The sequence below is a fragment of the Diceros bicornis genome, chromosome 2, assembly GCF_020826845.1.
Source record: "Diceros bicornis minor isolate mBicDic1 chromosome 2, mDicBic1.mat.cur, whole genome shotgun sequence".
NCBI classification, from domain to species: Eukaryota; Metazoa; Chordata; class Mammalia; order Perissodactyla; family Rhinocerotidae; genus Diceros; species Diceros bicornis.
Window position 1 is genome coordinate 44,209,226 of NC_080741.1, and position 142,606 is coordinate 44,351,831.

Sequence of the window (142,606 nt, forward strand, 5' to 3'; positions counted from 1 at the left end):
TGTATGTCCTTCTTCCTACTTCTTTTCCTGGCACCTCTTTTGCTAGCAAATTGACCAGGTTGCAGAATTTCTCACTCCTCTGCTAAGAAAAATCTCTCCTCGCAGACCGCCAAGCAGAATTCAGTAAATGAAACAGAGGCGCTTTTATCTCTTAGGGCCATCCACTTTGACTTTGCTTAAGCCTCGTTTGTTTCCTCTGCCTGAAAGAGGCCTTTTGCTTGATGTGCCAGGATTTGCTGGAGCCAGAGAGCATCCTGGGCTGAGGCTGCTTTGTTCCTGAGCCCCCTGTGAAGCCTCAGAAATGCCTGCGTCCATTAGAATGGGCGAGGGGGAGGAGGCGGGAGACACAGCAAGCAACTACCTGCCAGGAATCTTTGTCGCATTGGATTCCCATCACTTGTCTCAATTCAGATCTGGATGCCCCCTTTTGCTGGTTCTGTGACCTTTGGAAAGTTACTGAACCTCTCTGAACGTTCTTTTCCTCCATTGTAAAATAGGACTGGTAACAACACCCAGCTAAGAGGGAGGTGGTGGCAGTGGGTGGTGTAGGTGAGGGCTTCCAAAGTGCTTGACACAGTGTTTGCACACACTGTGAGCTCTCAGTAAGAGTAGGTATTGTTAGGATTTCATAGATGTGCACTGCCGTACAGAATACTAGTGTTCAAAATTGTGCAAATTTAGGAACATTCAAGACTCACTTCTCTTAGACAATAAATGAATAATTTTGAGGGAGGATGACCAATTTGAAAGTTTATAAAATTGGAGGGTTTCCTGTATGCTTAGCACTGTGGTGGGTACTTTTTTGCATCCGTGTCAGTAATGCCTTTTAACAGTTTGAGAGGTGTGGGTATTATTACCCCATAGAGGAGGAAACCAAGGCCCAGAGACCTAGAGGAACTCAGCTCTCTCCTCTTCTCCTCAAATGATGTTGTGGGGTTGTTGGGGCCGTGTGTCGGGCAGCCTCCTCTGCAGTGGCCGCTTGCCCGCTCTGAGCTCTTAGAGATCTTTACTTATCGGCAGAAAATGCGTTGTGAGTAAAAACACTAATAAACAGTTGTTCTGGGAAAATCGATTTTGAATCGTTAGGGTGTCTTGCACAGCACCACTCACCAGGCTGCAGCCTGAGGAAAGGTCATCACCCCTCCCCTGCGAGCCCTGGGTCTCCCCAGAGGGCATGTGCTGTGACTCTTTCTTTAGACACTGGGTGAGGGACTTGCAAACCAGCCTTTGAGTGGCCTGTAAATGAGGCTTCCTGATTCCTGAATTGTTGTATGTGGGTTATCTTACACGTTTAACCAGGAAATCGCATTTGGTGTGTATAGGTCTGTATTGGAAAGGTTGAGGTGAGGTTGAATTGGAGAGCCCATGGGGCATGGTCTGCACCCCTGGAACACCTCAGGAGTGCTTCAGGTTTCCCATTGCTTTCTGTTAGTCCTCAAGGTCAGCAGTGTGAATTTGGGGAGTTTAGACCCTTTGGTTCTATATGGATCATAGAACCACAGCTTCATAGCTTCAGGAGGTCCTCAGAGTCAGTTGGACAAAACCCCTTGTTTCATTCCTTATTGTTTATTCTGCAGATATTTACTTAGTACCTGACAGGTGCCAGGACCAGCCCAGGCTTTCAAGGAGTTCACAGCTTGTGGGAGAGATGGGTCCTGGACAAGTGGTGATGAAGGCATGGAGGCTGTGTCAAATACGGAGAGGCTTTCCCAAGGGCACTCCATGAGATAAATGCCATGTGCCCAGGGGACTTGTGGAGCAAGGGTTCACAGTGAAATAGGTTTGGAAATGCTGACATATGAATATTATGGTAGAACCAAGAAAGGTGCCTGATTCTGAGAATCTAGAAATTATAACGTCAATGATAATGATTATTTTGAGAACTTATTATGTACCTGACACGGAGGTAAGTGCCTTACATGGATTATCACATTTTATAGAATTCAGTGGTTTGGACGTGTTATATTTTATAACTGTTTTTCTACTGATAGAAATTTAGGTTGTTTCCCACTTGATTTTAATGTGCTAAAGATTGGTCTTTTGATTTCCAGAGGGGCCTCTGGGCACAATGGAATATTATTCAGCCTTAAAACCGAATGAAATTCTGACACATGCAACAACGTGGAGGAACCTTGAGGACACTATTCTAAGTGAAATAAGCCAGTCACAAAAAGACAAATAAAGAATGATTCCAGTCATATGAGGTACTTAGAGTAGTGAATTCATAGAGACAGAAGGTAGACTGGTGGTTGCCAGTGGTTGGCAGGAGAGGGGAGTAGGAGTTGTTTAATGGGTACAGAATTTCAGTTCTGCAAGATGAAAAGAATTCTAGAGATTGGTTGCACAGCAATGTGATGTACTTAACACTATTTAAAAATTAAGATGGTAAATTTTATGTTATGTGTTTTTTAACCACAGTGAAAACAAGGAAAAAAAGTACCACTTTGACAAAAAAAGTCATATGGTGAGAAATAAAATTCATAAATCATGGGCTATGATGTACCTCGGGCGTGGTATGCATGTGAATGCACGCACCTATGTACTTAATTATTTTAATTGGGGTTTGAGATGAGAAGATTAGTGGGAATAGTTCTGTTCTACTGAAAAAAACAAAAAGGCCTTTTGAGCCTTTGAAGGCTTTGCCAGTTGCTGCACATAAAGAGTGTACTTTGGACTTCAAAATGGTTGCTTGTGTTCCCTTTTGAGACTTGAGTGGGCATTTGCTGGTGTCTCCAAAATTTGATTTTTAGAAAGTGCTTATACTTACTTGAACTATTCATTTCGTAGCAATACGTATCTGGGTTAAGTGTGTGACAACTGTAAATTGAGGCAAAGGTACTAGAAAGAGGGCCAGTAGCAATTTAGGGCTAGTGATCAGGATCTAGGCCAGCTTCCTCATCTTCATCTCACACGATGAAAGCGAAAGTTGTATCATCCGTGGTTGAAGTCCTCTTTAAGAAATCTTTGTGTTTTAGGCTCTTTGTTTAAAAAAAACACATTGATTTGAACGGAATTTTCTTAGTTTTCAGTAGAACAACAGCATTTTGCAAAGGGAGAAAGCGTTTCAAACTTCTGTGTAAGGATCATATGGAATGCGTCTAAGTACAGATTAAAAAAGGTGATCTTTTTTTTATTAGATCACCTTTTATTAGATCACATTAACGGAACTGTTAATGGGTTAATGGGTTAACCCTGTTAATGGGTTTTAAAACCTTTTGAAGTCCATGTTCATTAAGGTTCTTTAAAATATTTGGTGTATTTGTTATTTCTTTTTTGGGAAGGGTGGGAATGCCCATTTTTCTTTTGGGCTGTTTGTTTCAGGTTTGTGAGTCATGTGCCTTATGTAGACATTATTAATTTCACTGCCATTTTTACTTGAGCACGTCTTTCTCACCTTTGAGTTCTTTATGTCCATCTATTCACTGGTGATCGATCTATTTACCCATGGGGTGTGGTCAGCAGGCCTGACGCTCCTTGGGTGTATTGGGGTCTTTAAGCTTTTAAATATCTGACAGTGTCTTTCTGTTGTTTGTGTACATAACAGTAGCTTCATTGGTTCACTTCTGAAAGTCTGCTAGTTCACCCCTTGGGTCTCTGCTGCCCAGAGTGGTTTGGGGGTTCTGCTGGGAATTCTAGGCTTTTTCTTGCAGACAACTTTTCCATTTGCCTGTATTTGAATTGCTGACTAGATGCTACAATCCAGTTTTGTCTCTGGTTACCTGTCACTTTTCACCAGGAATGTATGGTCTCCTTGACCCCCTCTACATTTTATATTTATTTGTCCATTTTAATGAGGGCAGGAAGTTTATCACCTAGGCTGCGTTCATTTATAATAGGTACTCTTGGTGTATTTTGGTAAATAAACTCTTGTTGAGGGAAAATGTCACAGAGTCAGGGCTGTAGTTTTGTTTCAAAACTGTACCATGTTGGGCCGGCACCGTGGCTTAGCGGTTAAGCACGCACGCTCGCCTGGGGTTGGATCCTGGGCGCGCACCGACGCACTGCTTCTCTGGCCATGCTGAGGCTGCGTCCCACATACAGCAACTAGAAGGATGTGCCTCTATGACATACAACTAGCTACTGGGGCTTTGGGGGAAAAATAAATAAATAAAAATTAAAAAAAAAACAAAAACTGTACCATGTGGGTAAAATGTCTGCTGACTTTCCTTTTTGTTGTTGTTGTTTTCTTTCCTTTTAAATGAACTGTAATGCATCATTTTCTAGAGCAGTAGTTCTCAAACTTTCTTAGTCCCAGGACCCCTTAAAATTATTGAGGACCCTAAAGAGCTTTTGGTTATATGGGTTGTATTGATTCATATATATTTTCTTAGAAATCAAAACAGAAAATTTAAACCACAAAGATGCAGAAGTACAGATTCCATTAATTAGCCTTCAAGCAAGGGCGTCATCACACATCACGTGGTCTCTGGAAGGCTCCTTTGTACATCTATGAGAGTGAAAGTATCTTAGAAAATCATTTGACCTTGTGGACCCTTTAAACTGATCTTGGGGAACCCCAGGGGTTCTCAGGCCACACTTTGAGAACCGTTATGGTAAAGAATGCTTCTCAGTCTTCCTGCCGTGTTCATTAAGCTCGTGTTTGACATTTTTGCTGGGTGTGTGTGTTCGTGTACACACATTTGGTGTGTTTGGGCGTGGGCTGAGGGGAGAGGGGCCATTGCTGAATTAAAAGCTAACTTCTAAGGCAGTAGCCTTCTTCTGAAATGTGTGGAGAAATCCCCTGTCTGTGGGGATTTCTGTTACTGGAGCCGAGTGGAGTCCTCAGTAGCCTCTGTCCTGCAACATCCCTTTTCCAGCAGTTGATTGTCTTTTAGTTGCAGTCAATTTTTAAATGGGGGTGTTTTAGTCGCAATCAGATTTTAAATGGGGGTGTGAATTGCTGGGTTAGGCTGATGTTGCTGGAATGGCTCCTAGAGAGAGCTTGACCTGCCAGGCCCGAGAATCTTAACCTGCTGTCCTTGGTTCCCCCAGTGCCTATAAATGGGCTGATTTTCCTGAAATTGCATGTGTGTTTTTGGAATAAGGTCTGTAGTTTTTCATCATATTCTTAAAGGAATCGCTTATTAGGGGCATGCCTTAAAGTTCCTGGAGAGTTGAGAATGTATCGTGGTTGAAAGGGCTTAAGAGAAACATCACATCTTACCTGATTCAATATATGAACAAAAATGTATAGAAATCCTGTAGAAATAGATCGGTGTGTGTCTTCCCCAGAATGTGCAGCACAGCTCTTCTCCCCCGGTGGGGCTGCCAGGTGTCGTGGATGTGTTTATTTCAGGGTAGGTGTCATCAGTTTAGCTGTGGTCCAGTTTATTTGCTTAGAGCTGCTTCAAGACAGGTTTCAGTTAGTAAACGAAGCCATGCGCTCCGTGTTTTCGTCATATTGATACCTGAAGTTGAATGGAACTTCACTGCAATTCTTTTATTGACATGGGAATTTGATGGGAAATACCTTGGGTTGAAGGAAACACTTTGCAGAATTTGTAATCTGAGCCCACATCATTTTGGAAGTGGCCCATATTTTCTAAAGATTTTGTCCAGTTTATTCAGAGACTCAAAGTAACTGTGCTGCTCTCTCTGCATTGTCCCGTAGGTTCCCTGTAAGGAGCCCCTGCTGGTGTGCCAGACCTACCAGGGGCTGTCCACCTGACTGCCCCAGATTCCAGCAGCAGGACCCCCGATGGCAGTGGGCACCTCCCCTTGAAACCTGCCAAGCTGGACGCCACAGTTCTGCACGACGACACTTTGGCCAACTCCGTGCCCCCTTCGGAGGTGTGCAACCATGCATTCCTAGCCTGCGGCCTGGGCATCCCTGAGGAGCACTATGTAAGCGAGGCTGTGGAAGATGCTCCCAGCTGCAGAGGGTACCGGGATGCCTGCACCATCACCGGTATGGGGCCTTTCCCTGCCAGGAAGGGAGGGAAGGAGGGAAGGTGGAAGCCTCAGTCAGTGAGGACTGGGGAAGGGTGCGGCCACAGGAGTGGGTCTGGGGGTGGTGGGTGGGGGATGGGGAGGGACCACCAAAGTGCAGAGTCTGAGCTTTGGGATTATAAGACCCACTACCCAGGACTGGCTCTGCCAGTGAATAACTCTGTGGCTTGCGTTAGTCACTGACCTGTCAGAGATGAAGACAGCACCTCGTAGAATTGTCGTGAAGGTTAAAGATGGGAATGTTGAACCTCGAGCAGCGTGCATGGCCCATGGCAACGTTCAGTGCGGTTTGGCCCCTTCCCTCTCTCTGAGGCTCAGTTTCTTCAGACATAAGGTGTAATGGAAATAACACACTGCGGCATTGTGGGGTGCAAAAATGGGGAACTATGCTCTTTGTACACTGTCAAGATTTGCAGACATCCGTTCTTAGAGGTGCCTGTGTCAGTCGCACCTTCCCAGGGTAGTCCCCTCCCAGTCCACTGGCAGTGTCTGCTGTTCAGCACGTTGTCCTGAAACTTTTGCTCATTTTTTTTCCCCAAGGGAACGTTGAGACAAGTGCTTGGGGCCAGTGCAGGAGAGGGCTCTGAGTGGAAATGGGGTAGCATGGTGTGCGGAACAGCAGTGAGGAACCTAGTCATTGTTAAATCCAGTTGCATTCCTGTCGAAGTTTGCCCTGTTTCTCAATTTCGTCTGCGTTGTTTGCTTTTCTCCTCCTGTTTAAAATAATGCCCGGTGACAGTTTAATAGATGCAAATTGGCCTCTAGTAGCTGTTCATTGTTCTCTCTCACCAGGTAAGCATTGAGGACTCCATGCGTCTGGAGTTTCCTGAGGACGGCCAGGCACAGAGATGGCCTGGTGTCCCAGCCTGGGTGCCTTGCCCCATGCTGAGCTCCCATCCCCATGAGTGGCCCTCCCTCCGCAGGTGCACTGAATCCCACCCCTGCTTGCCTGCTCCCAGCAGACACGGTTCCAGCATCTCCCCTCTCTCTACCATGTCATCTGTTTCCCTTGCTCATGGATCTTCACTTTTAGCACAGAACATGCTCTGATCTCCCCCTTCTTAAAAGGGGGAGATCTTAAAAAGAATCCTTCTTGGCCCCCCTGTCCCCACAGCCTGTGTCTTTGCTCCACATTTGCTGACTCCAGTTTCTCTTCTCTTGTTCTCTCCTGCGTCCACTGCGAGCAGGCTTGTGACCCTCTGCGTTCCCCCAGCACAGATGGCCTCGTTCACTCCAGGAGTCCATCCTCAGCGCCTGTCTTCTTGCCTTTTTAGCAAGAGTTGACACTGTCGTCCACCCACATCTCCTGGAAATACGGTCCTCCCTTGACTTCAGATCCCGACTCTCCTGGTCCTCCTAGCTTGCTGGCTGCTCCTCCTCTTCTCCCAAGCTTGGGGGTGTTGGAGGGCCTGGGGCTCAGACTTTCCAGCCCCTCACTCTCCCATGTACACCCACGCCCTAAGTGATCTCACCCGGTCTCCAGGATGTAAAATCTCCAGTTCCTAACCTCAGACTGGACTTTTCCCCTAAAGGCCAGGTGTGATGGTCTAACTGCACATAAAACATTTTCACTTGGATGCCTAACAGGCAGCTCAAATGTACGTGGCCAAAAATGAGCTCCTGATTTCCACCTCCTTTCCACGTGAACATCCCTGTCTTTGTAAATGGCACTTCCGTCCTTCCAGGTGCCAAGGCCAAAAACCTGGGAGGCATCCTTTGTATGTCTTTCGCACCTCAGTTTTCTGGGAAGTCTGTTGGCTCTCTCTTCAGAGTGTGCCCAGAATCTGACTGTTTCTCACCGGCTCCACAGCAGCTGCCCGGTCTGGGCCACCTTCATCTCAGCCTGGGTTACTGCAGTGTCCTCCTGTTTGGGCCTCCTGCTCCTCTGCTTGCCTCCCTGCAATCCGTTCTCCACCCAGCTGTGAGAGTGGCTCTCTAAACACAAAGGCAGATGGTTTAACTCTTCTGCTGCAGACCTCCACTTGGCTCCCATCTGACCGTGTCCTATGAGGGTCTAAGTGACGGGGCTCCCCCCACCCCTCTGACCTGTCTCTCTCTGCCTGCTCCACTCCAGGCAGACTGGCCTCCTTGCTAATCCGTGGACACACCAGGAACGTCCTGCCTCAGGGCCCTTGCTCTTGCTGCTGCCTGGCATGGATCTCCTTAACCCCAGATGTCCTCATGATTCCCTCTTCACTTTCTCTCTCAAATGGTATTTCGTTAGAAGCCTTCTGGGACGCCCTAATAAAGAGTGGTCCACCACTACCGCTCCCCATCTCCCTTTCCTGCTTTAGCTTTCTCCCAGACTTAGCCACGAGCTTCAGTGTGCTTTTATTTTGTCTGCCAAACTTGCAGTAGAATATAAGCTCCCCCAGGCAAGGACTTTGTGCAGCCCTGAATCCCAGTGGCTGAAATAGCGCCTGCATGTGGCCAGCGCTCCGTAAATGTTTGCTGGATGAATAAATTGTGTCATTTAATTATTACTGCATCCCCTTGAAGTGGGTACTGTTACCCCTTTATACAGGTAAAGAGACTAAATCACGGAAGGTTCAGCATCCTGCCTACAATCCCTGAGCTCTGAGGGGCAGGACTAGCATCCAGGTCATGACCCTGAGGCACGTGTTCTCTGCCACCCAGGAGTACAGTCTAGTGGGGTAGACAGAGGAGCAAGTGGAAATTGTCTGTGCCCCGTGGTTAGCTCAGTGATAAGCACTAATATACAAGAGAGCACCAAAGAGGGGGCCTGGCCGAGCCTTGGGGGGGAAAGAACAGGGGAGAACCAGGGGGGGCTTCATGGAGGAGGCAGTGTCCCAACTGCGTCTTCACTTGTCCCAACAGGTGAACTAACCCCTGGGATTCTAGTGGCGTCTGTGCCAGTGAAATCCAGGAAATATGCAGCCTGTTAAAGTAGTTTCACTTTCTCTGAATGTGACAACCGAGGGCAAAGAAATGGCAGAATGCAGTGCTGACGCTTTAAATCCCACAGGGCGTGGTGACTGGAGGTTCTTTGCTGGGGCATCTGTAGCAAGCGCCGTAGGACAGCTGAGAAACAGAGCTCAGTGCTGTCGTGTTTGGCGGCGGCTTGGTAAACAGGAGGGTAAACACAGACAGTGTTAAGCGTGTAAGGTGCTGGGCAGCCAGACGATGCAGAACATGCTCAGGTTAAAGTCTCATTAGGGGGTCACTGAGAGGAAGACACAGAAGGAAACACATTCCTGGAGAGACCTGGAGTGTCCCCGAGAATGCATACGTGGACTCCAAGGGCTCTGCCAAGTACAGTCCTGGGAGACCACTTGGCATCAGGCCTCTGATAAATACACTCTGCCCCCGGCTTCCAGTGAGTGCTGAGATGAACAGCAGACTTTTTGTTCCTCTTTAATTTTTAGGCAAAGCCAAATGCCCGTCACAAAGCCTGCTCCGCCACCACCAACCTAGGGATATCACATTTTAGGTGCGTCATTTTATGTTTGGGGCGGTTTAACAAGATGAGCCGATAGGGTGCCCAGGCGGCCTGGCGTTACGTAACCCATTGTGCTTCCAGGGCAGCTCACAATCTTAGGATTTGCCCCAACAAGCAAGCTTAGAAAACTGCTAAGGAAGGCGCAGGAGGGTGGCTGTGCCGACGGACTGCCCGGCCGGGCTCTCATGGAGAATCGCTTCTCTCCCTGAGTCGCCCTTGGAGTTTGTTTCTGCACATGGCAGTGGTATTTCAGTTCGGGCAGCCCGTCAGGGCCCAGCCTCTGCCAGGACTCTGCCAAGCCAGGCTCATTCGGACCAACTCGCATGGTAAGTGTGTCTGCTGGCTGTGCTGGATGTTTGTTCTCTTTGTGGTGTGGCCGGAAAGGAGAAAAGACCACAGGAGAAGTAGTTTCTCTCCTGCTCTGCTCTGTTCCGCAGGTTGTCCTTGGCCATGCGGTAGGGAAACTGCAACACTGAATCATTGGCAGCCAGAGTGGAGGGACCGTAGAGGCTGCTCAGCCCTCGTCCCCTCACCCAGGCTCAGAGGAGGCAAGTGACCTGTGGGGCCATGAGCAGCTGGTCTGAATTGGGACCAGGCCTGCAGAACATCACCACCTTTCCCTTCTCAGTTCTTTGCAATGGCTGACCAGGGCCTCTAAGGTCCCCTCTGGCGTCTCCAACTCTGCGATTTTCCTAGTCTTCTGTCTTTTTCCTGGTTTTGTAGAGCCTCACCTGGTGTCTGGGTCAGCAAGGAATTTTTCAAAAGGTGAAGAGTAGAGTTAGACAATGTCTCCCTCCCTCCTTCGCTCTTTTCCGCCCTCACTTTCTTTTGTTTCCTCTATTAAATGTGCTTGGCCCTGTACCTCTGATCCACACCCCAGTGATGGAGAGCTTGCTAATTACTTCTGCTCTGGCTTGTCTCCCTTGCTATGGGGGTGACGTGTCTCCTCACTTCCTCTAAGCTGATCAGAGTCTGATGGTTGATGACCCATCTGGTTTCTGTCCTGTCTATACGCTGTTACCCAAGGGCTGTCTGGGCCAAAACCCAGTAAACTCCTGAGAGGCGTGAGCTCCTCTTGTCCCCTTCCAGTCAGTTTTAGGTTTCAGGACATATGAGACTTGGGATGAGAGAAGATTATGGAGATGCTGTGAATGTGTGTGTTTGCGTGTGTGGCTTCAGGCTTATTCAATAATAGTGTTCAAGATTGGTGGTTACCAGAGGGGAAAGGGGTGGGGGGAGAGTGAAAGGGGTAAAGGGGTACATGTGTATGGTGATGGATGGAAATTAGAAACAATGCAGTCTAGACAGAAGCTGAAATATAATGATGCACGCCTGAAATTTGTACACTGTTATAAACCAATGCAGCCTCAATAAAATTTAAAAAAATTCTGTTCAACCAGTGTCTATTCAAGGCTAGCTTTTTGCTGGGGTCCATTGATGAGAACTGGTCTCGCCCTCAGAGCCTGGGAGGTGGGCAGAGGTGTAAATGACTGGCTGTGACTCCTGTGAGGTTGTTCCAAGTATGTGTACAGGAACAGTCCTGCCTGAGCATCCTCTTCATCACAGGGCCACCATTTAGGATTTGTTCCTTTTCTATCACTGAGTTAAGCCACCAATCTTGATGATTTTTGCTCTGAAAATATGCTCAAATTATTATGGACTTTTTTTATGAATTAAATTTGGGGTCTTATCAATTCCTGTCTAGTATAAAATTTTTAATGTGTTTTCCATTGAAAATTTATATCTAAATACTACTTACTTGGCTAAACGAAACAGCAAAGAATGTGCAGTGAAATATCCCTGCTTTCACAGAGTGAGAAGATGTGAATTAGAATCTAGGGCATTACAGTTTTTTTCTAAATTCATAACTTAGGAATGTTTTTTGCTTCTTCTCTCACTGGAATCTCTTCTGTTTAATGGTTGATTTGTTTTTGCAGTTGTAATCCAGCTATTATGCTGATTTCTAGAGCTAATATTTAATCTTTAGCAAAAAAACAAACACGTTCACCTCTGTCTCTTAAACATGCTAGAAATGATTTTGGGGGCCACCAGCTGATCTTGCTGCCCCTCAGTTCCTCATCATTAGGTGAGTGGGTAGAGTACTTATCACACAGGGTTTTTGATATAAATTGTAAAATTTAGTTAAAAGGTGTTAGTAAGATTCTTGACATGTGATTGGGGGGCTACAGTGCCAGGTGCCTGATATACTTTTATCCTCTTCCTACTTGGTTTTTGTTCTGAATTTGAGACAAGTTTTTAATGTATCTAACGTATTCGTGTTACTCTTTGCCCACTTCAAACCATTTTAGGAAGCTGGCAAATAATAAATTGTAATAAAAAAATTAAGGAGTAATCTTACTAAAGAATTAATCAGGGGTACCTTGCAAGGGCTTCAGAAATAGCATTCTTAATGGTCCTTTAGATGCCAAGTTTTCCTAATGGATTTACATTAATTTGATGTGCAAGTATTGGAGAGAGCGTCACTTCAGAAGCACCCCCGCTTTGTCAAGGCACTCTCCTTTCAGTGTGGCCAGACCAGGGTTCAGAGGCAGTTGCTGGCTCAGGGGCCGGGCCTGGGTCTCTGCCCTTAGTGCCCTGTTCTTCCCACACAGCCGAGGGCTGCTGTAGGGGCTCTCCAGGGATCCACTGAGAGAGGGTGGGTGCAGGATGCACTGCTGCCAGGGTCAGGCGTCGCCCTGGCCACACGGTTCACTGGTGACTCCAGGACTCGTGGCCCCGTGAGGAACTTTGAGTCAGAAGCTTGTCTGTATTCTCTGACCCCTGCTCTTGTGTGAATACTGACAAACTTGAGCAAATCAAGCTGAAACTATCACGAACTGCAACTTTATAAGTTGCATATTAGACCTGGAATGAGTCAGATTTCATAAATCCTGTATTAGGGCTCTCTAGAGAAACAGAACTAACAACCATGGAGAGAGAGAGAGAGAGAGAGAGAGAGAGAGGTTTATTATGAGGAATTGGCTCACATGATTATGGAGACTGACAAGTCTGAAGATCAGTAGTCAGCAAGCTGGACGCCCAGGGGAGCCAAAGGTGTAGTTCCAGTCCACAGACCAGCAGGCTCGTGACCTAGGAAGAGCCAATGCTTCAGTTCAAGTCTGAAGGCAGGAAAAAGCTGATGTCAGCTTGAAGGCAGTCAGACAGGAGGAACGCTCTCTTACTTGCCAGAAGGCATTCAGACCTTCCACTGATTGGATGAGGCTCACCCACGTTAGGGAGGGCAGTCTGCTTTACTCGGTCTACCGATTTAAATGTTAATCTTATTCAGAAACACCCTCACAGAAACACCCAGCATGGTGTTTGGCAAAATATCTGGGCATCTCATGGCCCAGTCAAGTTAACACATAAATTAGCCATTACGAATCTGAACAAAAACTGACATGTATTGAGTAGTTGCTGTATGTCTGGCAGGCTTCCAAGCACTGTTCTGGGACTCCTTTTGTCCCCAGCAAACCCTGCCAGGTTGGTGCCATGATCACTACACCTTTAAGGAGGGGCAGAGTGAAGCGGCTTGTCCTCTCACGTAAAACGGGTCCTTGGGTTGTAGACTCAGCAGTGTTGTTTTCTGACCCTATTTAAATTAACTTCCTTCATTCTGGATTTTTCTTTGTTAATAATTTTGTTTAGGGTTTTAAATTATAAAAGTAACACATGCAAGTGGTAAAACTTGAAATTGTACCAAAGCGTAGTCAGTGCAGAGTAACGGTTGTTTCATTACAGTACATACAATGTTGCCTTATTCTTTAAAATAGCCACCTAGTCTCCCATTGTGTGGCTGTATCATCATCATCATCACCCTTCATTTATTTAAACCAGCAGTTTTCAATCGTAGAAGACATAATGTTCCTTTTTATAACAAACATTTTGTAATTCCTCTATTAATCTGAAATTAATAGATAACTAGTCCTAGTAAACACATAATTTTTTTTTTCCTGAGAAAGATTTGCCCTTAGCTAACATTTGTTGCAAGTCTTCCTCTTTTGCTGAGGAAGATTAACCCTAAGCTAATGTCTGTGTCAATCTTCCTGCAATGTCTGTGCTATTTTGTGTGTGGGTTGCTGCCACAGCATGGCCTCTGACAAGTGGCCTGGGTCCCCGCCCAGAAACCAAACCTGGGCCACTGAAGCAGAGCGCGCCGAACTTAACCACTACGCCCTGGGGCCGGCCCTGTAAACACATAATTTTAAAAGAATCAGTGTAATGCCTTACTGTGATATAGAGGAGAAACTAACGCAAATGACGTAAACTGGATTTCAGTTGTAGCTGCTTGGACACGGCCTGGTGAGGATGTGTAATGAGCAGTCAGGCCCCGCCCTGTGGGTGGAATTGCTCTGAAGGTGGCAGCCACCGAGGCAGCTAACCGTGCTGACCACTTGAGGGCCAAGAAAGAGCCGCTGCCTTCACAGTCCCCTCCTCCGGGATATTTTAAGTTGTTTCCAGTTTTTGCTTTTTAGGCAGTGCTCCAAGGAACGTTCTTGCACGGATAGCTTTTGGGTCACTGATCCCACCTGTCTCTAGGCTCCCAGGGGCGTCTTGTGCCCTTGGAATTTGGCAGGCATCACAACATTGCCCCCAGACAGCCTGCGCCTATGAAGTGCCCAGCGCCAGCGTGAGAGAGTGGCAGTTTCTGGCAGTTATTTGCCAACTCTGGGCATTGTCAACCTTTTTCATCTTGGTTGATCAAATAGTCATGGAAAATGTTGTTTCATCTTGTTTTGTATCTTTTAAATCATGAATAAGCCTGTGCCTCTTTTCTGTTGTATTTCATTTTCTGCAAACAGCCTGTTTTTTGGTCATTGTTCATTTTTCTAGTGGGTGTTTGGCCTTTAAGAGGTATTATTGAGTTTCTGTTATGTGTACAGAGGATAGGGCAGTGTGCCAGGTTGAGAGTCTTTTATATTTCAGAAGAGGAAAAATGTCTTAAAAATGGTTATACAAGTTACTGTTTAACTATGACTATGTTTGATATTTGTAAGAGAAGTACAGGGTGCTAAGAGATTGTGTAAAGGGGATTTCTGAAGTGTCATTTCCAAGAAGGCTTCTATGGAAAGCAGTATTTAAGCAGAAATCTGAAGGATATGTAGGAGTTAGCAGAGTAGGGAGGGAGGGAAAGAGCATTCCAGGCAGTGAAAACAGCATGAGCAAAGGCCCTGTGGTGGGAAGATATTGATAATAATAGCTAATATTGATAGAGTACTTACTGTGTGCTAGACATTGTACTAAATGCCTTTAATGCCTAATAACTTCATTTAATTCCTGTATATTATTTATCTATTGCTATGTAACAAACTTCCTCAAACCTTGGCAGCTAAAAACAACAAACATTTCTAGTCGGACATATTTCTGTGGCTCAGGAATTTAGGAGTAGCTTAGCTGGGTGGTTCTGGCTTCGAGTGTCTAATGATGCTGCACTCAAGATGAGAGCTTGCCACTGTGGAAAACAGTCTGGAGTTCCTCAAACGGTTAAACGTAGTTACTGTATGACTTACCAGTTCTGCTCCTAGTTATGTACCCAAGAGAAATGAAAACAAGTCCACACAAAACCTTATATGCAAGTCTGGGCAACATTGCTCACAATAGCCAAAAAGTAGAACCAACCCAAGTGTCCATCAGCTGATGAATGGATAAACAAAATGTGGTAGATTCACACCATGAAATATTGTCCAGCAATACGTGCCACGACGTGGATGAACCCTGGAAGCAGTTTGCTAAGTGAGAGAAGCCAGACGCAAAAGACCACATAGGAAATGTCCAGAATAGGCCAAATCTACAGAGACAGGAAGTAGAGTCGTGGTTATGCAGGGCTGGGGACAGGGAGAATGGGGAGTGGCTGCTAATATGTTCAGAGTTTCCTTTTTTGGGATGATGAAACTATTCTAAAATTAGTGAATGTTGATGGTTGCATAACTCTGAACATACTGAACCCTGCTGAATTGTATACTTCAAAAGATGAATTTTCTGATATGTAAGTTATATCGTAATAAAGCTGTTATTTATGAAAAGATGAAAGCTTGCCTGGGGCTGGAGCATCCCCTTCCAAGATGGTTCACTCACATGCCTGGCAATGGTGCTGGCTCTGGGGGGCCCTCAGTTCCTTTCCACAAGGGCCCTCCATAGGGCTACTTGAGAGTTTTGACAGAGATGTGGCAGCTGGCCTTCTGCAGAGTGAGCAATCCAAGAGCAAGACCAGGGTAGACACTTGTGTCTTTTGTGACCTAACCTCAGAAGTCACATAGTCACTTCCTTCATATTTTCTTGGCCTCATGGGCTAGCCATGGTTCAGAGTGGGTGGGTGCCACACAAGGCAAGTGAGGATCATTGGGCGCCATCTTGGAGGCTGGCAGTCACACTGCACAACATCCCTGTGAAGTACATCTTATCTCTATTTTACAGATGAGGAAACTGAGGCACAGACAGCTTAAGTAACCTGAGCAATGTCACACAACCTAGGTTATCTGACGCACATCCTGTGAAATGAAGGGGCTTCATAATGCTCATTCAGGAGGCACTGGGTTTAGCTAGAAGCAGGAAGATTAGTAAAGGTGTTACCCAGATATCAATGGTGAGCTCGCAGGAGTGTGAATGGATGCGAGGAGTGACTGCTCTGTTAGCACTCACTCAGCATGCAGTCAGGTCTTCTGAATTCTTAGGCAGAGTTCAGTGGGAAGGGAAGGTGAGTGTGTGAATGAAGTGAAGTGGGAGGCCTGAAGGCTGTGAGTTCTGCAAGTCTTCAGGAGGGAACCTGACCACTGGGAGAGAGAGCAGAGTGAGGGAGTGAGAACACACAAGGGAACAGCCAGCTCACCCTCTGGACGACTGGAAGCTGTGCGGAAGGCAGTTTTCCCCTAATTGACCGCCCTGCTGAGAGGCTGTTTCCCACGTTATCCAGCCCCCTTCACTTCCTCCCCTGCCCCCCTGTACTGTGTTGGAGTAGGAGACGGAGTGCCGAGCATGGTGGGCCCCGTGAGGTTGGGAGTCCACGGCATCACTGGGCTCTCGGTCAGCACCGTCATTTCTCCTGGTACCTCTGGGAGCCTAGCTGCAGGGCAGAGGAAGGTGGACAGCTGGTTTTGTCCAGAATTGGGTTTTGCCCTGTGGATGCCAGGAAAGTACTGTGGAGTGAGGGAGGGTAGTTGAAGCAAAGGGCTGTGGGATTCAATCTGGATGGGAAGGCAGCGATAGAGGCAAAGTGGAGGGATCAAGGGGTGCCGGTCCTGAGGTGGTATAGTGGGAGTAAATGAGGGAGAAGTATGGGGACTAGGGGTAGTGGTCAGGGAGGGAGGCATCTTGAATTTCAGATTTCAGAGGTGGCCCAGGTGTGGCTGGCAGAGGTGGGGTGCGAGGTCAGGAATTGAGGTTGGAGAGTTGGATGGTGTCCGGCTTGGAGGTGGTGACGACAGCCTGGAGGGCCAGCTGGCCTTGGTGGGGAGGACGACTGTGAGCCTGATGCCACGGGCTGGGGGGGGACTGGGAAGTGGACAAGTGAGCATAAGCAAGGGCGGCGTGAGTCTCAAGTGAGCAAGGGTTTTTGAAGGCAGATAGAGAAATTGAACTGGATGTGGCCGGAGGAGCCAGAGGATGCCGATACTACCTCCGGCCCTCGAGTGAGCCAGCTCAGAGCAAGGCTCGAATCTTCATCTTCCAGGAGGTTTTCAAACCTAGCTGGATTTTGATCAATATGATGTGCGTGGGCCAAACTGAACCTTCTTAGTGGGAGAGAAGGAGGGTCTTGCTTCTTAGTGGTTGGAAAGATGATATGAGTCTAAGCTTGTGGGCATGGGGACCCTGACATTCCTTCTCTTCTCTTGCTATGAGTTCTGTCCTCAGTCCCAACCCAACATGTTAGGTTTCAGCTTATCTGATAAATAGAATTATACCTTTTTTTCAGTATCGAAAAAACCTCACAATAGATAGTTCAGGTTGTCGTAACTGTAGGTTTGAAGTCCATTGTTGAGTGTTATTTCAGCCCTGTTTCTGTTTATGTGGGGGTCTGTGGTGAGTAGAAATGGAAAGGGTCAGATCTGAGTTTGAGAAAGGGCCTTTTGGTGCCCACTCTGCTTCCTTTCCCTGGACCAGGAGGGAGGGCATGGGCCTGCCCAGGTGCGGATGCAGCACCACCTAGTGGGCCACGGGAGCACTAGCAACAGGAGTGGCAGCCGTAACCTTGAGACCAGATGCCTGCAGCGCCCTGGGTTTGCCCCCTTTGAGAGGGATTCAGGGAAAGAGAAGTTAATTGTCCCGAGAGTCTGACAGGTGAGGCAGGCTACTTTCCTTGTGTGGAACAAAAGAAATCCGCCCCTCGGCCCTTCTCTGGCCTCCGTCATCCACCATTATTGTATTCTGTCCCCATCTGCTCTTTGCTGGAGCTAATTCCAGACGTTGTTGTTGTAAGGAGCACATTATGAGAGCTGAGTGTGGCCATGTTTTTCTTGCTTAGACCGCTTGTTAGGATATGCCGATAGTGGTGTAATTTCATTCCCATGTGGTGCACTTTATTCTTCTAGCTATCAGTGGTGGTACTTTACGTGGTTTTCAATTGGGTGTGTATTAGTCAGGTTTTGCTGTGGAAATGCTGGGTAGCAAACAGCTCCCATATCCGTAGTGGCAGCATTTATTCCTGGCTCGTGGCTGTAGGTCACCTGAAGCTTGCCTGTGCTTCAATGCAGGTCTGCTCCACTTGTCTCTCATTTGAGGATTTGGGCTAAAGGGGCAGCGGCTATCTAGGGCCACTCTTCTCCTGGCAGAGGACAGGAGCTCAGAGGGCAAACTCAACCACACAGGCACATGTACAGCCTCTGGTTGGACACACGGTAAGTTATGTCCACTCACATTCCATTGGCCAGAGCAGGTCTGTGGCCCAGCTCAAGGTCACAGAGTTGTGAAATGATATTTTGTTCACAGTGAACCATGGCAAGGGTGGGGAGTGAAGGAAGAATTGTGAACAAAATGAACAGCCTGGATTTTAGAAGATCCTCAGGCGACAAGGAGCGGCCTTGAATGGCCAAGATTCGTGGGTGGTCTTCAAGAAGACCTCATGGTATCCGTGACCTCTAAGCCCTTTGCTTATTCTCTTAGCCCTGCTGGGCTAGAAAGCTGGCGTGGGGGTGGGTGGGGGAAGGACTTGGCTTTTATGGCCTAGAGCAGGGGTTGGCAGACTTTTCCAAAACGGCCGTAGAGTGAATATTTTAGGTTTGCAGGTCCCATGGTCTCTGTCACAACTATTCATCTCCGCTGTTGTAGCTGACAGCAGCCGTAGACAGTACCTAAAGGAATGAGCATAGCTGTTTCCAATAGCATTTTTATTTATAGAAACAAGTGGGAGGCAGGATTTTGCTAGGGCTGTAGTTGGCAGACTCCTGGCCTAGACCTTCAAGGCCTGATCTGTATCAGGATATCAACTTAACAATGAGAGAGAAATACCTCTTTTTCAGTTGGGAAGCCAAAAAAATTTCAAAGGGCTATTGGTGAGCCCAGTAATACCCCACCCACTCAGCAGAGTCAAGCTGTAAACAGTGATTCCGTGTCCTTGAATCCTCTAGGCAACCAAAGCTTATTGTTTCTAAGCATGAACTCTTATTTTGCTTAACCATTTTCAGTGGAAATGTCTCTAAAAGGTATTAGAAGCTCCTTGGGCTTTCCAAACAGTTGATGGGAAGATGATTTAACTTTTCTGGGGGATTCAGGTTTTTTTCCTGACCGGTGTCTATTTTCCAGAGATTTGGCCATGAGCCTAGAGGTAGTAGGTGTGCTCAGCAACACTACTTTCACATTCCTTGTGGTTGTGTTTTGTGTGTGTGTGACCGCTTCATTGAGATGTAATTCACATACCATATAATTCACCTGTATCAAGTGTATAATTTGGTGGTTTTTAGGATGTTCACAGGGTTGTGCAATCATCACCACAGTCAATTTTAGAACGTCTTCATTACCCTGAAAAGAAACTCCATACCCTTTAGCTGTCACCACCCCCCCATCCGCTCTCATCTCCCCCAGCGTGGCTGCATGTTTAATAAGCTTTCCAAAAGTCACTTCTTGGTTTCTGCTGTCCTTGCTCCTCTCGGCTCTCACGGGCTCACCCCTAGCCTTGGAGAGCAGAGGGAGGGATCCTCCCACGCAGCCATCGTGCCTTTCAAGTCTACACCGAATAGACACTTTAATTGCCCCCGACACTTGTGTATTGTAACTACGTCACCTGATGAGATAACTTTAAAATTTTCCCTTTATTATAGCTTTATATTTCTTCATTTATATTCTGCTCTGTAGGAAGTTGTCTTTTGTAACTTTCTATATTTTGAATTTACCTTTGTGTTGGCTTGAAACCTGGTTCAAGTAACATGGAATCATTTCATTCTCAGGTTTTATTATTTTATCTGTTTTGTTTAACTATTTATTGTCAGGCTGCAGTAAAATTTTTTTTGGATGAGTTTGAAGTCTTTTAATATCCAGATGATCTCATTTGATGTTTTGAAACAGTCACCGTTGTTCATTTATGGACAGAATTTCCTGTTCAGGAAATAATTTAGAATAACAATAAAACAGTTGATTGCATTGAGTGGTGGAGGCACAGTAGGTATCATGATCTCACCAAATTTTGTTCTATTAATAAAGTTTCCTGATTCGGCACTTAACTCTCTATCTCAGAGCTTGCCCCTTGATGCTGACTGACTTCCAGAGAGCTAACTTGGGGAGAAGAGGATGGGTGGAAGGATGTGGGCCCTGAAGTCTGACAGCTGCTCAGGCTGCCTTGAAAGCCTTAGAGAGTCTAACTAAATATTGGGTAAATGTTTTTGGAAAACGGAAAGCAAGTGTAAGTGTAAAAAGTTAATAATTTGCAGGAAACTGGATCTGAACCCCTAGATTATAGCAACAACACCCAAGAGGTGGGAGGGAGATTGGTGAGATGAAGTGCAATCAGTTATCCTGTTTTTGCTGTGGATAATTAGAGAAATATAGATTTACCTCCTAGTAATTTAATGGTAAGTACCTGTATCAGTAAGGATTAGATTTGGCTGCATAAAACAGTGGCTTCACTTGATAGGATTTATTTTTCTCTCTTATTAAAGAAGTTCAGAAGGAAACTCTGCAGTGCTGGTGCAGCCTTGCTGTCCTCAGGGGCCCAGGCTCTTCCTGTCCTTCAGTTCTACTATACTAGCTGTGTTTCCGTCCTTAAGCTCATCTCATGGTCTAATAAGGCTGCTGAAGTTCCAGCCATTATGTTCAAGTTCCAGGCAGCCTTTCGGAAAGTTTCATATACCACTGCTGATATCTCATTCCCCAGAACTTAGCCCCATGGTCACACTTGGCTGTAGGGGAGGCTGAGAAATGTAGTCTTCCCACGGGGCTCAGGGCTTTGATACTAAGGAAAGTAGAGGAGTTTGGATAGTGGGAAGCCACTAGCAGTGTCTACCCTCCTTGGCCAGAAGTAATGTTATGACACGAACCTTCAACATGAGTGTTCTCTCATCTTTCTTATCATGACCCACATAAGAAAATGATGGTGTTTGCATAGCACGAGGGGTAAATAGTGATGGTAGCGTGGACACTGCCTGGCATCCTCCACTCCCAGCACTGGTTCAGGAAACTCTGTCCTGAATCACTAGGAGAAAAAAGAATCTGGTGGTACATATTCTACAAAACAAAAGACAACCAAGTAATGAAACCTCAAGAAAGTGGAACCACCAGGAGGCATGACAAAAGTAAGATCAGTCACATCTAATCTGACCGTAATGCTCCTGTTTGAAGACAAGAGTCTCAGAATGGGTCAAAAGGGAAGTGTTAGCTGTGTGCTGTGTTTAAGGAAGTCTCAAAGCAAAGTACTCAAGAGAGTGGAAGTTTGGAAATAGGAGGAGAATTTAGAGAAAAGAGAGTTATGAAGAGAAATTATTTAATCAGTGAGACCATGGTCTTTAGGGCCGGAGGCAGCATGGTGGTGGCTGCTGGATCCGGACTCTGTGTTAGAAAACCAGGTCCACACAGTTACTAGCTGTGTGATGTGTGTCCAGTTATTCAACCTCTCTCTGCCTTAGTTTCTCCTGTAAAACAGGTTGGGAGGATTTCTACTCTTAGGGCTGTTGGGAGGATTGAACGAGATGTAAATGCTTGGTGATGGTAGCACTCCATAAATATTTGCATTATTATTGCATTGTTATTGCTGTTGTTTGTTATCATTATAAAACGTACAGCTAGAACCCTACATAACTCCTTCAAACCCAATAAAATCCAGATGGTTCAAACATAATGTTAAGAATGAAGCCATAAAAGTGCTAGAAGTAAATATTGCTGGATATTTTAATAATCTTGAGGTGGGGAAGGCCATCCTAAGCATGACACAAAGGCTAGAACTATAAAGAAAATGATTGATCAATTTGACGATGCAAAAATTAAACTTTATACAGGCATTCTTGCTGTAACACAATATATTTGTTCTTGAAAAACTTGTGTGTTCTGCAAAATTGAACACTAAAAGTAACAGGAGTTACACCACTTTGTAACCAGAATAATAACAAAAACCATACAATGGGAGATAACGTGAATAGCCCAGGCAGGCAGCTCCACCCCGCTTCCTGTGGCTGGAGCCACACAAACATTGCAGGGGAAAGGCTGTGAGGCATGCAGGGGCTAGAGGGTCTCTGAGCCCCTGTGGCTCCTGGTAAGGTGGGCACAGGAGGAAGTGTGACCCTCTGCAAGCCAAGAGCCATGCAAGGCTGGGGAGCACCTCCCTGGGGATGGAGCCCTGGATGCAGAATTTATCTTAAATTTCCTTCAGAGAGCTGAAACGGCTCTTGCCTGTGCGACACAAGAGCTGAAGGGCTTTTTCTTTTCGTTGAAGGTTGTCATTATTCTCATTATTTGGCTCCCTTTGCCTAGGAAAAATTGTATATGAATCAAATCAACATCTGTAATGCACTGACATCACTTCCCTACTTCCCTATGACATATGAGCTCATGTTAGAAAGTCCTGTTGCAGGAGAGCAAGGCTGTGTGGGGAAAAATATGAAACGTGAGTAGGGTAGCAAGACAGGTGACAAGCTGGGGAGAATAATTGCAATATATTTGATACACAAAGGGTTAATACAAAGCTCCTCTGTATTATCAGTAATCAAGAGTTGAACACCCCCAGAGATAAACAAGAAAAATGGCATGTCTAAGCAGCCTGGGAAAGAACTATAAATGGTCACTATGTCTGTGAAAAGATGTTGAATATTAAGAAATAAATGCAAATAATAAAATACAAATTTTATTATTAATAAAAATAAAATTATGCAAATAACAAAAGCAATATACCAATGGTTGTCTATTAGATTGGCAGAACTTAAAAAGTTTACTAAAACTCATGTATTGAGAAATTCTGCTATGCTCTTTGTGGGATATAAATTGGTACAGGGCAAAATCAGTGAGAATCACTGCTTCATAGCAACAGAAAAACAAAACAGAACTTTCTGGTTCAAGATCCAGTCCAGGACCACGTGTTGCATTTTGTCGTCCTGGCTCAGCCTTTGCCTTTTGCAGGTGGGGTGTGAGCTCTGCCATTTGGCGGACAGGCCTTTGAGGCCCAGGGAGGTTTTCAGAGCAGGAGAGAGGAAAGCAAGTCTCACCTGGTGCATTTGTGTGACCAGGAGACAGGTGTCGTTTTAGTGAAAGCCCCGGGTCTCCTGCAGGTATTCAGTGGAGGTTCTTGCCACTCTGCCCAGTGTTTGTGGAGGATTGGTTTCCCCAGTGCAAGAGGTGCCTGCTCAGAACCAGATTCATTCCTCATTTTATTCTGCAGCATTTAGTGAGTATCTGCTCTGAGCAGACCCTGTCCTTGCTCCCATGGGGCTCTCACCCAGTGGAGGAGACAGCTGGTAATCAATCACCAAATCAGTGATTACAAATTGTGATTGGTGGAAAGTGCCAGGTGTCGAGAGAGGATAATTTTGAGGCATCCCTTGGCCTGGGATTTCTAGGAAGGTGGTCCTGAAGAAGTGACTCTTTCTGGGGTCTGAAGGCAAAGGGGTAGTTGACAGGTGAAGGAAAAGTGTTCCAGGCAGAAGGCCTAGCATGAGCAAAGGCTCAGAGGCAGGAGGGAGCACAGTGCATTTCAGGATGGAAAGAAGAGCAGCATAGGTGGGGGACACAGAGCCTGGGAGTGAGCATGTGCGTCTGTGTGTGTGTGTGTGTGTGTGTGTGTGTGTCTTGTCTGTGCAAGGTGGTTTAAGGGAAAGAAGAGAGTTGGCTGGTGAGCATGGTGAGATCGGCAGTGGCTTGGGGGGCCAGGCATTTGGCCTGTGTGTCCTGGTGTGTTGGGCACAGAGTGGACAGGAGGGAGGGATAGGCTTGAACCTCCTTTGGAAATAGCAACAGCAGGAGGCCAGTTTCAAGGGAATCACCGAAGGTGCTGGGATTGGAACTAAAGTTTTGGGGATACATCTTTTTTTCTTTACTCTCTGCTTCATGATGGAGAATGAACACTGGGAATGTAGGATGGATGGGAATAAATCCAGAAGTCAAGAATTACTACTTAAGGGACTGGCCCGGGTGGCATAGTGGTTGAGTTTGTGCGCTCTGCTTTGGCGGCCTGGGGTTCATGGGTTTGGGTCCCAAGTGTGGACCTACACACCATTCATCAAGCCATGCTGTGGCGGCGTCCCATATACAAAAAATAGAGAGAGATGGGCACAGATGTTAGCTTAGAGTCAGTCTTCCTTAAGCAAAAAAAAAAAGAGGAAGATTGGCAACAGATGGAAGCTCAGGGTCAATCTTCCTCACCAAAAAAACCCCAAAAAAACAAAAACAGGCTCAGCAGGGCAAAGTGATCGTTGTCTTTGTAAGGACTCACCTTCAGAGGCTCTGGGCTCTTCTGGATGGCATTGTCAGTGCTGACACGGTTTTACAGCCCTTCAGGTTATTTTATGTGGCAAACCCAACACAAAAAAGTAAACAAACAAATTACACCATCTAGCAATATTTACTTTGTTGTTTTTTTAAGCCTAGAAAAGAGTTTTCACACTTTTTGAGCCTTTTTCAGGAGCCTTGCCCCAAGTGGTCCTGGTATCCCCTGTGCTGCCTGTGTATCCCCAGCGGTACAAGGGAGCCCCCACTCCTTGGAGTGTGCCGAGACTCCGAGGAGAGTTTGGGAAGAGGAATTCTTCTAATGGCAGTCTATCCCCCCCCGGCCCAGTCCTTACTTGGAAGGAAACAATTTTGGTTTGAATTAGTAAGCTCTGGTGTATTTAATTTTTATATAATCATTAAAACAATCAATAATGTAATTTTTAAAAAAGTATTATATACTGCCCTCATGTCCCAAAGCCACTTCTTATCAATGAATAATTTGAAAAACCATCTAACAATTAGAGAAATGTGATAAAGTGGTTAACAACTTACCTAAAACCTTCACGTAGAACAATTTTTATAGATTGATGTAATTGTGTAGATTCCATAAAAATGGACCTACTTAAAAAAGACGCAATGCATGCATAATTTTTGCATAATTGTAGTCAATCTAAAAAGTCCCATTCCCCACTTAATTTTGTATCATAAGCATTTTTCTCTTCGGCTGTGTTGTCTTTACAATTCCATCCAGTCCATCAGCTGTTCCCTCTACCCTCACAGTATTTCCTGAATCCAGCCACTTCTCCCAGCTCCATCATTCTGGCCTGAGCCACCGTCTGTTCTTGCCCGGACTGTGGGGTAGCCTCCTCACCAGCCCCAGACCTGTAGCCCCTTCAGCCTGTCCACACAGCAGCTGGAGTGACCTGTTTAATCCTGAGTCAGATCGTGGCCCTCTTGTGGAGTGGCTTCTCACAGAGTAAGTTCAGGCCCCCTGCCGTGGCCTAAAGCCAGTTCTGGGTGCTGAGGCCTCTCTTCCTTCATCTTCCTTGCTCCCCCTCCCCACGCCCCCACCCCACCCTGGCTCCAGCCACACCAGCTGCCTCAGGCCTTTCTTTATATTCCCTCTGCATGGAACACTGTTCCCCCAGATCTCCATTCCAGTTTCTGCCCAAATGACCTTTCCCCAGATATGAACAAATAATTGATTTCATGGCTTTATTATGTTCCATTAAGTTGATATGACTGACTTAAATACTGCCCTTTTGCTAAACATGGAGGTTGTATTTGGCAATGCAATAAACGTCTTTTAAAAAATGTATTGACGACATGACAGCTAACATACAGAAGTGTGCAGAATTTATAGATACTATGACCCCCATTTATATTTAATAACCTTTTGTTGTTTTGATGTCAGATGCCCTAAATGATTGACCAAAGCTAGGGTGATCATTGTTCAAGCAAGGACAGTTTTTAAAAAAGCAGCTTTATTGAGGTATAATTTGTATACCATACAATTCACCTACTGTAAGTGTACAATTCAATGGTTTTTTCGGTAGATTTACAGATTTCTACTGCTGTCGGAGTGGCTGTACCATTTTTCATTTGCATCAACAATGTGTAAGGGTTCCAGTTTCCTCACATCCTCTCTGACTCTTGTACTGTTGTTGGGCTTTTTTATTATAGCTGTGCTGGTGAGGGTGTAGTGGGATTGCATTGTGGTTTTTCAGCAGGGACACTTTTGTTTTTTAGGTTTTTTTTTATTGTGTTAAAATACACATAAAATTTACTATTTAACCATTTTAAAGTGTGTAATTCAGTGGCATTTAGTATGTTCAAATGTATGCAAGCATCACCATTCTCTCGTTCCAGAACATTTCATCACCCCAAAAGGAAACTCCATACCCGTTAGCACTCACTCCCTATTCCTCCCTTCTCTTAGCTCCTGACAACCACCAATCTGCTTTCTATCTCTGTTGGTTTACCTATTCTGGACATTTCATATACATAGAATCAAATAATATGTGGTCTTTTGTGACTGGCTTCTTTCACTTGGCATAATGTTTCAGTGTTCATCCATGTTGTAGCATGTATCAGTGCTTCATACCTTTTTATGGTTGAATAATATTCCACTGTATGGATATACCACATTTTCTTTATCCATTCGTCCATTGATGGACATTGGGTTGTTTCCACCTTTTGGCTACTGTGAATAGTGTTGCTGTGAGCATTTGTGTAGGAGTTTTTGTTTGAACACCTGCTTTCAGTCCTTTGGGGTATAAGCCCAGGACTAGAATTGCAGGATCTTATGGTGATTCTGTGTTTAACTTATTGAGGAATTGCCCAACTGTTTTCCAGAAGGGACACTTTTGAGAATGAGAGAGGGCGATATTAATAATAACACTGGAGCAGCAGGCATAAACTGGGTCTGCCCTGGGCAAACCAAGACGAATGGGCATCCTTGCTCAGCCTAACTCCTCCATCTCCTCTGCTCCCTTTCCTCCTGGCGTTAGCCACGTCCTGATGGTGTGTTTGATTCCTTTGAATATTCTTAAACTTTTACTATGTATCTTCTTATCTTGTCCTCGAGGTGCCCAATTGACCCAGTCTGAGAAAGGAAAGGAAATCCCTAATGCAGTGACCATCTTTTATTTCTCTTTTTTAAAAAAAGGGAGGTAAAATATACATAATATAAAATTTACCATTTTAGCCATTTGTAAGTGTACAATTCTGTGGCATTACGTACATTCATGTTGTTGTGCAAATATCACCTCCATCTGTCTCCAGAACTTTTTCATCTTCCCCAATTGAAACTCTGTACCCTTTAAACACTAACTCCCCATTCCCCCCTCCCTCCAGCCCCTGGCAACCACCATTCTACTTTGTGTCTGTATGAATTTGACTACTCTAGGAACCTCATACGAGAGGAATCGTACAATGTGTGTCCTTTTCTGACTGGCTTATTTCACTTAGCATAATGTCTTCAAGGTTCATCCGTGTTATAGTTTGTATCAGAATTTCCTTCCTTTTTAAGGCTGAATAGTATTCCATTGTATGTATATACCACATTTTGTTATCCATTCATCCATTGATGGACGCGTGGGCTGCTTCCACTTTTGGCTGTTGTGAATAATGCTGCTATGAACATGGGTGTACAAATATCTGTTCAAGTCCCTGCGTTTACTTCTTTTTGACATATACCCAAAAGTGGAACTGTTGGATCATGATGTAATTCTGTGTTTAACTTTTTGAGGAACCTGGTTATGCATGTTTTTAACTTTATCAGACACACTATAAACATGCTTTTGTATTTTGCACTTCAGATTTTTTGGAATCCTTTCTTAGATTTCATCCTATGTGTGAGATTACTGGTTTGAGGGTCATGACAAATTTTTGGTTCTCCAAACATGCTGTCAAATTGTTGACTGCAAGTGTTGTTCCAATTTATACCACCTTCATCTGTCTAAATACTAATTCAGCTGTGAGCACTTTAATTACAATCATACTGACACCGACTATTTTCATGTAAAAAATGCTTCCCCTGTTAGTTTCATAATTAGGTACACTTTTAAGAGAAATTATCAAGAAAATTGGAAAACTAAAGTATTTTTTCTATTTATCTCCTTGTAAAACAAATTCAAATGAACAGTAACACTCCCATTTTTTGAGCCTTTTCCTGGAGGTTTAACTCTGGGCTGGATTTATACACATTAATTTTTCCTTTTAAAATAAAATAAATTTCTATACAGTTCTAGCTGTATGTCTTCATATTAGAATCAGTCTAACCTGTAGTTATCATCTGCTTTTGTAGATTTCTATACAAAGCCTATTAGAGTCACTGTTTCTGAAAAACACTGAATTTGGTTTTGACATTTTTGGGGTTTCCGTAGCAGGATCCTTCCTTCTTTGCTTTGTCCTGCCTCTTCTTGCCCTGTCTTCTTACACAACAGACTGGTGCTGTCCCAGTGGACTGTGCCACACTCAGTTGCACAAGATTGCACTTTAGCCTCATGTCGGAGACCCTGTTTCGGAACGGGACGTTGGGCGGCTTGGCCGTCTCTGCTCGAGTGCTCCTGTCGGGTATGTATCCTTGGAGCTGGTGTTCGTGTGTGATTAAGTGAGAGCTCAGAACCTGACACCCAGTCTAACTGGGTGTCAGTTGAACCAGTGTAATTGTTTATCCTTTTTCTTAAAAAGAGTCGCTTCTGGTGGCAATCAAGGCCACAGCCATTGCAGAGAACTCCCTATTGGTGTTTGTTTCTGTCTCTGAATCGTAGTTTCCTTGATCTTTTCTTTCTGCTTCCGTGCAGGTTTCTCTGCCTGGCCTTCCCTCTCTGGAGACCCCTTTACTGCTCACAGCAAGTGAACTAACTGTCCCTTAGTGGGGCAAGGCAGAAAAGGAAGAGAAAAGATGTGTGCCTGTCCCTGAGGGGCTGGACTGTGAGCCAGGAAGTGGTGCAGGAGGAATTGGGCTGAGGGGAGTGGGTCGGAGGTCCTAGTGTCGCGTCCTGCCACTGCTTAGCCGTGGGACCTCTCGAAGTCCCTTCTGTAAGCGGAAGCATTGGAAGAGGACTGGCTCGGGGGTGAGCTCACACCAGCTCCCGTGAAGGGTGTGAGAAGTCCTATGTGGAAGCAGGGAGAGGGCAGATGTGTGGGTGGGACAGAGCTGGTGGGAGACTCCCACGCCCTTGTATACTTTGTGAATATTGAGCCACATGCCTATTTTATCGATTTTTTTTTTCTTTTTTTAATTAAAATCACAAGGGGCTGTCAACTCGCAAATGTTGATGTGCAAGAACCCCTGGAGGATGCTATAAGAGCCAGTTCCTGGGTCCCACCTGTGTAGATCCTGGCTTAGGAGGCCTGGGGTGGAGCCTCAGGAGCATCTCAAGACCCCTGTTACAGAAGCCCAGGGTCTGCGGTGTGCTGATGCCTGCCCCATGGCACCACCACCTGCATGCTCAGTTCTTGGGAGGGTTCCTCAGTTCTACTGAAATGCCTACAAATTAGCGAAGGCAGGAGAAATGCTTTCTTGCAGGTTCCTTCCCTAGGAGATCCTTGCAAGGGGCCGCAGACAGTGGGAGCGAGTCATGTGTGAATTAGGGTTGGGAGGAAGCGGGCTAGGATGTGGGGTCCGGCTCAGCCAGTTACTGGTGGAGTGACTTGGGCTCCTCACCTAATCTTCAGGACCTTGGTTTCCTTGTTTGTAAAATGTCTTCCCCATCCTCACCCTGTCCTGCCTGCTGGTTGTGAGAGTGAATGAAATGCAGGAATAGATGCAGGTGCTTTGCATCCACCAGCAAATGTTTGTTGAGCACTAACTGGTTACAGGCAGGGTGCTGGGTAAACAGTGAAGAATGAATCAGCATCCAGGGAGGCATTACCACTTCCTGAGGCCAATTGTGTGGCAAGCTGTGCGCCAGGGCCATGCACTTGGGTCTGTTGCTGGCTGCTCTGTGACATTTGGCCACCTCCTCAACTTTTCTTAGTACACTGTCCTCTTCCATTAAATGAGGTGGTTGAGCCAGTAATTTTTGGCTCTAATGTAGTTTGTGAAATCACAACTTTTGTGGTGTGGAGAGTAATTACTAACACTGAGTTCCCTGAAGATGCGTAGGTAAGGCTTTCAACTATATGACCTTATGATAGGAGTTTTCTAGAAGGACGTCTCTCAGACACCAGTTACAAAGTATCACGTGTGTCTCCGGCACCAGTATGGCCTGTGTCTGGGTATTTGAGTCTGTGCTGTTTAGTCCTAATAATTTCAAGAAAAAGGAGTTGTTTCCAAGTCTGTACAGAATGGTTTGCAAGTGGCCGAGTAGGAGATGGGTCTTGTGAAGTCTTCAAAACATTGCTGTGGGTTTGCAGTCGTTGCCAAGGGTCATGCGTGATGAGAGAGGCTTACTACCTCCAGCCAGAACTTCCTCACAGACCTGGGGTCACGCTCCTCACCCACTGCCCTTTTGGCCAAGTGGAAACTTGGTGGGTAAAGAAATGGAGTGGGGTTGGGACAGGGAGTAAAAAATAGAAAAAAGATGGGCTTTTGGAATGTGGCTAGTTTTGATGAATTTAGGTTCCTTTTCTTTTTCTTTGATTGTTACCTTTAATGTAGTCCAGAATATTCTCCCGAGGCTCAGCGTAAGGCACAAGGATGGGAAATCCCAGCGTGCAAGCTGGAGGCACACATGTTTAATTTGGCTCTCGAGTATTTATAAAATTCTAAATTAGTGTCTGACATTGGGGGAATCTCCCATAAAAATACAGATCCCTGGCCTCTCGGAAGACGTCAGCATGTCTAGGGCCAGGGGCACCTCCTCAGTGGAGCAGGATGTGCTATGCGTGGTGGCAGTCCCCAGACACAGCCCTGGGTCTAGCTGCTCAGAGACATTTAGGGTAGGAAGAGAGCTTTTCTGCATCCCAATGCTTTTGTTCTACAGATGAAGAAACTGAGTCCCAGACAGACGAAGATGTGACTTGCTGGGGTCCCGTTCTCCAAACTCTTTAACAGTGATCTTGCTGCACCCAGGGCCTCTCGCTCCTTCCAGCAGGGGGCAGTCATGGTGTTTACGTGCCTCACTTTCTGTCTGTTCCCTGACTTTATGCTTTCCTCCTTTCCCCTGTACCCGTCTGTTCTGCTTTCTTCCTCTGATTTTGCCAGTTTTCTCTCACCAAGCTGTTCTCTTTGTCCAGCACTGCTCTCTCCCTCCTTTTATTCTCCCCTCTCCCCTGCTGTTTTTCCAGCATCTCCTGGAGCCTGGGTGAGTGTTTAGGATACTTCCTCTGAGACAGCTCTTCTGCACACTCCGCTCCCTTGCAGCTGTGCAGTTCTCTGTTCTCCTGGGCCCAGTGCCCTCCACTCCCGTGTGCAGGCAGCTATCCGGCACCCCATCTGGGGGCGGCCACCACTCGGAGTATGTAACTGCGTGGTCCTAGGTATGCTGACTTCTTCCTAGAACCCAGGGATCTGTATTTTTACATGAGACTCTCTGATTTTTAAATTCAGAGCTACTGTATCTGCTGTAAAATGTAAGCATCGTCTTGGGCACCTGGCAGGTTTCATGAAGCTGGCATGTCACCTGGGCATCAGTGTGAATTGTAAGATGGAAGGGCCTCCTTCTAGTCCCACTCTGGGGGTGCGGATCTAGCCCAAGTCAGACGTAGAGTGGACGTAGCTGCATCTACAGTCCCAGACTCTCTAGCCGCTGAGCCGGCTCCACACCCTCTCCCACCTCCCAAGCGGCCCTAAATGAAGCCCTTATCCTCAGGTAGGAGGACCCATGCAAAACCTTACGCCTTGGAGAAAACCTAGGGAGGGTTATAGCTCTGAAGAGGTGAAGAGACCTGTTATGTTCTGCTCCCAAAGTGGTGCCATAAGAATGGTGGACATTGGATTGGATCGGTGTTCGAGGAGTGGTTAAGGGGATGTCACTTCCCTGTGGGACTTTCGTCCATGCTGGACAAAGACCTAGGGTGATACTGAGAGGGACTTGAAAAGACCTTGACGTTAGATGGCTTGACCTCGCCTGTGCTGAAGGCTGAGTGTCCATCCTGAGTGGGCAGAGGGTTGACAGACTAGTCCTGCCCCCCATTGCTGGTTCTTCCTTCCTGTTCCATTTTTCATCTAACACTCACTGAGCGCTTACTGTTGCCTGGCACGTGCGAAGGGCTAGGCTAGCTGTAAAAGTGGGTAATTCAGAGCTCTGTCTCCTGGGGGCTTGTGGAGAAGAGACTGTAGAAAACACTTCTAACATTGTAGTGAAATAATCCATATACCAAATACATAGCCAGCGGACAGAAGTCAAGGAAGACTTGAAATACAGAGTGACATTTGAGTGATATTTTGAGATGGTGTTTGCTGGGCAGTGAAGGACATTCTAGGCAGCTAGAACAGCTGGTGTGAAAAGCCAAGATTTTGCAAAAATGTGTGTGGAGAAGGGTGAGAAGTTGGTATGGCTTAAGTGAGGAGGTATTGGAGAAAATAGCAGAGGCTGAGCTAGATAAGAAAGGCTGTTTGGGTATTGATTTGGCTGCGTTAACAGAGACCACAACAATAGTGACTTCAGTAAGGTAGATGTTTATTTCTTTGTCTTAAAAGTCTAAGTGGAAGGTGGCTCACGAGTTCTCTGCTCCACCAGGTTGTCCTGGGCACCCAGGGTTGTTCTGGTCACCCCGTAGGTGTTGCTGTTACTTGTATGGTTGAAGAGGGCTCCAGTACCGGCTCCGTCTCTGCAGTTCGACAGCTGGAGAGGGCATGACTTGGAAGTTCTGATTACGTCCTGTTAACCAGGCATGTGGACATACCTTACTGCAAGGAAAACTGGGAAATGTAGTGTTTAGCTGGGTGGCCATGTGCCCAACCACACCTTGGGGCTTACCAAAAGGAAGAAACAGAAATCAGACATTGGGAAAGAATCAGTAGCCTCTGACCTAGGAGGGTGTGGGCTGAATCCTGAAGCACTTTATAGGGAGCTGGGAGGCTTTTAAAGCAGGTCAATACCATGATTTAAAGAAGCATCTTTTCACAGATGGTGCCAGCAGCAGCATGGCCAGCAACCCTGGGGCTGTTGTAGTAATTGGGGAAGGGGGAAATGCTGAGGGTAGATTCTCCCTGACTGCCTGGGGGAACCTGGCCTTTTGATGGTTTGACAGGCTGGAGGTCAGTGGGTACTGGGCTGCATATCTGCCAGAAGCCACGGACCTGTTGGGGTCTGGGTTCAATCAGCAGGCTGATGCCCTTCATTTCAGACTTATCCTAGAACAAATTTTATAGCTTATTAATAATGTGAGTTGCAGCTGTGGAGAAATGACCATACAGAGCATAAAGGGTTCTTTTCCACCAGGTTGGGCCAATAGTGTCCTTTCACACCAGGAGCTTGAATATGCTCCAAGAGAGGGGGCAGAGCTGTCCTTTTCAGGCCCCTGATCCTTCATGGTTCTGCAGACAAGTTACTTCAGTTCTTGGCTCTGCTTCCTGTGCTCTAGAAGGGAAAATCATTCTGACACCTCCCTAATTTGTCAGTGTGTTTAATAGAACATCCCTACCACACTTAAGAAGTCTTCTGCCTGGGCCGGCCCCGTGGCTTAGCGGTTGAGTGGGTGCGCTCCACTGCTGGCGACTCTGGTTCGGATCCCGGGCGTGCACCGATGCGCCGCTTCTCCGGCCATGCTGAGGCTGCGTTCCACGTGCAGCAACTGGAAGGATGTGCAGCTATGACATACAACTATCTACTGGGCTTTGGCGGGAAAAAAAATAAATTAATAAAATCTTAAAAAAAAAAAAAAAAAAAGAAGTCTTCTGTCTGTTTAGAACAAAAACTTCCCAATCAGAATATCCTGGGACTTCTCCAGCATTTCTAGTGTGCCCGCCTGGGAGATGGGCAGCAGATGGCAGGGGCAAGGGCACAGCTTTCAGTCAGACAGCTGGATCTGCCACTTATTTAGCTGCGTGACCTTGACCAACAAGATATTCCATAGCACCTGTGAATCTCAGCTTCCTTATCTATAAAACAGAGCAAATATTATCCACATCTCAGGTTGCTGGGAGGGTCAGGGAATGCTCCGAAGGCACTGGCTTGGTGCTTGGCATGGTGACAGCATTCCTGGGGAACTCGCGAAGGTTCCCATATTATGTTTACCCAACCTCAGGCCTTGGGTATGTCTTCTCCATGAGGCCAATGTGGTGGTCCCTTCCACTGGAGTTCCTTGGAGCCTCTGGCCCTGCAGTCAAGGTCAAGGAGAGCTCTCTGGGTGGTCTCTAGAATCCTTTCCTATGCCCTGACTCTCTGAGCCTTCCAGGCAGCTGAAAACTTGCTGATGTTTGTATGGCTGGTCACGTTATGGAAAAATCAAATATAGAGAGTTTTTTTAAAAAGACATTTTGGCACCACCTCAACTTTTGATACTTTATCTCACTGGTCATCATATGCTTTAAGGAAAACGATCTCTCTTGGGCACAAGGACCCACACTGTAAATAGGTTGACTTTCAGCCTTGAAGGTGGAAGGACAGGTCAAGTCTCACCGATTGGGCTGCTGCCAGCATGCTCACAAGTGACACGTTATTTTAGGAGGGGTATGCTTTTTTTTTTTTTGGCAGTCTGTTGCCTTCCCCACCACCAAATGGCAACAACACCAGAAGATTCCAGCCTGTTGTGTGGGTGCATGAGGCGGGAATGTGTTGGTTCCCTGCCTGTTTTCCTAGGGACAGGCTGGCACTGCCTTTTGTGGAACCACTCCATGTTTAGCTGAGAGATGGGCAGGTTGAGTGTCAGCCCTCCTTGACCCTGTATTCCCTCAGTCAGATGGCAGCCATTTTATAGCTGTCAGGCCTCTCCCTGTGATGAGCTTTGTGGGAACTCAGTCTTCACTTGATTGTGAGAGGAGGAAATATTTGCTTAATTATGAGCCCATCTTGAACTTTTGAGATGGTGTTTTGTTTTTAGTGGGAGATAAGAAGAAATATGAGACATCTTCTGTCTTGAGGTGGGGCTGTTGACTCTAGCCTAGGGGAGGACATAACTTGTGTTCATGATGGACCTTTGCAAAGTGGCAGAGCAGCTCTGGTGTGGTTTCGGCTGGCTGAAATGCCAATGCACTCGCTGTGACATTTCCCATATTAGACAGAGAATCCTGAGCGCTCGAATGTTGTCCCCCCTCCAGGACTGAAGTGCTTCCCTAAAGCTCTGAATAAGATTTTGAATGTCTTCACCTTCTACTTTTAACTCTTTCCTTAACACTTGAAAAACCATGCTGGCTTCCTGAATCAAAATGCTCTATAGTGAAGCTTTGCATATTGAATTGAGTGAGAAGGGGTGTTGTGGAGTGGTAGGTGGTAGGACGTGGGAGAAGGAGCCTACAGGTGCTTTCAGTGGGCTCTTGTCTGAAGGGAGATAATTGGCCACTGAACTCTTTATCTGTGATTCCATTTCTTTTTTTTTTTTTTGCCTGCTTTGTGGCCTTCTTATTACACACGAAGGAGATAGGGATTTTGGTAAGTCTCTGTCATAGCCATTGTTCTGGGCACAGGCGTCTCCACGGTCCCTCTGAGTGTGAGCGGCCCTGCTGTCCCTGCCCTGCTGCCGCCTCTGCCTTAGTTCCAGCAGAGAGAGGAGCGAAGGAACTGGTCCTCCCTGCTGTGCCTGCTTTGGTTCTCCGGTAACCGCCTGCTCCTTCCTGCTCTGTCCGTCGTCCCTCCGTGCTTGGAGCACCCTGGGGTTTACTCCCACCATTTGCACCATTCGTTTCTCCTGTGTGTGTTTAGGGCTGGGCCTTTCTCCCTTAATTAGATGCCAACTTCCACCTTTTAGAAACACCTGGTAATTCTCATCTCTTGCCAGCACCTCCTCCTTACTTCCCGTTGCTGTTATGTGGTTTTATTTATCTTGAGAGTGGTTTTCCTCTACTCTTTCTTGCACTTTCCAGAAGGATGGGAGACTGAATCACATGCTCTGTCCTCCGCCTTTGTTTTCTACTTCAAGGCAAGAACATGATGTAATAGCCTTCTTAAGAATTGACTCCCACTGTCTTCTTATTTTCTGAATGGTTTTTCTCGTTGAAGGCTCATTCCTAGAATGAAAGACTGTGGTGCAGCTGTGTGCACCACAGTGCCTTGGTTTTTATGGGTTGACGAGACCATCGCCGCTTGCACCTGTTTACTGTCATAGGTCCTGAACACTGTCTGTGAAATGGGCTGAAATCGTGACTGATGTCAGAATTAGTTGATAGATAATCAACACTCACCCATAGCATTTATTTAATTCATTCTTCCTGGGCGTACAGAAGTTATGTAAGACCTGTCTTGTCCTGGATACGTTTGCCACGTTTACAATTTAATTAACAAGGCTGCTTTAATGTGCCTCGTATGGATTGATTCACCTTCCTCCACAGTATCGTGCACCGCCTGAGCACAGTCTGGGCCAGGAACTGTGAGGGGTACGGGTGGTGGATCGAGGACAACCGTATATGGAAGTTTGCCATCTCATAGGAAAATGAGTAGGATACTAAAATACCCAGAAGACAGAACTTAATGAGTGCAGTAATAGAAGTTCTGACAAAATGCTATGAATTTAGAAGCAGGAAGACAGATTAATTCTGCTTGGAGTGCTCAGAACGCCAGTATGTCGGGGCAGGTGGTATTCAAGCTATGCCTTGACGGAGGGGCACCTGTTGGTCTAATGGTTGGAAGCCCCAGGAGAATACAAGTGTTGCAAGGGCAGGACCACCACTGTTGTGTTTACCATTGTGTCTCCTGTATCTGGTACTCAGGATGTATTTGGATGGATGGATGGAAGGAAATGTAGACGGATGGAGAGATGAATGAATGAATTAAATGAAGGCAAAATCCTAGGTGGGGCAATGGCTTGCATAGTAAGAGTGGCAGGAAGAAGTTAGGCATATTGGTGAAATTATAACTAGTTCAGCTTAAGTGTAGAGTGATTGAGAGAGAATGGCCAGAGAAAGGATTGGAAGGAAAGACTTAGCCCAGATAGTAAAGGCCCAAGAATTTTGGCTTCACAGAAAGTGGGTAGTTAAACAACAGGAACTATTTCTGGTAGGTCTTGGCAGTAAGCATGCATAATTCCGAGTTTCAAGAATAGAATTTAAATTGGAGAAAGACCCCTGATATGCCTTATCTGTCCTCTCCATGCTGTGGGTAAGTAGCTGAAGACATCGCCAGTAGGCCACAAGGTTAGTTAACTAGCAGCAGCAAGGCCATAACCAGTTCTGGGCTCTCATTTCTCTGTCATCTTCTCCCTAGACGTGTGCAACAGCACTGATCTTCCGGAAGTCGAGATCATTAGCCTGCTGGAGGAGCAGCTGCCCCATTATAAGTTAAGAGCCGATACCATCTACGGTTATGACCACGACGACTGGCTCCATACACCCCTCATCTCTCCAGATGCCAACATCGACCTCACAACTGAGCAGATTGAAGAAACACTGAAGTACTTCCGTAAGTAGTTCCCCTTTCGCGTGGTGACGGCACTATGGTGACCAGTCCTTCTCAGCCGTGGCGTCAGACGAGATCTTGTACTGGTTACCAAGTTTTGTGGCCTGCCATCCATGGAAAGATGCTCAAAGAAACATGGCTGTAGGGTTTAGCCACATAAAAGGCCTCGATTTTAAGTCTTTTGAATAGAAATTTTAGCATAATGGGGACAAGTATGGGTTTTCATTGGAACCAGCTTTTTCTTAACCATATAGGATTTGAAAATGCTCCCATTTTCCCCTCTTACTAAAAGTACCATTTGAGTCCTTAGAAACTCATTTTGGGAAGGAGTTTGTCTGCATTTAAACCAAAGGTATTGGGACTGTCTAGACTGCTCAGTATTTATATGACGTAGCATGACATACCAAGGCTGATGATTTCTGTGTGAAAGCCCGTGAAGCTGATTATTTGGGGGAGTCAAGATGTTGCTGCAGCAGCAAACTAGTCATGCCACGGGCTGCAGAGCTGACACCTGGCAGGATGAGAAGTACGCTAAGTGGGTGTTTTTTTTTTTTTTTTTGTGAGGAAGATCAGCCCTGTGCTAACATCTGCCAATCCTCCTGTTTTTTTTTTCCTGAGGAAGACTGGCCCTGGGCTAACATCCGTGCCCATCTTCCTCCTAAGTGGGTTTTTTTTTCAGTGTGTTTGTGATGACAAGGGGGTGAAACCTGATTTTGCAGACTTGAAAAATACGTGATAATTTAAAAAATTCACACTAATGATGTTTCTGATGTTCATCAAGAAGTGCCTTTTTTGAAGTAATTTTTCCCTTCAGAAATTTTTGGCAGCCCTATGAGATTGGCAGGACAGACCAGTTCTTATTTTGACACCTCTGACTTAAAATTTAAGTTCATTTGAACCTAGTCTAAATGATGTCACTTTCAAAGACATCATTTACATATCTGTGTATCATTATATCACCTTAAAAAAAATACAGCAATCCTGCATCTACTTGGAGATAATGTGGTTCAAAACCAGCTTATCCAGCATTTATAAAGTTTTCTGTAATTATTTTGTCTAATATAGGCCGATCTCCAGTTTTCTTGAATTTGTGAAATCATTTATAATAAGTCAGAACTGTAAGTTTCTTCTTTAGAGTGTATCTGGGCCTGTTTTCACATATTCTTTATTAAATATTAACAGGAAAGGAATTTTGTTTAAGTTGACCTGTATTTTTATACCTAATGCAAACCTTACAGTCTTTTTGTGAACACTGCAGATAATCACTTTCAGTAGGATTAAAAATAGAGTAATCCACCCCAGGGCAGATAAGAGGCACGTCAGGCTTGTCCTAATGTTCAGGTTGAAGCTTTAGAACTTCAGGTGTGTCTTGTAGTGTATAGGAAACTCTTTGTAAGTCGCTTATGTTTACTTATTGTATCTGTGCTGCCAAGGAGATGTGGTGTGTGGAAGGTGGAAGGTGTGGAAGACCATGTCCTGAGTAACCTCCCTGGTAGTTCTATGTTTGGTTCCTTCAGACTGCTTCGTAGTAGAATTATTTTTCCAGAAATCCCTGTGTGTTACTTACCCTTCTTTAAGAGACCTTCCTATGATTCTGCAGGACCCCTTCATGGCCGTTTCCACTGCAGGAGGCTCCTGGTCCCTTCCCATACACACTGACTAATCACTTATGTTCATAGTGTAATTGGAGCACCATTCATAGGCAGTACTTCACTGTTTTTGAGGAACTTTCATATGAATTGCCTCATCTTGTCCCTATAAAATATCTACTGTTTGGGCAGGACTGGTTTTATTATCAGGGAAATAGAAGTGTGCAGGGCTTATAGTATTTATTGCACACCACTGCTCTACAGCTTCTAAAATCCTTTTAACAGTAGACTTGAACAGACATTGTGGCTTGCTATTGCGTGTTTGTTTTGCTTTTAGTTATATATTTGAGAGAGAAAAAAAGTCCTGGTGGATTTGGCAGTGGATAATACAAATTGTAATAAAAGCAAAAGAACCAAAATAAACATTGAGCAGAGATTCTGGAAGTTCTTAGACCATGGTTGCATCCAAGTCTTACCTTAATTCCCTGTTTTCTTCTGTGGTACCTGTGCTTAGAGCAAAGTAGGTGTTTGCTAAATATCCATTAAATGAATGATCAGTTGTTAACTCTGAACTTAAACACAGCACCCTGTAGAGCAAGGCTTTCAAACTGAGGTCTGTAGGGAGACCCCCGAAGGGTCTGTAGAGAGAAATGAGGAGTTCTATGAACACGTAAAGGAAAAAAGTCACATCTTGATTTTCATTCTATTCTAAATAAAATGCAGCCTTCCCTTTCATTATGAGCATAGAAAACAACACACAGTGGTATTGGCAGGACCTGGAACGTGGTCACCAGTAGAAAGCACAGGTATTTGCATGCCGTGCTACAGTAGAAGCAGATACTTGAAAACTCATCACTGCTCTGAAATTACTTCATGATTAGATTTGCTGCTAGCTCGTGTTATCTCCTGCATTGATAAGGAAGCACTTAGCACACCACAGACTTCTTAAGTTTTAGTAAGTGCCTTATCATATAATTGGTTTCATTTGTAGTCCTTGTATTTTATTTTATGTCTTCCAGTCTTTTTTCTGAGGGGGCCGTGAGCCCTGCCAAGCTGGCTTGAGGGGTCAGTGGAAGCACGGGGTAGGAGCCCTGCTCTGTCCGTGGTGTCCTTTTTGTGTGTCATTTGTTTACACGTGTGTCACCCAGGAGACGCCGTGGCTCCCAGCCTGTGACTCACTGTGTGTCCAGTCAATTGTTGGGTGTGTGAGACGACAACATAACCCCTTGTTTCATTTTAGATTGATTTTCTGCCTTGACTGGGGCAGTGGTTCTCTGTTGTGGGTGGGAGTCGGGGGAAGGAGTGCTCCAGGGGGTTCTGATACGCTCCCCCAAGTGAAGACCACTGGATGAGAGGGTTGTCTACACCACTGCTGCACAGAGCAGAGCAGACGCCTCGGTTGTGAGGGGGTGGGATACAACTCAACCCCTTTTCCTACATGTCATCCCCAGAGTGGAAAAATGACACTTTGCCTTTTAATTCTGGCCCTCACCTGGCTTGTTGAGAAGAGGCAGGAAAGCTTTGGGTGTCCACCTTTATCAGGCGGTAGATTGACCTTTTCAGAAAAATTTCAACACTTTCCATAGTCAGGTGGGTTTTTTGACTTCTGATAAGGCTGAGAAACAGAAAATGATAATGACTAGCAAAGCAAATGTACCAATGAATATAAAATAGGGAGAAAAAAGTTAACATTTAATGTTTACTGTGTACTAGGCATTGTTCTTTTCTTTAATCTCTATTTCTTTTCTTTTTTTTTTTGAGGAAGATTGGCCCTGCGCTAGCATCTGTTGCCAATCTTCCTCCTTTTTTTTTCCTTTTTTCTCCCCAAGGCCCCAGACAACAGTTATAGTTATATATCCTTCTAGTTTCTCTGTGTGGGGTGGCACCTCAGCATGGCTTGATGAGCGGTGCATAGGTCTGCTCCCAGGATCCAAACCAGCGAACCCCAGGCCGCTGAAGCAGAGTGCGGGAGCTTAACTGCTACGCCACTGGGCCAGCCCCTGGGCATTGTTTTTAATGCTTTACGTGTATCTCATTTAATTCTCACAATGACATCTGATTTAAATAGTCTTGCCATCCCCATTCTACAGATGAGGACACAGGCTCAGAGAAGTTAAGAAGCTTGCCCAAAGTCATACAGCCAGCAAGGGTAGGTTGCCTAGTTTCAAACCTAGATTGTCTGGTCTGACTCTCTGTGTTTACTCTCTCAGAATAGGTAAAGGAGAAAAGAGTTCTAGTTTAAGAATAAAGCTCATTTGGTAAAAATGGAAAAAACCAAAGCCTCAGTTTCAGAATATGTCAATAGCTTATTTATTTAGAAAATATATGTCTAACATATCCAAAACTCATTTTTTTTCACTCAAGGTCCCTGTCCCAAGTGAAACTTAGCCTGATGGATCTAATTTCAGATGAGGTGTCCTCCTGCTCTGTGATTTTTGCCTCTGCCCTGTGGTCTGTAGGTCGCACGTCCCCGATCTCAGGTGGAGATGACTGTGTGTGCTGCAGATGTTTCTAGTCATGTAACGTTCCGCAGACACCGGACTTGAAGCTTGCTGTGTCGGTGCCTCCATGGCTATGGCTCCTTCTGGTTCCTCCTTCCCAGGGGCCATGCTCTGTAACTTTTTGGTTAAGGAGTATTGGTCAGGAAAAGAAATATCTCTGTGTCTCAAGTGCATGTGATCTGCTGACCACTGAGTTTACCTGGAAAAGTCTTTTTCCCAAGGAGAAGAGAAGGTTATGAAGCAAATCAGAGTTTCAAGACATTATTCCACTATTTGCTTTTACTGTAAAGTAATATTAATGAATCGGCCAACGAGCACTTATTGAGTGCCTGGTATGCACCTGTAATCTTTTGTGCAGTTGACTCGTTTGAGTTCCAGCTGAGGTTTTCTGGCTAAGGAAGTGAAAACATCTCCTGGATTATTGATTTTTTTCCGTTCCCTACCCAGGGACTTTACACTGGGTTGGGCCAATGCAGGAAGCTCTGGAGGCCTTCGGCTGGCGTCCTGCACTGAGTTGCCTACCTTGCTTGTGTGGGAGGAGGGAGTGGAAATTAATCCAGCTCCCCGTACCCTTTTAATGTTTTAAATTTTAATTTAAACAAAAAATTAAAGATCATTAATCTAGTCCAACCCAGATGGGGCACGTGAGGCCTGGGGTGAAGTGAGTTGTCAAGATGGTGCAGCTGGCTTGCACAGGACCGGGGATCATGTGTAGGTCTCTATGCTCTTCACCCCAGCACTCTAGAGTTGTGCCCATAAAGTGGCACATACGGTAGATGCCATACGCCCATTTCCGCCTTTGTTCCTTCACTTGTGTCCCTACAGTCACAGTGATGAGCGTTTGTGTGAGCCTGATGTGTTACAGTTTTCTCACATAGAACTTGTCCCAGGGAATCTGCCCAGGATAAGGCACGAGGACACAGCATGTGGCCTGGAGGTCTAACTGGTGAAGCATGGGCTGGACTCCACCCTCTCCCCATGGTCCATACCTGGAGGTTCTTTCTCTCCTGTCCGACGTGCCCTGGAGCAGGGTTGACAGAGTGGCCACTCCCTCCTGGCCGCTCGCCTAGACTGGATTCCAGGGCCTCACTTGCTCCCAGATTTCCCTCCTGACTCTGGCTAGTCCTTCCAGCCTCTTTGCCAGTTTTTCCTCCTCTTATTCTGAGCTTCTAAGTCAGTGACTCTCAACCTGATGCACCTTGAGAGCTTTTAAAAATATACCCTCCCTAGGCCCCACCCTCAGAAATAGTCACTTTGAGCCTGTGATTCCAGTCTCCAGGTAACTAGGATGTGCTGCTCCAAATGGTGGAGCGCCCTGCCTGCTTCTCCTCACGTACTCTCTTCCCAGGGCTTTAAATACCAGCCACGTGCTGGTGACTCCCAAATTTATGTCCCTCCCTGACCCCCTCTCCTCCTCCCCCCTCCCCAGCTCCAGGCTCACATACCCAGTCATTAGCTTAATGTGTCCACTGCCAAAAGTGGAGTTTTTTCCTCCATACACATTTGTTTTGATAAATGTGACACTGCTTACTCCATTTCCATATCGTCTTGGCCAGCAGCAGCTCTGTTAATTCTTCCTCCGGGGATGTCCCGGATCCCCTCTCTGACCCTGCTGCTACCGCCCTGGACGAAGCCACTGTCATCTCATCCCTGGGCTGCCATAACTGCTCTCCTTGCTTGTCTGCCATCCTTTTTGGACTCAGCAGGCCAGCTGGCCTTTTTTCGAGATAGAGTTGGGTTATCTGCTCCTCTGCTTCCCATTGCTCTTTGGATAAAATGCAGAGTCTTCAAGGACCCAGTGACCTAGCCCTTGGCTCTCTCTGCACCCAGGCTCATCCCACCCCCCTACCCTCCACCAGCCACACTGGTGAACACTCCAAACTTGCCTGACGGAGGCTCCCTCTGCCCACCTCCACTTTCTTTCCTGTTCTTTGGTTCTCAACACAAATGTCCCCTCCTCAGAGAAGCCTTCCTAGACCACCCCATCCACAGTGTCCCCAACTCCTGTTACCTTTCCTTTTCCTGCCTTCCTAGCTCTCATCGCTCTCATTATTTGCTTACATAGTGGTAACCAGTAATAATAATGATTCGCATCTTTTGAGCACTTCCTGTTTGCCAGGCTTGTGCCAAGTGCTTTACCTTCCTGAGTGCCCTAGGATTCTTAGACTAGATTTGCAGTACATGACCCCCTTTTTGTTAAATGATGTTTTCTAATATGTTGCAATTGTTTCATCCAAATCTAATTGGCCGCTTAATCCTTAATTATGTCTTTCAAGGTATTAACTTGAGCTTTCATAGAAACAACTCTCTTTTTATACTATTCGTGAAATAATAAACACAATTATATAATTACATTAACAAGCAGAACGGACTCAAACAGGTTTGGGAACAAACACAAATGACCATTGGTAGGGAAAGAGCTCAATTCATAGGAGCCCAAATGCCCAGGCACACGAACCATTGATCTGCCGGCCGGCGGGGTCAGCAGGCGGTGGGCATCGTGCAAGGGGCTTTACGGGGGCTGTGGCTCCTCGTTTTGGTTAGAGGTCAGCCAGATGGTCTTCTAAGCTCTCTTGTTGGAAGGGTACCAGGGTGATGATTAAACAAGAGAAGTCCTTGTTCAAAGTATCTCCCACTGGAACTTCTATTGAGAGCGTGTATACGTGTGCAGTTGAATTGTGCATGGCGATATCCTAGTTCTCTTCTTCCTCTGACCAGTCATCTCTGTTTTTTTTGTTTGTTTTCATTTTTTATACGTCTCTTTTCTCCTTCATCTGCTAACATGCAGACATTGTCAGTCGTCTGTCTGGGGTCTCCTCTCGCCCACGCCTCCTTTGCTTTAGCTTTGGCCTCTCTGCAGACGACTTCTCCGTTTCTCTCTCCACCCACCGGTTGTATTGCTAGAATCTCACACAAATGGAACAGGTGCGTGTCATCCTCACATCAACTTTTCTTAACCACCTGCCCGGCTTCCATGGAGGCCCCAGGCACTCAGCAAGGACCCTTACCCGCTTACCATCCTTCCCATTCTTGAAGGCATCTTCTTCCCTGTCCTAAATCCACGGGTACCAGACTTGCATTTCAGCCCTGGCTCTGAAATCCTGTGCTTGTTGTCACCATGAGGAAGTCATGGAACCTCTCTGTACCTCAGTTTTGTTTTTTTTGGTTTTAAAAAAAGTTCTGTGACTCTTTGTTGGTGATGCCATGGCATTGGGAGATGGTGTCCATTTCTGATTTTCAGAGTGAGTAAGCAGGGATGCCTGTAACTATTGTGCAGGATCGTGGAGCCTACCCCACTTCCCAGCTCTGAGCGCCTGGCCTTTCAATGAACATAAATGATCTTTAAAAGGAGTTAAGTTTTAAAAATAATATATCTTCTGGTCATAAAAGTATGCTGATATTAGATAATTTAACAAAAATAAACAAAGACAAAATGACTAACTTAGTAATCACTTCTCGTTTTTTTTGTGAGATATTTCTAGTTGTTTTTTCCTCCAAAAAATGCGTTACATATTTGGGAACATAATACTTTTTTACTTAATGGTATATGTCGACCATTTCTCCATGGCATTAAAATTCTTAAAAAATATAGTTTTCACCATTGCTTAATATCCTATTATTTATATCTAACCGTTGGTCTACTATTAGGAATCTAGGCTATTTCTAATTTTTCCTCGGATAACACATGAGTGAACATCCTCCTACATAAGTGTTTGTCCACCCAAGTCATGATTTCCTTAAGGTATATTTCTAGAAATGGATTTTCTGGGCTTGAAGATGTGACAATTTTTAAGTTTCTTCGAACTGTATTATTACTAATTCTTAGATTAAATATTTTCTTAAATTAATGCAATAAAAACTGCTTAATCTTGGTTAGCTTATATTGAGTCAAGAAATTGGTAGGAAGCCTGATGAATAAATGTTGAGTCAGGGAATGAATAGGGCACCATTCCATGAGGTGGAAAGAGCTGATAAACTTCCTGATGTTTTCCTCCCCTGAGAATGTTCGGTGGAGATTTGGAGATTGTTGGATGCCTCGTTCTTTGGGTTCAGAATTCTTTGTGGGTTCCATCTCTAATTTCTGCCGGATGGTTTGTAGGTGATGGTGGTTAATGATGAATTAAAGGGACATCCATTGAGTGTTTATTACATCCCCAGCACTGAGTCCTCTCAGCAGCCCTCAGAGGTGGAGACTTCTTATCCACATTTTTAAAATAAGGAGGCCAAGGTGCAGAGGGACCGTCTATTGCCTGCCCAAGGTCACACAGGCAGGGGGAGAAGCAGGGTCTGAGCCCAGCTGGATAGGCCCAGCTCATTCTCATCCACAGTGTGGTATCCTCAGGTCCAGCCCATGCCTTTTCTTTCTTATTATCTATGGTTTGAAAAGGTCTTATGTGCTGTTGACATACTTAAAATGGACAGAATTTCACCTCTCCTGAGTTCTGATTTGTGATCTTCTCATCTTTAACCAAATCTTTTTACTTCCAAGACATCAGGCCATGCAGTACTTAGAAGCAATTTGCTTGAAAACACCAAATTTGTTCTTTAAGGATCTGAATACGTCCTACATATTTTCTGACAAGACTCCTGAGGAAGGGTGTCTGACCTTTTTCTTAGTTTATACAGGTTGTTATCCATAAGTGAATGTTTGGAAAATGATAACAATAGGTGATGGTTGTGAAGGAGATGACTGAAGTTTATGAGTATGGTAAATCATTTAAAGAAATGTGTGTGTGTATTTAATTCAAAGTGTTATCAAGGGATCAAAAACTTTTTACCAAAGGCAGCTTCCTGAAAGAGAACAGTAATGCATGTTATCTGTAGATGTAACTAGAATTGAGAGATGCAGCTAATCCGTGTGGGGTAGGCCATGTCTGTTTGAGGCTCAGGTAACTTCTCTTTACAGTGAAGGTTTTCTTCTTCTGAGTGGTTCTCAGGGAATAACAGTCATCAGAGACACAGCAGTCAGTCCTGTGTGAGAGGGCCACGCCTCCCTCACCTGCCAACTACAAGTGTGACCTTGGGCAAACCACATAAGCGCTTTGGGAGTCAGATTTATTATCTAGAAATTAGTCAGCAATAAACATTCTGTGACTCTCTGAAATATGTCTTTGAGAGCTTTCCACTCTCTCGTCAAAGGTATCCCACGATGAAGTTCTTTTCTTGTTGTTTTGTTTTCTGGAAGTTTCTTTTTTGTGTTTTTCTGTATTGTATAAGTAGGAATTAAGAGACTTGGGAGTTTAATTTTCAGTTTTTAAAAATTGTAGTTTTGCTTTTTCAAATAAAAGTGCTATTGAGTTGCTTTCAGGTGATAATACTGGGAAAATTTTAAAGAATTCTCCAACAGAACACTATAGAAATATTCACCTAGCTCTCTAAGCATGTTTTAAATTGCCTAGAACTTTTCTCATTAAGATTTAGATGTGTGCAAGGCTTAAATTCTGAAAGACTACCAGTTGTTGAAAATAATTTCCATATTCATCGAGTAAATCCCACGAAGGCAGAGAAGCCGCAGCTGCACAGTCACCCCCCATGTGTTAGCTTCACCTGGTCATGGTGCCTTTATCCGAGTGTGGGCCTGGGCACCAGGCGCTGGGGGGAATTGAAGGTACCTATCTCTAGGAGGTGGTCCAGAGCAACTGCATGCCAGGGTGCCTGACAGCACCAGGAGCCCTGGACACAGTGTCTGGTGAGCAGGGCAGCCAGGTACTCATCTCAGTGGGCAGATCTACCCACGTGGCCCCTAGGCTTGCTTTCTCACCTGCTAGCTTTCATTCTTTCTCATCAAACCAAATTCCATTGTTGAGTACTTTATCTTTTCTTTTTCTTTTAAGAACAAAAATGCTTGGCAAGCAATTCTATACAGATTGACCGTTTTCCTTTTCATGTTAATCCAGCATGTCTAAGACAAAGTTGGAACGGATTCAGGTGGGAAACTGACATGACGGCTCAGCTCCCATCCCATCTGCTCCTCCTGGGTGATGGGCTCGGGTCACAGGGGTTCAGAGTTGTGGCAGGAGCAGAATCGGGGACTGTTTGAGCTTCTGGTTTGTGTTTTGAAGCCTGTGACATCTGCTACATGACCTGCTGGTCCCAGGAGTGAGAGGTCCCATGCAGCCCTCCCAGGCTGCAGGAAGCAAACTTGGACTGTGCGACACATGTTAGCTCAGTCTTGTCTGTGTCCTTCTTACACGTACGGGTGATTTTAATGGGAACTGCATCCAGGCCAGTGTGCACTTGCTCTGCGGTGCGCTGTTGTATGCTGTCTCCCTGCTTTGGGATGTATTTCCTAAAAGCCAGGCTTTGTTCTGCCCCCACCTTCGTCCTGGAGGTGGGATGGATGCCTGCTTTTCCTGTGCCTGAAAATGAGGTGGGGATGGTTTGGGAGGGGGTAGTTGACAGCAAGCTGTTTGCCAGCAGCCCGCCTTCTGCCGCGGGAGCTCAGTGACTGGCAATGGCAATGTTTTAAAAAATAAAGATCAGAAAGAGAACTCTGCAGAAGCATCCTGTTAATTTTCTATAGCAAGTGAAGGGAAGGCCTGCTTGTAAGGTTGTATTTCACGCGAGCCTCCCTGGGCCCCTCAAGAAAAGAAGATTAGGAAGCCTCTTTTGGGCCTTCCCCTCTTCTGTCTTAGGCTCCTGGCTGCCCTCCGGTGCAGGTAGAAGGCCAGCCGGCAGTGCTTCCTGAAGGGAGGAAAGCTCTGGAGACTAGGGGCCCGTTGCAGAGCAGGGCTGGGGCTGCTGAGTGGTTCTGCCTCCAGGCAGGAGGGAGGAGTACAGGGAGCCATTGTTATACCGACCTGCTTGTTCTGTCAGCCATGCTAGGGCCTGGACATGGCCTGTGCTGATCACCTGTGGGCATGGAGGAAGGTGGCATGCGGCAAGATCTGTGATGTCTGAGACACTTTGGGGCAAACTCATAAGTGCATCATTAGTAATTTAATACAAATTGTTAGTGTTTATTCATTTTTCAAATGTATTGAATAACAATTTATTTTAAATTATTATATGTATATGATATATATATAAAATTATATATGTATATGAATATTTAATTTGTATACTCACCCAGCTAATAATTAGAAACTTAGAAATTTTATTAAATTCTTTTAAACATTTAATTTGATCGCAACTGTATTTACTTAGATTCTTCTTAACATTGCAGACCAAGTCTGTTAAATTCTCTTAAATATTTACAAAAGAGAATACATAGCTAACCTTGCAGCCCAGGATCCCACCCTCCTCCTGCCTGGGTGTAGTTGGGACCACAGCATCAGGTCTTTCTGTTCTTTTATCTGCCTCCTCATTCCATATCCGATTGGCTTATTCATAGCCACCCCACTTAGACAAATGTTCATACAATGCTTTATAAAAGATATTAGTGGCAGAAACAGAACAGCCATGCACACCCACTCTCTCCTACTTCTTAAGATGGATTAAAAATACCTTCCTATTATATGATCCTTTCCTTTATAGATCAGTTGCCTTGTTCACTTGTTTGCCTTTTCGTTTTAATACTCATTGATATTCATCGCCATTACAGACTCAATTTGTTCCCTTTGACTGTTATTGACTGTATTATCTTTTTGGTGTTTAAATTGTCACGTGATCGTCCTTTTAAGCTGGCTCCTACGCCTTAGCACTTCTACATCAGACCTTTTGGAGTGGCCTTTGCCTTCTTGCAACCTTGTGTTGCAGGCCCATCTTGATTTTTCCTGCCTCAAGGCATGGAATCAGCAGCTCTCCAAGGAGCCCTGTTAAGGTTTAACCCAAGTCTGGGCACCAGCGTGTTGATGTGCTGGTAATGGGTGCAGTGGTGTCCTTGTTGGGCCACTTTCTTGACAGAGCTGGAAATAATATTTGTTCTTAATATCACAGAGTCACAGTGATATTTTCAATTTAACTGTTACCTTCCTGATTATGTTTTATTTTGTTCTTAAATTTTTTTTTTGTTTTATCTGTGAGGTGCCAACTTGAGTTTTTATCTCCTTTAATTGTACCCTTTCATTTTTTTTTTTTAAATTTTGTTTGTACATCATCCTTGGATATTTTCTCCATTATTGATGGAGTGAAGAAGGCTTTGGAGGTGGACCGAACCTGGGTTATATCCAGATGCTCTTGGTATATGCTGGGCGATCCTGGACAAGTGACTCAAAGCTTTTGAGCCCCCTTTCCTTGTCTGCACAATCAAGGGGGTAATTAGGTAGCGGAGTCTGAGGAGCAAGTGGGGATGTAAAGTGCTGATTGCCTGTGTGCAGCCAGCATTCTCTAAGTGGTGATGGTGAAGGGGAGTGGGAGGGAGGGGTGGCTGACAGATGGCAGCGAAGCTTCTCTGAGGCTGCTCTTGGGACCTGTCCCTGTTCCTGATTCTCCGAGGGCGGGGCAGTGATGGGGGAGCCCAGGACCATGGGGGGAGGAGTTGTTTATTCAGCTGAGGTAACCCTGGGCCAGGGGAGGGCTGTAACCCTCGGGAGTCCTGGAACTGTTGGAGGAAAGTGTCGATTTGAAGGCAGATACACCTGGATCTTAACCTCGGCACCATCTCTGCAGAGCTGTGGATGGCTTACTCTATCCTTCTGAGCCTATAGAATGGGAGTTTTGGTGTAGATGTTCATTTTGAAACTTACTCGAAGTCCATAAAATTCACCCATAAATGATGCTGTTTCCTTTGTGTTTATTTATACACACTTCGTTTTCTTTCTCTCCTATTTTCTTAGAAAGTAACTTAGATATGTGTAGTCTTTGGACTTGATGTCACTTGTGTTCCGTAATATATTACTGTTTGGAAATGTTCCCCCACCGCCACCTCCAGACTGTCACTCCTGCTCATTACTGTGAACTCAATGCCTTTTAATTAATTATGCTAGGAAAAGCTAATAAATGGCGTTTCTACCTCATTTCCCTAATTATAGCTTAGAAAATTGTGCTCTTTTTAATTGCTCATACTGGCTTATTTTCTTTTTTAAAGAATTAGAGTAAGGATGATGATGGAAACTAACATTTATTGCAGACTCACCTTGTCCCAGGCACAGTGCTGAGTTCTGGGCCATGCTTTAGTTAATTACATAAAGCCGTGCCCCATCGATGCAGCAGGTATTATAATCACCCATTTAGCAGATAAGACTCAGGTGTCTAAGAAGGTCACTGAGATGGCAGATGAGGAGCCCTGGACCAAACCTCAGGTCATCTGAGTCCTAAAGCTCATGCTCTTAACTATGAAATTAAACTGCCTACCATTAGTCTGTTTGCCATCTGTCTGTGTGTCCATCCATCCACCCATTATTTTTTGTTTTTGTGATGATATGATATGAATAAAATATTTTTGAAAATTCATAGCATCGTAAGGTAAACGTGCCAAGCTTTTGTTTAAGGGGTTTCCGGCTTCATCTGACTTTCTGTGATGCTTTGTGGAGTTTGCATTTCCTATTCCTTTATTTACATCTTCATTTTGCAAATTCATATTGGACTCTCCTCCCCTAGCATATTGGATTGAACCTGTTGAACATTCTGATTTATGAGGAGTCTGTTAACTGCTGATTGATTTATTTATGAGGTCTATAGTCATCTTTTTAGAAACACCTTAAGGAACTTAAACAAAACCTGGGGATGCCTTGGGACACCAGCCTCTGCTCACATGTCATGAGGAATGACATCTGAGAGGGCTGCTTGGTGGCTTGCCGTGGGGCTGTTGAGAGGTGGCATCATTGACAGAGACACACATGATAAAGGACCAAAGGGAGATGTGAGATGTGTTGACATAACGGGGTCAGTTATAGCAGGAATTAAAATCATTGGCTGCTGATTTTAAATAGGCGGATGTCCTAGAAACTTTTAAATGTGTATCCAAGTCGGGGTCAGGGAGAGGGAAGGGCAGGAATTGAAGGAAGTGAGGGAGGCGGTGGGGTCTGATCTCTACTTTGACCAGGAAGAATCTGGAGTTGGGTTGGGGATGTCTTGGAGGAAGAGGGGAGAGCAGAGGGGCAAAGGTCCTCCAGGGTATAGGTGACAGCCAGGGGACAACGTGGCCAGACACAGTACCATTCCCTTGCCCCCTTCATTTTCTGAACTTTCCTGAAAGCCTGTTTACAATTTGAGCCAAGATTCGTTGCCAGTTGCCTTTAACTTCCCTTTCCCCTTCTGAGACTTGAGGAGGTTCTGCTATTTGATGGTGCTAAAGGGGTAGGAGCCCTGCATTTCACAAGAGGACGACCTGCTCTTGCAGTGTAAAGCCTGGGCCAAATGGGCTTAATTGGCCACCTGGCAAGTGGGATGGTCTGCTTGTAGCATCCTGTACTGGGTACAAGGACAGCCTGGTAAAGAGTCACAGGACCCTAAAGTTAGGAGGGGGTGCCCTGGAGCTGGAAGAGGCTTCTAGAACACAGGTGGGGGTTAGGAAGCCAGCTTTGGGGACCCCACACAACAGCATTAAAGGCTTGTCTGCTTCCAATGATTTAGGAAGGTTGAGATAGATTTATGTATGGTATAGATTCTGCCCAAGATTCTGTATATGGGTGTGTGTGTGTATATGTGTGTATATATATATATACTTATATGTATATATATGCATATATATAAATACACACATATATATAGTTTTCCTCTTAGTTTTCTACTCACACACGGACACACAGATAGACAGACACACACACATACAGACAGGCACTATATAGATGATCTTCCCTCCTCCCCAATCTATCCATCCTATTGAGGAGCCACACCATTCGAAGTGTGTGGTCTGGGGACCTGCAGCATTGCCAACATGTGGGAGCTTGTTAGAAATGCAGAATCTTGGGGCCAACTGCAAACCTGCTGCATCAGAATCTGCATTTTAGCAAGAGCTCCAGGTGATTCACACACACAGTAAAGCCCGGGAAGCCCGGCTCTAGTGGGATGCCTTTTCCTCCAGATTTGTTCACCGTGGCATCATATGCCATTGGAAGAATAGAGGGAAATCGTCCCTATTTGGTCACTGTGGAAGGAAAGAAGCATGCCTCCCAGTAGTGGTAAAGAGCCTTTTGCTATTACTCATTTGCAAATTATACAGTCTTGAATAGAAAATTAAGAGGAAAACTGAAAATTAAGAGTGTGAGCTGAAGGCCACACTGCTGCCATTCATACAACAGAGAGTTACAGTAGTCTTCCAACAGGCTGGTGAGGTTCTGTAGGTAGTTTTGCTTTAGGGCAGTGGTTTTCAAGGGAGATTTTGCCCCCAGGGGACAGTTGGCAGCATGTGGACACATTTTTGCTTATCAAGTCTGCGGGGAGAGAGAGTGGTGTTTCTGGCATCTAAATGGGTAGAGACCAGGGATGCTGCTCAACATCCTACAATGCCCAGGACAGACCCCCACAACAAAGACTTATCGGACCTTAAATGTCAGTACTGCTGAGGTTGAGAAATCCTGCTTTAGGGGATGAAGTTTAACCTATAGTAAGTGTAAAATCTAATTATCCAGTACCTCATTTTTATGGATTATTGCAAACATGCCAAACACTTAGAATAAATGTTAACTACATTTTTTTAAGGAAACAAAACATTACACGTGCATTTATAAGGACAGTTTCGAAGCCCCATTCCCTCACTCCTTCCCGGGAGGTAACTACTTTCCTGAAAGTGGACTGTTTCCTCCTGGTGTGTATTTTGTACTTTGATTTACACATGTGAGTGTCCACGAAACAGTATATCGTATTGCATGGGCCCCTTTGTAATGGCGTTCGCCTCTACTTGTATGTTGCAGGCTGTTTTTCCAGAAGTTTGAGCAAAGGCGTGAGCAGAGAGCAGTACTGTATCTAAATGAAAACGTTGCCATTTTCTAAGTAATTTACATTTCCTTTATGTGGGGGTCAAAAATTTTAAGAAAAGATGTTTGATGTTTTAAATCAGGTTGGGGAAAGAAAACCAGAAGTAATGGTTGTAGATTTTAAAAGGTGGCATTTTTCAAATGCAGACTCTGTAGTGGCCCAGAATCTAGCAAATAAACTTGCCCTTCCATTTGTTGGCGGTGATGATGGTGGTAAGGCCCCCGGCTCCCCACCCGCCTGCACTCTCCTTTCTCCTTGTGTGGCATCTCTCAGCCCCTGCTCCCAGCATCCTTGGAAGACATTTCCTCCACCTCTGCATCATTTTTCAGAGCTGGCCAGTTTCTATGGCAACAGTTAGATTGAAAGATGAGTGGCGAGCGGGAGGCAAGGCTCCAGAGAGACCTCCGGGTGGTGGTGTGTGTCCCTGACGTCACCCTCCGAGCGTCTGGATAGGACGATTCCAGCTACTCCCATTCAGGGCTGCTGGCCGGTGCTGCTTTATTAGCAGGGCTGCCAGGGTCTCTGATAGCTCTGCAAATTGCCTCCCTTTCTGCTCCGCCTATCCTCCTCACTCCCCCCAGAATTTTTCTTTTCACTGCCTGTTTTCTGTTTTGGCTCCAGGCTGTCATTAAGAATGCACAGCTTAATTCTGGCGTGTTTCGGGATGCTCTTCTGCCCAGTGTTCTGGAAGGGCAGGGAGGCATGGCAGCGTTTTACTTGACGTTGATGGCGCTGTGAAGTCCGTTCTTTCCTCTGCAAGAATCCTGACTATGCAGAAATTTATTGAAGCGGATTATTATGAACTAGACTGGTATTATGAAGAATGCTCGGACGGTAATTATGGCCCCTGCAAAATAGAGCAGGGATATGTAGGGGCATTGTCTCCCTCGGGAGGGGGGTGGTGTCCTAAAACCGTTCCGGGGAGGCGGGCAGAAGGAGGGGCACAGGAACCAGCACAGCGGGCAGACATGCATGGCTCGGACGGTTTTGAAGGCATGGTTGAGGAGATGGCAGGTGGGCAGGGCTCGTTACCTGGGGAGACTCCTTTGCCGTTTGTCCAGTCTTTGCTCCGAAGGGGAGGTGGTGTTGGTGTGCTGGGCTTGTGAGCATACTTCTGTTGGATTGAATGAATCCATTCAATCTGGGGTGAGGCGTGAGTGTGGTATTGATGTGTGTGTGTGTCTGTGTGTGTGTGTGTGCAAGCAGAGATGTGTTCATAGTGTATTCAGGAGGTGGCTTTATGGACTGTCAGCAGCAGGCCTGGAAGGATCCACCCTTTCCTGAGCCCAGCCCTGGGGACCCCCGGAGGCTGGAGAAAATGCAGAAGCAGTTTCCTACCTAGCAGGCAATTCAAATGAATTTTGCTTGTGGGGTCCCACAGAGATGGGGGTGGGGAGATGTTGGGAAGGGCAGGGAAGACTGTATCCCTCCGTCACAGTCTCAGTTTGTGCAGGGAGGGTGTGGCACATTCCAGAGGAGACTGGGTGGAGTTTGTGTGGCTGGACAGGCCTCAGGAGGTTTCAGGCCCACGAAAATAGTACTGAGGTGCATTCTCAAAGAGGCCACAGGGGAGGGGCCTCAGGCTCCTGTGGTGTTGGGCATCAAAAGTGTATATGTCTTCTTGTAAAGAAGACAGTTTAATTTTTTCTTTAAAATGACCCTTGCATCATATGCCTTTACACACACACACACACACACACACACACACACACACACACAAAAGGGCACAATTAATATATACACTTTGAGGGTCTGTTCCCCAGTGATGATATGTTCCTAGCCCCACATCAGCCATTAATAGGTAAGGTAACTGCTTTTTAATTGAATCGAGAGTTTCAGATTGCTCTAACCGTGACTACATTTGATTAACCTGAATGATGTCACAGACTCGGTGCTGGCCTCATTAGTAAGCTGAAGAACTGCATAATTATCTCTTATCCACTGATTTCTGCTTTGACCATGGGCAACAGGAGAGGAGGGGCCAAGAGGCTTTCTTGGAGGGAGTGATGGGTATTTAAATTTGCTGAGAAACTTCCCAGTTGAGCGCCGCTGTCCCCCAGCATTAGATGAAGACAGTGTCATGTTGAGTCCATGTGTGTCTTAGAATATCTTTAGTATGGTGGGCAGCTCCCAGGGTCTGGAGGGGAAAAGATGACTGAATTCTTATTTTCTTTCGGATATATTATTCTTGAAGCAAGTTCCCATCCTGTTATCCAACTCCCAGAGGCAATTGTAGAGATGCTTCTTTTTGGAAACAATCATTGACCTCTGGTAATTTCCTTGGTGATTTGTGATTCACTGAACCCTCTGTTACTTTTTAAAGTATGGACCTCGATGGACCACCAGATTAGGGAGCATTGGTTACAGCAGAACACCTGTCCCACAGCCTGTGGATGGGTTGGGTGTGGCCATGGCTCCCACGGATCCATTTTAGAAGTGGAGGAGAAACGTTTCTTACTGTCTTGACCCAATTGCCACACTGTCCTGCTCTCTTTATACCCTCGTATATGGAAATGAAGCCAGTCACTCTCTGGTGGTCAATCTGAAGAGTGAGAGGAAGCCTGCTCTTATCTGGATATCTGTCAGAAGGATTCTCCTACCTAGCAGTTTCTCAGTTGAGCCTTTTGGCCCTGAGGCACCCTGATCTCTCTTCATCCAACAGAAAAGGAAAATGGAAGAAGAGGCGGCTCATCTGTCCCAGGGTAAATAAATGTGATTGCATTTACTGTCTGAATGTGTGTTGAGCAAAATACTTGCCTTTATCCCCAATCCCAATTTGGAGGAAGAGGAGAAGGCCATTGGGACAGAATTTCCTGGGACAACTGGCATTTTCATAATCCCATTTTGAAGATTGTTAGCAAAACAGAAAATAAAAGAAACAGAAGCCCAGAAATAACCTGGGTTAGGAAACCCACAAAGGAGGGGATTTCAAGAATATGTTAATTTTGTAGTTACTTGTTTATACATTTCTAACTAGTTGGGTTCTTTCCTGGCCTGGGCAGGTTAGTCTGGAAATGCAATTTACCTCTGATTATATGTATCTTTAAAATAGGAAATCAATCTTTGAATAGCCCTTTCATCTCCCAGTCCTGACCTTCCCAGTGAGGAGGCCAGATAGGAGTAGATACACAGCATTGCTTTGTCTCTCTTATCGTTTGGAATTTGAATCTTGAATGAGGGAAACTTCTAGGGAACTTTCCATACTACTAATAAAAGATGAGTCAAATGTTTTGAAAAAGATGCAAAATCATCATTTATGTCAGAGTTACTGACTCACTCTTAACTTGCAGAGTTGGCACTGAAAAAGTAATATATACGTGCAGGCATATAGATTGCGGGAAAATTAGGGTTTTAAAGTTGGGGTTCCCTTTTATCTTTGAGGTTTAGGAGAGCTTTGTTCAGTGTTGAATGACTGTATCCTTCCCCCTTATCAGTTTTAGGGGCTAGAGTTTTAGTGGAGTCTTATACTCCATCCTCCCACCCCCCAAACACACAACAAGACCCCAAGAGTATAACGGGGCATGGGGCAGGGGCTTAGAATAATAAGAAATTGGAAGAGTCAGTTGCCCAATACCTTAAAGTAAGTTTTAGAGATTTGAAATAGCCAGCTATCAACACAGGCTAGGGTGGCCTTCGCAGACTTTGCACAGATATGCTCAGTGTTTACAGTTTAAACTCTGGTGTCAAACAGGGTCGTGGTTACCTACACTGGTTGTGTCTCATCTCTAATTGTGGAGCCTCTAAAACCTGGCGGATCATGAAAATCACCTGCTTATTGACAAAGCAGATTCTCAGACTCTCTCCAGACCAGGAGAGGCCCTGATAAATCTGAATTTTTAGCACATGCTTTAGGTGATTGTTTACATCGGGCGTGTTTGGGAAATTCGGTGCCAATGTCAGTGGAGACCAGCCACAGGCACAGGCGTCTGGAAAATAATTCTTTAGGTATGTCATGGAATCTCATGTTTCTTGGCTACATTGGTCACTTAAAAATAAAATGTTTTTATAAAGAGTGTGAGAAATGTTCAAAAAGGCTTGAGTTCAAGTGTATGTCTTTAAGAAACAGAGCTCTGGCCTAGAGTCTGCATTTTTGGCCTGTTTTTTGGCTGTGTGGTTTGGGCACATCCTGGGACCTCCATGAACCTCTCTCAACCCAGATCCCCATCTGGAAAATGGGGATAACCACACTGTCCAGAGCCATTTCGAAGAGTGTAAATTAAGTCAAAGCTCTTTGTAAATGGTGAAGTGCCAAGCCAATGCTTAATTTTATTTCCTCAGAAATAGTGGTACTGCACAAAGATGGCGTTCTCTTGCCTGATCTGGATAAAAAGCCAATTATTACGGCATCAGCTTTTGAGAAAAGAAAAAAGCTTCATTGCAAGGTTGACCTGCAAGAAGACAGGAGGCAGAAGCTCTCAAATCTGTCTCCCCAGTCTAGGGCTTAGGGCAAAATTTATGGGATAAGGGGCAGGGCGGTCTGAAGTGTGGAGACAGATGATTGGAGGTAAGGAGAAGGGAGGTAATTGATGATCTGCTCAAGTGTAGTCAAGCTTCACGGCTCTTCATAGGACGCATGTTTGCAAAATGGTGGTGTTAACGTGATCTGAGGGTGGAGTTTTTGGCCCCTTGACGTCAAAAGGGTCACTTATTGGGCATTTGCACAGCCCCAGTTCATGGGTTGGTGGTCTCAACCTGCCTGAACTGGACAAGGGGTCGACTCTCAGTTCCTGAAGAACAACTCTTAATTACTCTGTTGGTAAGATGGGGTCAGTTGAATTGGTCCTATTGGGCCTGTGGTTACAGTAGTACTAGTTATTAAGTTCTTTTTAAAAATCCCTTCGAAAGGTGACTGGTATTTTGAACAAGGTATATTGCTTTGATGACCTGTTTCTTGCCACAGTTTCACTTGTAATCATCCACCCTCACCTCCTCCTTTTATAGCATTACAGATTTGAATGTCGGGGCAGGAGGTGGTCTAGTTCAAACTGATTTTCTAGATGAGGAAACTCAGGTAGATTGTCACAGAAATTGTTCTTATGACTTCTTTCTCCATTATGAAAATCCATGACCAATACACCAGGACAGTCAATCACATGTGCTCTGTACTCAGTTGATTGCAGTGACCTCTGAAATGCCACCCCAAGGTGGGCGTGGCTGGTGTGAGTGAAGTTTTGTTAGAGGTATTTTAACTGAAAAGCTGTTACTAGGCTTTTGAGATGATTTTGTAATTTCCTGCACTTTGTGTCAAACAGTGTAAACAGACCCCCATTTTTCATCTGTATTTATTGTGGGTGTGCCTTTGGAGGTAGAGACACAGCATTCTTCTGAATGGCTTTTTTTAAGATGACTTAAAAAAAAAAAGAAAGAATTAAATGTAACTGTGTAATATAACTGTTTTAGACAAGTGTTATGATAGCTTTGGTGAAGTAGAGATAATGTCCTCCCTCAGACGTAGAGGCGGAGGACTGGAGAGATGATGAGAAGGCTACAGCAAGCCCAGAGCCCAGGCTTTTGGAGCTTCATGTTTCTCTTATTTATTTTTTTTAATGGCATAAGTGAAATCCTTGGGGAAATGACCCTGAATAATGGGCACTCTCCTCCGTGTGAGCAGAGAAGTGACGTACCAGGGAGGCGCTTAGATCGTTGAGAGAGGAGCTCGGCAGCTGGCTCAGGGTAAAGAGGAGAGGAGGAGCGTCATGGCCGAAGGGTGGGGATCAGGTGGGGACCGCAGCTGCAGGGGAGACGCAGGCTGTGGGGACCAACAAGTGTAAAGCTCACATCTTGAAAAGAAGGGGCATCCTTTAGAGTGCGGCTGTCCAGTGGAGCTTTTAGTGACGATGGAAATGTTCTGTCCCGTGCTGTCCTCTGTGTTAGCCACTAGCCACGTGTGGTTATGGAGCACTTGAAATGTGGCCAGTGTGATTGAATTTTGGATTTTGTTTAATTTTAATCAATTTAAATTTAAACATAAATAGCTCCAGTGGCTTGTGGCCACTCTGGACACTGCAGGGTAGAGCTTCGGGAAGATGACTTCTATGGCGGTATGTTGATAGGTATGGAGAGGAACACTCAGACAGATGTCCCTCTGCCCTGCAGGAGACGAGTGACACCTTCCTCCTGTGGCCTTCCCATTCAGTGTTCCCAGAGACAGGTCAGGAACTCACTCCCTGCTCTGGGCCCTGGTGTCTGGTCCTCGCCTCTGGTGCAGCACACATGACTCTGGGGTGAGCAGCTTCTCGAGGGCAGGGCCAGGCCACCCTCAGCTCCACCCTGAGCGCCATGCTCCATGTCAATGTCCGGTGGTCCAGGACTTGAGTCAGGTCTCTCCATCTCTCACTAGAAGAATTCTTGGGGTTTCTTGCTGGTTTTTAGGGGTCGTGTTTTCCTTTGGCTGTTGGAAAAACTGCTCTGTCAGAGAGGATGCTCTTTGGCCCATCTCTACCTTTAACCTTGAAGTGAGTGCAGTTGAGGATGAGGTTTGAGAATTCCCTAACATCCCCACGGAGGGAGGGAGTGGAGGAAAGAGGAGAGGTTTGGGATGGGGGGCAGGGAATATCCTGAAGAATGACAAAACCCAGAGGAATGGGGTGATATGAAGAGGCTAGGGTGGTCTTATGTTCAAAATGCCTCATCCTAAATGTTTATTTTATTTATACATCTTCAAAATTTTTATTCTATAAGATATATAGACTTGGACATCATTTGTTAAATGTAGCCTAGATTTGAGTTAAAAGATGAGTATAACCAACTTGGTTATGAGTAAAATCACTCAAAAGTATTTTCAAATATGTGAAATCAGTTTTTGTTTTCGTTTATGTACACTGTGGCCTAGCACAGGATCCTACACATCTTATAGTCAATCTGGTACTTGCCGAATGAATAAAGTACAAGGTGGGGATTCTCCTTCCCTCCCTTCCCAGGGCTTCAGAGTCACTGTCATTTGAATTGAATTAAGAAGCCCAATTTGATAACATTTACTGACATTAAAGAAAGATTTTTTTCCTGACTGTGCTTCTTTATAAACATGGTATTTAAAGCTTATGAAGATTTTCAAAATGTGATTTTGAACTCCCTGGCACTGAATTTCTACTAAACCTCCTTTCTACAAAGAACACATCTTTAATGTTGTAAAATGTAACAATCATTTTCAGGTCCCAGAAAACTACCCAGGCAGTGCATGTGTATCTGGGTTTTAATTTTTTAATAAAATCTTTATTATATTTGGTTTTTCTATTTAGAGGTAGTCATATATGGTCTTAGATTTAGGTAGCGATTCAATTTAGCAGACATTTTTAGCTGCCTAAGCAGGATCTTCAGCCCTCAGGATTCAAAGATGAATGAGAGCCAGTCCCTGAACTTGTGTAGAGAATTCTTTATGATGGTCTTGCCTCTGCTAAAAGCATCCCTCTTACCTGAGGGTTACTTGAGGGAGGTGAATTGGCAGAGAGGTGAAATAGATCTCCTGGTGTAGCTTTTAGGAGCAGGGAGACCTGCCACAGTGTAGCTGGGTTGTGGCTGAAGCACAGAAATTGCAGAATGTGCTGTGATTCTCTGAGACGCCAGCGCTCCAGGCCACCTTTCAGTGGGTTTGATGGAAAAACCTTCCATTTTCACCATTACAGACAAAATCCAGTACAGAGGAGTTGGTATCGAGATATGCAATTAAACTGTGGAATCTTTTTCCAGGCAACATTGCAAGCTATTAGGCTATAGATTTTTTCCCCTTATCCTAGTGATTAGAAGAGATCTTTATAAATTTGGCCCTGTGAATACACAGATTTAGGGTGAGAGTGAGATTTATAAAATGCAGTTTAAAAAAGAGCAGATGTAATATATTATTACCGAAGAAAGACTGGGATGAATTAAGCTTCACACAAGTAATGGTTATTGCAAGGTTTTTTTCCCTTTGCTAGAAATCAGGATGATCACTTCCTTCCCCATTCAGCACTGTGTCAGGCTGTTGTCACAGTCAGATTTGTCTCAGCTTCTGAAGCATGCCCACAGGAAATCTCTCATCTGAGGGTGTTGGGCAATCATTCACCAGGGCACCTTCTCCACTAGGGCCTCACCTTTAGGCAGGTGTACCTGCTTAAGGCTTGGTTGGTATTGCCCCATACAGTTGCTATGCAACTTCCGGGAAGCTACCATTCCTCATTGCTTCTGGGGGGAGGAAAAGTGGAGAGAAGAATCTGGAGGCAGAGAGCTTGCCTGAGGTCCTGCACCTGCCTGCCCGCCTCCCCTCTGAATCAACAGCTCCTGGCAGGGTCACCCCAGGGTGGGGCAGGGCATTCCTATTCCAGCAGATGCTTCTCCCCGCCCCACCCCTCCTCCCAGCTTGTGGGAGCCACCCCCTTCTGGGTTGGTCCTGGGTGATGGCTAGGCCAGTTGCCCTGTGCACACGCTCCATTCCAGCCAAGCCAGGGCATGTCCACGGCCCCAGCCAGGGCCCAGTGTGTGGCCCGGGGGCCAGGGTCCCAATGGCTCCTCCAGGCAGGCAGCCAGGAGCTCCCCCAAGGACAGCCCCTTAGGGCGATGTTTTGGCTTTGGGGTGACTTCAGCAATGTCCCTCAGAGATGTGGGAGGGGAAGAAGAATATTTTGAGTACGACAGCCAGAATGAAGAGCGGAAGCCCTCTCGTGAGCAGCATGAAGCCCTGGACCTCTTGGAAGAGGGTAAATTCTGTACTTTGCTCAAATCTGATCCTTTCCCTGTTATTGTCTAAATATGCTGGCTGTATATTACTGATCTCACAGCACTCTTTGATTTTCTTATTGAGGTATAACGTCAAGTACCCAGATCTTACGTGGTGAATGGCTTAATGACACTCCTGTGAAGCCACCAGGAGAAGCAGCATTTCCAGCACCCTGGAAGTCCCCTTGCGCCCCTTTCTAGTTTACACCTCCCTCCTGGAAGACCATTGTCCAGACTTCTTTCACCTTAAATTTGTTCTGTCCGTTCTTGATCTAAAATGGAATCAAACAGTGTGTATTATTTTGTCTGGCTTCTGTTGCTTAGCTAAGGCCTTTGAAATCCTTACATGTTGCAAATATCTGTAGTTTTTTTTTTTTTCTCCTTTGTAGTATTCCAGCACTCTGTTTTAAGAGTTTCAGTTGTTGTCTTGTGACTGAATGGGTTTTGGTAAGTTAATGGACTGGAGACTGATCATTATTAAATAAAGCATGTTTTTTGTGCTGGCATTATTTATTTTTAAAAAATTATTTATCACTGATTTGAAATAGGGATTTTTTTTTGACTTAGAAATATTTCAAATAGAAAAGTACAAGAGCTGACATTGAAATTGCCTGGGAATCCACCACAGGCTGTATCAGAGGGATGCTGCTTTTGAAGAAAAGGGAGGGTGTTAAATAAAGGTATGCCCAAGTGCTGGGTGTGAGTTTCCTAGTTGGGCTTGTACAGGAGGAAGAAATCTTCCTCTGCCGTCTAGGTTTTTCTGGCTGGTCTAAGAATTAAATTGATATGAGATTAATAGGAGAAAATCAAATTTAATTTTGTACATATGGGAACCCCACATACATGAGAGGTTCAGAGACAGAAAGGTAAAGTGCGGTATTTATGCCGTCTTGAACCAAGGAACGGGATAGGGGCATGGGGCTTCAGAGGGGAGGAGGGTAATTCACAGGATGATAAAAAGAGGAGATGTTCACTAATTAGAGGTTTACCCTGCCATACAGATATCTCATAAAAACTTATTTCTGGTAATAACTCTTATTATGGGCAAGGGACCCAATTTAAATTCTTTAAGGGAGAGGTAAAAGTTCCTCAAGCCCGCGGGGTATTGTTTGCCTTTAGCTCAAAGTATTTCACATGTGAAGCGTTGTGTGTTGAGGAGGCCTGTTCTGAACTTTCACCTACAGCCCAGAGACAGAGATTTTTGGGGTGAAACAGGATGTTGAAACAGTGACTGCATGGATGTCCTTTAGGTCTGGAGTAAAAATAATCAGAATACCTTTTTAAAACTCACTGTGATGGTCTATTTTCATGTCTCAGCATAAGTTTTATTTTTAAAATTATTTATAAGTCGCCATATACCGAAAGTGTTTTTCTTTTGAGGGTACTCTCCTGAAAATATTAACACTTCACCTACAGGACAGTTAAAAGTATTTAATTGGAAAAAGTGGGGGAAACAGTGGGAATGGCCAGAAGAGAGGAAGGGGGCTCAATGCTGAGGCCTGGTGCCCCGCCTGGCCTGGCCCTTTCATGAAGAAGATGATGGAGGTGGAAGGAGAAAGGAGTGGCAGACCAATGGGGACTGTGCATTTGCTGGCTTCCTGGAAGTGCCCAAGAGAATGGCATCCATCTGCTCTTGTAGAACAAGGGCCAGCCCAGATTTCACTGGATCAGCTTGTGTCCCACATCACCCAGGAGCTTATTCAAAATGCACACTCTCAGGCTCGATCTCAGACCCACTGAGTCAGAATCTGCATTTTAATAAGATCTTTAGGGGATTCCTGTGTATATTCGAGTATGGGATCAACTGGTACCTTAAAGCATAGTAAGATGATTTTAAAAACCAGTCATTGAACCATATCCTACGTTAAAGGCTATACAGGGTTCTGGAGCAGTGTCATATATCCTAGTCAAGAGAAGAAAAAATTTGTAGGGGCCGGCTCCATGGCGTAGGTAGTGGTTAAGTGCGTGCACTCTGCTGCTTGCGGCCGGGGTCCAGATCCTGGGCACGCACCAACGCACCGCTTGTCAGGCCATGCTGTGGCGGCGTCCCACATAAAGTGGAGGAAGATGAGCACAGAAGTTAGCTGAGGGCCAGTCTTCCTCAGCAAAAAGGTGGGGATTGGCATGGAGGTTAGCTCAGAGCTGATCTTCCTCACAAAAAAATAAAAAAAATAAAAAAATAAACTGAAGCGGAATTTCTAAAAAGAAAAAATTTGTATTGCACATATTTCATATATATGTGTCATGTATCTATATGTCTGTTTTTAACTTTTTTAAAAAACTGAGAGCCAGATGATGCTGATGCTGATGATGCTGATGCTGATGCTGATGCTGATGATAGCCAATGTTTGTTGTTTACTTACTATGTGCCAGGCGCTGTTTTAAGTACTTTATGTGGATTCATGCATTTAATCCTTCAAATAATCATATGAGGTTAAATACTATTATAATTTCCATTTCATAGCTTTATAAGAGGAAAGTTAAGTTAAATAGCTGGTCTAAAGTCACACAGCTAGGAAGTGGTTTCAACCTACACAGACCGGCTCAAGGGCCCTCTGCTCTTAAACCACTATGCTAGCCGTTCTCAAAGTGGGGTCCTGCCCAGCAGCACCTGCATCACCCTGGAACACGTTAGGAAGGCACATTCTTGGGCCCTGCCTCAGGCCTGCTGAGTCAGACACTCTGAGGTTGGGCCCAGCAATCTGGGTTTGCACATGCCCTCTGGCTGATTCCAGTGCACATTGTCCTGTGCTGGTCCACATCTCGATACCAGAGTCTGTACTTGGTGATCGCATTCAAGGAGGGTGACCCTGTTCTGTATTTGCCATCTTAAGATAGACTATTACGTTTTCTTCCTTCTCTCTTATTTGTTCCCATCCAATTTTCCTCCTTTCTCCAACAAAATATTTTTAAGATATTTTTAGCTGTCCTGTAGGTGAAGTGTTAATGATATTTTCAGGATAGTATTCTCAAAAGAAACATACTTTATTGCCAACATGCTTAGTTTTCTTTGTAAAATAAAATTCACAAGGTTTGCTCCCAGCCTGAAGGAAGTCTTGTGGCATCAATCAGAAAGATAGAGGTTTGGTTTCAGTGGCTGGTTTTGCTGGAAACCTGTTCTTTGTCCCAGAGCAAGCCGTTTGCTGGACAGGACCTTGTTTTTCTCTGATGCTGTCACACCACACTTGTCTTGTTTGAGTGGGAAGCAAGTCCCATGTGTGGAAGAGAAGTGCCCTGTGAATAGTGAAAATATGTGCAGGATGTGGACATAACCGTGTTCCCTTGCATTCTGAGGTGGTTTAGGTGGTTTTCTACACTGTTAACTGGTCTAAAAGAGGTGCTTTTCGTTGAAAACTGAAGGACAAAATTAGTATTTGCATTTCTCTGACAGATGCTGGAGACGTTTGTTGTTCTCTCCCGGTCACCTTGTGGGGGTGATAGGCACTTTCTAATGTCAACCGTTTAATCTTCACAACAGCCTTTGAAATAAATGCTATTCCCATTTGCAGTCAAAGCTACTGAGGCTCAGATAGAGTGACCTGGTCCAGAGTCCTGCAGCAGAAAGCACAGACCTTGCCTTGGGGTCTGCCTTCTGCCACTCCCAGGCTCTAAGCTAATAGAGTCATCGGCCCTTTCCTGGAATTATCTCGTTAAATCCTCATAACCCAGGAGATGGGTGCTCGTGAGGAGACCGGGCACCCAGGAGAAGCAACTTGCTCGGATCACGCGGCTGTAGGAGGCAGCTTTACTCTTACTGTCTTCAGGGAGAGGAAAGATGTATCCAGGCTCGGTGTCTTCTGGGCACTGAAGACTTGCACAGTGCAGAAATGGAACTGATCTCAAGCGGTTCGTGCTGCCTGGTGTTCTTGGAGCGGGGCTTTGCTTGCTTTCCCCAGTCCTGTCTGCTCAGGGTGAGACCAAGCGGGGGAAAATCCAGAGCTACTGCTCTTGAAGTTGTAGGTCATGTCCCCTCTGTGCCCAAGCAGCGGCACTGGTGCTAGGGAATGCTGATGAGGAGTGAAGTTTTGTTGTCAGTTCCTTGTGGTTCATTGTGTGGCAGGGTCCCACTACTTTCTCAAGGAAATAAAGAAGCCCGACTTGGTAATTTTTGCTCTCCTGGACACTTAGGCTGTTACCCAACTGCAAGATTAGTCACTCAGTTCCTGGCAGGTGTTATTCGGGATTGCTCTCAGGTGGCAGGATTTGAAAAGAGCATGTGGAACGGTCTGGGGTTTACGAGTGCTCTCCTAGCAGGTTTAGGTTTTCTGAGCCCACAGACTGCAGGAGAGCGTGCCTCCCGTGCTTAGAGGTGGCTGCTGACGGCCAGCATGTGAGTGACAGCAGTAATCTTTTGCACAAAAGGCAGTTTTCAGGTGTTGGAGCAGTAACTGGAAGTTATCTGGAAAAGCAGAGATGAAAAAAACTCCAGTTGGCAGTGGGAACCCGGAGCCTGATAGAGTGCCCCGGGCCAGCCTCGCGTGTCTTTGTCTGTAGCTGCACCCTGCTGGGCTGTCCAAGTTTCAAGGCAAGCATGAGAAGCAGCACAAATAGAGCACGTTCCTCCAGTTTGAGAGGGAAATCCTGCGCTGCAGGTGGAGGGCTGGGCCGTGTGGAGAATGGTTAGATCCAGATATGCTGAGTCCCGGAGGTGGTTGTCTCAGGCTGCTGTGGAGTGGGAATGTCTGCCCCAGGGAAGGGGCCATGTGGCCAGGCCCTGATGTCTGTGTTGACGCAGTATGGCCAGCAGCACACAAGGGTGCTCTGCAGGACTCTCTCCCGCATGGTCATGGATGAGGAAAGAGCTGACCTGGCTTATCAGTACTGACCTCAGAGTTAAGCACTGCTACAAGGTCTCCTTGCTCATGGTTTTCATTACCTAGGTCTCTAGCCTGGGGTTTGGTTGTTAGTATCTTTGGCTCCCCCACACAGGCCTCCAGTGTTGTCAGTTGCTCAGGGAGATTCTCTTACTGGGCTTCAGGTACTGCTGTTCTCCCCAGGGCTGGCCATGGGCAAAGCTCACGCACGGTCTGTGTATTTTGGGGTCCCCTTGCTGCTCTGCCCACTTCTGGCACCTGTCTCCTGACCCCCTGCCATCCCCAGCCTGCATGTGTCTGAACTCCCAGCAGCATCTCTCACCTGGCACTTCCCGCTTCCTCCTCTGTATTATTTATCCATGTGTCTTACCTTTTCAACTTGACCAAGAATTCCTTGAGAGTAAGATTCATTTACTTATTCAGTGGACAGTGGGTAAGAGCCCCAACTTGGATGTCAAAGAGATCAGACCCTCCCATAATAGCTCTGTGACCCTGGGCAATTTCTTCATGTCTAAAATGTGGACGGTAGTAATACCTTCCTCATGGCATGCATGTAAACGCTGAAGGAGATGACAGACATCCAGCACTTAGCAGAGTGCCGGGCACGTGGAGAGCAGTCGTAAGGGAGGCATTTGGTTACCACCAGGCAGGCCCTCATTAACTGTCCTAGCGACGAATGGCCACCGTAGATTAACAGTGAGTGTTGCATTCTAGGGCGGGGTGGATGATTATGGCATCCAGCAGATGAGGTTCAAGTCCATGGTCGTGTCCACCTGACCTTGGACAAGCCACTTGGCCTCTCTCCCTGTCTGTTGTGCTAAATGGGGATCATATTTGTGTCAGGGGGTTGTTTTGGCTTTTAAGTGAAATAATATTTGCAAAATGCCCAGGATAGCAGTTGGCATGTTGTAGATACTCAGTAGTCATTTCATTTCCTCTTCCCTGCCTCTTCAATAACTTGCTTTGGTGCCCTGCTCTCAGCCTACCTTGGCAAGGGAAAGTGAGCCAGTAAAATAGTCACACTCAAGTTTCAGTTAATGATGCTGATGAGCAGTAAAATGGAGCCAGAGCTGTGCTGTCAGGTCTCTGCTCTTGGCACGTGATGCCTTTCTCCTACCTTCCTGTGCACAGACCGGGCACCGTGCAGATGCTGGTAACGGTAGAACAGACTGCTGTTCGTAGTGGGCTGCCCTCTCCCCCTGTGCCATCCCAGAGGCTGCCATGGTAAACCAGCACCTTTCGTCTGAGAGGGGTGATAGCCTCAGTCTGCCCATTTGCTTCTGGCTTAAACCACAGCTGCTTGTTAGTTGATGCCTTTCTTGTTAACGTAGCTTCTTTCTTAGCAACTTCCTGCCTCATCATCTCTTTGTGTCACATTAGACTTGAGATTGCCCTTTCCAGATGGCTTCTTTTTTATTTTTCCCCAAGAAACTGGGAGGAGAGGTGGAAGGTAACTCTCCAGGGCATTTGCTTATCATGCTTGATAAGATATACTCCAGGGCTTTTATGTTTTCACTCCTCTATGAGTTGTTGGTTAGAAATGAGTCTTTTTTTGCAAAGACTGGTCTGGGAGTAAAAAAATCTTCTATTTTGTTAAGTATCAGCTATGCATTGGGCCCAAGATAAGACTCAGCTGCCTTCAGGTGACTTACACAGCCCAGGTGGGAAGGGACAAGGGACATTTGTAAGAATTAGGTTCCTTGTGGCTGAAGTCATTTTTGGTGGGCCCTCACCCTATCCCATACCCACTTCAAGGGCTGCATCAAAATAGTTATGTTTGTTTTTTAAACCAAATAATTGTGTCTTATGGGTCCTAGTAGTTAATACACTTGGGCTATTGGGCCAAGTCTGAATGTTTTGAAGATAGATATTGAAGGACAACAGCTAAGCAAGGGACTTGGCTGAAACTCCAAGAAGTGGCTGTAACTTGGGAGAAGGGTAGAAGGGTCTCTCCTGGGAAGAGTTCAAAGTCAAGCTCTTCTCAAAAACTTGGGGAGAGTTGGCTCTTAGTTTTCTCATGGATGTATCATGATATTCTGCCATCTGAGCAAATTTTAATGGCAATTATCTAATTAAAAATAATCTAATCTATGCGGGACAGACTAGCATGGTTATGTGCTTTTTATCAGTGCTGGTTTTTGAATGGGTGATTTGCTGTTGAGCGGTTTTGCTGTCTGAGAACACCATTGTGGTCGGGGAAGGCTTGGTCAGGGACTGAGATAATAAAAGAATGTTTTTATGTTGTCCTGTAATGGGGAAGCGTTGGAATAGGGTGTATGTAGTTCAAGGTTCCTTGTTTGCATGTTACTTGGTAACTTAACATATTGAGATATAACTTGCATACCATAAAATTCACCCATTTTAAGTGAACAATTTAATGATTTTTAGTGAATTCAGTTGTGCAACTGTCACCATAATTCAGTTTTAGAACATTTGTATCCCTCTCCCCCCATGAGATCCCTCATGCTTGTTTACAGTTAATCCCATTCCCACCCCTAATCCCAAGCAACCTCTGGTCTGCTTTCTGTCTCTAATTTGCCTATACTGGATAGTTTATATGAGTGGAATCATACAATATGTGGTCTTCGGTGTCTGGCTTCTTCTGAGCATAAGGTGTTTAAGGTTCGTCCATGTTGTATTGTTTATCAGTACTTCATTCTTTTTTATGGCTGCATAACATTCCGTTGTGTGTACATACCACATTTTGTTTATTCATTCGCCAGTTGAGAGTCATTGGGGTTGTTTCCCCTTTCTGGCTATAATGAGTAATGCTGCTGTAAACATTTGTGTGCAAGTTTTTGGGTGGACATACGTTTTTATTTCTCTTGGGCAGATACCTAGGAGACTTTTAAAGTCTTTGTGACCTTAGGCAATTCATCTAACTTCTCAGAGCCTGAGTTTCCCTGCCATAAAGTGTGGGGACACATGTGTCTACCCCACCAACACTGTGTCTGGCTGAGATAAGTGGAAGTTGCTGCTGTGCAGTTGAGTCTGAGCAGCTAATTAAAGATGTCCACCTCGGGCCGGCCCCGTGGCTTAGCGGTTAAGTGCGTGCACTCTGCTACTGGCGGCCTGGGTTTGGATCCCGGGCACGCACCGACCACCACTTCTCCGGCCATGCTGAGGCCGCGTCCCACGTACAGCAACTAGAAGAATGTGCAACTATGATGTACAACTACCTACTGGGGCTTTGGGGAAAAACAGAAAGGCGGAGGATTGGCAATAGATGTTAGCTCAGAGCCAGTCTTCCTCAGCAAAAAGAGGAGGATTAGCATGAATGTTAGCTCAGGGCTGATATTCCCCCCCCCCCCCCCAAAAAAAAGATGTCCACCTCATTGAAAGTGCTTTGCCAAATCAGCCCAGTCCGGATGTCTGCTAGATGTCTTCCAATGGAAGGCTGACTATGAAAGGCAGTTTTTACAGCGGTGGACAGAATAGCGGAGACTTGGGTAGAGTGTCAGTTACATGGAGGCACTGTCTTTCTGCTGGGCCATGGGGAGGAGCAGGAACTCCCCAGTTGGGCAAGTGGGAGAAAGACAGTCCCTACAGAAGGAAATAGCAGGCACACACGCATCAGGCCAGGCATCTGAGAGTGGCATCATTGGGTGTGGTCGAGCTATGGTGGAGAATGGGCAAGGGTGGCAGGTGAGGAGGTGAGAAAGGTGGGCTGGGGCCAGGTAAGGATGGTCTCTGTGTGTCTTATGTGTTGAGACTGCTGCTTATAGGCAGTGGCAGAACTGATGAGGGTTTTTAAGCAGAGCATTGAGAAAATAAATTCAAAAGCATGTAGACAAAGCTTTAAAGGACATCTATTTTGTAATGCCTGGAAACTTAGCATCAGTGGTGACTCATTTAGAATTTATGAGAAGCTTTTTAGCTGTGGCTTTCAGGTTCTGAACATTCCACCCCTTGCCCCTGTGAATAGGGCAGACAGTAAGTATTTATTAGGTTTACTTCCTGGAGGATCGGGGCCAAATGTAGGGATGTTTTTTCAGCTGACAACTGCTGCTACTGATCAGAGTGAGAGGGATAATCCACTGGTTCGTGGACCGTTCTTTTCTCTGTACCAGCTCCTGTCTTGACTGGGAACATCAGAATTTCCAGGGGGTACATGTCTTTTTTGAAAGTTTATTCAATATGCATATAGTTTTATAATAAAAATGATAGAAAATAGAGTTTACTTTAAAAAAATGATGCTAAGTTACAGAAGATAAGAGGAAAAATTATTGGGGAGGGGGAAGTGGAGGTTGGGTTCTAAAAAACAAGTTGAAAAACAATGTTCTAATTAATTAAAGAAATGACCTATAAGATAGAACACATAGCCAAAACAATCCAAAAAGCAAATAGAATGAGCAGTCATGAATATCTTCTCGCCATTCAGTGTTGGCTACTTGATCTTTGAGTTATGAGGAAACCCCTCATCCTGAGGGTTTGGGATGTGTGTGTATACACACACACATATAAATAGATATACATACACATTTCTATATATACATATATTTTTATATACATATACATTTATGTATATACACACACATGTGTGTAAAATATTCATTTATTTGCAAGGTATGTAAAACTGACACGGGAGAAATGTTATCAAAATTAGGTTAAGAAGTGATGAGAGCTAATTGTTCTAACACCTTTATGAGAATCTTTCCACCAAAATACAGTACATGAATGAGAAATGAGGTTGACGCACCATAGTTCCTTGGAGAAGACTGACAAGGCCAGAATGTCACAGGGCCCTTATCAAGCCTGTTGACGTGAGGAGAAGACGCAGATTCCTGAGGAGAGCAGGGTGCTGTGCTGGAACCTCCTCACCCTCCACCCATCCCGTCAGGCTCATGAGCTCTGCCTCTGACTTTCCTGCTCCAGCCGCTGCCACGACCTGAACTGTGCAGCAGCCCCTGCCCGCTTCTCCCAGCCCTGCCCTATGGCTCAGTCAGATGCCCGTGTCTGATTGGTCCTGTCAAAACCCTGGACGCTCCCCTGCCCCGTTGCTTTCTTCCCTGTGGGAGTTTCTCTTGGCCTTCAATTCCAGTCACCCCTGAGCTTCCCACTGGTTGAACCTCCTTGGCATTAGGCAAGGACTTGTTCCTGTTCAGGGCCTGTACCCTGTAGATATTTGGGGTTTCTTGGCAGGCATCTCATGTCTATGAACAGGAGCTGGAAAACGGATACCAGCATTTATTCTCAAAATTGTTGTGGGCGCAGTTTAATTCACATAAAAGTGGCCTTACTGATGTTCAGCCAAAAGCTGCCTGCGAAGTTCCCCCCCATACATCCCCTCACCCCTTAGTTGTGATGGCCCAGTCACAGGTCTCCCTCTCCCTGGTCCAGGGCCACTCATTTGGATTTGGCTTCATGATCCCGCCTGCCATCCCTAGAATAAGCATTTGATTTTCTTCTTACCTCAAAGTGGATTCTTCCAAACCATGATTTAGTACCTCCAGCTCCGGGGAGAGCATCCCTGCAGGCGGGCCTCCTGCTGTGGAGGGTTGTAGACAGCCCTCTGCCTGGCACGCTGTTCCACGGTGACCTCAGTGGCTGTCCCTATGCCAGTGATTGCGCTGGGGCAACCCGCTCTTGCTTCTGACCTTCAGTCTCACGTGCCTGTCTCACTTGGGAACACTAGGCCCAGGAAATGGAGTGGTCTTGTCCCCTTTGTCCCAGTGAGCTGCCCAGATCCTATACCTTTTGATTTACCTCTCCCTAGTCTTATCTCTTAACTCTCTCAAGAAAAGAGACCACTCCTCTCCATCCCACTGCCACCCAGGATTTCCTTGGGTTAATCAGCAGCCTTGACCCCCTCCCCTGCATTTCTCTGCCCGGTAGGCAGAAAACATTCCCCCTTTGAAAACCCTCCAGTGGCTTCCCCCAGTCCTGTGATAAAAGTCCACACTCCTTAAAGGGACCCCTGCCTAGGGTTGCCCTGACAGGGCGTGTGCCCCCAGGAGGGCAGGTCTCCTAACCTGTTCAGCGCGGAGCCTAGTGCATGATAATGAACATAGTTTATTGCTGGACTTGTGCTGTGTGTACTGTATGTCTGCTTTCTCACTGTAGCTGTGTTATACTGCTGTTTCTAGGACTTGGACCCTAGTTTTCTCATATTAATTTATTATAGAGGGTTATGGCTGTTTGTTTACTTTGCTTTTTTTTGTACACCTTTTTGGGTGGAAGTGGATTTATTTGGTCAGAAGTGGAACCTCCGTTTGGAATACTATTCCCACGGAGAGAGAAATTTGACCATGGTTTATTGTAGATTGAGTATCTAGAAAGTTGGTGCTTGAAAAGTGCAGCCTGTATCTATCCTACCGTTTAAAGGCATCATTTGTTATTTTCCCACCCTCGTTGATATCACTCCTGCCCCCTCATTTCCTGGAAGAGAAAACCCAAGATACACAAGTACAGGGCTTGCCCGGGGCCTCATGGCCTTGGTTGAGTCTCCTGTGAAAACCTAAGCCTCAGAGCCCCGGGGTCAGGGATCTTGTTTTCCCCTACACCACAGATGCTTCTTGCTCTGTTTATGCTTCCTAAACCTTGTTGATTTGTGCCGGCCTCAGCCCTGCCCTTGCATCCTTTGTGGCTCCCTAGTTAGTACAGGAGCCTTGGTTCAGTCCCTGCCATGCAGCCTCCTTAGCTGTGACCTTGGTCGGATCCTTAACTTTTCTGAGCCTCAGTTTTCTCATCTGTGGAGTAGTCATCACAACAGCGCCGGCCCTGCAGGGTTGTCGTGAGGATTAAAGAGAAAGCACATTAAATCCCGCACATAGCAGGGACTCCATAAACGCTAACTGCTGCTCCTGCTCGGACTCTCTTCTTGTTTGAAATTCACCATTTGCTGGCTGTGTGACATTGGACGAGTTATGTAACCTCTCAGGGCTTCAATTTCCCATTTGTAGAATGGAGTTAATGTAAGTGCGTGCCTACCCTGTAGTATTTATTGCTCTGAGGATTAAATGAGATAATCCAGAGAGAGGCTGTGAACAAGGGCTGGCTGTAGGAAGTGTGCTCTGCAAAGGTCTGCTGCTGCTGTTACTAACTTCTTGTCAAAGTGACCTCAGGGAGGATCCCAGGACCCTATATTCTAGTCAGCTGTATATTTTCTGAAAGGTATTTTAAGTAATTTCTTTCCCATCAGTGCACAGTCACTACAAAAAAAATTTTTTTGCAGGCATACACACACAAAATTAAAATTTGTAATTCCGTCCAAATGTCAATATTTTTATGGCTATCCTAATTTTTTTCTCTGTATTATAAATTTGCACACACACCCCCATTGGGATTATATGTGTTTTTAAAACCATAAGTGGAATAATAATGCCCATACTTCAGAGCTCAGAGTACACAGCGATTTTTCAGCTGTGCCTCTGACCTCCGTAGCTGGGCTCGGTCAAAGACCTCAGGACTTCCAGGAGGTCCCTGCATCCCTTACCCATAACAGCATGTGAAAGGGCACACCTTGCCTCCTGTCACTCTGTGCGTGGTGACAATATGTGCCTGACTGGTTAGTGCTGGAAAAAACCACTGGCCCAAGTGTACATTTTATTGGGTTCAGTTGTTCAAGTATGGTAAAGCCTTTTAAAATTAGCTTTATAAAAGGGCAACATGAGGGATCTTTGTGGCAGTGGATACATGAACTTGCATAGGTGGTAAAATTGTATAGAGCTTAGTATTCACATGTGCGTGCACACATGCCCACACAAATGAATACAAGTAAAACTGGGGAAATTGAGTAAGATTTGTGGATTGTATCAATGTCAGTACCCCGGTTGTGATATAATTTTACAAAATGTTACCGGGGGGAAAACTGGGTGAAGGGTAGAAGGATCCCTGTATTATCTCTTACATCTGCATGTGATTATCTACACATGGTTAATGACAATTGTCTCAATTCAAAAAATTAGCTTAAAAAATGTAAGTGTAATTTCTGATTAATATAATTCCTGAGAAAAAAGCAGCTCCAAATCTTATTCTCTTATGTTAGGGTGACATTGAGCCAGATTAGTTAAAATGTAGCCCAGTTTTCTTTTTTTCCAGGACAGCAGAAGACTTGGTCCTTTGAGAGCAAGGGGGGCGCTAGCAGGCCCTCGAGTCACAGTGCAGGTTTCAACACAGAGGCCTTGGTAACTGCCATGGTCCGTTTCTGGTTGATTGAAATGGGCATGCTGATGCTTTCCTACAGGCAGCTGGCTGGCAGGCTCCAGTGTCTTTATCTGCACTGTTGCAGAGCACCACAGCTGTGTAGCCTGAAAACTAACTCCTGTCTGCGGCATAGGAATCTTCACTTAAGGATTTCCTATGACCTCAAGCTGATGAACTATTCAGAGCAATTTGAGCTAGACTCCATCTCCATCAAATTAAATTCTGGTTTAAACCAACCCTTATAAATCTCCCTGGCCTTTCCCGACCTGGCAGCTCTGGTGGAGGAGAAGGGAAGGAAGGTGCCTGAGGTAGTGAGGAGGGTTCCTGCCCGAAAGTGCTGGGTAGGGGAGAGGCCCAGAAGAGGAGCCCCCTCCCCTGGCTCTGGGGGCTCTGTGTTGGTAGGGTTTCAGATTTGGAACCAGATTTCAGGTCTCCTCCTTAAGCTAGAAAATCATTCCAACAGATCAGATTTCTCTGAGCTCATTCACTGGGATGATCTCGGCTTGCATTTAATAAAATATTTAGAGACCTATTGGATTCCAGTGGCAGTTTGTCATTAGCAGTGCTGCTGAGTTTGGCTTAATAATGCACTTCAATTCCCAAATGCCTTGCATGGACTCTTACTGAAAGTGGGTCATTGTGAGAGCTGAACTAAGTCTTCGACTCTTAAAGAATTATTTTCTAAAGTCTTCGTAATAAAGAGTTACTAAGACATTATCGCAAAGTGGCAGGTTTCAAAAAATTTTACACTTTGGCTCTAAATCCATTTACATTCACTCCTTCCTCCACAGAATAAAACCCATGCTACCTTCTTGGTGTTTGTTGAACTGCAAATCAGTTCCTTGCCATTGATTTAAAATAAAACAACCCTGAGATTTTTCATCGGACTAAAGCTTTCTTTCATGGCACAACCTTTTTCTCCAGTGGAAGGAGAACAAAGACACACAGTCCTTAAGAGGCCTGCATGCAGCCTCTTATGATCACAGTAAATTATATTTGTAATGAAATATCACTCCGTGTGTGTGTGTGTGTGTGTGTGTGTGTGTGTGTGTACACGTACGTATGTACATACTATTAGTAGTCTTCTCTTTGGGGTGGATTTAAAAAATCTATCACCCTTGGGTCGGCCCCGTGGCTTAGCGGTTAAGTGCGCGCGCTCCGCTACTGGCGGCCCGGGTTCAGATCCCGGGCACGCACTGACGCACCGCTTCTCCAGCCATGCTGAGGCCGCGTTCCACATACAACAACTAGAAGGATGTGCAACTATGACATACAACTATTTACTGGGGCTTTGGGGAAAAAAAAAAGGAGGAAGATTGGCAATAGATGTTAGCTCAGAGCCGGTCTTCCTCAGCAAAAAGAGGAATATTAGCATGGATATTAGCTCAGGGCTGATCATCCTCACCAAAAAAAAAAAAAAAAAAATCTATTTCTTGGTATGGAAGGTGGGTGCATAGCCTTAGAATCTAGGCCATTTGGAGAGGGTAGGGCGTTGTACTATGGTACCATTAGGAAATGATCAGCTAAGACTGTTGTTTAGTAATTATGCCATAGCTGCTTTCTGAAGGATTCCACTCTTTCCGTGTGGTTGGTTCTCTATGGTTAGTGAGGCGTAGATCCTGCAGGTCTTTCTGATCATTCACGCATTGGTGGCTGTGCTGGTGGCTCATGTCAGTTTGCTGAGTTTATATGAGGCCAGACCCCTTCTACTCAAGCGCCTCGCTCTCAGCACCACCTCTAAGTATGCACATGTGTGTGTGCACACGCACGCGTGTCAAGGCTTTGCAAGGATTAAAAGTCGCCTTCAACCCCTCACCACCTCAAAGCTTGGGGCTCTTCCCTGGAACTGTGAAATGAAACCCCGTGGTGCTGAGTACAGTGTGTATTGAATTCAGCAAAACCAACCACCCTTTGTGCCTAAGACACAGGCACAACTTTAGGGCCACTTTTTTAGATGGGTCATTTGTTTGGCAGGTTTGTGGCATTGATTGTTTCATTGTCATTTTTGTTTCTTGCAGTTTTATGTGCTGAAAGAGTTGGCCAGATGACTAAGACATATAATGATATAGATGCTGTTACTCGGCTTCTTGAGGAGGTAAGTGTTTCAGGGGATGGCAAAGAGTCACTTGTAATTGATTATAATTTATGTTGATTAAAGCATACATTATTATCTGTCTCGGTGAGGAATCTCAGAAATTGGGCCCTCCCAGGATATCATTTAGTGACTTTATTTTTTGAACTGGTAGCTATGTAGGTCCTGGTAGCTGTAACTTTGTACAAGGTATTTTAGGTTTTAAAAGGAATGTATTAATGACACAAAATAGGGTAGCACTGAAATACTTGCTAGAATACCCAGTTTAGGATTTTAAAAAAATATTAGACATAAAAATGGGGTAAAAAGATGCCCCCCCAAAACTCTGGGTCCCACCTCTCCTGCTTGCTCCTGTGTTTCAACCTTGTCCTACCACTGGCTGAAAATGATAACAATGATTTCTGTATCATTCTGCTCTTCCTGGAGAAAGGCGAATGAAGAGGCGCATGACCTAAAGTCATTCTCTATTCTAGAGCCGAAACAAGGGTCTGAAAGTTAGCACCTGATCATTCATACATTGGTGGCTGTGCTGCTGGCTCATGTCAGTTTGCTGAGTCTGTATGAGGCCAGACCCCTTCTACTTGAGTGCCTTGCTCTCAGCACCACCTCTAAGTATGCACATGTGCATACTAACAAAATATTTTACGTGTATCTAACAAAATATTTTGTGTATCCCAAAAATATCAGGAAAATACATCATTATCCATATCTTTGTAACGTATTTTTTAACTTACATCAGTTTAAAGGGATATTATTATGCATTGTCAGCATGGAAATAACCAAAATAAGCATGACAAGAAAAATTTAGGAAACTCGCTTAGGATTAAATGAGCTGCTGGTATTATAGGAGAGACTGTAGTTTTTTCAGTTTCTTCTCAGCACTTTGGCAGTTGAGAATTACAGTGCTATGAAGGCCTCTAGAAACAAGTATATGTGTAGCCCCACACCTAGAACGGGCCAGAACATGCTAGGTTGTTAGTAAGTATTTATTGAATAAGTGCCCATCCTTAAACACTATCCCCACCCCTCACACATACACGTATCAGGCCTTAAATGCACAGGCGCTAACTTTCAGACCTTCGTTTCTGCTCTAGAATCAAGAATGACTTTGGGTCATGCGCCTCTTCATTAGCCTTTCTCCAGGAAGAGTAGAATGATGTAGAAATCATTGTTGTCATTTTCAGCCAGTGGTAGGGCAAGGTTGAAACAACAGGACCAAGCAGGAGTGGTGGGACCCAGAGTTTTGGGGGGGCATCTTTCTACCCCATTTTTATGTCTCCCTCTTCCCCTGTGTTTTTCTCTTCTGCACATCCAGCATTCTCAGACTTGCTCTGAGGGCTGGACCCCTCTGATTCCCCCGAGCTCCAGAGGGCTCACCTGCCCAGCAACCCACTCTCCTCCTGTTCTCCTGAAGGCCAGCCACCCACTGAGAGACCCAGCCGAGCTGAGTGGGGGCAGGAGCTGAGACCTGCTTGACCACCTGCATGTCAGAGAAGTTACAAATTCCTTAGTCCCAAATAAGCGATGTTAGGTTTTTGGCTGTGTGACAGGGCTGTTGGTGAGGCATTTTAGGGCACAGGCCTGCTGGTGGCGCTCCAGTTGCAGCCATGTTGGTGGCTGGCGTTAGCCACCTGGTAGGCTAGCTTGGTTGGCACCACCGACTTTTGAAAATGGTTTATTATGGACCCCTTCCTGCTATGTCCATTTCCCCCAACAGTGCCACCGCTCTCTAGATCTTACGGTGTTTCTAGCATCCCCTCTTCACCCCATACCCAGTTAGTCATCAAGTCTTCTCTGGAGCCCTACGTCTGTACCTTTACTTTTATTCCAAGGCCACCACTCCAGCTCCTGGAGCCTCAGCAGTGAGATTTTAGCTCCTCTCTGCCCTAATATTCCTTGTGCTACTATCGTCCCAAGCCCTCTGTAATCACCTCGCCCTCCCCTTCTCAGAACTTGGTGTGGCATTCAGGGCCACACACTTGATCACATTCTGAAACCTCCTCTTCCTTGTCACTGGGGACCTTCCTCCTGCTCTCCTACCCTTGACCTTTTGCACCATTTGGCCACCTCTGTCTTTTCCTGGCTTTGAGTGTTGTGCTGTGGGGCTTGCCAGGACCTCTGAGGCTGACAGCATCACCACGGCTGGTAGTCTGTGCTCCGGCCGAGCCCTGAGCCCCGAGTCACCCTGTAGTTCTATTTGGTTTGTTCATCCCACTTGATTAGTTAGAAGCTTTTCCAAGGTGGGAACCCTGTTGGATGATTTCTCCCTTTAACCTTGGAAATGATAAGCCTTTGATAAATGTCTAGCTCTGTTGTCATGCTTATTGTTAAGGGTAAAATTTCACTGAGAGCTGTGTGTTGTCCATGTATCATCTCATTCATTCTGCGATTGCTCTCAGAAGTAGATGGCACTATGCCCCCCATTCTGCAGTGAAGGGACCTGAATCTGAGAGGACAGAAAGTGCCCAAGTTTGCACAGCCGCATTCCAACCTAGGCCCTTAACTGCGATGTGTGCGACTCCGTTGCTTTTGGCTACAGTGTTTATTTAGTTTTGGGGAATGGGATTAATTGATTGTCAGTGGGACGTTTTTACTTTAAAAACATGAACCAGGTAAATTTTTTTTATGAGATGTGGCCCACAGTTCTTGGCTCCTGCTGAGTTTGAGCTGGCAGTGCTGGGAGATGCCTCCGCAGGGCAAGACCTGGCTCTGCTTGGACATGCGAGGCCCTCTTCAAAGGAGCCTGGGACCCCAGCCCTTTATGCAGATACTGGTTATCAATAGCTCACATTTCCCCCAGCTAATTTCCTACACGGATGTCAGTGTATAAAGCGTACGTAGCCTATTGTCTTTTTTAAAAATCGAGTAACTGAAACAATACTCGTAGGGCAGTTTTTTCAGGTGGCTCTTTGTTGTGCCTTCCTTGTTTTATTTTTAGTGGCTCATGGCAGTGGTCTGTGTGTATCTGTGTGTTTGATATTTGCCATTCTTTTCCTTGTCCTGATAAGAATCACGTCTGAGTTACTGCCTTTCTTTGGAACTAGGCAGGTTTCCTGGTTCCAGTCAAACTGCCCAGTCGGGTGATAGTTGTACTGTACTGTGTTGTGCTTTTCTTGGCTTTGGTTCCATTTCCTCCTATCATTTGCTTTTGTTTGCATGCCTGCCACATGCAGGCCGGGTGCTGGGGAGACTTGCACAGGATGCCAAAGCCCAGCCCTTGGCCAGCGTGAAGTTTGCTTCCGGGTTTAAGAGGAGGAGGATTCTACAGCTCACTTTGCTGTTCAGAATTTACCTTTGGGCAAAGCTGCCTCCTCCCCAGTTATGGAGAGGGTTATTCCTAGGGCCCCTTAGTCATGCTTTTTATCCAGAAACTGGTGAATGAGATGAGTCAGCTGCTAAGTGTTGGAGGCAGGCTGCCCTCCATCTCCAGGGCTGTGTCAGGCAGCACCAAGTGTTCGTTGGTAAAAGGGGCTGATTGGCAAGTCACAGTCTTTTCAAGCAGATCCACGAAGAGGGAGCAGGCAGAGTTAGAGTGAGCCCCACTGGCTGCATTTCCCGGGGAGTAAAAGAATCGGTTCCTTTAGTAGCTTATTTCCAAGGGCCTAAATATTTATTTATAGTCTTGTGTTCTCACTGTAGTTTAATCCAATGGTCATTTCCTAGCTGGTTTCCCATTTTTAGAAGTAAATATTAATCATATGTTGGCTAGTTGTAAAAAATGGAAGTTTTTTCATTCTTGTAATTCTCAAAGAGAAACCCAACCAGCCTGTTGCCGTAGTAAAATTAGAGAGAAAGACCAGAGACACTACAGTAATTTTTTAAATTTTTTTATTTCATCCATAAATATTTTTACTATAACTTCCTGCTTTCCCCCCCCCCCCCCCCCCCCGGCAGAGAGTTATGCCTGTGTTACTGTGAAGATTAGATTTTTGGTATAGACGAGGTGAGAACTCCCCATCAGTGAGCAGGGAGAGGTGAGGTTTGGGGGGTTGTGGGAGGGGTGAGGGGCTTCCACCAGCCTACTTGTTTTTCTTCCCTGGCCTGTTCCCGTTTCTCTTGGGCTCTGGCCTCGGTGTGCCCTGGGAAGCGTCCAGCATTCTTCCAGTGCTCTAGCAGTGCCTTGCCTAGCCGGACTTCATTATTATACTTTTTGCTTGATTTGTTTGCAGTGGAATCTGCATACAGGATGTGGCTAAGGCACATAACATGTCTGTGCTTGTCGGAACGTAGCAGCTTGGATGCACGATGGCGGTGCAGAAGAGTGAGGCAGTGAGCCGATGAGCATGAAGCACCTGCTGGGTATTCAGTCTGAGAGCTTATTCTAGTAGAGAAGGTTGGTGGACTTGAGTGAGATTTGTGGAGACCACACTTCCAAAGGGAAATGGACATGGTATCGCAGTTTTAACTGAGTGTTAGCCTGCTGAACCACTTGCACTGGATGCTAATTCTGAGTCGGCCTCCGGAGAGGTGGGTGTGCAGGTTCCCTCACACACTTCCTTTGGGTCCTTTCCTCCAGGTACCAGATAAGCACAACTGTTGAGTCTGAGAAGTGATAAAGGACCATGGAGATAGGGACCTGCCTTGGTAGACACTGTAGCCAGCATGGATGAATACAGAGATGAGCATCTCGGTTGATTGGGCAGACTCACTGGCCCCCTTTGTTCCATTAGAGGGCATGATGGGGAGGCACAAATTGTGGGAATGAGTTGGAGATATTTATGGTTCATTTGATGTGACACCCAGCTGGCTTCTGGGACAATGGTGACAGCAGTTACAGATCTCAGGACTGTGGAAGACCTAGGGGAGAGAGACCATCATCTGTGCAAGGAGAGCAAAATTGTTGTTGAATTCAGTCTTCCCAAACTGTACTTTGACCTCCAATGCTCTGCTTGTAATTCAGTGCAACTCCTGTGACGAGCAAAGGAAGGCGTGCTACATTGCACAGAATAATGTAGTGGATATGAAAGAAGTTAGAAAGAAAAGCTGCTTATATTTTTTTATCGTACAACTTAATGAATCATAAAGCTAGATTTTTTCCAAAGGTATCTAGTCTGCCCCTCAACCCTGGCACATCTAACAGATGAGGGAACTGGGCCCCAGGGATGTTCAATCGGAACCTGAACTCGCATGTTTTAGAGTAGAACAGTTCACCTGGTGCGGGTAAACTTTTGACCAGTACCTGCTGTAAGAAATGCATCTTGGGTTGTGACTCAATACTCACAGAAGTAAATATATGACAGACAAAAGTTTAATTGTGAAATAATACTCTCATTACATGGAATGGACTTTGGCATTTTCAATTCAGTGCTGTTGAATTTCATTTAAACCAAAATGTTGCCATTACTAAAGTGATCCTTAACCTGCTAACAGGTTATAACCTGTCTTTTCAAAACACTAATCTAGAGTGTACCTGACCCTTGGTAAAGGAAGCCATTGGCCAAGGCCACCTGGTTAGTTAATAGGCCATCAGAAACTAGGACTCCTGCCCAGTTTTTTTTTTGCTTGAAACTACATGTTCCCCTTTGTCTGCTTTTTACGCCAGGTGAACAGAATAATTAGCATAGGCTTCTGAAATGATTTAGTTTTCCAGACATCTCCTCCCCTTGCCAACCCTCATCTAAAAGTGAGCCAGTTGAATCTAACCACAGTGGCAAACAGGCTCTTCGTCAGGGATGGATGAGCCTGCATTTGGTGATGGCGTCTGCCTGCCGTCTCCGCTGTCAAGGGGCATCTTTCCTCCCGTAATGGCAGCTGTACCTTTATAGGCCACTAAAGACTTTCCGCTGTGTACTGCTCTGCTCTAAGTGATGTCATCAGCTGAACTCAGAAAATTCTGTGTCCTTAACACAGTCTTTGTCTCTGAAGTAGGGCAATTTTATGCATTATCTCTCCATTTTGAAAGTACTTTTTAAAAAATAAAGCCTAAGTAGCCTCTTGTTAAGTAAAAGAAACATGTAATTGTATTTCAGAGCAACTTTAAACATTTTTGTTTCATGTGAGGCAAATATAAGGAATTCAGTAAATTCCAGCTTAACGTGTGCTCAAGAGCCTGCCTCCCTGTGTCAGCTCTTGGCTTTATTGTAAGAGGGCTTTGGAATTTCTGGATTCATTCACTCATCCAGCAAATAGTTACTGAGTGTTTCCATAGGGTGGGTCCTGGCGATACAAGGTAGCCCAGCCCTCAGGTGGAGAGACAGGTTATCAAATGATTATGCAAACACCAAAAGCAGTGGCAGAGAAATGTTTTTGGAAGCGTGTTTTTCCTGTAGGAACAGAGACTTGTTTGCATTAAATTTTAAGGTTCCCTCTCGTTGCGTGAGGTCTGTGTGGCTCTGGCACATTATGTGGGCGAAGCATACTCCTCTTTGAAAGGTATCAAATGCTGGTGAATGGATGATGCCTTATTAATTGTTTTGTTATTTCTAAATGCCCTTGCTTTCGTCAGTTGACACTGAGCACAGTCAGCTCCTTCAGGAAGCTCGGGTTTTTGACTCTCTGCTCTCACTTTTGCCTTTCTCAGAAAGAGCGGGATTTAGAATTGGCTGCTCGGATTGGCCAGTCGTTGTTGAAGAAGAACAAGACACTAACTGAGAGGAACGAGCTGCTGGAGGAGCAAGTGGAACACATCAGGGAGGAGGTAGGACCTGGCAGCAAAGGCTTCTGAGGCACTTGGGCACCACAGGTGTGGTTGAAGATGATGTAATGGGGCCCCAGTCTCGAAGATGATGTAATGGGGCCCCAGTCGGAAAGGACCTTCCAAGGGCACGCCCGCGTCCTGAGCCCAGAGCTGCCTGTTCTGAAGGGGCCATCTTGGGGTGGAAAGCTCCTTTCTGTACCTCCTTCTGTTCACTGTGTCTCCTTCTGACAGTGTGGACAGGGCCGTTCAGAGTGGGAACAGGTCTCACTCAGTCAGTGGGCCCATTGTGCCCAGTCCCAGGGCAGGCCACGATCCCAGTGCTCCAAGAGTCCAGATCACCATGCAGGCTGAAAAAGACACTCAGCACTTGGCAGAAGCACTCGCAGGCTAATACAGCAGTAAACAGGGTTTCCTGAGTGAGGGTGGGCGGGCCGGAGAAGGAGCCCTGTCAGGAGACTAACCCAGGCTGCAGAGTCAGACGGCGATTGCACATTCATCGTTACAATATAATTTTGTGTTTGTAAAACAAAACAAAAAATAGCCCATTGTTTTCTTGATAGAAATCCTATTATTTTCATGATACAAATCTTGGCTGATGGAGATCAGTGGTGAGAGGGAGGATGTAAACATTTTAGACTTGTCTTAAGGGGCTGAGGTTTTGGAGGAGCAACACTGATTTTTCTGGAAGGGGTGTGGTGTGAGCAGGAGAAGAAAGGCTGCAGAGTCAGGTGGGGTTGCTAGAACAAAAAGTAGACCAGGCCCCACTTTGTAGCTTCTTTCCCATCATCTTGTTCTTTTAACAGGGAATTTTAACTCTGCAGACTTTGATTTGATTTCCTTCTGCTCCCTTATTTTCCATCAGAAACTTTCTTATTGGGCAGAGAGGCCCTTATTCATGTCCCTAAGATATATTCACACCTTTTCCTCATTAAAGCTATTCCCAGCTATTGTCTTCTGGGTTTAATAATAGTTTTAACATGATGAAATAGAGTTGCCACCAGATGAGAAAAGTTTTAATCCCGGGCTTTCTTGAAGAGATGATAAGGTAGAATACGGTTGTGTAAAGTTGACCCCTGTTTTCCCTGCCGCCAGCATCATGACCTGATTCCCCTTCTCTCAAGTTGTAAAGCATGTCAGCTCAGCCTGGCCCCCTTCTCAGCCCCTTCCAAGCAGGGGGACATGCCACCAGGAACCGGTAAATAAGGTCATCAGTTGTCCCTCGTGTGCTGCTTCTCCACGTTACTGCTCTGGCTTGGGGCTTCCTCGCCTCCCACAAAGAGCATCCTACACCGTGGGGGCAGAAATGCCTTTTTCCCCCTTGGAAAAGCTTAGAATTTGAAAGCTGTGATATGTGCTTCTTTGGCACATCACTCAGCGATCAGTTACGGTGTTGAAGCTGAAGCCTCATGCACATAAAATTGGCCTCTCTGTGGAAAACATAAGATATTCACTGTGCTGCATAGGAAAGTTAGAATAAACCGTAGACCCCAAGTCAAATTAGAAACAAAGAATTAGAACAGAATTACAATTCTCGTTTACAGCACTGGTTCCCTATTCATCAGTGCTGAATGGTGAGAGGGCAAGGGAAAAATTTTATGGCACGGGGTTGTTATAAATCGCTGTGATCTGCAAAACCACCCTAGCAGTAGTCGGTATGACCAGTTCCTGATGGTTGCCTCTTTTCTTCCTGTATCTGAAATTCCTATCTTAAAGTACAAAGCAAAGTCTGGCCAGGCTTGGCTCGGAGCCCTGTGAGGGGGCAGCAGTCACAGGGTGGGGCCATGAGGTTTCCCAAGTATGAGAGGAAAGGTTGACAAGCTGCTCGTAGCTGACCCCCCCAGAGCTGGCATCCCCGGGTCCTGGTCTGGGTCTTGGTCCCAGATGGGGTTTGGTTTCAGCAGAAGTGAATGGCCTCCTCTTTCATGTGGTAATATGATCCATTTCTCTGGCTGTTTGCCCAGCTGGTCATCTGGCTCCTTGCAAAGCCCATATGCTGTCTTCTCCCCCCACAACCATCATTCTAGAGTCTTGTAGTCCCCCCTCACCACTCCTCTGTACCAAAGTAAAGATTATAAATTTAAGCAGAAGGGTTTCTGCCAAAAAGTAATTGGTTGTATTTTTCTTAAATGGGATCAAACGCAGCCCTTTGTTTTCTTTGAATAGCACAAAATCAATTACATGCCTTTTCTTTTAATCAGGAATTTAGAAACTGTTGTCACTAAGCAGTAGGTGGGCCCTAGTGGGGATGTTGTCGCGTTTGGGACGTGAAGGACGAGCCCGGCTCTGTTTGTGCAGGTGTCTCAGCTCCGGCATGAGCTGTCCATGAAGGACGAGCTGCTTCAGTTCTACACCAGCGCCGCGGAGGAGAGCGAGCCCGAGTCCGTGTGCTCTACCCCGTAAGTCACTGAGGGCCGGGTCTGGAGGCCAGAGCACAGGCTGCTGTTGTCCCCGTCCTTGGAGTTGCCTAGACAGGGTCACTTGCACCCAGTGCAGGTCAGCTGCTCTCAGCCTTCCCCAGGCCAAGCATCTCTGAGTGTCTCAAACAGATCGACTTGACTGTTAAGTGGGATTTCAGTTTTCCTCTGACTGGGTCTTATTGCTTCTCCGGTCACTTTAGATTGATTTGTCCTGGGACGTTAGTGGGTAACGGGGTGGGCTCTGCTGTCAGAGGAAATAGAGTTCTGGAGACAGAGGTGCCGTGGTGGGTCCTTGGGACAGAAAGTATGGGGCTTCTCTGAGAGTCAGCAGAGCCTCATGTTAGGGGCATGAACTTAGAGCCTGATGGCCTGAGTTCAGGTCTCGGCTCTGTGGCTTGCTAGCTGTGTGCTCTTGGCCAGGTTACTTAACCTCTCTGTACTTGTTTCCTCATTTGTAAAACAGGGATAATAATAGTACTTAGTTCTCAGGGTTCTGAGCATTAAATGAGTTAATACATGTAGAGTACTCAAAACAGTTCTTGGCACGTGGAAGCTCATTATAAGTATTAAATAAACTCCCAGGCATCTGGAATTGTGTAAGCTTCAAATAGAGTTGATTCCTCTGAATTCTGAGGCAATGTGGCAACTGCAAATTGGGGACAAAGGGTTGGATGTGGGTCTGAAGTGGTGGTGCGCCTGTGCGTGGGCGGGTTTTCCGGGGGGGGGGGGAGGGAGCAGCCTGATGGGTCCTTGTCACACCTGCACGTCATGGACTCTCCTTGGAACAGCCCTTTGCGCTTCCCCATGGTCTGCCAGGCGGTGGGAGGAAACGTTGCTGTGCCTAGAAAGTGATCGTGCTTCCCATCCCGCCACATCCCAGGTTGAAGAGGAATGAGTCATCCTCCTCAGTCCAGAATTACTTTCATTTGGATTCTCTTCAAAAGAAGCTGAAGGACCTTGAAGAGGAGAATGTCGTACTTCGATCCGAGGTGAAGTGCACTCCCTGCTCTTGTCACCTCTGGAAGGGTGGTGGCCCCGTCTGCCTTATTGGGTGAGAATAGCCATGGTGACAGCCCCATCCTCCAAGGGCTAGGCTGTGGAGGAACCACCTAACCCTTGGCTCACAGCTGCCCCGAGGGCCCCGCAGGCGTGCCTCATTTATGTGCTGGGCATTGCCTTCCAGGGCAGCTCACGCCATCCACCCGTGCTGGGCAGATGAACTGGTGAGTTATGCACTGTGTGGATGGGCGAGTGGCCAACCCCTCTTCCTCCACAGTCGGGGCAGATCTCCCGCAGTGGGGTCTTTCCACGGTGTTTTCCAGCTCTGACATACAATGACCTGGACACCCGGTGTGAAAGCCTTACTCGCATGTTGCTGCAGGTCAGATATGCTGTAAAAAGAAATAGTACATGAGAACTTGGAGACATGCTTTAATTAACTTAAAAAGGCCAAGCTGAGGTACCTTGGGAACTCAGCTTTTGAGTATTTCTGATTGGCTCATCATTGTGCTAGGCACTTGGCCTGCATTCTTTTTTTAAACTCCTCACAACAAAGCTGGAAGCTGGTTACTTTGATTCTCATTTACAGTGGGAAAACCAGAACCCAGGCTGCTAGATGTTTTGATTTTCCAAGATTGTGCAAGTTAGTGAATGACAAAGCCAGGATGTGCAAGTCTCTGTGACTCCAAACTGCACATTATTTCCCTTCACCTACTGCCCCTATCTAGAAACACGGATGCGTGCAAATTGAGTGCATTTTGTCTGTATTCTCGGTGAGTTTGTGTGTCTAGCCAGAGGTATGGGGCAGCCCTGTTTATTAGGCCCTTGGTTGTCAAGTTTAGTCTGTCAACCTCAGCTGGCCCAGGGCTTCCCGAGGCCCCTCCAGTAGGGCAGACCACTTGTCACCTTGAACTTCCCTGCACCTCGGAAGGCACCTCACGTCTGGGCTCAGCAGGATGCTCCCATGCACAAGGACATGATTAGACCTCACCTCTTCCAGGCCCCTGTTGACTCATGGGTTGCTAAGCTTTCTCTGCCAGCCAGTGGCTGAGCCAAGACTGCTGCCCAGTGTTCCCCATTCTGAGTCCAGCGCTGCCCCTTCCAGCATCTGCCCCAGGTACATGCTCCAGTCCTGGGCACAGCGATTGGTCCTTCTCAGAACCTTCGCCTAAAGCAAGCTGAGGGACTCTGATTCCAGCCACAGATCCCAGCCACAGATCCCAGCTCCTCCACCTTGGCTTTTAGGAGTGCAGTGTCTCTCTGGGGCCAGGACCCCAGGGCTCAGAGACACCTTCTCTCTAACTGGGGCATTTTCTTGGGGTTTCCCACCTTTTTAGCTGGGATCAAGCTATCCAGAGACCTGGGATAGCTCTTGTGTCTCTAAATTTTAATGCTTTCATATCGTACCTTGTTTTACTAAGCTGAATACAAGAGAGTTAACAAACTCAGAACTTCATAGGACCGTGCAAAGTAGGTGTGAAAGTGTTAGCCATTCTTGTGGGTATCCTTAGAATGCCTGCGGTAGGCAAAGCTGTGTCCTAGCCACTGTTTGGGTCACAAAGGGTTCCATGTCTGTGAGCCGAGACAGACACAAATGAGTAAAGAGAGAGACTGACACAAGGGTGGTGCTTACAGGGTTTTAGCAGAGCAGGGTGAATAGCTCTTGTGCACATTGCTCTGTGTGGCGTCCTCTAGTGGTACACATTTTCAGCTTTGAGAATCTGAGATTCCTTAACTAAGCAGGGAATTTGGATTGTCTTTCTGTATTTGAGGGTGCAATGGGTGACAGGTGGGGAGATGCTGAAGGGTGGCTTCCCAGACCCAGGTTAGCTCTTGCTCCTTGCCCCAGCGTTGCCTGTCTCACCAGTCCAGGTGTGAATGCAGGGCCTCTGACGTGAGCCTTGTTCACAGGCCTGCCAGCTGAAGACAGAGACCATCACCTACGAAGAGAAGGAGCAGCAGCTGGTCAACGACTGTGTGAAGGAGCTGAGTATGTCCTGGCCCTCCTGCCCCACTCCTCTTCCCTCTTTTTACTTTCTGCATCTGCCCTCATTATGACTAGGCAGATTGTCATCACCCTTGATAAAGTGCAGTCTCCCTGCCAACCTGGGCTCAGTGGCATTTTTCTTAAGACCAGAGACCTCCCCTGATCTTTTGTGGCACCTCTCACCCTGATTTATGAGAAACTGAGTGTGGGTTGTCAGCCATACATCATCTCAATTTCTCACTAAGATAGATATTTAATTTTAATTTTGGCTTTCTACAGGAATTCTTTAATGGCTAAGTTAGGCCCAGCTTCAGAGTCCTGTGTTGAAGATGTGGAAAAACTGCTTTCTAGTAATTTGATTTGTGAAAATTGAGGCCAGATTTCTCAACTTTGCAAATAAGTACTTCTCTCCACCCTCTCCATTATAAGTTTACAAGTTAGGGTCAGACAAAAGGGCAAATGGAGTATTTTGAGTTTCAGCAAAATACTAAGTAAATGAAACACACCCTATGTTCAAATCTAGTAAAATGAGTTATGGCTCTGAATATGGGTTGAAAACACCCGAGGGAATTGTATTGTGCACGGCCATAGTTCCTTCTTAGAACAGGGTGCAGCAGGGGTTCCTGTTAATGACGTGGATCTGTTCATGTGGGGATTTGCCTGGACACACCTTTGTTTTGGTGTGGTATCTCCTGGCTGACTCCTGAAGCCTGCCTGATTTCCTCTGGGAAGGCAGCCTTAGTCAGTGGGGTCGGGCCCTCATACCGAGCCTGGGAGCCACAGCTGGGGTAAGGTTCCTTCTCATGACAGAGACTGAACCCCAGGAAACTGCTTTGTATGGCAAAATGGGTGCTCTAAGTTCCTTCTTCATATACACTCTCCATCACCACCACCCCCACCCCCCGCCACATGTCTTGTAATAGAGATATTTTTTCTTGTACAAACCACAAAGAAACTGTTCTCTCTTGGTCTGCATATGAGGTTTCCTGATTTATTCTTATGATTGTCATTTTTTGCTCAAAGGGGATGCCAACGTGCAGATTGCCAGTATCTCAGAGGAACTGGCCAAGAAGACGGAAGATGCTGCCCGCCAGCAAGAGGAGATCACACACCTGCTGTCACAGATAGTTGATTTGCAGAAGAAGGCAAAAGCTGTAAGGCTTCCGTTTCTCTGCCTGATACAAAAGTGGCTCATCTGAGATCAGGAAGGGGCATTTATCAAGACAGTGCCCTCTGGTTTCCTATTTTAGGAGTTTGTGCTCCCCCTTTGGAGAAGAAGCTTAGCGGATTCAATAGTATAAATGTGGTTGCCCCTTACTTGGCGAGGGAATTATGTTTTTCACCACTTATCTCCTAAGAATAATCTGCAAATTAATAGAATTCATTAAGAAAGGTGCTGCAGATATGGAGTTTTGGAATTTAACTTATGAATCATCTAGTCTAGTATTTGTTCTTACACAGTGCATCTGGTATGTTCTGCAGCACAACAATAACCCCTTTAGATTTAAGATGAAGCAGCAAAAAGCAGTTTAGTTTCCCACATCAGACTTTGGCTATGAGCATGAGGTGAGATGCTTTTGGAGGGCAGCTGTGACTTTGCGGGTGGGGAGTGGCTGTAGAGAATGAATAGGGATGTAGGAAACCCTTTACCTTCAGGATTATATAGAAGATGAAATTTTACTCCAGTATAAGGTAAAAATCTCATTGTAGAAATGTGATAAGATCATAACAGATCAGGTAATAAGAGGAAAGAAGTTAGACTCTTCTAATATCTTAAAAGAGAAGCTGATTGACCTCTGCCACCTTTTAGTGCACCGTGGAAAATGAGGAACTGGTTCAGCACCTGGGGGCTGCTAAGGATGCCCAGCGGCAGCTCACGGCGGAGGTGAGTATCCATCCCCCATTTCATCAGGGCCCCCGATTCCAGTTAAGGTCCATCAGCTCCCCCTCTGACAAGCTGTGGGTCACGTCCTTCTTAACAACCGTTTTTATATTGAATTGAATGTCATTCTTACTCCTACGGCAATTTCTAGTCCCCACTGACACTGTTACTGGTCGTGAGGGCCTGGGAGGCTGGGCTCTGCTGGTGTGTGCAGGCTCCCGATAAACGTTCCAATAAGAGAAACGACATGTAAAAGGAGCCACGTTCAAAGATGTGGCTTGAAACAAGGGTGTGACGATCTGCTCTCCCGTTTGTTTAAAGTTGTTTCTATCTCAGTTGCTCGTTGTTAGTATTCTAGGAGATTTCTGAGGCTATAAACGCACCCCAAGTGAAAGAAAAGCTGAGCCTTGAGGACTCTGGCGTTTGGCCTCAGGCCCCAGGGCAGCCTGTCCCACGGGGTGCGGGGCCTCTCCTAGGTGCCTGTGTCTTTCTGCTCTCGGGGTGGGTGACCGTGCATGCTCATGAGATCCTGCCCCTCTGCGCTTCCCTGGTGTCCCGCAGCTGCGCGAGCTGGAGGACAAGTACGCAGAGTGCATGGAGATGCTTCACGAGGCGCAGGAGGAGCTCAAGAACCTCCGGAACAAGACCGTGCCCAACACCACCTCCCGGCGCTACCACTCGCTGGGCCTGTTTCCCATGGTGAGTGCCTGCTTGCTTCCCGCCACCCCTCTTCCCACCCTGAGGGCAGCAGAGGGGCTCATGGTGGGAAGGCGGGGTCTCGTTGTGCAGCTTGGATCTGGATCTGAGTTGAAGGTTTATGAGCCCAGCTGGTGGCTTCCTAACCACATGAGACAAATTGGTTCTTTATTTTCCTTCTCTCTGTAGCTGTCGTCTTTTCTCTTCCTGCCCTTAAAAGATAAATTTAATAAGAATTAGATTTAATAGGAACCTCAGATATTTGGAAGATGTTATTTATACATTATTTTTTCTGACCTTATTAGAATACATGCTATTTTGGCCTCCCAAGTGCATTCCAGAATTCTTAAATCGCCTGTGGGGTTCTGCTGGTTCTTTGTATGCTTATTAATCATTCTCTTGGTAGCTTTTAGTATCTGTGATCTGAAAAAATATTTACCTCTGTGCTGGGTGTGGCATTTTTATATTTTTCATATTATTTCCCCACAGTCTTACTTCTCCTGGCCTGATTTGTTTCATGTCTGGGCGTTGGGGGAACATGGCTGAAAAGGGATTTTCCAAGAGGTTCCTCATAGTTTGGGCAGCACAGGGCAGATTTCCTCTGCTGGTCATTGCCCTGTGACATTTGGAGACCTTACACATTTACCACCTTCTTTCAGACTAATGCCCTTTGGAGCTGGGGACCATGTCTTATCTGCTCTTTTCCTCCTTCCCTCTCTTTAATACTCTGCACCTGGCACAGCGCTTGGTATGTTGTAGTCTGTAGATGCTTGATAGATACTAGATTTGGATGGGTGGATGGACAGACTGAAGAACAGACTACCAAGAACTTTTATATTCAGGCACTATTTCCATGGTTTCATGAAATACCAAATTCTCTCCAAGGAGAGAAGAACTTTTGAAAAAAACCTCCCCTAAATGAGATGGGAGTGGATGACTGTGTAAATGCTTGTGAAACTCGGTCCCTTCCGAATTTGGCCTTTCCTTGGGGCTCTTTCCCTTAACCCCCTCCCCCTTGCTGACCCCCAGCAGACACTGTCTCCCCACCCCTTGTTGTCTGGCCCACTTTTCCTAAATCATGATCTCTTTTTCTTCTTTGCTTTCGCATATCCAAGTCATGCTAGAACTCTCTCTCTCTCTACTTGATGGAAATCGAAGGGAAACCAAAAAGAAAGGTGCGGAACATAAATAGTCAGCTTTCCAAGGGGCAGATTGGTGACCCAGTGATTCCAGGAATCCCGGGAAAGGCAGCAAAGAACATTCTGTCCCCCGAATACCTCCATTTAAGCTAACTACACTCAGCTCCCAGACTGGCCTGTGTAGCTTTGCACGCTTTGTGCCTCGGTTTCCCTTCTTCCTGACTTTTCCTCTCGGTGCAGTGGTCTTCTGGGGCCGTCTTGTTTCTTGTGCACCTTGGATTCCCTCCACTGCATTGCCCACTCCCAAGGACAGACCTGCATTTTAAAACTAAACCATTACATAAGAAAAATTGAATTGAAAATCTGCATGTGGGTTTCTTCTGGAGAGATTCTCAGCTTTCGTATTTGCTGAGGTAAAGCTTTTGTTTGCCTTTTTCTGTAGCTGTTGGCACAGCTCAGTTTTTGAACATGGCTATTTTTAAGGTGCATTATGCATTACAAGTATTTAAGGCAATCTAAAGCTTGTATCATGCCCATGTTTCTGGAGCAGAACGCCCGGATCTGCCTCTTTTGATCCCAGCCCTTCTAATTGCTGAATAAAACAGGGAGGAGCAGTTTTTGCTTAAGTATGTCCTCAATTCTCTCGCCTTATGGCGGGAGTTCTTAATCTGGGATCCACAGTCAGGGTTCAGGGGGCCCGTGAACTTTGGGAGAAGATTATACCTTTTATTTCCATTAATCCCCAACTGTACACAGTGTTTCCTTCTCGTATGAAGGTAGGCAACAAACCACAGTGATATTAGCACCTCCGTGACGTTGTCACAAGTCAAAATCACAGCTATTTTCATAGCACGTTTCAGTGGCTGCAAATGTCTCAAAATACCATTTATGTTCATCTCCATTTCAAAATGATAGTAATTATCAATCCTCAAGCCAGATCCCACACATTATTATAATTGCTGTCATTAATATCCTAGTAACTAGTTCAATATATCTGGCTTCCTTTTTAATGCTAATTATTTTATTCATTTAAAAATATTATTCTGAGAAGGGGTCTGTGGCTTCCCTAGACTGCCAGAGGGCATCATGGCCAAAACAAGTCACAGACTCTGCTTGTGACTTCTTCCCCAGCATGGCTTTGTAATTAGTAGCTTGATATCTCATTTCTCTTAAGTTGTATGAAAGTCCTTTCCTCATGCAAAACTCTGAATGTAAACTATATGGTGAAGACACTATTAACAAAAATAAACTGGCTTAAAAAAATGTGAAACTCACCTAGGGAAGCCCTTTACCATGTATGTTTCATGGCAATCTGTGGGTGATAATTACTAACTAAAACTGCATATTTGTGAATAGGAATTGAAAACAACCCCACTAACCCTTTACTGATCAAGCTTCCTTCTGACTCCTGTTGAGTCTCCCCGCTTGGTTCCAGCTTCCAGACTGGAGCATCCTGGTGGCCTGTGAGGCCGTGGAGATGGATGCCCTGGTGTTCCCACGTGCTGTCTGCTGGAAAGCCACTGGCCACAAGTGTCTATGTAAATTTAAATCAATTAAAATTAGTACAATTAAGAATTCAGTTCCAGGCCAGCCGTGGTGGCCTAGTGGTTAAGTTCAGCGTGCTCCGCTTTGGCAGCCCAGGTTCGGTTCCTGGGCACGGACCTACACCACTCATCTGTCCATGCTGTGGCGGTGGCTGATATACAAAAAGAGGAGGAGGATTGGCGACAGATGTTAGCTCAGGGCAAATCTTCCTCAGCGAAAAAAGAAAAAAATTCAGTTCCTCAGGCACACTGGCCACATTTCAGGTGCTCAGTAGCCGCCTGTGGCCGTTGGCTCCCATATTGCACAGTGCAGACAGAGAACATTCCTATCATTGCAGGAGGTTCTGTTGGTTAGCACGGATTTAGCCCTTCCCTTCAGGTTGTTCTACATGGTGTCTCCCTCGAGGCCTCAGCAGGTGCCTTTCTGCACACACTTGGTCCTGCTGGCATCTACGAGTGTGAGCGTGAGGAGTGGTTTGTTAGGCCCTACCTCATATGGTGAGGAGTGGCGGGCAGTTCAGGGGGAGGGGCGCTCATCAGGCAGCCTGTATTATTGAGTCTCACTTCCCACTGGGGAAATGAGAAGTCGTCAGTGCCCAGCTTTCCCCTGATCCCTACCTAGACAAAGACATACGTTCGGAGAACTCGCAAGGACTTAATGTGTTTGGTGTCTACTTGGGGAGGAAATGGAGGAGTACCGGTGGCAATGAGATGTGAGCTGGTTGTTAAAGGTGGGTGGACCACAGATTGTTGGTGGAGAGAGGAGCTTTCCTGGCATGGGGGTCTGGGGGGCAAGAGAACAGAGGCCCACATGACAGCGCCCACGATTCAGGTCCCCCCTGCTCCAGTAAGTTCTCCAACTCTCCTTGTGGTCACAGTTGCAACTCCGAGGTTTGGCCAAGGGAACATAGGGTTTGCTTTCAGACCGTTAGCTGCATGGATGCGAAGGGGCTTTACACTCGTGCCCATTGGTGCCTGCGGTGTTCAGAACCCGCTCTGGGGATTGCTCAGCGAAGGTTTCTAACAGGCGAGTGCTGTCAGCCTTGTGTTGTGGGAAGTCTCTGGGCTCCTGAGGCCGCAGTTTCGCTCCTGTGGCTAGCCTGGCCGTGCGCCTCTTTGGAGACAGAGCATTTGAATTGCCGCTCACTCGGTGTGTGTCTTCTGGCTTTTCCCAGGACTCCTTGGCAGCGGAGATCGAGGGAACGATGCGCAAGGAGCTGCAGTTGGAAGAGCCCGAGTCGCCAGACATCACGTACGGCCTTAGTTCTAAGCTTCCCAGAGACTGCCTGTGACCTGTGGTGATCCAAACTAGCAATGAGAGGGGAGGGCCCGGTGGCGCAAGCGGTTAAGTGCACATGCTCCGCTGCGGCGGGCCGGGGTTCGCAGGTTTGGATCCCGGGCGCGCACCGACGCACCGCTTGGCGGGCCATGCTGTGGTGGCGTCCCATATAAAGTGGAGGAAGATGGGCACGGATGTTAGCCCAGGGCCAGTCTTCCTCAGCAAAAAAAGAGGAGGACTGGCAGATGTTAGCACAGGGCTGATCTCCTCACACACATACACACACACACACACAAAAAAACTAGCAGTGAGAGCCTCAGACACCCGCAGTGATCACTGTGGTTCTTCTGCAGATTAAGGTCCAGATTAAGGGAAAGATGAGAACACAGCTGACAACACGCCCAGCCCCTCTTGTTAAAGATATGAGCTTCCAGAGAAGTGGGAAAGGAGAAATGTGTTTCCCATCTCTCTTAACACGAGCTCCGTCTGAACACCACCACTCATTTTTATCTTTCCTTTCAGTGGAAAACATTACAAGTTTTTAACATCTGTTAGGAAAAGAAAAATAGGATGCAGGATGAGATACGGAGGGCTCTTCAAGGGATGTGAGCAAAGGTTCCATTTCCTTTCTGGATCCACTTAGGGATGTTGGCCTCTACCATCTCTCTTCCTAACTGGAGACCTTGCACTTGGCCTGCCCTTAGGTTTATAAGGAAACTGTGGATCTGATTTCATCGTGTTTTCTCTGTACCCAAACCCCACTGACAAAACCTAAATAGGATCCTGGGCATGACCAGTGTTCCTGAGCCTCAGTGCATGTATAAAGCCCTCTGCATCCCACAAAGAAGAGGCTGTTATAGCAACCTGCCTACCTTTTTCTCCTTAAAAGGGAACAAATGAGCATCAAAATGTGGTTCTGCTCTAAGAAATAGCAGTTTCCAAAAAAACGTTAATCTGGTGTTTATCATCTCACTATAGAAGTTTAAGACTAACTTCAAGGCTGCTTTTTTTTACATATATGAATGGTCAACAAATATTCATTCTACAAATATTTATTGAGCCCTATTATGCACTGAGCAGTGAACTCTGTCCTCTTCGAGCTTGCGTTCTAGTGACTAAGAAGAAAACTAGGTGGGAGACAAGAGTACTACTTAAGTATTTTTATCTGTAGGTCAGGCTTAAGGGCAGTGGAAAGCAGGATCCCTCTTGCTAGCATGACCTTTAGGACACAGCCATGTATTAGAGCCCTGGATTCAGTGGGTGTTATCTCTTGAATTCCAACCAACTCCCTAAGAAACACATGGAAGGCACAGGTTGCCTGGGGGCTCACTGCCCAGTTGCCTTTTGGCTCCTCAGTTGATAGTTTTTGGAGTGTTTAACTCCAAGGTCATTCCTGCCTTTGCTTATTCATGGATGATGATGTGCATTCTCCCCAGTCACCAGAGGCGAGTCTTTGAGACTGTGAGAAACATCAACCAGGTTGTCAAGCAGAGGTCTCTGACGCCCTCCCCCATGAACATTCCCGGCTCCAACCAGTCCTCGGCTGTGAACTCCCTCCTGTCCAGCTGCGTCAGCACTCCCCGGTCCAGCTTCTACGGCAGTGATGTTGGCAATGTCGTCCTGGACAACAAGACCAACAGCATCATCCTGGAAGCAGAGTCGGCCGACCAGGGGTGAGCCAGCCGGGAGCTTCTAGCTTTCTGTTTTGGGGAGAGGTGGTGTGGATTGAACACAGGTTCAGTAATCAGAAGAGGGAAGCTGATAAGAATCGCCTAAAAAGTGTAGACCTTTCAGTTCTCAGATCTGTTTTACCAACCCGCTGAGCTCATGCTTATCCTTGATCCTGATATTTTAACCAGTTTAAAGAGATATAACAGGATGCACCAGGATGTCTGCTTTTCTGTCAAATGCTGAAGGGGGAAGGATAAATGAATATTTTTTCTCCTACTCTTCACTGTTAGTCTACAGAATAGACACTTGTTTCATGAACCCTCTGTAGCTTAGATGCCTGAAAGACTGAGGAGGACTCAGGCTCTTTCTTGTGACTAGGGTCTAGTTTGCTTCAGAAGGTGGGGTGCTGGGTGCCCAGAAAGTGCCTATCACACCGCATGTGTCTCTTGGTCCTGAAGCTCTGCAGAGCAGCCCCCCTCCCCCCACTGTCCACTTTGTGCATCCTTTTCCTGTGACAGTTAAATTGGTTCTTCTGACCGATTGGGTCAGATGGTTGGGAAAGTGCTAGAACAGAACTGTACTTGAGCTCTCAGCTCCTTTAATTTAAGAGGAAAGAGAGGCCTCCCTCAAACCAGCTGCCCTCCTGGTGACTAGGAGCTGAAGCTCGAGAAAGGCTTCTTCCTAAGGGTTCCTGAGGGAGATGTTAATAGGGACTGGGTTTTTTCTGGAGTGTGTGCAAATTTTCATTCCATCTTAGTGCTCTCTCCTCTCTGCACACCCCTCTGCCCCCCACAAAAACCCGACAGAGGGAATTAGTTCTTCTGGGGAGGCATTTGTTTTTCCATTTTTCACTAAATTTCAGCTACTTGCCTTGGTTTCCGTAGAAAACCCCGCAGCCACCTGAAATGCCCACCCCTGTACATTTAGCAGGAAGGCCTTCATTGTACATCGTGCAGCGCCCCCTGCTGGCATTCCATGCTCACCCCCCGTTTCCCCTCCTTCCAGAAACGACGAGCGGAGTAAGAAGCCGGGGACGCCGGGCACGCCGGGCTCCCACGACCTGGAGACGGCGCTGAGGCGGCTGTCGCTCCGCCGGGAGAACTACCTCTCGGAGAGGAGGTTCTTCGAGGAGGAGCAGGAGCGGAAGCTCAGGGAGCTGGCGGAGAAGGGCGAGCTGCTCAGCGGCTCCCTGACGCCCACGGAGAGCATCATGTCCCTGGGCACGCACTCGCGCTTCTCCGAGTTCACCGGCTTCTCCGGCATGTCGTTCAGCAGCCGCTCCTACCTGCCCGAGAAACTCCAGATCGTGAAGCCGCTGGAAGGTGATCACAAGGGGCCTCGGCCTCTCTCTGCCCTCCTCAGCGACTCCCTGTGGGCCCTGATCCACCACCGGAACGCGGGGAACCTCTGTCACGCCTACTCCTTCTTCTTCAGAGATAGCCACCCGCGCTGCTGGTTTGAGTTCCTCTGAGGGTAGCCCAGCGCGGGCCTCCGTCCCTCCCGGTGCAGGTTTGCAGTGCACACACAGGCAGCCAAGACTAACCTCAGCCAGCTAAGCCAAAGAAAAGGAAAGAACATGACGTTGGTTTGTTCGTTCTTTCGTTTGCCTTTAGAACCTTAGAAATAAAAATCTTTTTGAGAGGCAGAGGCACTGCTAACATACTTAGAAATTAATTAGGTCATGCCTGGGCGTCTGAGAATTGTCAAGAATTAATGCTCTGACTTCTCAGATTTTGGTGTCAGGGAGGCGTGCAGAGCAAACGCTCTAAGTTGTTTTTTCAATAACCACATGAAAGCGATTTCCGATTTGTCGGCTCACATGTTCTGCTTTGATCTTCAAATAAAGAGGTTGTGGCTTTCTTCCAATGAAATGTGTTCTGAGCAAGGCTCCTAGACCTCTGCAGTTTGCAAGTGAGTTTTGTGCCTCCTTGAGCCTGCCTTTTCCAGGGCAGTTCACTTTTTAGTACCAGAGATACCCCAGATGATTAACCTCATGGAAAAACTCACCTTTTTTCTTTCTGTTTGTTTTAGGCATTATAAAATGTCTTCCCTTAACACTACACTGCCAAGAGCCACCAAGTGTTTGTAATTTTCGTGTTTTTATTCCTTTAGTTTGGAAACCCATGAGAGTTTGAGAAAGTATTTTAGAATTCTGTATTACATATCTGATGCAAAGCCAAATCAAAATTTCAGTAAGGCAGCATTTCTCAACTTTTTTTAAAATTCTCTTTAAGGAACATTTTAGACATTTATTCCTAATTGCTCCTCCCTCCTGAACATTTAATGCCCCAGATATACTCTTTATGTACTATATGTATATCTGTGGTCTGTGCCCAAAAAGAGTACAATTATTTTCACCCCCATAAGAACCCCTTTTCAGCTCGTTAGGGGCAGTATCACCCCTGTTGAGAATTAGTGCTGTAACTGAGGTTGTGCTTGTTAAAGACCCAAGACATGCTAGGTCCCATATTCTCCGAAGGAAGAGGGTGGGCTAACATTCTTTTTTCATGAGTATTTTTTAATTGTATAATTTAGGTCCTTCTTAGATTTCAGAAAAGGGATGGCTCATTCTTTTTTTAATTGTTTATTCAGTTGTAAGCTTGGTGATTGTTTTCTGACCCACAATTATGTCTGTTTTTCTTTCAATAAAATCTTCCATTTCTGCAATTTTACTTTTTGCCTTTCTTTTCTTTTTTCTCCTTTGCCTCTCAAAGGTCATTGGAATTTATCATCTCTATCTTGTCTGCTTTCTATATTTTACTTTGTGTTTCATTAGATCATCTAAAAATATGTTTTTGGATTCATTTTCCAAGCATATTGCAGGAATAGATTTTTTTAAAAATTTGTTTTGACCAGCTCATCTTTTTTCTTGTAATCTTGTGACTTAGATAGCAGTATTTTTGTGATAAGTGAATAGAATAAGAGGAAATCCCATTAGAGTTGCAAAACAAATTTCACCTATAGTACCCTGCTTACCAGGAAGTTACATCACTACGATTAAGCAGTCGTATCTTATCACTATGGCCTGTAACGCATTCTCATGATAGAGATCACTCTGGCTCCATTTTGTAGTTCTCTGACTTCTTAGCTGTTTAAAATAAAACCAATATTTTTTTTTTTCTTCCTCCTCTCCCACAATTCTTTTTTGTGTTACTGTGTTTAATTTGATAAGGTGGAGTGCTGACATGGAAGTCTGCCCAACACCGGGTTCAAGACAGTTCTAACTGGGGTGTTGGATAAGTTACTTCACCTTTTCGAGCCCTGTTTCCCTTATTTGTGAAATAGGGCTCACGTCTGCCACACAAGGTTGTGGTGAGGAGTAAATGTGATGTGTTTGTATTGTGCCCGACGTCTCATAAGTCCTTAGTAAAACGTAGGCTCCCCAGACTTGCCCCTCTTTCAGCAGCTCAGGTCTAAATGGTGGCCTTACCAGTGTTGAGACCTGGACCAGCATTGTGCTGGGGCTGTGTTCTTACACCATCCTTTTCTACTAAGAAGCTGATAGGATTCCTGTGATCTCCAGTGACCCAGGTAAATGTAGCTGGGGTGAGGCCCCTGGAGAATGTTAGCTGGGATCATAGCAGAGAGCCAATCGGTGTCTTCCATCTATGTCTCCTTTACCTATTTAATTAGTCTTGCTATCTGCTTATGGGTGTCAGCCAAAATAGCTGGGCAAGGTGTTTAAAAATGCCAGCACTCATCTCTTCATCTTACTTTACTCATTTTAGGCAGGTGAAGAACAAACAAAAAAGTTCAAACTAGAAAGAGTTATATTTGCATTAAAAAGATGAGCCAGGTGGTATTGTTTCCCCTGTATTTTGCTCTTCCTTTCTGATTAATCATAACCAGATAATATTTCCAAATAAACAAGTTAATATGTAATTAGGGAAAACCACACGCTTGTAAGCTGTGCATCATCCAGCAGGTTTAGTTCTAACGTTTAAGCCCCAGGTGCTCCACTGACGTAAATGGGTTTGGTTTTCTTCTCCTTTGATGACATGAAAACTTTTTAGTTAGAACAGCGGGGTGTGGAAGGAAGGCAAACAGAAGGAAAGGGGGCAGTGACTGTGATGACGTTTCCACGCTGTCCTTGCCCTGTTGCATAGAATTTCAGCTTGGTGCCAACAAAGAACACGAAGGTTCCTCTTTGTCCCTGCCTGGCCCCAGCCTCATTCTCATGGGAGGTAGCTAACAGTTCAGTGATTCTTCTGCTTAGCACCTGACAAATAAAGGAAGCCAGGCGGGAAATGAGCTGGGGAAATGGGGGGACAGGAAAGAGGCAACAAAGGCTCTGAATAAGATGCGATTCATATTTAATTTTTAATTTGTACACCATCTTGTATCAAAGGAAGGACTTCAGGCAGCCAGGAGATCAGTAGAATTCCTACGTGGTGGTCCAGGCAGTGGCAGTGGACAGGAAGTGGGGTGTGAGGTGTTCTGCCCAGGTGTTGGGGTCAGCAAACCCTCCTGGGGCTCAGAACCAGTCAGGAGAGGAGACGATCCACGAGCCTCACTGCATGACATAACTCAAATGTCAGGTGTGCAGAGGCTGTCACCAGCATTCCCTTCTGCAGAATAGAAAACACCTGCATGAGGATTAGAAAAGCCATTCAGGAGCATTATTGACCTGATTTCTGAGACTCACACACGTGAGTCTGCTGGCCGAAAGGCAGTATATGTGGTTAAGGAGGTGGACACTGGAGCCAGCCTGGGTTTGAATCCCAGGTTGGCCGACTGCCAGCTGTGCAACCTCTGGCAAGTTACTTGGCCTCCCTGTGCTCGGTTTCCTCATCTACAAAATGGGGATGACAGGGTTATCATGACAATTAAGTGAAGTAATAAGTGTAGACCTCTTAGAAGAGTGCTGGCACTTAGTAAGTGCTTAGTAAATGTTGGCTGTTCTAATGGGAGTTGGGGAGGCCCAGGGCATGAGCTAAAAATCCAAGCACCGTGCATCTTGCTGCACAATCTATCGGTTGTAACCTCACTAAATTTCCTTGGCTGTGCATTTTCAGGGAATGCAGATAACCCCATGCACTTCTGTAGCCTCTTCAACTCCAAACAGCAAAACTATTGTAACCTCATTTCCCTCTCGAGACTGTACATGGGGTGGGGAGAGATGGGGGATCAAGCCCCGTGGGGCTCTGGGGGGGCCCAGACCCCCAGCCTCACTGAATTCTTTCCCAGTGCATTGTAATATCTCGAGCCCCCTTCAGAAGGATGAGGAGATTCGGCACTTCCTTGACGTGGTTCTTCACTTTCCAGCGTGTTGACTTTCCCTTTCTTCCCCCTCCAAAAGTAGAGGTGGCGTGGTCATACCGGGGATTTCACATCTTTCCGAGACCCGTCCGTGCAGTCGCCAGCTGGAGGTCGTAACGCCTTATTTCAGACTTCCCCCCACTGCAGTTTTGTTGCCAGGAATGTGCCTGTGTGTCAAGTGAAAAAATGAACAGGGAGCACATTACGGATTATGAGGGGGGGGTCTCTGGGGGTGGCATGAGAAATCCTACCAGCAGGAGTGTGTGTGTCTCCTGGCAGGCTCTGGACAGCCACCCAGAAGTTTCACTGCCCACTATCTATACCTCTCGCTTAGCCCGGTTCCTGGCTGGAACGCTGACGTCCTTGCTTGTTTTCAGACCTGTGGATTTTGGGAGCTGGGCAGTGTGAGATTACTGAAAGAACCTGGCCTTTAGCACTGATCCCTGCCTCTGCGTCCACTAATTCAGTGACTGGAAAATGATCTAACTTCAGTGAACCTCAGTTCCCTCCTCTGTAAAGTGTAGGTAATAATACTTACCTCATGGGGTGGTTTTGAAGAGTCAGCTGATGTGATACATGTAAAATAAGCTGCCATCTAGGCATGCCTCCGTGCAGGGCAGCCTTTTTTTAGAAAATGATGCTGTGGCACCTGGGAATCAGGATCCCATGAACTGGTTTCAGCACGTCTGCAAAGTCCTGGCTGTTTATGCACAGTGTCACTTGCATGTGAGCTCCCTTTGGGGATAGAGTCTATCACTTGCTTCCTCCAGATTCTCAAAGGATCTGAGAACTAAGAACCACAGCTCCAGGTGAGGGTTTCTCAATCTCGGCACTGTTGACATTTGGGCCAGATCATTCTTTGTTGTGAGGGCTGTCCTTGGCATTGTAGAATGCATAGCAGCATCCCTGGCTCTGCCCACTAGATACCGTTAGCATTCCCTCTTCCTCCAAAGTTGTGGCAACCAAAAATGTCTCCAGGCATTACGAAATGTGCCGTGGGGGGCAAATTCGTCCCTGGTTGAGAACCACTTCTCTAGATGTATCTTACCACCTAGAGACAGAGCAGGTATGTGATGCCCTCTTTCATTACATACACCTCTTTATTCTTTTCTTTTTTTGCACTTAGAATGTTTTCTATTTATATTCAATAGATTCAGCTTCGGTAGGTTCTAGTGAACTTTGTGCACACTTAAAGCTGGGACAGGCCTCAAAGTGGGTGTCTAGGAACTCTTCTACACCTGTATTGGCAGTGTGTACAATTTTTTCTCTTTTAAGTAGATTTGAAATGGCCCATTTACAAAGTCCTTTCAAGACTCCTTGGCTGAGATTGTCCCCTGAGGAGTCACTCCCCTGCGGTGTTTGGAGGTGGTGCAGTTACTGGGCACACCAGCGGGTCGGGAGTGCCTGATGATCGCAGGTTCTCCGCATCTCCTTCACATTCCTAACTGCTCCCTGACCCCACCACCTGCCCTCCTGCCTTTCTCTTTGATCTTGACTCCTGAGCTGCTGGCTCCTAGCATCGCTGCTTCCCCTTTCTGCCATTCCCCAGGGCAGCCTGGCAGCCTGGAGGGATTCTTGGCCACCCAACAGCAGACACCCTCTGTAAACCAGCGGTGACTGTCTGGGAGGCCGTTTGTGCAGGAAGGCTCTTGCTTTCCCATGCTTGAGGACCTCTCTCAGAGCCTCTCTCGAGTATGGTATGTTCATTTGTGTGGCTAACTTCTGTAGAATGGGGATAGAACGCCCAGCCCACAGGCCGTGCACACGTAATACCAGGGCCACAAGAGGTGTAATAAGTGTTCCAAGGGGTGGAAGGGTTGCTCTGGCCCACAGGTTGGGCAGGATCCCAGCACATGGGACATACTGAAGGTTCTGAGATGCTCCTCAGTAAATGCACTTCTTAACCCAGCTTTCCTCAGCACACTCGGTCTTGGAACGCCTCTCTTTGTGAGCACCCGTGACACCTTGAGGTCCTCAGGGACGCAGGTGGTGTTATTATAGACCTTGCACAATGTCATCTGAGTCCCGGGGTCTGGTGTCACCGAGGAGGTTGGCTCCTCTGCTTCACTCCTCTGTGTGGACTTACTGTGTCCTTCAATCACCCCTCTTTAGCCTGATTTCCTCTCCCCAGACCTGCAGCCTCTCAAGGTTGCTGACAGAATACAGAAACCTAAGTAAAGGAGGTGACAGTGGTGCCTGCCACTTTTCTCTGTGTGCTACTTGAACTTCTTTTTGCTCCTCTCTCATGTGGGTCCTGGGGTTGGTTTGACGTGGTCCTGTTCTGCCTCTGCTGTGTCTTCCCTGTGCCTAGCAGTGTGTACTTGGCACAGAAGCAGAACACGTGCCCTGCCCCGGCCCCCCTGTGTGCTTGTCTTGCTGATTTTTTCCTCTTCTATTTCTAAAGTGATTCTGTGTTGGATTTGGGGGTTGATGTTGGTTGATTAAAATAGTTTGTCACCAAACATTCTTGGCACACAGTATGGCATTAATTTACTTTTTAAAAAAATTAATTTTTGATTCCTTAAGTTGGTGCCCCTTCTGGGTGTGGTAGGGTATTAGCTCCTGTTGCACAGAAGGAGGGGTGAAGGCCACTCCACCAGTGTCCCTACCGGCGTCCACCTGTGGACCTCAGGGCTTGCTGGGGTTCACGCTCTACACTTTGAGGGTGGTAAACAGCCATCAGCTTAGACTTCCATCCTAACCCTCTCTTCTCCCTGTCCCCCCTTCTCTGCCCTTTCTCCTGCAAGGTTCTGCCACCCTTCACCACTGGCAGCAGTTGGCCCAGCCTCACCTTGGGGGCATCCTGGACCCCAGGCCCGGTGTGGTCACCAAGGGCTTCCGGACACTGGACGTTGACCTGGACGAAGTGTACTGCCTTAACGACTTTGAGGAAGACGACACAGGTGACCACATTTCCCTCCCGGGCCTAGCTACCTCCACGCCAATTCAGCACCCAGAGACCTCAGGTGAGAGGTCCCGAGCACGCGTGACTGTCTCAGGCAGCAGAAGTTACCCGAGCCGGCCTCAGGCTTGCCCAGAGGAGATGCAGGAGCCTCCAGTGGCCACAGAGGAGGAGGAGGAGGAGGGGTCTGGTGAGGGCACTGCGATAAGTCCTGTAAACCTGGCACCTTTACCGGAGGCAGAGCTCTGGGCCATTCTCACCTCTGTTCCGAGCACCATCCGTAGTGGCTCTCTGTCTGTAGCTTCCGCTCGTCTGTGTGGGTGACGATTAAAACATTCCCATTGTGCCGTTCTGTTTTTTAACACGGAGTCTGAGCCTCCTTTTTGTAACAGATGGGTGCAGCTCCCTGCCCGTCTTGGAGGTGCATGGCCCAGCGGGGATCTCGAAGCGGGAGCAGGAAAGGCTGCTAAAAAGAAGTGGATTATTGCCCCCTGCCCCGCCAGGACATTGGCTCCCCTCTTCCTGTTATGGGTCTCTCCCCGTGTCTAAGGGGCAGATTCTGGAGTCCCCTGGGGATTTCCAAACTGAGCTGAGCTGAGCTGAGTCGGGCAGTTTTAGGGGACATTATGAGTGCTGGATCGTTCAGAAGGTGAATGAGAGAATCTGTTACCTACACACTGTATTAAAATAGGAAGAAGCCCAGAAAGTGTTCAGAATATCAGACAACACTTGATAGATCAGCCTTTTCACTTTTCTGACTTGAATGAAGCTGTATATATTTTCTTTCCAGCTTACGCATGTGTTCAAAGTGGATTTTTAAAAAGTATTTTAGCAATACTCCTTAATCAAACAAACCCTAAGAGACTGTCAGTACGCTCTTCCAGAGACAGGACTCTCCATGAATCTGAAAAAGAGCTCAGTCTCTTCCCCCCCAACCTCCCCTCAACAAGCATTAAAGACATGACTACAAGTTCGCAGAACTACCCACATCCTAGGCACCACTGGGATGGAAAGCTTTGTGCTCAGGGCCCTGGGATCATGGGGTCACGTGGTTGCACTTTGCCCCAGACTTCCTGGACTTCCTGGCTTCCTGTGCTGAGAAGACAAGGAAGCTCTTGTGGGATGAGGGGAGAGACCCAGAAAAAGATGAATTAACCCAATATTGTCATCCTCATGACATTCCCTAGTCACCAGGTTTAAGAAGAAGACATTCATGTTTGTGGTTCATAATTCTCATCTGTGGAGGCCACAACAGTGCCCATAAAATACAAGGCAGCAGAGAGCTGAGGTTTGTGGTGGCGTCTCCCGTCCCCTGGCGAAGTTCAGGGGCCTGTGGCCAAGAGACTTCATTTGAGACCAACTTTTCCTTTTTCTTTGATGTAAACTTTAGAAGTATCATTGAGTAAAAGGGATTTTTTAAGCATGTAGGTTTACTTATGGTTTAACTCTTTTTTTTAAACAATTACCAGATGAAGCTTGCAAAGGAATGAAAACGTTTGTTATTTAGTATCTTCACACTTAAGAAAGGGACACCAGCTGGGGTATCGTTACCTCCCTTTGTTATCAGCACCAGTGACCATCTGGAAGGCAGACAGTGGGACAGGAAGCACAAAGCCTGCTGAGTTTTGTGGCTGGAGAGGTTGGCATCCTGTCAAGTGTGAGGACCCTGCCTGTGGTCTTACAGGTAGAATAGAAGGAGAATCCTGTGACTTGAAAGAAGCACCATTAGGTGCATCTTTGAGAAGTTGTACAAAGCTTATCAAGTCAGCTAAGAACTTCTCTCGGAGGACAGAGGAAGAGGGGACCAATTATGAGGACCTAAGTCCTGACCACTTTCCTTACCATAAACAAAGACATATTTATTGCTTCTTCCCTCCTTACTCAAGCCTGCAGCACATTCATCCCAGCAACTTTATTTGAGGAGAGGCACACAGATTTGCAGTTGGAAACTGTAGAGGGGTCAGGTTGGAAGTGTGTGATCAAAAAGAATTATATAGATTACTGGGGATAATTTAGTAAAGGTCTGATCATTTAGACAAGAGTTCTCTTGAGCTTGTTTTCTGGGTAAGACTTATTAAAAGCTCAATGCAGAGGGGAAAGGCGCAAACAATGATTTGGTCTTTTTTCTCTATTGGGAATGACAGGACCATTTTGAACTCTTGGAACATAAGAAGCATATCACTCTAAATAAGTCCATCCCAGATGCCCCAGGTGGCACCATGTACACAGTTGGAGTCACAGGCAGACAGATAAGCCTCAGCAGGAAGGCCTGGGGCATGTCTGTCATGGGATTTGAATCTGGGCTGGTCTGGTCCCTGCCTTGGTCCACCCTCAATGATTAGGCTTTTCTGTTGCCAAACAGCACAATCCCAGCTGCCGTCTGCCTGGGAAGACTTAATAGGGAGAAACTTGGATGACAGAAGGTGATTGACTTTTTTTCTTGCAAGTGGACTGATGGGAGGAAATTGGGAAGACTTGTATATTAGGCACTTTTGTCTAGACCCTGCTATCTCATGGAGAAAAAGTTTTGGTTACTGAAAAAAATTTATTAATATATTTTAGTGTATTATTGTGTCATCATTTGCTGATTTTTATAGTCCTGTCTTAAAAAGGATGATTCCATGTTATTTTATTGTAAATAATTTAGATGATTAAAATGGATTGTTTACAACAATTTTTAGATTATAGTTTTACTTTATTTCAGTGACATATTTTATGTTTTAATTCATATAGAAAGCATACTTTATCAGAAATAGTCATTATCTTGTACTGTCGGTGTTCTGAATTTTAGGTATTTATGTGTAGGGAAGAGCCTGCGTGTGGTAAGGGGTTGAGATCGAGCTTTAAGTCACACAGTTAAGTTGGTAGGTGGTTAGTTGGATGGACAGTTCAGTTGAATTATTTTGGATGCCGTGATCCCTAAAGAGGAGGAAGAAGTGGGCTTAACACAACACAGAGAGAAGAAATCGAAGGTCAGTTTTAATGTCGTACACCTGGAGGCCGTTTCCAGCGGGGGAAATATTCTAGAACAGGCTCAGGCTGCCGTGCTTTGTGTAGACGGCAGTGGCCCTGCTGTGGGGCTGTGTCGTCTTTGGGGCTGAGATCCTCAAGTAAGTGTTGAGGCAAAAACCACATTTGGTCAAAGCGGCCCTTGAAATTCCCCTGAAGCTGCAGCCCACAGGCAAAGCCAAGAATTAGCTTCTTTTGTAGCTTCCTTATTTGATACATAGGTCTAGGTTCTGTTTGGCAGCAGTGGCTGAGCAAGGAAAGGGAAGGGAACAGCTCGGAAGGAAAGGAGCCAGACGGAAAGTTTCAGGAGCCAAGTGTTACTCCAGCTTCGGCTCGAGGGTTTGAGCAAAGCCACACCAGCCCGCATCCTGTTGCACTTTCTATCCCACCACAGAAGCAGGACCCAGACGGCTTGTGTGGAAATGTTGGCCGTGGGGGCCTGATGGATCTGGAAGTAAAGTTCTGGTACATTCGATTCACAGACCCTCAGGTTCAGGAAAGTCTCCACGGAGAGTTGACGACGAGTTCCCACTCTGATGGGAAGACTTTTCAATTCAGCCCTAGTTCTGTAGCAGTTACAGGAGTTGGTTGTATGGACAGAGCAGACGGTCTGCTCACACCCACGTGGATTATGAGATGCTAGCGCAGTCTTTGTGCTCTTGCATCAGAACGCGTATTAAACTGGAGCAAAACGGGCCAACTGCAGCCCGGAAGTGGAAAAATGAATGAAGAAGGAGATAATTGACTCCTCAGAAACAGAGTCGAGTCAACTCTGCTTAAAATTTCCCAAACGAAGCCCACTTGTGGGAGCACTTTCTTTATGGCAACCTCACCTCTGAAAACCATAGGAGAGCCCTTCTGTGCTCCTAGGGGTGCCCAGGTGGACTGCTGAGGAGTAGGTGTCCTCAACGTGGAGGGGCCCTTGAGGGAGCACAGGGTGGGTGCTGAGGTTTGGGTGAGGTGTCCAGCTGCACCGCCTAGTGACGCACAGGAGAAGTGCGCTCGTGAACTGGCTTCAAGAGGACTCGTGGAGAGAGGTCCTGATGCAGCTTAGCCTGGCTGGATCCCGGCGCCTGTCGGTGTCCACCACAGAAGGAAGGACAGGAGGACAGAGGCTGTGGGGTCCAGCTTTGTTGGCTTTTGTTGCATTTGTCCTTTTGACATTTTAATAGTATTCTAAAAAATCCCTTTTTCTCCAGAGGATCTCCCCGGTGCCTCTTGAGGGAATTTCTGGCCCTCTCTGCGTGGTGCTGTGAGATTGTTTATCTGTTAAATCGTGTACTTTTTAGATGAAACAGAGAGTAGACAGCTTGGTGTAGTGGGAAGAGTAGACTTATACATTTTTTTAATTTTTCAGGAACCAAAATAAGTTGTATAGAAAGAGCTATACCTGTAGAAAAAGATCTTGTGATGTGGTTCAAAATCTCAGTGCTAGAAACCTCCCCTACAGGCCGATGTCTGCACTGAGGGCTCGGGGTTCCTGTAGAGCTGCAGGGCCTGATGAGGGTTGTTGAAGAAATGCTTAAGAAGCAGAGAAAAAGAGTTACCAGGCCCATGTTAAGCCTGGAACTAAGGACTTTAAAAATGTCATCTTGTAACACTGTGTAGTTTAAAATAACTTTTATCATATTTTTTTTTAAAAAAAGAAGAAAGCTGTGCCACTGTATCTGAAACAGGTCTTGATTCCCCACCCCCTAGAGAGGAACTCTTGTTAAAGCCACATTAGTCCCAAACAGTATTGAATGATGAAGTGCGGGGCAAACAAAGTTTCACGGAGGTTTCTTTTCCCATGTGAGCTTATCATAGAACTTTTTTTTCAGAAAAATTCATGGACAGGGTTATATAAAGAAGTGACAGAAAAAGTCTTTAAAGCATTTTTCTATCCCCTGATGTTTTAGTCTTTTAGGAAGAATTCTAAAGAATTGCTGTTTGCCTCTTTTTGCTTTTTTTTCTGGGCATGTAGCTGACAGGCAAAAATATGCCGCCTGCCCCACCCCCACCCCCACCCCCACAATGGTTAGTCCTTGAGCAAAAGGCAACAAAGTCCTTAGAAGCTGATAAAGAGGTAAAAAGAGGATACTGATGTTCTCAGGGCTTGTTCAAACCATGCCTTTAAGCTGGATGGACAATGGCTTTTATTTTCAATAGGTTTGTTTTTGCTTGGATAGAAAAGGCTGGCCCGTGGGTGCCACTGCTGATGTGGTGGCAGCTACTGGAATTAAGGGGGGGGAGTGTGTGTGTGTGTGTGTGTGTGTGTGTGTGTGTGTGAGTTTATAGAAGTTGCAAAGCAGAGCTTAATCGTGTGACAGCGGCTTCACATGTTTGAGTTAAGGAAAGGAGAAAAGGCCAGGGGCATTTTGTTTATTTAACACAAGCTGGCTACTTCCCATGAAGACCGGGGAAAAGAATATGGACGGAGGCTATCAGTGCATCGCGGAGAATCCCTTTTTCCAAGATTTTGGGATGCATTTGTCATTTTTTAATGTATATTTTGAGAAGTTACTTATGTGAGCAAAAAAAAATAGCTCTGGTGTGCGGCACAGCCAGCATTCCTCTGTCCTCGGAGGTCCCCTGTCAAGCAGTCTTTACGTGTGTACATCACAATTCCCCATAGAAGCCAGTGGGGGCAGCTGCTCTCTGACCTCTGTGTGGGCTCACGTGAGGGTTCTTTAAGGACTGGGTGCTACGATGCCTTTAGAGAGGAAAGTTTCTGTTCTCCCAGCACGTTTCCAGCCTGCTCTTCCCTGTGGGTGGGGGAAGGAAAGCACCATTGGATTGACTGAAATGCGTGAGCTGGTGTGTACACATCATATGGACGGCCAGACTAGCAGAGTCACAGCCATCCTTCAGGTCCCCACCAGAGCATCCCGGCCTCGTCTCTGCTCCTCTCCTCTTCTCACCATTGGAGCAGTGGGCTGTGGGGAGAGGAAGGGGCCCATCTTCCCTGGAGGCTCTAGCGTTCCACCAAGCAGTAGTCACCCTGGTCTTCATAGCACACTTGCAGATAATCCCCAGCTCAGTCTGCAGAGGCATCCAGGGAGGAAGCCCCAACTCACTGGAGACTGGGGGCTGTGCCAGGGCACCCCCATGACTGCAGCAGCAAGATCCCAAGCACCCAATTTTCCAGTCACGGGCCCCCAGAGGAGCACAGCCAGTCAGAGGCATTTACCAGGTGCCCCTGCTGCCGACAGAAAGCACATCAGGGTCAGATCAGGGAGCAGCTGAGCCGGGTGACTCCCGCCCTGATAAAGCCCTCGGAGCCCCCACCGGCAGCTAGCTGAAGGGTGTGTGCTGGCATGCTGTATGTTCTCAGAACAAAAAATCTGCACACTATCCACCGGTATGTAGTTCACCAACGAAGAAGATCTTGAATAATCAAGGATTAATTCATTTAAAGATTATCTTTGCTAGATTAGGATTTTGTACCAGTGTCAGACCCTGGGGGAGGAGGAACACATATAAATAATAAAAGAGAGGCTGGCCCGGTGGTGCAAGTGGTTAAGTGCGTGCTCCGCTGCGGCGGCCCGAGGTTCGCTGGTTCGGATCCCGGGCACGCACCGACGCACCGCTTGGCAAGCCATGCTGTGGCGGCGTCCCATATAAAGTGAAGGAAGATGGGCATGGATGTTAGCCCAGGGCCAGTCTTCCTCAGCAAAAAAAGATGAGGATTGGCAGATATTAGCTCAGGGCCGATCTTCCTCACAATAAATAAATAAATGAAGGAAGGAAGGAAGAAAGGATTAGGGTGGTTTTTTTTTTGGAAATGCAAGTTCATTCCTAAATAAAATATGTGATGAAAGCACTTGTCAGTGTTACTACCTGTTTCCTCTCTCCTCACAACACTGTGAGGCCCTCCAGTCAGACTGAGAAAAAGAATAAGGATTTAGGGGCCGGCCTCATGGCTTAGCGATTAAGTGCGCGCGCTCTGCTACTGGCGGCCCGGGTTCGGATCCCGGGCGTGCACCGACGCACTGCTTCTCTGGCCATGCTGAGGCGGCGTCCCACATACAGCAACTAGAAGGATGTGCAACTATGACATACAACTATCTACTGGGGCTTTGGGGAGAAAAAGGGAAAAAAAGGAGGATTGGCAGTAGATGTTAGCTCAGGGCTGGTCTTCCTCAGCAAAAAGAGGAGGATTGGCATGGATGTTAGCTCAAGGCTGATCTTCCTCACACACATACACACAAAAGAATAAGGATTTAAGCAGGAGGTCGGAGCATTAAAGCCAGGAAACCCGGTCGTTGGAGGCCCCGAGCGAGCAGCAGGAGGGGAACACACAGCACCTGGGCAGGGCATCAGCATGTGGTAGGGACAGGGGACTTCAGTAGTGAGCCCTCACCCTGATCCCCCTACTTTTGCCCAGGAGAACGTGTCGTGTGCCTCTTTCTTTGAGAAATTGCTCTCTCCTACAGGCAGGGCTCTAGGAATCAGCCCTTAGCTGCGCTGTGGCCACTCACTGTCTCTGTATTGTGTCCCAAGGAGGGGTGGTGCTGCGGCGGCCCGGCAGGCGGTGGTGACATGCGGAGAGCTGGCTGGTCCAGGCGTCCCAGTGGTATTTCGGAGGGGCCAAACTTCTGGCTTTGGCACTTTTGACACTTGTTGATCTTCCTTGGTCTTTTAAAAGCTATCCATTGCTTCTGGGGAATGAGGACTTCTGATTTTTAGCAGCCTTTTCCTGTCCCCAAAACCCATTTGCATAAGATGGGTTTTGCTTCTGCTGATGCAACTGTGTCTCCACAATGTCCATCTTACACTACCTGTTGCAATCGAAGATCCAGTATGGAATGGGGTGGAGGAGGAAGTGAACATTTGTGACCTTTTGATTTGAGATTCTGGCCATGTGTTGAAATGGGGTACGCTTCTGATTTTAAATCCAGTCTTGCTTTTGTTTGATTTTTTCAAATATCTCTCTTTCAACTGTTTTGTCTTAATTCTATTTCCTGCACTTTTGTTTCCTCCCTCCCAAATAACCCCTCACGCCTGTTATTTGGGATGCTTTTCTCAGGCATTTTGTTGCTGTTGTTTCTAGATTTCATTGCAGTCAGAGAATCGTGATTGTTTGGTTGCCTTTTCTTCAGAGCTTATTCTTTCTTTGTTTTGTTTGCAGCAATTTCTCAGTTACCTGAGTTCCTAAACCATTACATTGATTGGTTGAGAAACAAAGATTCATAAAGGCTATTTTTATGTGTGTTCCCCCACCACCACTTTGCCTGGAGCTCCCGTGGCTGAGAGCTTGCTCTTGTGGCCGTGGTGCTGGCTGCCATGCCAGTGGCCGCGGGAGCTTCCTGGACATGGAGAGATGGGTCAGACCATCATAATGGGCAAACCAGGCTAGCTTTGTTCCTCTGGTCACCACCACCATTTTTGTGCTCTGGCTTTGTCCTGCCTGCCTTCAATTTGCGTGTTGCCAACATTTTTTTGTTTCATCTGGTTTCTGGGTTTTATTTTTTTAAAGACACAGTCACCTGTGTGTGGATCCGTAGGTTTGGGGCACCAATCTCTTCTGTTGTTTTGTTTTCTTTTTTGTCAAATCCAAGAGAAAACTTGCCATAAAGAGCTAGAAGATTCTACTTCACAGCCTTTTGAATCTTCAGAGTGCTCATGGCCTCTGACATCCTAATAAGTTTTCTCCCAGGAGGTCTCTGGGGGCTGAGCTGCTGCAGGGGCGCCAGGGTGGGGGGGGTGGGAGCATTATCCCAATGCTTCGTTGTGCATGCTATTTGGAGCAGCATCTTTTTTTTTTCTTTTTCTTTTTTTTACGTTTGAGTTATGAATGAGGATGACCTCTACAATCATGATGTCTCCCGTAGACTCTATTGCCTATTACTTATCACTCACCAGCTCTCTGATGCATGCTCCTAATGCTTCTCTGATTTATTTTGCTCCAGATCATAGTCTTCAGCCGCCTTAACAACAACTCTTCAGAGCTTTAAAAGGAAATAAATAGAGGACAACTTGTTGCTGTCTCGTTTTCATTAGAAATCAGACATCCTAGAGATGGCAAGAAAGCGGCCCGGAGGGACTGGTGCTGCTCACAATGCTGTGTGTCAGACCAGACCTGATCCCAGAGCTTCAGCCGCAGACAGCCCGGGCTCTGGGACTCTTGCCACGTTGTTGCTGAGGCAGCTGAGGTCCCCTCTTCCACCCTGCCAACCACGGACAGACAGTAGTGGAGCCAGCTTCCCCAAGCCCCTTTCTGTGTAAACACAGGAGGGAGCCCCATGAGCCTTGCCCTGTTTCCAGGTAGCAAGCGCCTCCCCTTGCCCCGCACCTCTCCTCTCCCTTTGGCAGAGTTTGGCACCTGTTTGCTGTGAAAAGAAACATAAAGCAACAAAAGAAGGAAGCCGATTCTGACCTCTGAGAAGGGAAACCAAATTTACCCCCAAGGGCCCATTAGCCCTCAAACTGGATCCACTACTGGCCAAAGAACGCTGATGGGGAACCCTGTCTGGATTGGGTTGGAAGCTGGAATTCGATGCTCTGCACACCAGTGCTCAAAGGTGTGGTTGTTTTTGAGGGACCACCTTCGATCCAGAACATTTGCGTTTCACCTTCCTCGCCCAGATCCAGCTGACAAGGTAGCTCCTCGCTTCTTGCATCTGTTGAGGGCCCGGCTGGGTTTGCACTTTTCTCCTGGGTTTACTTGGATGCAAGGAATATGTTTTGTTCCCCTGATCTAGCACACCACCCTGGGAAGTGCATGTCACAGACCAACTCCACCTTCACCTTCACCACCTGTCGCATCCTGCATCCTTCAGACGAGCTCACGCGGGTTACGCCAAGGTAAGGGGCCCCGGCCCCAGTGTGGGCGGGGTGGGGTGAGGCTGGGGCAGTCCCTGCAGGACATACTGTCGAGGAAGGCAGAAGTGGAGAGGCTCATGCAAAACCAACTCCAGCCATCTGAAGCATCTCATAAGCCCTCGTAGTCGCCTGTTCTGGGTCCCATCTTTCCCTTGAATCGAGGCCCTTATTGATTCGGATCCAGCACAGATAGAGGGATCTGGAACCATTTTGAATTGCCCTTTGAGTTGGCCATGGAAGATTCTTAGGCCCCTCCTTAACCAACTGAAGCTGACACTACCACAGGCCCTAAGGCCAAGTCTGTTGGCTTTTTCCCCTGAAGTTTGCCAGTAGAGCATGGAGTTCTTTCACAGAATGGAGTCACTGAGTCCTGTGGAAGCCCTTGTGCCTCTGGAATAGACTGCAGGAACGCGCACCACAGCCACACTATAATGACTGAAATGATAAAACTTGAAGACCGAACCACATTCCCAGCGTGGTCTGTTTCCCTCTGGTGCCTCCAAGAAGTGATAGAGGTTGGCACCATCTGGCGAGAGGACTTGTATGGCATGAGGTGGTCTGCTTATCTTGATTTCAGGGCTCCCACAGCTTCCAGTGAAAGGGAAATGGTCTCCACCAATGTGGTGAAGTGACCCCCCTCAGCCATTTTCTGTATGGTGCCAGATGCCGGGGTAAATGGAAGGTAAAGCAGGAAGGGAGGGAGGTGAGCTGGGCCAGCTCGGAGGGAGCGGCCGCCCCAAGGAGCGCCTTAAACTCTGAATAACTCTCCGCAGGTCATGTGAGGAGGACGTCGAAGCAGCCCTATGCCCTGTTGAGCTGAGAGGAGATGTAGGGCAGAGAGTGAGCCCACAGGCGAGGCAGGGGGTGAGCACACGGCCAGCAGTGCCTGCCCTGGCAGGGCCACGTGGAAATAGCTGTGTGTGCACGCGTGGCCGCCACTAACCCGGGACTCAGGCGTGGATGTGCCTCTGTGGTTGTGCCTGGCTAACGTGGCCTTGACAGTGGATACCCCTAACCTGTCTAAACACCCCAGTCAAGCAGCCAAGTGCCAGCACTAATACAAGCCTAACCAAAGTTCTCACCCGAAGGGGATCTCTAAATTTTAGCTTGTTTTCTCCGTCTCCCTTTCTGCCTCTGGAGAACCCGGCTTCCCCATCCCATGGCTTTATGTTTGGAAGAGAGTATGTTGAAAACCATGGGACAGAGCTTCTCCCAGGGAGAGCCTGGCGTCCTGGCGCTCTTCTGACTGTAGCCGTAGGACTTGAAACTACATACCTTCTTCATCTGTAGGGCCTTGTCAGGGACACGAAAAGCCTGGGCAGTCAGTAGCAGGAGAAGGCTTTTTGCCCAAGTTTGAAAGAATGACAGCTTGAAACAAAATTGAAAATCTCCCTAGAAATGGCCCTATAAGTGAGATTTTAAGTCCAGGAAGTTTTGGCCTTCTATTGCTTGTAGATCAGCGTTTTGTAGAATTCCACCTGTGCCTTTCGAAGAACCCACCTTTTAACCTTAGGAATCTGCTGTGGTTTCTAATCTTGTGTTTCTCTGAGTGCTCCCGCCCCACCAGCATCCTCACTCCTGAGCTTGTGTGAGATGGGCCTGTTCTGTGTTCCTTACCCTGTGCTGACCGGCCAGCGGCGAGGTCATCTGAGTGTGGAGCCAGATGCTGCCTAAGCTTGTATTTGCTTTTGAACTGTCCCTCCCGCAGAAGGGGGCCCCTTCTCTGGTCATTCTAGAGACCTGCTCCAGAGCCCGGTCCCCCAGTTGGTACTTTGCCTGAGGTATCTGGCCTTCCCGCTGCCAGGCCGGGGAGGGCGCCCTGTCCCCTAGGTCCTGGGGACCACCCAGTTGGCCTGCTCCAAGGGGCACCTGCAGCCCCAGCCATGTCTTTGGGCGACACCGGGGCGGGTCTCATAGGACTGTTAGGAGGGAGGTGTGGCTTTGCCCCCTCGTGGCTCGTCCAGCAACAACAGGGTTTCTGTGCCTATGTGGCCTCACCCCATCCCTGCAGCAGCTGTTAAAAGAGGCTTTCCTGTTTTTTTAATCAGACAGCAATGCCTTTCCCCCTGCTGCCCCTCTGTTATACTTTTCTGCCCTAACTCCCTTCACTGCTGGATCCAGTTTCTGGAACATAGTGGGTCCTCCCTCAGCATTACATGAGAGGACGAAGGAATCTTTCTGCTTTCCTTTAGTAACACAGGGTTCACACACCCACTGGGCCTTTTTCTAGGTAGCTCCACAGATGTAGATCTGCTAATACATGACATGGCTTCCTCTGACCCCGTAACACCACTCATAAAAACGGATTTAGACAACCACGGGAAGAGGACTAAGGGGCAGCACGGTGCAGAGGAAGGAGTGCTGTACTGTGAGTCAGGAGGCCGGGATCTGCCTCTTATGTGAGGTGCACCTTCAGCCTCAGTCTCCCCATCACACACAGTCCCTCCACCTGGGCTTGTCCTGCCTGCTCTGGCCATTCCTGGGGAAAATTCTCATATCCCGTAGTCCTCTTTAACTTCGTGCCTCAGGGAAGTTCGCATTAGGAAGGAACGCTGGAATTGGAGTGAATTTGGTAGGGAAAGAAAGCCTTCTCCCGAGGGGCTTCCTCCCCTTTCCTCTGACGGTGACCCTTGGGGCCACTCAGACTTGGGTTCGAATCCAGGGTCTTCTACTTAATGGCTGGGTGTGACATCGAGTAAGCCGCCTAACCTCTGAGCTTCGGTTTCCTCACCTGCAAAGGGAACAGTTATACCCGCCCTCTAGGGCTGAGCAAAGGGAATTGTGTACAGGTTCCTGTTACCTTAAACCATGCCCCCACTTTAGGAAATCCAGGGCCTCCACGGGTGAGAGGGAGGAGCAGACATGGAAAGAGGCATCTGGGGGCCTGGGCTGGGAGAGTCCTCTCATCGTGTCCCAGGCCTGCCCTGTGTCCCTACAGGAGACTGGCCACTGACCCTTTTCGTGGTACTTGTGGACATTTTCTGATGAGTGACCTGTTCTCTTTTCCTATCAGCCTTAACTCGGCCCCGACTCCAGCTTGTGGCAGCGCCAGCCACTTGAAGTCCACGCCGGTGGCCACACCGTGCACTCCACGGAGACTGAGCCTGGCCGAATCCTTCACTAACATCCGGGAGTCCACCACCACCATGAGCACGTCCCTGGGGCTGGTGTGGCTGCTGAAGGAGCGGGGCATTTCCGCGGCTGTGTATGACCCCCAGAGCTGGGACAGGGCTGGCCGGGGCTCCCTCCTGCACTCCTACACCCCCAGGATGGCTGTGATCCCCTCCACTCCGCCCAACTCGCCTATGCAGACGCCCACGTCTTCCCCGCCCTCCTTCGAGTTCAAGTGCACGAGCCCCCCCTACGACAACTTCCTGGCTTCCAAGCCAGCCAGCTCCATCCTGAGGGAGGTGAGGGAGAAGAAGAATGTCCGGAGCAGTGAGAGCCAGACAGACGTGTCTGTCTCCAACCTCAACCTCGTGGACAAAGTCAGGAGGTTTGGTGTGGCCAAAGTGGTGAACTCAGGGCGAGCCCACGTCCCCACCTTGACTGAGGAGCAGGGACCTCTCCTCTGTGGGTCCCCAGGCCCAGCGCAGGCCCTCGTCCCTGGAGGTCTGGTCCCTGAGGGCCTGCCCCTTAGATGCCCCACTGTCACCAGTGCCATCGGCGGGCTGCAGCTCAACAGTGGCATCCGACGGAATCGCAGCTTCCCCACCATGGTGGGGTCCAGCATGCAGATGAAAGCCCCTGTGACTCTCACCTCAGGCATCTTGATGGGTGCTAAGCTCCCCAAACAAACTAGCTTACGGTGAGGGTGGGAGGGGGGCCCTTCCCCTAGAGGAGACCAATCTTGCTCCCGCCTCCCCGTCTTCCCCGCTGCACTGCGCGCTCTCCCTCTTCCTCCCTCTGTCCATCCCCTCCTGAGTTAGACAAATCAACCTGGTGCCTAACGGGGGAAGAGGGGAGACTCTGTAAAATGTGTACATAGGACCCGGAGACCTGGTATCCACCTTGCCCTTTCTTTGGCCCCAGCACTGTCATCGCTCCCATGAGGACTTTACCTGTGCTGGCCTGGGGGCAGGGGCCGACGGTGTCCTTTTCTCTTTCTTTCCTTGGAGAAGCACTGAAACTCCCAAGTGTGTTCTTATCCCGTGGATACAGAACCAGTGAATTCGTGGCTGGCTGCCCGTGCTGCACGTCATGAGCTAGCACGCAGCACGGAGCACGACGCCTCTGCCGCCCGGTGTCCTTGGGCACCTCTCCCCGCCCGCCCTGTAAGAGCGTCAGGAGCCTCTGGCTGCAGCCACACGCAGCTGATGTAGCTTTCAGGATTGGAGAGCTGTTCTTTCTTCTATGGGTGGCCCAACTCTTTCAAGACTTTCACTACTCTGCCTCAATGGATGGTCGCTTCACAGTAGTGTGACTTTCTTCTCATGCCTTCAACCTGAAGTCATCCTTCGATGTTTTGCCCGATGTCTGACCCGAAAGAGAATGTATTTACACTCCGCTGCACGGTGCAGCAGCCCCTGTTTGTTCTGTGTGATTTGTGTTATTTTTCCATTATTTGTATGCAGGGAAGTAACGGTACTAGATAGGAAGTCACAGTGTATGTTCTCTCTGTGGTTCTAAGACACCGAAATACAAGTTTCAAACACACCAAGACACTAATGAGATAGCAGCTTATTTCTGAGACCTAGTGTCACAACCAAATTGATCAAGACCAGACCCAAGTCAATTTTAACAATAGGAGTAAAAGGAAAGAGGATAGGGGAGAAGGTGGTGAGTGAAATTTGTCAACCGTAGAAGTAAAAAGAACCACAACCAAACGTAATACCAAACTGGTTCATGGGAGAAACGAAGCTTTGGCATCCTGCTGGTGCCAGTCCTTCCTCGGAAGCCCGAGACTGGTCTGTGTGCTTTCACACACGTGGTCTTTTGTTGCAGCCATTCGATGCCCACACGTTTTGCCCTCTTGTTTCAGAACAGAGTAGTCACAAGATATGTTCTTCCCCCCAAAGCCCTTTGTCTCCTTGTGCCAACTTCTTGTCTTAGGAACAGATAGGGGTGCTCGTGAGAACCGTGAACGAACAAGGGAGCCTGGTCCTGTTGCCATCGCCAGCTCAGTTTTGAACCTTTATTTATTATTTGTGTGCCGTATTTTAAACAAACATCCTCTCTCCTTTCTAGTTCCAGTCACAGTGTGTCTGTGGCATTCCAATCTAAGCAGCTAATTTATTTATTCTAATCTGAGGACTGCACTGTACGTCGTGGTGTTCTGTGGCCATTTGTTCCAGACATTTATGGAAGGATAACATCACATGCAAATGAAATTATCATTTTGCATCCCCCTTCCCCGCCCTCCCCCTTGGCAAAAGATGTGACCTTCAGTTGAGTGAGTGTGATTTCATGTCCATCATGAGATAGTCCCCAGGAGCAAGCTTGAGTCCCATAATTTCAAACTATTTATTCTCTGAGCACGAGAGTGTTGGTTAATTATGTTTTCAGCTCTCCTTGCTGTTGTATGTGTGCCCTCACTGCAAGGAAGTTATATCTTTTTATTTGAATGTATTTTAAAGCAGTAGGTAGAATAACAAAGGAATATGAAAACCATGGACTGAATGGACCACTTTATATATTCACAGAGAGGAGCCACCCACCATCACAAAGGAAATACCAGTGTAAAAAACGACAATTCGGAGGTTGCAGTATTTAGTATAGTAAATAAATAAATGATCAACATTGTGCAACCACTACCAAAAAGTGTGTTGTAATGCATCAAACATCAATAAAATTTTATTCGCTAACGAATATCAATAAAATAAGTTCAAATGATGGAAACCACACTGTTATTCTGATTTGTATTTTATTTTTATCTTTTCATCCAGGAGATAATCACTTTATGTAAGACTTGAAAGGTATTCAGCTTTTATGGGAAATTAAATGAAAGACATATACTTTGTATACTGTTATATCCCTCCTTTCTTTTAACATAATACGATACCTTAGACAACTTGCCAATTGGAACCTGAAGATCTTCCTCACTTTTCAGGGCTGTGTACTATTCTACCATGTGCACACACCCACTGTGAAGACATACATACCCTTATGGACTAGTCCCTTACAGTGGGGCATTGAGTTAATTCTAGCACATGTGAGCACATCTCTGAGGTAAATTCCTAGAGAGGTGTTGCCAAATTACCCCCCATAGAGTTGTATTAAGAGACTTTTAAAAACCAAGGACAGTGGAGGGTCACCAGATGGAAAATCGTGAGAACAAAAGGATAAAATAAAACTTATTCTACCACCTCAATATTTGCAAGCAGTGAAATTATGCAAGCAAACACAGTAGTGGGTGGTGGCAGCATGGATTTTAAGTCAGGTGCTACTATTCCGTAGTGGTGTGACCTCGGGCAAGTCACTTATCCTCTTTGGAGCCTCCATTTGTTTAAGCTGTAAAGTGAGAAGAGTAATACACCTTAAGGTTAGTTAGCTGAGTCAATATATTTTGAACATCAACCACATACCAGGCCTTGTTCTAGGTAATGGGGATCCAATGATAAAGTGAGCAACTTCTGCTCTTAAGGAGTGTACGTACAATCTGTTAATAGGGGAAAGATGACCCCAAACATGGCGTAGTAAGGGCTGTGCAGAGAATTTAAATAGGGTGAGGGAGTGGGTGGCTACTTGGGCAGTCAGGGAAGGCCTTTCCAGAGAGGTGGCATTTGAGTCAACCATGTGAGATCTGGCACAAAAACATTTGGGCGGAGAGAGCAGCTGGTGCAAATGCACAGAGGTAGGAAAGCATTTGGTGTGTCTGAGGGGCAGAGAGAAGGCCTGTATGGCTGTGTGCTGGTGGAGAAGGGGAGAGTGGCTGTTGCAGAGGAACCACAGTGCTCACCAAATGGTGCATCTGATCTCCATGTTTCCCAGTCACTTTGCAGTGGGCAAGGCATATCATTAATTCTGGCTAGTGGGCTGTGAGCAGGGAAAAATCCACGCTTGATTTTCCATGCTCCTCTCTTCCCCTGAAGCCATGTATTGAAGTGGTGGTGTCACAAGTTGGTGGAGCCTCCGTCATCCTGCGTCTCCAAGGAACCATGTGGACCAGACTCCCCACCAACCCACATTTGACACATGATCCGAAGGAGAAACATTTGCTGTTAAGCCAGTGAGATTCTTGGGTAAGTGCATCAGAACCCCTGGGGGTAGGGCCCAAGTATCTGTGTTTTACCAAGCCTCTAGGTGATTTGGGGCTCCCTAAAGTTTGGAAACCACTATGCTAGACCAGGTGGAGTTGGGGTGGGAGTCCTGCCATGGGAGGGATGGGGTCCCCTCACCAGTCTCTCCCTGTCTCAAGTGCTCAAGAAGGCCAGACAGCTGCAGCCCCCTTGCCCAGCTGGGGCAGGGAAGGCTTTGAGACAAAATGACCCCGGATCTGGGCTTCAAGGATGGGCAGGATTTGCCAAGTGGGGAAGGTATTCCAAGCAGAGGGTCAAGGTGTAGAGAAAGGATAGGAAAAGGATTCTAGAATGCCTTCTTCTAAGCTCTTCCTTACAGTGGAATGATAAGTGATAAATATAGAAGGGACAATAGAGTTAGAAAGACCACCATTTTGCAACCATAATACTAACTTTTAGACAACAATGGATGCTAAAACCAATGAGTAACAATTTGTTAGGTAGCAGGATATTTACACACATTGTTTCCTACAGAATGTTTATTAATTTTTAAAGAGGGGGAAGATAGCTTTGCAGTGGAGAAACCTATCAGGCACCATTTTAAACAGGTCGTCAAATGTAACATTAGCCAAATGGGACAAACTGATATCAGGTGCCTCCCGATGTGTGGTGTTCTGGGAAGGACACATCACATCTGTGCTGTTCCTGCCAAAGATGCAAAACCTGGAATTGGGAGATTGACAACTGACAAACCCAAACTGAGGGACATTTTATAAAACAATGTGCCTGTTCCTTTAAAAAATGTCAATATCCTGAAAAGAAGACTGAGGAACTGTTCCAGAATAAAGGCAGATAAAGAGACAGGACAACTAATGCAATTCATGATCCCGAATTGGAAAAGATACTATAAAAAACAATATTGGCAGAATCAGAGAAATTGGAATCTTGAGCGTATATTTAAAAATATTGTATCAATATTAAATTTCCTGAATTCAGTTATTGTACTGTGGCTATGTAAAAGCATGTCCTGTTTTTTAGGAGGCACTAGCTAAAGGAATAAAATAAAGGGGCTTGATGTCTGTCTGCAAGTCACCTTCAGATGTTTCTGAAAAAAGCAAATAAGAATTTTTTTAAAAAGGAAGATGCGAGAAAAGGAATCCTCAAAAGGTGGGAAGCACCCTAATGCTATATGTTCAGTAAACTATAAAAGTAAATGCATTCTTCTGTCTTGTGGCTTTGGCAGGAGGATGCTCGAGGTGGTTTGGTTTTTTCTCCCTGTTCTAGGCTGAATTTCTTCATGTATATCCGAGCCCTGCCTCCAGCCCAGGGATCTCGACCAGAGGGCAGCAGGGCCCAAGGGAAAGTTGACATAGAGGCAGGTGATGGGACCAGGAAAGAAAGATGTCAAATTCTTCATTTTTAATTATGAGAAAAGAAAAAGCTGAGTATGTGTTTTGGCATAAGACCAAAAGAAAGAAAACCTACTGAGCCAGTTTTTCTTTTTATTGCTTTCTTCCCGCTCCGTTACTCCCATGGCCCAAACAGATTCTCCCAGCTGGCATGGGAAGGAGGGAGTTGGAGAAGCTTCCAACCCACGATGGGTGCAGGCGACTGCAATTTCCATGTCCCCTGGGCAAGCCCAGAGTCTTGGGAGAAGCCCCAGATGAGTCTGGGGATCCAAGGACAGATGAGCTAGTTTTGCAAGGGGGCCCGAGAAAGTGGAAATGTTCCAGAACCCCACCCCAGCTCCTCACTCCCATCACAAGGCAGTGACCACACAGAATACAGAAAGTAGAAATGGCAGCAAGTGGGTCTCAGGGGAGAGATCCCCAGGAGATCCCATAGTGTCTGGGCCCAGACAGATGTGAGACTCCCGTCCAAACATAACCTGGTAGCAGAGAGGCAGGTGTGCCCTAGGGAGCCTTTCCAACAGGACAGAGGCAATGGACACATGCCTCCCCCACAGCCTGAAGGAGAGCCGGCACCAGCAACTTAGATGCCACCTGGGGAGAAGTTAGTGGAGGTGGAAAGTTATTCTGGATTATCTGAATTTGTTGGGGGCTCATAATAGGGATTAAGTCGAGATTTAGAAAAAGATAAAATTAGTTTTTTTTGCACATTTGGGCTCATGGCTGGAAAACATCATATCCTGGGAAGATTTATTTTCTGTAGCCAGTAGAGGGCACCTGGAGACAGCAGAAACCCTGAAGGAACCTGCCGTGAGGATTCAATCCTAAAATCAGGTGCGTTTGCACCTATTAGTCACATGCTCAGACTATGTGGCCATGTCAATTGCTGGGAAAACATCTGACCACTCACTGCCCATTTCTATTACTATTTCACTGTGGACAGTTCATGGACTGGGCATCAGCCCATAGACCACTCTTCGAGAAGTGCTGGTGTGGAAGACTCCTTTCGTAAAATGTACCTTTCTATTAAAAGTAAAAAATCTCTTGTTGTTAAGTGATCTCGTTCTTTAAAAATAATTGGAATTGTTATTTTTGCTTTTAGCAAATCATCCTCATGGCACAGAGGGGTGGGAGGAAGGCAAACAGCCATCCAGAAGTGGGGAGAATGTGATGCCTTGGAATGGGCCCCAGGGGCTCCTCTCTTTCTCAGAACAATGCCCTCTCCACCATTTCCCACTGGACCACCAGTTCCCTAGCAAACAGACTCCCTCACATCCTTGACCTCCACCATCAACAACCCTCCACATCATGCCACCCAACCACGCCTGGCTGGTGCCTGAGAACCAACTCCCCATAGCCTCTTAGAGGAGATTCTCACTCCCCACTCCCCACATTCCTGAGAGTCTTGCTCCTCTCTCTTGCTCTTTGGCTGGTTCTTTTTTCATTATCCTCTTTCAAAACCACTGCCGTACTGAAGTCCATGCCTCCTGACCCTCAACCTCCCTCCCTGCAAGGCTGTCCTTGGCCATCTTCCTGGAAATCCACGCCGCCCCCCCATCCCCATTCTTTGAAGATGTTAAGACTGAACCTGTGGTCTTTTTCTCCACTTACGTCTTGCTCTCAGCCTGGGTGACTTCAGCCGCCATGAAGATGACCGTTTGACTGTGGGCTCTCAATTTCTCTACCTCCTCATCTTTGCTGGCCTTCACTACCACTCCATTTCTGCCAAGCTCTCCCAAAGCCACATCCTTGATCTTGTTATTACCTAGAATTGCCCAACTCCTGAAATTTGAAATGCAATTACCCTGCTTTTTTTTTTGGTGATGAAGATTGGCACTAGGCTAACATCTGTTGCCAATCTTCCTCTTTTTGCTTGAGGAAAATTGTCCCTGAGCTAACATATGTGCCAATCCTCCTCTATTTTTGTATGTGGGATGCAACCACAGCATGGCTTGATGAGTGGTGTGTAGGTCCGTGCCTGGGATCTGAACTCGCAAACCCCCGGGGCCGCTGAAGCACAGGGCGCGAACTTAACCACTATGCTACCGGGCCAGTCCACAGTTACCCTGCTTTTTGACCACAACTTGTTGGCACATGTCTCTCTGTCAGTTACTCTCTCTCCATGTGTTCATAGACCTCCTTGTCCCTGACTCCTCTGTTTCTTTAATTTGCCATCAACTCCACATCTTCTCACTTTTTTCCTATCTAGCCTGGACTGTGCCCTATCATTCCAATAGCTCCAGGTCCTAAGTTTTGTGGTCCACCTGTTGCACCCATCTGTCAAAATCCCAATTCTGGATCATTCAGCTATTCACCTTCTTTTTTTCCTGACCATACCAGGACTGCTGGCTGCTAGTGGGCAAAATAAACCATGACCGTGGGTGCCAAATTTATTGTCTGCCACCTCAGCTGGGACTTCCATGTGGCCAGGCAATTCTGTGTTTTCCTAGTCAGCTGTCTCTCTCATCCTCTGTGCGCACCATTTCAGACTTTCCCCGTTCCTCACATTCTACTCCATGTTTCCCTCACTCTCAACAAAAGACCTTCGTTCTTCCGTAGAGAAAATGCATCACACAGGGGCACTCTCAATTTTCTGTGACCAAACCTGTAAACTTGCCGCAGGCATATTCATTGTTTTCTTTCTCCCATCTGTTATAAAGCAGATGGGTTCTTCTTCCTGACTGGCCCGTTTCTCCATCAGTTCCATGGATCTCAGCCCCTCCCGACTCTCCTGGGGCCTTATTCCATCCGTTATATCCTCACGCACCTGTATTTTTATAACATTCTTTATGAATTATGTATGAATTGAAGAGAACTTCAAACTTAGAGATAAGAGTAATATAGCAAACTGTGTTCTCACCATCTGTATCACTTAGGGCTCTTAGTTACAAACAAGAGAATCCTGCTCAAGATGGTTTCGGGAGAAAAGGGGCTTATTAAGGGATAATGAGTAGATTACAGAATCTCCAAAGGACAGAGATCAAGGGCTGGAAGACACAGAGGTAGGAACGTGCCCAAATCATGCCACCAGCCCACTCCAGGAGAGCCATTGACACTGATACCCATACTACTGGTGGTGTGTGTGATTGTTTATAACCTGATTATTAGGTTATTGTCTCTAGCTCCAAACTCACCATTTTATACCCTGTTGGGGCTGGGACTTTGCAAACCACTTCCATGCGAGATGCTGCCAATAGGAGCACCACAACAGGCTGGAAGAGGGAGACGAGACTTGTCTCTTCCTGTCTGTGTGCTGTTCTCATCAGTCTCGTCCCAGCAATGCTTCTTCACCCCGGCAGCAGCAGTTGGTTCCAGTTTTCAGTTTTTTCCCTCTGTCCCAGAACCTCCCTCATCACACACACACACACACACACACACACTCACACACACACACACACACAGCCCACACACCCCTCTCAGTGATAACAATCAGCTAGCACTCTGTCCTCAGAGATCTGGGTTCCACCTTCTCAGCACCACTCGTTCCAGCTTCTAAATTTTATGAATCCCAACTTCTTCCCTGTGTTCCTCCAGCCCTGCAGAGGTAGGAGCTCTGTTTCCTGCTGTTATTGTCACTATGTTATCTCAATGTTCCTTTTGCTTTTTCAGTCTTCCAATACCTGTTTAAACAATTCTCTGTTTCCCTCTGTTGAAAAATCTGATGTGGTAGTCCTTGTTTCTGGTCAGTAATTGAGACTTTATTCCCCCACCACCTATTTCATCTTCCCTCTGTCCTCAGCCGGTTGGAGTTCTTTACCTAGTGAGCATAATGCAAATTTTCATTTTGGGAAGCTCTGAATGGTAGATGGCCATGTCTACATGGGCTTGCAAGGAATGTGGAATGTTTATTGAAGGAAGAAAATCATGATTACCAACTATGGCCTCGTGAGCTGTTCAGAAACAAGGACTCTAGTGTCTGCCCACACTGCTGTGAGTGAGTGTGTAAACTGTAGGATAGACTCAGGCAGACCCGGTAGGGGGCTATTACAGTAATCCAGGTGAGGGGTGGTGGTGGCTCAGACCAAGGTGGTGGCAGTGGAAGTGGTAAAAAGTGGATGGATTCTAAAGACATTTTGAAGTTAAGCCAACAAGATCTGCTGATGGGTTTGACGAAAGGTGTGAAGGAAAGAAAGAAGTGAAAGACTACAGCAAGGATTTTGGCCTGAGCAACTGGAAGGATGGAGTTGCCATCAACCGAGTTGGAGAGGACGTTGGGTAGAGAAAGCTTGAGAGGAAAGGCCATGAGTCCAAATTTGGATATACTGAGTTTGAGATGCCTATGAGGCATCCAAGTGAAAACGATTCTGAAGTCTTTGCCTTTGGACCCAATTTGTCACCTCCCACTAGAGAGGGAAAGCTCTGATGTCAGTGCCTGTGCCTCTCACTTCAGTTCAACCTCTCTGGGGCTCAGCACGGGGCTTGGACCACAATCATCTCAGTAAATAGCTTTTGTATGAAAGGATGAAAAAATAAATGAACAACTTCAGGGGTTTCCCATACAGGCCAAAGTGTGTCTTACCCAGATTCCAACCCCGTAATCTTTTCCAGACAGTGGAAGAGAATAAGAATTTTATTCTGCATGCTGCAGCTAGTGTTCATTGGAAACCTATCTCATTAATTCACTGATCGTAGATGAAATCTTCCTCCCTTGAAGTGGAGAAACCCCTTGAGAGACAGGAGCTTCCCCTCTCTTGGTATAAGCTTGCCCCAGCCCGGATTCAGCTGGAGACTGGTTCAGGTAGAAGATGGGGCTTTGACAATGGTTTTGGCTCTGGTGAGGCTGAGGGGACTGAGGAATGTGTAATAGATGCCCCCACCTCTCTTCTCTCTTTGAATGTGGGGATGTTTTTTGTGTTGTGGTTCCTTCTCACAGGACACCTGAGGTGGATTCCAGAACAACTTCTCTTGGGACTTCCCTCTCTGCTCAAATTCAAGTTCAAGTAATTATGGAGCCCATATTGGGTACTCCTGATGGGGATCACAACCAGATTCAACCCCTCCCTGGGGTCCAGCACAGAACAGGAGAATTTATACATTCACCCTAATTCAGCCTTAGTTAGGACTTCTGCATAGGTCTGACTCTGCAGTGAGCTGTATATCCTCCTGCACCCTGGCCTCTGGTGTCACCTCCTTCAGGGAGACTTACTTAACTCTCATTTTGGGTTTATGAGTCCTCGTTACACAAGGAGAGACACAAAAGGTAAAGGTGAAGGTGGGGAGAAACTGATTTTCTATCAACAAACTTCTGTATCTCATTCTTTATGTTCAAAATACAAGATCACATGCACTCAATGCAACTTAACATTTTTACTTATTTGGAACTGTTTTCCCTCTTAAGTTTCCTCCGCTCAGATCTGGAAAGCATAAAGTGCTCACTAATTAGAGGTAACCATAGTTACCAAGTTGTCTTCAAATATATCTAAGAGTTCTTTTTTTTCTCGGTTTTAATTCTACAAACAACATCTCATTTGTCAGTCATTCTTGCTCTGTCTTCAGTTTCACTGGGTGGTTTTCCAAACTCTGGAGCCTTTTGGCAGGCGTGTTAAAGTTTCAAAATTAAAATAATGAAATAAACCACCCATTCTTAGAAAACAGTCCCATGCCTTGAATTATCTAGTTTTAAAGTTTCAGCTGACTGGGTGGTATCTCCAACAGGTTGGCAAGGAGAAATGGGCCTGAATTCTGCAGATTTCAACGTGTGCACAATTGTTTCTCTACAGAGCAGCTTGGCACCCAGAGGTATGTTTTTAAAAACTGTCCACTGGAGGGTGCTATCGTCTTCTGGAGGGGTGCGACCAACATCCATTTCTCCAGTTAGGTAAGTTACTAAGTATGAAGAACTTCACTGACACGGGGTTCCAATTTGCTGCAATTTGTGGTGATTAGATGTCACTTAGAGACTGGCACCCCTGGGCAGCTGCCTGGCTGGCCTGCCCCTAATTCAGGCAGCTCTGCTGCTCTGCTCGTTCCCAGCATCTGCATATTACCAGTCATAGTTGTTGGTGCATTGCTGTATGATTTCCTGAATCTCCCACTTGAACTCTTGGTCTCTGTACCTGCCACATCCACATAGTGCCTGGCACACAGGTGCATTTCTGTGCATGTTGTTGAGCCAGTGAAGGGCTTGTAACAGTCCACACAGGTTGATACAAGAGAGCAGTTAAATCCTTCCCAGAATGGGACTTAGAGAAAGATCAAACACATTGAAGTCATTCTGGCTGCAGTCCAGAGGTGTTTGGGCAGGTAAAGCTTGAACTATTGCTGATTCTGCCTGCTTCTGTTTGCCCAGACCAGCATGTGAGCCATGGGAGAGGAAAGGTAGAAATGTGCTAGTCTTGGAGCTTGATTAGATGTAACTTATTCCAGTTGTCAGTATGTCTTGTCCTCTTGAGATTTTTCAAACCAGAAGCCTCTTGGGAGTCATATTAAAGGGTTCAAAGTTAAGATGATAAAATAAGCCACCCATTCTTACAGAATAGCCTGATGCCATGAATGACTGGGTTTTAAAATTTCAGCACAACCTGAAAGATTCTAGGTTTCCAGCAAAAACTTCCAGGCCTGGCAGGCTAAGAGAAGGCAGGGGCAGGCCCTGCAGGCTGTGGGTGGTGCCTTCCTTAAATTTAACGCAGCTGGAAGCTAGAAGAGGGACCTGGGGCACAGACAGCTCTGGGAGATGCCTTTTAGTTCTGGCTTGAGGAGTGAAAATGGGAACTCGTCATGCCCAGAGGGCATGAACATTCCATGAACACTTCTTTCTTCCCTGTCTCTGTTCTCTCATGCCACAGCCCCCAGGCAAACCCACAGCTGCAGGGGTGGCAGTCGGCAATGAGACTGGCAGGAGCCAAAACTCTGAGGAAGGGCAACCTTGCTCTTTGATCAGAGGAGCTATGATCTCAAGAGTGTGGGGCCAACGCCCCTTACTTTTTTTCTCTCTCTGTTCTCCTGCCACTTGGGCCTGAACATGGACTCAAACATGAAGTGTGTGGCAGAACAGCATAATCAGACTCCCAAGTTTCTCGGTAGAGGACCAAAAAGGGGAGCCCCAGGGAACTGGAAAGTACTGGGGAGACTGCAGAGGGGGAGGATCTCAGGAGAGTGACCCCATATAGTTGTTTATGAATTCCAGGGCTCACCCCTGAGTCATGCATGTCTGGATCAGGTCCTAATTAGCATACCAAGACTCTGAGGACTGAAGTAACGCATAGACCACCACCCCACTCCCAGACTGGTCACTGGGTGGTGCACACCTGAAATGGAACCAAAGAGCCATTTGAAAACTGAACTGTCATTGGAACCACAGCCCACAGAAGGTAGGTTAGAAGTTGCAGACTGATTCTAACCAGGTTGATCACCTGCTAAAACAAAAATATCTGCATTTTTCATTAGATTTAAACAAGATCCAGAGTCTCATAATGTAATAATAAAATTGTTCAGGATACAATCCAAAATTACTGAATCTACAAAGAACCATGAAAACTTTGATTTCTCTCAGAGAAGACAATCTTTACCAATGGTGACATTTCACAGGTGTTGGAATTATCAAAGACTTTAAAGCAGCTACTGTAAAAGTGCTCAAATGAGCAACATTTGAGCCATTTAACATTTGTGTCATCAGAATCACAGAAGGAGAGAAGAAAGAGTGTGATGCTGAAAAAATATTTGAAGAAATGATTGAAACTTCCCAAGTTGGGGGAAAGATATAAACTTACAGATTCAAGAAGCCGAGCAAGTCCCAAACAAGATAAACTGAAAGAAATCTACATGCAAACACATCATAATAAAACTACTGAAAGCTAAAGGCAAGGAAAACATCTTGAAAGACACCAGAGACAAGTGACTCATTATTATAAGGGAACAAGGATTTGAATGACTGCAGATTTCTCATCAGAAGCTGTGGAGGCCATAGAAATGGTACCATATTTTTTAAGTACAAAAGAAAAGAACTGTCAACCTAGAATTATAAATCCAGTGAAAATATCCTTTAGGAATGAAGGTGAAATAAAGACATTCTCAGATGAAGGAAAACTGAAAGACTTCATAGAAGTAGATCTGCTTTTAAAGAACTGATCAAGTTCTTCAGACAGAAGGGTAACACCCTGGTTCCAACCCAGCAGCTGAAGGAGTGGCCCCTTTGCCTCATCCCTACCCTGAGGAACCTAAAGTAGCTACCAGGTGTAAAGAATGGACTACTCATGTGATGTGACTCAAGCTATCGTTTTCAATTTATAAGGTGAATGCAGAGACTCCATATATACAAAGTGACCTTCAGAGGCCAATGATGTTTCTGGAAACTTGTGAGCAGAATAAAAGATTTGCACACTCAGGGGAGGCAGTATAGCCACCTGGCTGGGGCAACTGGCGTCTTTGAGAACTGCTTATTGGAAAGATTTCCATGGCCTCCAGGCCCTACAGAGTGCTGCTGAGAGCCAGTGAGAACAAAATGGCAGCAGCGTGGCCCAGGCTCCCACACTGAGGAAAGAAGGTAGCAGAAGACTCTAGACACTGGGCCTGAACCTAGGGGTGGGCACAGCGGCTAGAATACTCTTATCTCCACCAGCAGAGGTGGCATCTTCAGGGAGCCACCATGACCTTAGTGAAAGGGAGTCAAGAAGGGTGAAATGGTGGACACTGTAGGTGGCCACACAGGTGACAAGCCTCAGTGATTGTCAAAAATCATCCAGGGAAAAATGTGGATGTTTCCTTGGTAAAAATGGCTGAAGATCTGGTTTTGTGGCTTTTCTTAGGACTCTGTGTCTCTGTAGACTGGCACAGCCTGGAGCTACAGTTGTTACAAGGATGATCTACAAATAGTACAGGAATTTTGGAGAAGAGGAAGAAAAATACCTGTGATCCTATGACCCCAACATGACCATCTTCATTTTTACGTGATCTTATTAAAAGGCAAGTAAACTTAATGTAATCAGAGGACTTCACTTTACGTGGATCACAGTCATTTTCCATGTTCCCATACCATCCTCACACTTACTAAATAACTGTTTAGTTGTGCATCAACCGGATGTACACTCATTTCTTTAACATTCCCCTCACTGTGGAACAAATTGTTTCCACTTCTTTGATATTCTGAGTAAAGGCAACAAAAACCATCAACGCTCCTCTTTTTCCTTGATATTGCTCTATTCTTTATGGATTTTAACTGCAGCAAAAGAAATAGGGCTGGACACGTGTGTGTGTGTGTGTTTGGGGTGGGCTGTATTTTACAGTGTACTGTCGCTCTCCATGGATGCTGTCATGCATGCTGTCAGCCATTTTTGCGTGTGCATGCTCTGTTTTCCAGTTTGTCATCCTTATGCCTAACTTGGAAGGACATGGCCATGTCCCTGAGCCTGCTTTCCTCTCTGATTTTTAAAACAAATGGTTTGATGAAATTGCTTCTAAAACCACTCTGTAGCTTGAGTAGCAGGGATGCAGAGATATTTTTCCCTTATTGATTAATTAATGAATTAAGCAAGTATTTTCTGAGTATCCACTGTGTGCCAGACACTGTGGTAGTATTGGGAATATAGAAATAAACAAAACAGACGAAAATCTCTGCCCTAATGGAGCTGTCATCCTAGTGGGTGAGACAGAACCAATAAATAAACAGATAAATAATATAATGCCAAGTGATGATAAGCACAAGGAGAAAAGTGAGGAAAGAGGATTGAGAGCCATGGAGGAGTCTTTTCAGAAAGGATGGTGAGGACAGCCTCTGAACAGGCAATGTTGGAGCTGAATGAGCTGAGAGGTCCAGTCATGCTTTTTGGTGGAAGAGTGAACCAGGCAGAGGGAACAGCAGATGCAAAGGCCCTGAGGTAGGATTGAGTTTAGTGTTTTCAGGGAATAACAAGGAAGACAATGAGACTGGAATGTAATGAGTGAGTGAGGAGGTGGCGGGGAGAGATGAGATCAGAGAGGTGGGGGTGATGATGAGGTGGTCTGGGGAAAGTCTGTTCATCAGGGGTCCTCAGAATAGTGGGGAATTGGGGCAGGTGCTCCCTCACCTGGGACTCCCTGATCCTGGTTCTCTGGGAGGACATAACTCAGAGCAGGAAACAAACACCAAAAGATTGGTTTGATAAATGCTTTCCGAAACCAGAGCCCACGGGAAATTAGCAAGCAATAATTTTCTCTCTTTTTGCTTGACTTCTGTTTTATTTATCTTCAGGACTACCAATAATTTGAAGATGCTGGAAAAAAAAAAACTCAAGGTTCCTGGAACTCTAGCTAGGTGGTCAAGATTCTTTCCTTTGGCCCTTCAAACCTGAGACAAAAAAAAAAAAGGGTGGTGCTTTTGGGTTGTTGTTTGTTAACAGAATGAACGTAGAATGTCTTTCTCCCATCCTCACTTTCCTTTTATCTGTGATTGGCTGAGCCTGAGAATAAAGATGCCATTTGGGTTCCATAGGTTGGGGTGTAAAAATTCCCTCGCTTTACAGGAGAGATGTGTACAGTCAGGTCTTGGTAAAGTAAATCTTGGGAAACTGAATTCTGTCCACCCTGTGGCTGCTGGCCATATTGAGACTTGAGGAGGCACCGGTCAGGGCAGGCCAAGCCTCTTAAACCAGAGTCCGGAGGTAGCAGCAAGTGCAGGGACCACCAGGCAAGTCCTTTATGTCTCAGCCTGGCAAGGAGTTAATTCCAGAGAGGGATGCATGTTCCATCACTAATTCATTGTGTGATCTTGAGCAAGTTCATTATCTCTAAGATGAGCGTGGGGGTAGGGTAAGGCGTGTGTTGGGCTAGAATGATAGTCATTGGCCTTTTCAACTTTTAAAGTCCAGTGAATCCACAAAAAGGAACCTTAAGAGCAGACTTAGTTAGCAGAGCTGAGGGTGCAAACAGCAGGAGGAGCTGCAGGAGGACATGGCCTAGGGTGGAGGCCCTGCAAGCTGGAAAGGTTCAAGAGGGGCAGTTGGCAAAGGGGGGGTGGATGAAGGAGAGGAGGGGGGTGGAGAGGAGTACCTGGGGGGAAGAGGAGTGAGTGGGGAGGAGGGGAGGGTGAGAGGAGGAAGTGGGGGAAGAAAGGAGAATCATGGCTTTCTGATTGTGTGTGAGTCCCCAGGCCTCTTTGAAGTAGAGCTTGAGGAGCTGCTGGCTCTTCTGTGAGACTCACTCAGCTCAGCTGCGGAAGCCTGATGTGATCCCCGAGGAGGGGCTAAGGAAGATCGGGTTGTATGTCCTGGTTCCTGGGCCCCCATGACAGCAAGTGGCACAGAAATGAGAGCAGGACACTGCAGTTACCAGGGGACCAGCCTGGATCCAGTGGTGGTGCTGAAAGCGTTGGGGAAACAGGTCTCTAGGCTCCCTCCCACCCTGCCTGTGAGGTCCACCAGGTCCCCTCAAAGCCACCATAAATTACCACATATGCTGATTCAGTCTAATTCAGACTCCTTGTGTAGATGTAGCTTCCAAACAAGTCTCCAGGCCCCTTCTCTGCTGACAGCGGCTCCAAGTGACCTCATAAAAAGTTCCAGAACCAACTGCTTCGATCCTGGCACTGCCACGTGTGGGCGGAGCGCAGCCACAGTCAGCCTCTCCAAGCTCCAGCTTTCTCCTTGAAAAGTAGGGTCACAATTACTTGCAGGATTGGGACAGCGTCCTGAGCTGCTGCTCATGAGACTCATCATACAGGGTCCTGCACCCAAGAGGAGGCTAGGAAATATTCTTTCCTTTCCCTTTCCTGAATTAAGAAAAATTATGAAAGACTTTGAAATGGACAAAGAGGATTACTGGGTGTCCTTTCAGTGGAATGCTGGGCATTTATCTGATGCTGTTGAGATCTGTGTCTTTGGGCCACTTATAGTCTGTGAGGCATAGAAACCTGATGGCAATGCAAAAAATTCCTGTCGGTAGAAACGTTAAGTGAATATTGTCCCCTAAAGATACATAACAGATTATTCCAAACATCACATTTTATTGACCTATAGATATGAACCGCTTTTGTATCTATTAGCAAATTCATTTCAGCATTCTTGACTGCCTAGATGTTTCTGTCTTTCAGATTCTCCTTGCAAATGATGTGACATCTTGCTGGTCCCTTTATTAATCAATGAGTTAAATGACATCTTTGACATGTGTTCATTTTATATTTTTATGAGTCATGGCTTTACCTTTGAAGATGATATTTTAACATCCACTTCCCTGATGATTTCTAAATCACTAATGCAGATCAGGACTTTATCCATTTCCCCTTGCTGGGGGGGGAATGAATTTATATTAAATTCAAAGTCCCTCATCATCTCCCACCCCTAACACACAAACAATACACACACACACATATACACACACACACACACACACATGCACTCACAGAGGCACACTCTCATCCCCATAGATACACTGTATCCCCCACACACACCCAGAAAAATAGTGTCTTTTGCATGATGTGCGTGTGTGTGCTAAAGACATAGGAATCTGGATATTTTGGACTGAATGGGGATTGGACACCTAGGATATGAAGCAGTCTTGGAGATCAAATTGTAGGGACTGAATGGGGTAACAACCTCAGGAGAGAACAACAGAGTGTGTTTTCTACCTGGAGTCTAAGTTTTACACTGAATCCTAACTTCAGCTTAAATTGAAGAATTGCACCAACCCAGTCTTCCTCTGAGGACTTTCCTAGCATCCTCCTTCTACCACCAAGGAAGACGGCACTGAGTGTCTAGCGTGGGTGACCAAGGGCTGAGTAGGGCCCCCCCAAGACCAGTTGTAGATTTGCTGACATTTTTTTCAACGTCTGTCCCCTTTTGGGCTGCATGTCCTGCTGCATCGGGCCACCTGGGGCCTTTGCTGGATGAGAAACCAAGGTTCCTGGAGGCTTAGCCAGGAGGCACAGAAAGGCTGCACTGACAGTGGCTGGTATTGATCCTCTCTGAGTGTCCCCTCAGGCTGGTCCCCTTTACTGATCCCTACAGAGAGCCAACAGAGGAATCGGCCCACGAAACTACCAGAGTCACCCCAATGTGCCCACTGTCTCTGAAATATGCTGGAAGCCAAGAGAGTGTAACCACAGGCTCTTGTCTACACCATTGCAACTCCAAGTGTGGTCCAGGACCAGCAGCATTGACACCACCTGGAAGCTTGCTCAGGCCCAGCCCAGACTTGCTGAATCAGAATGTGCAGTTGAACAAGATTCCCCGGGTGACTCATGTGCATCTAGAGTTTGAGAAGTGCTAGAGTGATGGTCACACTAACTTATGAGCAATAAGCCCTCAAATATGTGAATCTCTAGCTGGGGAACCATGGGCCCGTCCTTTTCACCTCTCAGAGCCTGTCTCCTCATCTGTAAAACAACAATAACCTCTGCCAGAGGCCATGGAGAGATCAAGTGCATGTAAAAGTGCTGCCCCATAATTTGTTTAAGGGCTAAGAGAACCCCAAGGGAACCTTGGTGTGGGACGGGGTTGGCAGATGAGAACATCCTGTGGAGATGGGCAGATGAAGGCTCTATCCCAAGCTGCCTCCCTGGGCTGAAGCCCGACAAATGAGTGCTCACTACAAGCAGGGCAGGTTCTCCTTTTGCAACGGAGCCCAGCTGGGGCCCAGGGCCCAGGGCAGCCAGGGCTGGGCCATGGAGCTGACACAGAAGGCCCTTTTTCTGGCCACCTTGCCTGCAGCGGGGAAGTTAGCTCTATGCTTGACCCTCATTTCTCAAGCCCTTTCTGGGACCATCTACTGCAGGGATTCATCCTTGGGCACCATATATCCCTCCTTGAACATTCCAGGACTAAATGGAGCCCTTTGACTTTGGTAGACACGGGGAACAGGGGGGCAGAATGAAATCACTTTAATCGCATAGCAACACCTTAGGACCAGGAGTCACAGATGAAGGCAACATTTTGTCTCCATTTGTACAATTCTGCTGAGGTGCACGGTTGAGCTGGACAATCTTACAGACAGATTTTTAACATTGAGAACTTAATAAATAGATATTTAAAACGTCAAACTTCAGAGACAATGAGTTATGAGCATGATTGTTTTCTTATTCAGCCTCCTCTGAGTCAGGAGGACACCTCCTGTCGCGCTGACCAAGTCTGGGGCCCCTAGGATGGGTACTCGTACTCCTCGGCGCTGCGCCGGCCAAAGTCCATCCAGCCCATGTAGTCCCGGTCGCTTATCCTGTGGCTGGGGTCCAGGCTCTGCATGTTCTTGATGATGGACATTCGGCCAGAAGGAGCTACCAGGGCAAGGAGGAAGGAAACAAGGGCGTTATACCTAAGAGCATCGCTATTTTAATTTGCAAAGGAGAACAATGGAAAAATCCAGAAAATATGTAACATGCAGCTTCTTAAAGGTCTCAAAGAGCTATCAAGAGAGGGAGATTGCTGCACCAAAATCTGAGAGAAGAAGGACCCACATCTGTGTGACTGGAGAGAGGGTAATATTTACTAGTCATGGATGTGGTTTGTGATCTGTAAGGATTCAGGTGGATTCACTGACTCCAGCCTTTCACAGCCTGGATCTGCCCAGGATTTCCTACCCCTAGGGCTGTCTTCCTTTATGTAGCTGGCCCTCTGCAGAAGCCAACCAAGGATTTCCCAGTACTTACCCATTTCTAAAGCTCACCCCTCAATATCTCCCAGCATACCTGACTATTGTTAATGTAATGCAATGACAATATTTTGATGTTAGGAAAAAATGTTTAAAAATGGTAGCAAGTCCTATTGCTAGATAAACACTGTCTAAAAATTATTAATTTGAAAGCTACCTTCTTTTTAAAAAATGATATTGAGAAAAAGGTGAGCTGTCAGTATGAAATCAGCACATAAGCAACACTCAAAGAAGGGTGGGCAGAAAGGAAATAAAAAGGTCATTTTAATTCAGCCATTTTGACCAAAATGCAATAACTGAGCCTGAAATGGGCCCTTTGGGCTGGAGTTAAGTCCTCAGGAACAAGATGATTCTTGTGTATGATTTGCATTGAGTGAGCAGGGACATGAAGAGGTGGTTTCTTAAGGGGCATGTGACAGTCCCAGCCCACAGATCACAGACAGTGGCCTGTGGGGTATGAAATCAACATAGCGTCTTTTCTTGTGCAAACTAAGGGGCGAGAAAGGTCCCTCAGGGACCTCGCTGGGCAAAGCTCAGGTGGCTTCAAGAGTAGAGGGGTTGAGGAACACTTGATGGTTCCCATTGTATTTGGGGCCACTGTGTCCCCACCTCTCATGATGCTGGCATCCAGCCCTTCTGCATGAGGCTGCTGTTGCCAACTCCTGCCTACAGGCTACACCAAGTCAGACTATGGCTTATTTATTAATAAATGACACTGCAGAAGCAGTTACTCCGTCTTATTGGATAATCAAATAAAGCTAGCTAAATTAAAAACCAGTAACAACTGGGGCCGGCCCGGTGGCGCAAGCGGTTAAGTGCGCGCGCTCCGCTGCGGCGGCCCGGGGTTCGCTGGTTCGGATCCCGGGCGCGCACCAACGCACTGCTTGGTAAGCCATGCTGTGGCGGCGTCCCATATAAAGTGGAGGAAGATGGGCACCGATGTTAGCCCAGGGCCGTCTTCCTCAGCGGAAAAAAAAAAAAAAAAAAAAAGAGGAAGATTGGCGGATGTTAGCTCAGGGCTGATCTCCTCACAAAAAAAAAAAAAAAACCAGTAACAACTGTACAGAACAACGTCACCACCCTTTCTTCCTCTTCCTGAACCCCAATCCCTTCCCAGCCTTGGAACTAAGAGTCAACCCAGCACCTTCTAGCCCTTTTGCAGATCTCTCCAGCCTATGCAGCCCCTGCTGTTTAACTGTTCAACCCCTTTCAGGTGAAATAGTAGTCCTTGCATTCAACAAAACCTGCAGACCCACTTACTGTACACAGTCACATGGAAATAGGACCCAGCTTCCTGCCTGCTGCTGATGAATCCTCACTTTAAGGGTGGGGCCATTTCAGCTAATGACAGGAAAGTGGGGCAGCTCTGATATACACAACCAGCCTCAGTTGTTGGTGGGGCACTGTGTGCAGCCATGGACGCTGTTACACACCTCAATTTCCCCACTCCACACACAGTTCTGTGCTCAGGTTGGTGCATTTCCCAGGCTTCTCACTCACTTCCCCAGTGTGGACACAGAGTAGTGTCTTGCAACTGATGAAATTGAATTGAAGGTACTGGCTCCTTGAAACTTTAAAACTCTGAATGAGCAGTACAGCTGGGAGGCTGAAGGGCTCCTTCTGGGGAGGGCAGGGCGTGGACAGACTCTCAGCCCTGCTGTGGCCCAGATGTGCAACCTCTTGTAGGTTACCCACCCTTCTAGAGCCCCAGCTTTCGCAATGACAAAATGAGGATAACAAAACTTACCATGCAGGGCCATTGTGAGGACCAACAGAGACAATACAGATGTAGCATTGGGGCTTTGCTGGGTATGGGGCAGGTGTACACTAGACGCTCCCCTGCCCCCCCAGTAGAACTTCTTCCCCTCAGAGGGTTGAAAGCTCTGCAGACAATTCCTAATGATAAACTCTTCATCACTGCCCAAAGAGTGCATTATCTTGTTTAGAATCTTTAAGAATAAAACATACTATAGTTGAGTTAAAAAATCTGATATGATCTCAAAATATGTAAAATAGTCAAAGAAACTGTATCGTATTTATATATGTAAATATTAATTCCTCGTTCATATTCATCAAATAGAAGAGTATGATTGTTTTCCAGCTAGCACTGACCTGAGTGCTGGCAGCTGAAGTTCCAAGTGACCGCTATTCCCACCCGGGTTTGTTTGGTACCACAGGCAGAGGGAGACGGGGGCTGAGAAGAGGTGCTAGGAAGACTCTTCCAGCTAAGATTTGTGGTATAAAGCTACTGTCAAGTGTCAGTTCTGGGGAAATAGTTTAACTGGTTTTCTTTCCCAAAAGTGTGTCTTGTGGATCTTTCCTGAAGGTGGGGAGGGGATTCCAAGATTATGGTTCAACGAAAATCTAGGATATTTCAGACTGGTCTGGCTAAAATTCAACCCACATCCAAGGACATATATTTAAATTACTTTCAGACAGACAATCAGCAGGAACCCAAAAAGTTTTCCAGACTTTCTCTATCATCTGATTAATGCTTCCATCTCTTTAACTTAATTAGCAGGAAAACAAAACAAAAGATGGTAGTTGGGACAATTTCCCAAAGACAGGAAGAAATATAACAAATCATCTGTTCTTTCCTTCTGAAATCCCCTGGTCAAAAAGATCCCAGTCTCACCTTCATATGAAACCACAGGACACTTTGGAGAGCTAAGTCCTCCATTTTCTCCCCATCTAGTCAGGCCATGAGTTAAGGTTCAAATCCAGGCCCTGGTACACCAGTAGGGCAAAGGAGACTCATGGGAAAGGAGCCCATCTCTCACCCCTCTCAGCAACATTTGCCGTGGTTTATTGCCCAGCAGTGGTGGTCCAGTCCAGCACACTGCCCCACAGCCAACGTGTTCACCATCAGTGTCACTATGGATAAAGTTGGTAGGAAAAAATGCCCCAGTCCAAGTCATGATTCCTAGCACCCTAGGGATGAATGAGCCTCCCTCTGCATCACCCAAAGAGCTGGAAGGGGCGGAGGAGAACTCTAGCCTCATCCTCTCTTTACAGATGAGAGTCAGGCCCAGGAAAGGGACAGGGCTGTCTGTATGCTGCTTAGCTAGTGAGCTGCTGAATCACCTTATTCCTGGAGAAAGATTTTGATGCTGAGAAAACTGTGGCTTTTCAGCTCCTGCTGCAATGGGGACCACCTCTCCAATAGCAAAGTAAAAACAAACAGGTCTCTTGTTGGGTAATAATTTTAAATCACTGCCAAGGAGAACTCAAAACTGCTACTGAGTCTTTCTTCCTGTTACATACTTTCATGAAAATGGAAACGTTGTCACTTCTTTTTAAACTGTTGCAGTCAGATCTCAAGCATTCCCAGCATTGATCAATTTCTGCTAGAGAGTTTCTGAGCGTCAGTATCTGGGTGGCCCCTGGTTCCTTTGCACTTGTTTAGTGGATCTGCAAATCCTTTTTCAGTCAATAATTTGCTCAGTAGTTATCTTTTAATATCTCCATAAAATGGTGTTGAACTTAACCAGCAACACCATGCCAAAATTAGTTTAAGGATTTTTTTTTTTTTTTTTGGTGAAGGAAATCAGCCCTGAGCTAATATCCGTGCTAATCCTCCTCTTTTCGCTGAGGAAGACCGGCTCTGAGCTAACGTCTATTGCCAATCTTCCTCCTTTTTTTCTTCCCCAAAGCCCCAGTAGATAGTTGTATGTCATAGTTGCACATCCTTCTAGTTGCTGTATGTGGGACCCGGCCTCAGCATGGCCAGAGAAGCGGTGCGTCCATGCGCGCCTGGGACCGGAACCGGGGGCGCCAGTAGCAGAGCGCGCGCACTTAACCGCTAAGCCACCAGGCCGGCCCACAAAGTTAGTTTAAAGAAAGCTTTAAAAAAAGATTTTTGTTAATAAATTAAGTCCAGAAAACTGTACTGCCCTGTGCAGTACAACTCCGGAAAAGAAAGAGAAAAAATCTTTCAGCTTAACGTGTCCCCTGTTCCCTCCGGAGGGGTCACCCACCTCCATCAGCAGGACGCTAGAGAAGAGGTCAGGATTGGGAGCCCCACGCAGGGGCAGAAGTGAGGGATGGGGAGGCGGCTTCGGTACCTTTCCGGGTCTGCTGGATGTATCTGGCCAGCAGCGCACCCAGGTGCGCTCGGGGCTCGCTGTCCACCCTCCGCACTGCCCTCAGCTGCCTCCGGGGCGCCTCCTCCTGCTGTGCCCCAGGGCCGGCGGGGTCCGCCAGAGGCACGGGCTGCGCCAGGGCGCCCGCCGCCAGCGCCGCCATCAGCACACACAGGCACACGCCGCTGTTCATGGCTGCGGAGAGCAAAGGCGGGAACGTGAACGAAAAGGTGGGGCATCCGCGCGCTCCCGCGGAGGGTCGGGGCACCCGGGGTACGGAGAAGAGCGCTCAGTCCAAAGGCGCGGGGCTCCAGACCCGCCAGGCTGGTGCAAGGAGTAGGGC

General features: G+C 46.4%; 2 protein-coding genes across 13 annotated transcripts; one reads left to right on the top strand and one right to left on the bottom strand.

Annotated features, from left to right (window-relative positions):
• The first annotated feature begins 5,626 nt into the window (after nucleotides 1-5,626).
• On the top strand, nucleotides 5,627-121,005 carry TRAK1 (trafficking kinesin protein 1). Of its 12 annotated transcripts, none has more exons than XM_058555755.1 (16): nucleotides 5,627-5,908; nucleotides 36,997-37,191; nucleotides 76,746-76,822; nucleotides 83,340-83,456; nucleotides 85,752-85,852; nucleotides 86,754-86,862; nucleotides 88,784-88,862; nucleotides 89,883-90,013; nucleotides 90,670-90,744; nucleotides 91,303-91,440; nucleotides 95,296-95,372; nucleotides 96,836-97,072; nucleotides 98,076-98,392; nucleotides 105,077-105,421; nucleotides 114,924-115,026; nucleotides 118,058-121,005. In XM_058555755.1, the coding sequence occupies exons 3-16, from the start codon at nucleotides 76,772-76,774 to the stop codon at nucleotides 118,854-118,856; spliced, it is 2,679 nt and encodes an 892-aa protein (XP_058411738.1). In that variant the 5' UTR covers nucleotides 5,627-5,908; nucleotides 36,997-37,191; nucleotides 76,746-76,771; the 3' UTR covers nucleotides 118,857-121,005. The 12 variants fall into 12 exon arrangements, with proteins under 12 accessions (XP_058411738.1, XP_058411745.1, XP_058411753.1 ...); XM_058555770.1 differs by lacking the exon at nucleotides 5,627-5,908 and adding an exon at nucleotides 9,630-9,735 and having other exon boundaries at nucleotides 105,077-105,295; XM_058555778.1 differs by lacking the exon at nucleotides 5,627-5,908 and adding an exon at nucleotides 9,630-9,735 and having other exon boundaries at nucleotides 105,077-105,232.
• Nucleotides 121,006-137,402: 16,397 nt separating this feature from the next.
• CCK (cholecystokinin) lies at nucleotides 137,403-142,456 on the bottom strand. The gene is made up of 2 exons (XM_058549474.1): nucleotides 142,246-142,456; nucleotides 137,403-137,807 (listed from the first exon to the last, which is right to left on the bottom strand). Exons 1-2 carry the CDS (start codon nucleotides 142,454-142,456, stop codon nucleotides 137,674-137,676), a joined length of 345 nt encoding a protein of 114 aa, XP_058405457.1. The 3' UTR covers nucleotides 137,403-137,673.
• Nucleotides 142,457-142,606: the final 150 nt, after the last annotated feature.

Coding starts and splice junctions, on each gene's coding strand:
- TRAK1 (XM_058555770.1), top strand. CDS start 9,645: ATGGCAGTGGTATTTCAGTTCGGGCAGCCCGTCAGGGCCCAGCCTCTG. Junction 9,736..36,996: donor CATTCGGACCAACTCGCATG/GTAAGTGTGTCT, acceptor TCTTCTCCCTAG/ACGTGTGCAACAGCACTGAT. Junction 115,027..118,057: donor CTCACGCGGGTTACGCCAAG/GTAAGGGGCCCC, acceptor TTTTCCTATCAG/CCTTAACTCGGCCCCGACTC.
- CCK (XM_058549474.1), bottom strand. CDS start 142,456: ATGAACAGCGGCGTGTGCCTGTGTGTGCTGATGGCGGCGCTGGCGGCG. Junction 137,808..142,245: donor CATCCAGCAGACCCGGAAAG/GTACCGAAGCCG, acceptor TTGCCCTGGTAG/CTCCTTCTGGCCGAATGTCC.